Genomic DNA, 144,179 nt, shown 5'->3' on the forward strand with positions numbered 1-144,179 from the left:
TTGACATAGCACTGAAAGACCTGAGTCGAAACAAGGCCCCTGGAGTAGACAACATTCCATTAAAACTACTGACAGCCTTGGGAGAGCCAGTCCCGACAAAACTCTACCATCTGGTGAGCAAGATGTATGAGACAGGCGAAATCGCCTCAGACCTCAAGAAGAATATAATAATTCCGATCCCAAAGAAAGCTGCAAAGTACTAACGCGAATTCTTTACAGACGAATGGAAAAACTGATAGAAGCTGACCCCGGGGAAGATTAGTTTGGATTCCGTAGAAATGTTGGAACACGTCAAGCAATACTGACCCTACAAATTATTTTAGAAGAAAGATTAAGGAAAGGCAAACCTACGTTTCTAGCATTTGTAGACTTAGAGAAAGCTTTTGACAATGTTGATTGGAATATTCTCTTTCAAATTCTGAAGGTGGCAGGGGTAAAACAGAGGAAGCGAAAGGCTATTTACAATTTGTATAGAAACCAAATGGCAGTTATAAGAGTCGAGGGGTATGAAAGGGAAGCAGTGGTTGGGAAGGGAGTGAGACATGGTTGTAGCCTATCCCCGATGTTATTCAATCTGTATATTGAGCAAGCAGTAAAGGAAACAAAAGAAAAATTCGGAGTAGAAATTAAAATCCATGGAGAAAAAATAAAAACGTTGAATTTCGCCGATGACATTGTAATTCTGTAAGAGACAGGAAAGGACTTGGAAGAGCAGTTGGACGGAATGGGCAGTGTCTTGAAAGGAGGATATAAGATTAACATCAACAAAAGCAAAACGAGGATAATGGAATGTAGTCGAATTAAGTCGGGTGATGCTGAGGGAATTAGATTAGGAAATAGTCGAAGTAGAGAGGATATAAAATGTAGACTGGCAATGGCAGGGAAAGCGTTTCTGAAGAAGAAAAATTTGTTAACATCGATTATTGATTTAAGTGTCAGGAAGTCGTTTCTGAAAGTATTTGTATGGAGTGTAGCCATGTATGGAAATGAAACGTGGATAAATAGTTTAGACAAGAAGAGAATAGATGCTTTCGAAATGTGGTGCTACAGAAGAATGCTGAAGATTAGATGGGTAGATCACATAACTAATGAGGAGATATTGAATAGAATAGGGGAAGAGAGAAGTTTGTGGCACAACTTGACTAGAAGAAGGAATCGGTTGGTATGACATGTTCTGAGGCATCAAGGGATCACCAATTTAGCATTGGAGGGCAGCGTGGAGGGTAAAAATCGTAGAGGGAGACCAAGAGATGAATACACTAAGCAGATTCTGAGGGATGCAGGTTGCAGTAGGTACTGGGAGATGAAGAAGTTTGAACAGGATAGAGTAGCATGGAGAGCTGCATCAAACCAGTCGCAGCACTGAAGACCACAACAACAACGACAACAACAACAACATACACTGAGCAACCACTGCTCGCCGCGAGGCTGGATGCCACCTGGCGGGATTACAAGCAAGCGAAGCGGTAAGAAAAGTATATATGTGTTCAAAAGTATCCGGACACCTAGCAGAAAATAACTTACAAGTTCGTAGTGCCCTCCATCGGTAATGCTGGAATTGATGACAGCTTCCACTCTCGCAGGCACTCAATCAGGTGCTGGAAGGTTTCTTGGGGAATGGCAGCCCATTCTTCACCGAGTGCTGCACTGAGGAGAGGTACCGATGTCGGTCGGTGAGGCCTGGCACGAGGTCGGCGTTCAAAAGCATCCCAAAGATGTTGAAACGTTCCCTTAGACAAATTATGAATGACTGTACTAGTCAACTTCTAAGTTATTTGGTACAAAGACAGCTGCGTAAAACTGAACGTACTCAGACAATTCTCTCTTTACTTATTCTGATCGTCACTAAAGTGACACACAATATTTTTAGCGCAACGCAATCTGACTTTCAATAATCCCTACAAAAGAATGGCCCTGACTAATAGTAACCTATACCTTTCATGAATCACGTACCTCACAAAAATCTTCGTTACTCGAACTACTGCAATACAGCAGCGTCAATACTGCCAGCTAAATAAAAGATTCTAAGTACTGAAGGCATAGTTAGCAAGATTGATAGAGAACAAACAATGTATTTACCTTAATAATGTTCAAAAGTGATCTCATATATATATATATATATATATAAATTCATGACAACCATCTTTAAAAATTTCCTTTTTCTGGCGGACACACGTCCAGATCGTTCGCTTATAGTAAACTCTCAAAACTCTGGGATCTCTCTCTCCATATCCACCACTGCTGGCGGCTCACCCCCAACTGCCCAACGCTACGCGCTGTTTCCATCCAACTGCCCAACACTACACAAGCGAATATTCCAACAATGAGTCCAACCAGCTACAGACTGCACACAGTACAGTCAGTGATTTTCATACTGAGCGCTACGTGGCGTTACCAACATAAAAACCTAAACAGCCCACTTACAGTGTTCTATAGGATTCAGGTCAGGACTCTGTGCAGGCCAGTCCATTACAGGACCTCTCCGCCATAGGCCGTGCATCACGTACAGCTGTTGGATCGTATTGAAAGATGCAATCGCCATCTCCGAATTGCTCTTTAACAGTGGGAAGCAAGAACGTGCTCAAAACATCAGTGTAGGCCTGTGCTGTGATAGTGCCACGCCAAACAACAAGGCATGGAAGCCGCCTCCATGGATAACACGACCACACCATAACACCACTGCCTCCGAAATTTACTGTGGGCACTACACGGGCTGACAGATGAGGTTCACCGGGCATTCGCCATACCCACACCCTGCCATCGGATCGCCCCCTTGTATGCCGTGATTCGTCACCCCACACAACGTTTTTCCACTCTTCTATCGTCCAATGTTCACACTCCTTACACCGAGCGAGGCGTCGTTTGGTATTTACCGACGTGATACGTGGCTTATGAGCAGGCGCTCGACCATGAAATCCAAGTTTTCTCACCTCCCGCCTAACTGTCATAGTACTTGCAGTGGATCCTGATGTAGTTTGGAATTCCTGTGTGATGTTCTGGATAGATGTTTGCCTATTATACATTACAACCCTCTTCAACCGTTGGCGGTCTCTGTCAGTCAACAGACGAGGTCGCCCTGTACGCTTTTGTGTTGTACGTGTCCCGTCACGTTCCCGCTTCCCTATCACAATGGACCTAGGAATGTTTAGGAGTGTGGAAATCTCGCTCACAGATGTATGGCACATGTGACACCCAATCACCTGACCACGTTGGCCGTGAGTTCCGCGGAGCGCCCCATTCTGCTCTCAGGATGTCTAATGACTACTGAGGTCACTGATATGGAGTACCTGGCAGTAGGTGGCAGCACAATGCAACTAGTATGAAAAATGTATGTTTTGCGGGTGTCCGGGTACTTTTGATCACGTAGTGTATGTAAGCGGAGCAGATGCAGACGGGGATCACCCTAGCGAAGATGTGGGCTACAAATGGGGAAATCTGTTGAGAGAAGGGACATTGACAACGGGCAGATTATTATTACGCAGAGCCTGTGAAAGAGTATCTCGAAAACGGCGAAGCTGGTCGAATGTTCACGTGCTGCTGTCGTGAACATCTACGAAAAGAGATAGAACAGTGAAACTACCACTAGATGCTGAATGGTTGGACGTCCACGATTCTGCACGGAACGTGGGATTCAGAGGCTTGTCTGCTCTATAAAGTAGGGTAGATGGTGATCTATGGCATCTTTACCAAAAGAGCACAATACCGGGGCACGTACAAATGTTTCGAAGCACACAGTTCATTGTACATCGCTCAACATGGAACTCCGCAGTAGACCATTCCTATATGGCCCCATGTTGACCCAAAGATGGTTGGTTGGTTGGTTGGTTGGGGAAGGAGACCAGACAGCGTGGTCATCGGTCTCATCGGATTAGGGAAGGATGGGGAAGGAAGTCGGCCGTGCCCTTTCAGAGGAACCATCCCGGCATTTGCCTGGAGGGATTTAGGGAAATCACGGAAAACCTAAATCAGGATGGCCGGACGCGGGATTGAACCGTCGTCCACCCGAATGCGAGTCCAGTGTCTAACCACTGCGCCACCTCGCTCGGTGACCCAAAGACATCGACAGTTAAGACTGCAGTGGGTGGGGGACCATCGGGATTCGACGTTGGATCGTTGGAGACGTGTCGGCTCTCTGGATGAATCAAATTTTTGCTACACTAGGCAAACGGTCTCTCCAGAAACGCCGTCATCGAAGTGAACGGTGGCTCGAAACGTGCAGCGCGCCACGGACGCAGGCTGGTGGAAGCGGAGTTATGCTATGGGAGACGTTCTCCTGTGCTTGTATTGGACCTGTAGTAGCAAACGGAAACACGCTGACAGCTGCGAAGCACCTGCATCGCTTCATGCTTGATGTCTTACCCGACGGCGATATCACCTTTTTGCAGTACAATAGTCCATATCCCGAAGCCAGAACCGTGGTTTGAGGAGCATTACAGTGACCTCACGTTGTCGTCTCGGCGATCAAACTCGCCTGGTGCAAATCTTATTCAAGCCATCTGGTTCACTATTGGTCGCTGTCACCACGTATAGGAATAAGTGGCCCGTTTTTCACGGGAATTACAAGAAATGTGTGTAGACATCTTAGAGCGACATACCTCCACAAATCTACCAACAAATTGCAGAATCGACGGTACGCAGAGTGGGTGCTGTATTGCGTTACAGAGATGGACCAAAAAGGTATTAAGCCGGTGGCCATAATGTTTTGGTTCGTCAATGTAAATGACATAGAAAGTTGTAAGATTACCAGTAGTAATGGTGGGGAAAGAAATATAAATAAATGTTTAATAGAGAAATTGGGAGCTGAAGACTTTTCTTTGTTCAAATGGTTCAAATGGCTCTGAGCACTATGGGACTCAACTGCTGAGGTCATTAGTCCCCTAGAACTTAGAACTAGTTAAACCTAACTAACCTAAGGACGTCACAAACATCCATGCCCGAGGCAGGATTCGAACCTGCTACCGTAGCGGTCCTGCGGTTCCAGACTGCAGCGCCTTTAACCGCACGGCCACTTCGGCCGGCTTTTCTTTGTTCGTTGGTTTGTTTTGTCGTTTGTTTGGCAAATAATCAGTACCGCACATCATACAGTGTCAGTCCAATGTGTATTTTATATCCTTAAACAACATAAACTGCATTTTATAAGTAATAAAAATTTGTTGTTCGCTTAACTTCTGCCCCTTTATGTAACCAAAGTAATTACTTTTTGATGCAAGTACAGTTTACATTCGCAACAAATTTATATTATTCTGAAATTTCAGGTACGCCAAGATCGCTTCTAAATCTTTTTTGAGTACCGGTTTCGACAGGTGTGCGCTGTCATCATCGGATCATGAAACATATTAACAGATGTTCATGATCTCTATAAACTTACATACTGTAGTGAAGTTGCGCCGTTATGCAATAAAAGGTAGCAAGGAACACCAGCATGTCAAACATAAAATACCACAAATACAAGACGTACCTCATGTTGTGGTACTACCTAAGTCGCCATTAAACGAGTGCGCTGAGCAATGAGGACAACATGATGTATGTAACTGTGTAGGCTTCCGCGGCTTCAAAAAATGGTTCAAATGGCTCTGAGCACTACGGGACTTAACATCTGAGGCCATCAGTCCCCTAAACTACTTAAACCTAACTTCACCTAAGGACATCGCACACATCCATGCCAGAGACAGGATCCGAACGCGTGACTGTAGCGGTCGCGCGGTTCCAGACTGAAGCGTCTACAACCGCTCGGTCACACCGGCCGGCGAATACGCATTCCTATACCAGTTTCTTTGACACTTCAGTGTAGAAGAATGTGTAATTAGAGGAAAGATACATACCTCTTATGGGAAAATTAAAGAGATATTTGTAGAAAAAAGGAAGAGGTATGTGATATGCAAAAGTTCTGATGCAAAACCAGTACTAAACATAGAAGGGAATGTTGAAAGATGGAAGGAACATATGGAGAGGTATATCAGGGAAATGAACTTAAGGGCAGTATTATACAAAGGGACGATGAAGAAGATGAAGATGAGATGAGAGACGTGATACTGCGAAAAGTATTTTTCAGCGCACTGAAAGAACTAAATCGAAACACGGAAGTAGACAACATTCCGTCAGAGCTACTGACAGCTTCGGGAGAGCCATGCATGACAAAACTGTACCACCGGATGTGCAAGATTACGAGACAGAGGAAATACCTTGACAATTCAACAACAATGCAATAATTCCAATTGTAAAAAAAGCAGGTAGCGGATGGTGTGAAAATTGCCGAATTACCTGTTTAATAAACCATGGTTGCAACATGCTAAAACGAATTATTTACAGAACAGTGGAAAAACTGGTAGAAATCGACCTTGCGGAACATAAGTTTGCATTGCGAAGAAATGAAGGAACATGTGAGGCAATACAGGCCCTACGACTTATCCTAAGAGGTAGGTTAAGGAGAGGCAAATGTACTTTTATTGCTTTTATAGATCTGGAGAACGATTTATGACAATGTCGACTGGAACACACTCTTTTAAATTGTAAAGGTAGCACGGAGAAAACACAGGGAGCGAAAGGTTATATGCAACTTGTACAGAAACCAAACAGCAGTTATAACAGTCGAAGGGCTTAAAAGAGAAGCAGTGGTTGAAAAGGTCGTGGGAACGACAAGATGCGACAACCATTCCGCGTTCAAACTCTGTCGATTGCCGTCGTCCGGCCATAACCAATATGAAACGTTCCGGTGTCTCCAGAACTCTTCCGGTGTCTCCAGAACTCTTCCGGTGTCTCCAGAACTCTTCCGGTGTCTCCAGAACTCTTCCGGTGTCTCCAGAACTCTTTCACGTATACATTTTTTCATGATTCTTAAACCAAGTATTATCGATGATTAAATTATGTTCTGTGTAAAATTCTACCGGTCGGCTTCCTGTTTTATTCCTGTCCCCCAGTCGATATTCAGCTACAACTTTTCCTTCTCTTCCTCTTCCTACTACCGAATTCCAGTCCCACATTACGATTAAATTTACCTCCTCCTTAGCTACACGAATAATTTGCTTTATCTCATCATACATTCTTTTAGTCTCTTCATCATCTGCGGAGATAATTGACATATGAACTTGTACTGCTACGGTGCGAGTCACAAATTCAATCTGTACAATGAGCAAACAGTAAAGGAAACCAAAGAAAAATTTGAAGAAGGAATTAAAATTGACAGAGAAGAAATGAAAACATTTAGATTTGCCGATAACAATGTAATTCTGCAAAATACAGCAAAGGACTTGGAAGAGTAGTTGAACGGAATGAACAGCGTCTTGAAAAGAGGATTCACGATGAACAGTAACAAAAGAAAAACGAGGGTAATGGAATATAGTCGAATTAAATAAGAACATTCTGATGGAATTAGATTAGAAAACGAGACAGTAAAAGTAGTACACGAGTTTTGCTAATTGAGCGGAAGAAGTAGAGTGGATATAAAATGTAGACAGGCAATGTCAAGAACATAGTATCTGAGGAAGAGAAATCTGTTAACATCAAATAAAGATTTAATTGTTAGGAAGTGTTTTGTCCAGGTATTTGCCTGGAGACTTAACTTGTATGGGTGTAAAACGTGTACAATAAACAGTTCAGACATAAAGAGAATGGAAGTCTTTGAAGTATGGTGCTACAGATGAATGCTGGAGATTGGATGGTAGATCGCGTAAGTAATAAGGAGATACTGAACAGAACTGGGGAGACAATAAATTTGTGGCGAAACCTGTCTAGAAGAAATGATTGGTTGATAGGGCAAATTCTGAGACATCAAGGGATCACCAATTTAGTACTGGTGGGAAGTGTGGGGTAGAAGTTATAGAGGGACACCAAGAGATGAATACAGTAAGCAGGTTCATATGTATGTAGGCTGCAGGAGTTATTCGGAGATGAAGAGCCTTACACAGGATAGCGTAGCACGGAGAGCTACATCAGATCAGTTTTGGCACTGAAGACCACAACAACTACGTGATGAATTAAACTGGCTGCAGTCAATTCTGGGTTTATGGCCCCAGATCTCCTTTGTGCTATCAGGTCTTTCTATGTTCCGTGCAAACTAAGATAGATCATTCCCTTTCTTCATAGCACAATACCATTATTTATTACATGAACATAGTTACAAGGGATTTCGCAATAATGACAGATATCGGCCATGTTTTCGGTCTGGTTGTAAACTACATTTTGATGGCTTCCCAGGTATTGTAGATCTACACGACCTACCACAACATCAGTTGATTCAGAATAACCTTTTTGACGTCTGTCTAAAATCAATTTTTAAACGTCTCCCCACTAGTTTAAGAGATGTAGGTCACAAAAATGAAATAAAAATATGTGCCTGAAGGCTGACATTATTTCAGTTCATATTACTGTTAAAGTAAAACAAAATTTCTTTTGCACATTAAATTCGTTTGAACGTGTATTGGTGTGGTAGCAACCATACTTAAGCCCACTCATATTTCCACAACCCGATCTGCCATCTTAACAAAATAAAATAAATGTAACTGTCATGAAATATAAACCTGTTGACAACTGATGTGTAAAGTGCCTCATATTATAAAATTTTTTGTGCCTATTCCAAAAGTTGTCTATAATATTTCCTAAGTTATGGAGAATTTAATATTACAATCTATATTGTAGTTTGGGTTACAGTGGTATATGTAAAACATGATCTTTTATTCTCCAACACTAGTTGATTAAAGATTACTTTTCAAAACAGAAGTTTAATTGAATTTTGATATTTAACCACAGCTTCCTTTGTTAACATGTGATACACTTTTGGAGTCAGGCAAATGTCTCTGTGCCTCACGAAACCTATTTTCCCATTATGATCTTAAGCCGTTATAGAGGCTTATTTTGTGCTAGCAAAATATGGAAAGATTAATTTAACATGTTTCAACAACAGAAATATATAATTTTTTTATAGGGATTCCGAAATAAAGTTTTGGAAGGAATGTCAGCTGTCAATGGAAAGTAATCGGAAATGGTGTGCAGCTGTTTTAAATATGTCTCACGTATACCAAAAAAAAAAAAAAAATGGAATTTACGTGATATAAACTTAGGACAGCGTCAAAAAGTTTGTTTCTATGTGTCGCGATTGACATTGCTTTGATAGCTATTAATCGATTACGAAATTCTATCTCATGCGTCATAGAGGGTTTGCGACTGTCAGTCGCTTGTTGTGGCCATGTTAGCAGGCCTGTTCCCCTGGCTGTTAGGCCACCCTTCTGCCGTCTTTGAAGGGCTTCCCGCGGCGAAAATCACTTTGCGTTGTCGTCCGAGACTCCTCGATATACGAGGGCCCTCTCCAAAGCCAGGGTCGATTGGCTAGAATACGAGACCGCCTGCAGGGAACGGAGTGCCACTTCCTGCTCGCTTAAAAAATTTCCCCACGCTGCGGTGCGCAGAACGTCCAGAATTCACCTTTGATACTGCGGCGCAGTGTGCGCTATTTTAAAATTTCCTATTCGGTTTCTCACATCAGCTATACGCTTCTCTGATGTGTGGTTATTTGTCCTGAATAAACCATCTGATTTTGTAACACTTCTTTCACGCAATATGACAATTTAATTCACTAACGTGTAAAGAACGCGATCTCGTAATGTAATTACCACAAACCCGTCTACATCCCCTCCACTCATACTGAATTATTCATACAGTCTGACTATATCTGTTCCATTCTAACTACGCCAACAGATATCACAATTCGGATTCAACGAATAGCCGTAAAAACAATATTAGTGGTTTATCTAATCATTAAACAACTTGAGTAACCATAGCAGTGAATTTCATCAGATTCTAATCCCAGTACCTAAATGTAATCCTTATCCTGACTTCTTGATGCACTCATATCATATTGTCGCCCTTACAAGGAAAATACTGAAGAAATAAGCGAAGGTTGTAATCACTGTTTAACTGGCACCATTTATTTGTTTGTCATTTTCCGAACACCTGCATCATTTGCATCTGTTAAAAAAGGCAATCTCATTCACTTCAGAAACCTCTCTATAACGTCGCATACTCTCAATGCAGATTAACGATACTAAATGTTAAGGAAATGAGTAGAATCTCAGGGAAACAAAGCGTGTTGTCAAGGTAGCACATTCGAACTAATACAAAGCGAATTAATCAGAAACCAGTTCAGAAAAAGCATAGCGATAATGTAATTCAAAACTTTTGGGGAACTGATATCACTGCCTTGACTTATTACACAATTGAAACTGGTACCCTTTGTACATAGTGCATGTCGTACTCCAAATCCATGAATAATACTGGATTAAAAGGGCAAATAAATCTCGGTAAATTGCAATAAAACACGATGAGGCATCCTCTATGGACGTTTCGCAACACTGAGACTTATAACGACTTTTAAAAGTTTCAAGCTTTGCTTATTATGTTTAATTACTTTTAGTTATTTGTTTGTTGTAAGAGCAAATGAATATTCTTACAGTCCAATCCATAGCTATTGGACGTTACGGTTGTGCTAGGAGATGGACGCATCTGGGTGTTGTAGCTGGAAGTGACACATTACTATTGCGAAGCACTTCCTGTCCTTCAAATCATGTGCGAAAGTTTTAGATGTTAATCACATATGCGACGGATGACGGCCTAACTCTAATTCTGTAGTCGTAGTGTTTCAATACCAGCACAGAGCAGAATGTTTCATGCCCAGAAGAAAGTGAGGAAAATGAGACAAGGTGTAAAGTTATAGTTAATTTCCATCGAAGTCCGATTATCTTCATGCAGAATAAGAATTCGGTGGCTTCAACAAGGAACATGCGAATTTGGAGACCATATCCGGACAGTCTCGGCATGGAAATACCAGGAATTTATAATATCCCTTATCAGTGTGGTGGTATGTGACGGGGCAAAAGTTTTTGGCTGCCGTCACGGACTTTGATTCGCTTCAGTATGTTAACTTAGTGGTTGGCAAGTAATAAATACGTGATGAATGGTTACAGACGTATGTAAGTTTTGTATATAAAGTCTCTATGTGTGCAACTGTAGCGGAACAGCGAGCTTTCGACCGCGCTTGACAGAGCGTGCAACCTGCGGCGAACAGTCTCCGCGCGCCGGCAGCAAAATATATCAGCTGTTCGAGCCAGAGATATCGTCACATCGAGCTGGCTGCTATTCAACGAGACGGAGGCCACCAAAGAACTTAGATTTAATTGTTAAGGCCAATGGAATTGTGTAGTGACTGTCTAAATTGGTTTTTAGAATTTAGAAGTCCACTTCTGATATGATCTCGCTAGGGAACCCAACGCTACAGCTGGTAGGCGCAAGTTCTAATTAATTAACAGTCACCGGGGAAACCAATACAGGGTGGTCCATTGATAGTCACCGGACCAAATATCTCACGAAATAAGCGTCAAACGAAAAAAACTACAAAGACGGAAACTTGTCCAGCTTGAAGGGGGAAACCAGATGGCGCTATGGATGGCCCGCTAGATGGCGCTGCCATAGGTCAAACGGATATCAACTGCGTTTTTTTTAAATAGGAACCCCCATTTTTTATTACATATTCGTATAGTACGTAAGGAAATATGAATGTTTTAGTTGGACCACTTTTTTCGCTTTGTGATAGATGGCACTGTAATAGTTACAAACATGTCTCAAAATTTCAAACGACAGTTGGTAACAGGTAGATTTTTTAAATTAAAATACAGAACGTAGGTACATTTGCACATTTTATTTCAGTTGTTCCAGTGTAATACATGTACCTTTGTGAACTAATCATTTCTGAGAACGGATGCTGTTACAGCTTAATTACCTGTAAATACCACATTAATGGAATGAACGCTCAAAATTATGTCCGTTAACCTCAATGCATTTGGCAAATACGTGTAAAGACATTCCTCTCAACAGCGAGTAGTTCGCCTTCCGTAATGTTCGCATATGCATTGACAATGCGCTGACGCATGTTGTCAGGCGTTGTAGGCGGATTACGATAGCAAATATCCTTCAACTTTTCCCACAGAAAGAAATCCGGGGACGTCACATCCGGTGAACGTGCGGACCATGGTATGGTACTTCGACGACTAATCCACCTGTCATGAAATATGCTATTCAAAACCGCTTCAACCGCAAGCGAGCTATGTGCCGGACATCCATCATATCGGAAGTACATCGCCATTCTGTCACGCAGTGAAACATCTTGTAGTAACATCTGTAGAACATTACGAAGGAAATCAGCATACATTGCACCATTTAGATTGCCATCGATAAAATGGGGGCCAATTATCCTTCCTCCCATAATGCCGCACCGTACGTTAACCCGCCAAGGTCGCTGATGTTCCACTTGTCGCAGACATCGTGGATTTTCCGTTGCTCAATAGTGCATATTATGCCGGTTTACGTTACCGCTGTTGGTGAATGACGCTTCGTCGCTAAATAGAACGCGTGCAAAAAATCTGTCATCGTCCCGTATTTTCTCTTGTGCCCAGTTGCAGAATTGTACATGACGTTCAAAGTCGTCGTCATGCAATTCCTGGTGCATAGAAATATGGTACGGGGGCAATCAATGTTGATGCAGCATTCTCAACACCGACGTTTTTGATATTCCCGATTCTCGCGCAATTTATCTGCTACCGATGTGCGGATTAGCCGCGACAGCAGCTAAAACACCTACTAGGGCATCATCATTTGTTGCAGGTCCTGTTTGACGTTTCACATGTTGCTGAACACTTCCTGTTCCTTAAATAACGTAACTATCCGGCGAACGGTCCGGGCACTTGGATGATGTCGTCCAGGATACCGAGCAGCATACATAGCACACGCCCGTTGGCCATTTTGATCACAATAGCCGTACATGAACACGATATCGACCTTTTCCGCAATTGGTAAACGGTCCATTTTAACACGGGTAATGTATCAAGAAGCAAATACCGTCCGCACTGGCGGATTGTTACGTGATACCGCATACTTATACGTCTGTGACTATTACAGGACCATCTGTCACATAGCGAAAAAAGTGGTCCAACTAAAACATTCATATTTCTGTACGTACTACATGATTATGTAATAAAAAATGGGGGGTTCCTATTTAAAAAAAAAACGCTGTTGTTATCCGTTTGACCTATGGCAGCGCCATCTAGCGGGCCAACCATAGTGCCATCTGGTTTCCCCCTTCAAGCTAGACGAGTTTCGTTCTTTGTAGTTTTTTCGTTTGATGCTTACTTCGTGACATTTTCGACCTGGACACTATCAATGGACCACCCTGTGTATCGGATATAGGTATGGCCACTAATAAATTTTGTGAGAATATCGGAAAGAACTTTTATTGAATTATTGAGTTAGTATTCGGTTAGTGTTGTAGATTAGAACTTGGTGTGACCGGGTTGTTAGACGTGTTTAGTAGTGTGTCTGCTTCAATTTATGTCGTTCCGCGAGAAAAAATAGGATACGTTACTCTGATTTGAGTTTTTTTTGGGTCGTAGCACTGGAGAGTTTTTTGGCTACGATCGTATATGTACAGGAATTGGTTAATTGACGCTGTAAAAGCATGGAGAAAGTTTATTAGTGATGACACTGTGTGGGAAGTAACGGGCTAGCGTGCTGTTGCAAAATTACGCTCTAATTTCGGTGAAACTGTGTCCCTTGTTTGGAGTATTTGATGTTTGAAGGTGTTAGTCACTGGACTGGACTCAGAGTGCGATTCGTGGTATTCCTGGTACGCACAAGACTCTAGAAATCGTTGTGGTTTAAGCTGGCGGTGATGTATTCACGCAGGCTCTAAGGTAATTGAGCGGTTGCGGTATTTTGTGATTTTGGGACGCCCACCCTTAGGTAGCTGAATGTTCAGCGGTTTATACGGTGTGTATTTGAGTACGCACTATAGGGTTAGTGGCGTAGGAATTGTGGTTTGGTATACCATTGAGTTTAAGTCTCAACTGGTGTTTTATAAAGCTAGTAACAAGGATCGGTACGACTTATGTAAAAGAGGACGCAGTTGTTGTTGCCCGTAAAATTTAGTGACACTTATCTTTAAAGACAGACTTCATACCCTGGCGGAACCAGCTAATATTATTCGGCGATACTCAGTTACATTGCTTAGTAGGGTGACGAGTGGCAAATTTAATTTAGGGACTTTTGGAAGCAACACGACTGCCAACACCAGAAGTGGATGTAGTTTGACTGTTGTATTAAAGTTAGCACAAAAGTGGTGGTGGCACGTAGGATTTTTGTTTCTGTTTTTATTTTGTCTGTCCTGTTCCGATTTGTGTGGACCTTAGATTTTTTGAATCCCACTCATTCACATGAAAGTTGTGTCTGAGATACAGATTTGATTCTGTTAAAGAAAAGTCAAAGTTAATTCTGATTTCGGAATCTAATTTAACAGTGGAAGGAACTGAAACCCGACTGAAGAAAAAGCAAGTGGCATAAATAATAAGAAGCTACATTGTTACAAAGTAGTTAAAAGTCAGTCTTGCAAAGATAAGTCAGTTATTCCAGGTTTCAAAGAGCTCGAATCAAAGAATCAATGTCTTATTGAAATTTTATTACGATTTAAAATCAATAATTCGAGAAAAAGGATTTAACTAGATTTCATTTAAGAAAAGGCAAAGGTATTAGCTTCTGTGTTTACTTAACGGTTATGTCAAGGATTTAAAAAGATAGAAATAAGGAACAGAGATAATGAGAAATAAAATTTACAGACCGTAAGAGAGTTAATAGTATCGCAGAGATAGCTATCGCTATATCGTTGGTTTGCAATGAAATTATAACTTTGGTTGCTACGTTCGGAATTGTCGTAATAAGAAACGGTTTATTACATTTAACTGAACGAGGGTGTACGAAATTGAGATTTACCTTAGTAAAGTAAGTGAAACGTTGGTCACGTTAAATACTTATTACGCGTTTTAGGTGATATTGTTTTGTAACGGTGAGTGAACGTTCTCGCGTAGTAAATTGCACCGATCGCTAGCGTGAATAACATAAATAAACAGCACTAGCTATAGTTATTCCGAGTTATAAATTTGTTTGCTGTCATTAAGGGGTCTTAATCATTTAAGTTCTTATTAATAACACCATATCTGGGGTCAGTTTCGGGTTGTAGCGTACACAGATTTACTGAGAGTTGTTGAACTGTTGCCGACCTGAGTGGCCGAGCGGTTCTAGGCGCTTCAGTCTGGAACCGCGTGACCGCTACGGTCGCAGGTTCGAATCCTGCCTCGGGCATGGATGTGTGTGGTGTCCTTATGTTAGTTAGGTTTAATTAGTTCTAAGTTCTAGGCGACTGACGACCTCAGAAGTTAAGTCGCGTAGTGCTCAGAGCCATTTGAACCATTTGTTGAACTGTTGTTGTCAATAGCAACCCACGTCACGGCTCGTTGAACGAGTGCTTTTACTTTTCCGATAACGTCCAATGTGCATAATATTTAATCTAATCCTCTTTACTATAACGAAAAGTACCGATACTAAAGTACTAAAGTGTTTGCCACTTCAACGCATTGCAACGTTATTGACGGGTGCAGTACGACAGCGTTTGTACGATGTAATAGGGGCATGTAACCTGTGTGCTTCTGTTTTAGTGGCATATGCGGTTTATGCACAGTTCCTATTACATTCACACGATTAAACATCTTGGACTAAAATTCAACGATTAACATTTGTGCTTGAAGGCAGGGCTGTTGTCAGTAGACAGGTTAGAGTGACGTCTCGCCACGACACTCTGCGCACATCAAAGAGCCATAACGCAGTACAAGCAGTTACATACGACAGTCTAAACGGACTATTGACGATTGCCGGATTGAGCATCAGCATCATATTAAGTACAGATTTTTGAAAAATTGTTGAAAATTACTCTCATCGCAGCCTACTGCTGGTCCAGTCATCTCTTTGATGAGGTTTGCTAACTTGGAACGTTACAGATTGTGAGAGAAAGTCTGGAAACCGAAAGCCTGCCTTTCCGGGTAGGCGCTTATAGAATTAGCTATGCGATAGGTTGCAGCTAAGACGTTTCTTCGCCATATTATTTTCCCAAAGGTGCTAATCCTGCATCTCAGGAGGAAGAACTTCAATGATTCAGAATGAGATTTTCACTCTGCAGCCGAGTGTACGCTGATATGAAACTTCCTGGCAGATTAAAACAGTGTGGCGGACCGAGACTCGAACTCGGGACCTTCGCCTTTCGCGGGCAAGTGCTCTACCGACTGAACTACCCAAGCACGACTCACGACCCGTCCCCATTGCTTCAATTCTGCCAGTACCCCGTCTCCTACCTTCCAAACTTCACAGAAGCTCTTCTGCGAACCTTGCTGAACTAGCACTCCTGGAAGAAAAGATATTATGGGGACATGGCTCAGCCACAGCCTGGGGGTATGTTTCCATAACGAGATTCTGATTCTGCAGCGGAGTGTGCGCTGATATGAAACTTCCTGGCAGATTAAAACTGTGTGCCGGACCGAGACTCGAACTCGGTACCTTTGCCTTTCGCGGGCAAGTGCTCTACCGACTGAACTACCCAAGCACGACTCACGACCCGTCCCCACAGCTTCAATTCTGCCGGTACCTCGTCTCCTACCTCCAATGATACTTGCGCCGCTTGCAGTTCGTGCCTAGACGGAGTACCACCGTTGCCTGCGAAAGGCAAAGGTTCTTGGTTCTAGTCCCAGTCTCGTATACAGTTTCTGTCCAATCGAAGTTCTTCACATCTTTGTCTCTTTCTACACGTTGATAGACTATCACACGAGGGTGTGACGAAAAGTCATGCCTCCAAACTTTTATGTGCAAGCTCTTGAGGGGGGAGGGGGGCGGGGGGGTAGGAGGTCAAACGGGCCGTCTTGGAGCAGGAGAGACACCACAGGACATTTTAATTTCCACTGTCTATGGTTTTACGAATAAATTCATAAAACTTTGTCAGCATGACCAGGAAGGATTTAGGATTCACAATCATAGCAGTGGAAGTTCACAAAAACAAGAAAATAATTTTTTTTACATGTGGAAGTTCATCATTTTTTCACTTCTATTGGCTGCGTTTATTGCTATAGGTAAAGGTTTCTTCATAAGTAAGAGAGATTCTTCGATGAATTTTGCACAGAATACAAACCATACTTACAGGTGTATGAAACTCTAGAAATTATTTAATTTACGAAAAAATTAACGTGCTGTTACATTTTAAACTTCATGTTTAGAAAAAACTCAAATTTTATAGTTAATTATCTCAATTTTTACCACAGTTTTTAATATATTTGGAAAATTCTAGAGTTTCATACACCTATAAGTGTAGTTTGTATGCTGTGCAAAATTCATCGAAGAATCTCCCTTACTTATGAAGAAAAGTGTACCTATAGCAACAAATGCAGCCAGTGGTAAGTGAAAAAAAGGAGAAATTCAAATGTAAAATAATAAATTATTTTCTTATATTTTTGAACTTCCACCACTATAGGTGTAAATCCAGAATCCTTTCTGGTCAATCTGACAAAGTTTTATAAATTTATTTTTAAAAGTATAGACAGTGGAAATTCAAAATTCCTGTGGTGTCTCTCCTGCTCCAAGTCGTCCCGTTTGACGTCCTGCCCCCCTTAAGGCTCTTTAAACAAAACAAACGTCATTAGCACAGAGGTTTTAAGAGATTACGATTCCTAAGTCTTACTAAAGTCTGTTTATTGGCTAACAATACGAGCTCCTGACTACGACCCATTTATGAAAACTGCACATCAATAACTCTTTCCATTTCCTCAAAATTTCCGATGTAGGTTTTACGTGATTCAGCCTGCATACTGTACTACCGACACCATTTAACTGCATTGGTCAGTATACCGGAACTTGTACTATTGCATATACTCCGTACGCAACTGTGCCAGCAATGCTGATTTTTCTACAAATATCCATGCCTTTATACTGACTTCTACTACCGTAGATGGTTGTACATAGTATCAGCAGCTGATCAATTATTTCCTCCTGTGCTTATGAACACGCAGAAGCATCACGAAGTTCATATTTTGGACCGCCGTAGACACGTAAGCCTACAAAGCAAGCATGCAGTTCCGTTTGTTCGCGGAGATAGCCACCGCCCAGCACCGTCCACTGTAGCAGCAGCGGGTTGCGGCAGCCGTAATCGAACGTAATCGATTTCCTGTTGGTCGGAACCTGCGTTCGACAGTGAGGGGCGTCCCGCCTCTGACCACACACACACACACACACACACACACACACACACACACACACACGCGCGCGCGCGGAGAGAGAGAGAGAGAGAGAGAGAGAGAGAGAGAGAGAGAGAGAGTATACGGTGAAGTAATCGGGTCGCAGTCGCACTGCAGGATAGAACTTCCGCTTCCGTTACTTGTCTCGTACTGTGGGCTACCTGCTGAATGGGCGGATCCACTCGTTGGTCCTAAACGGGGACGGTTTTCGTTCTGACAGGTGAACTGTGTGACATTATGCGAATTGCGTGTCATTGTGGCCGTATGCGACTAGCGTTCTTCATTAACACCCTCTGTTCACGATGCATCGGGACCCAGGGGCGTGTTTCAGGATCTGCAGACGCCTAGATTGAATCTGTGGCGCGGGACTGGGAAATTTCGGAATAAATAAACCACAAAAATAGCACTTTATGAAATTTTCAAATTAAATGTCCGTAATGCAGCATTTTAGTAATATTATATTTTTTATGCCACGACCGCTCAATAGTAACACTGGTTTCGGCCGTTGATTGCCATCTTCGGATGTGATTAATCGACCAACAGCTTCGTCACAATACATAATTCCAGTTGTGATCTGACGACACCAAAAATCGTATAAAATATGTCAAAGATACAGAGCGTGTTTCAAAATTCATATTACACACTTCTAGAAGTTGCAGAGGGGTTATCACATAACGTTTTACATAGGAACCCATGCCCGGAAACGTCATCCAATGACCCTACAGAGAGTCAAAGCTATAGGCGCCGGTGCCTGTAAATGTATTTGTATACATTGTGATTCCGTGATGACGTTACAGACTTTCAGGGATGATGGAGAAGGATCAATGTATCAACTTGAGGCAAGGGCTCCGACTCGGAAACGGACGACTCGGAAGCTACAAGCCGAAATCGTTGTGGTACCGCTGACAGTGAAATACACTGAAGAGCCAAAGAAACTGTACACCTGTCTAATGCCGTGTAGGACCATCGCGAGCACGCCAAGTGGCGCAACATGACATAGCATGGACTCTCCTACTGTTTGAATTCGTGCTGGAGGGAATTAACACAATGAATTCTGCAGGGCTGTCCATAAATCCGTAAGTGTACGAGAGGATGGAGATCTGTTCTGAACAGCATGTTGCAAGCCACCCCAGATATGCTCAATAATGTTCATCTCTGGGGAATCTGGTGACCAGTGGAAGTGTTTAAACTCAGAAGAGTGTTCTGGGTTCCCCCTGTAGCAATTCTGGACTTGTCGGGTGTTGCATTGTCCTACTGGAATAGTTCAAGTCCGTCGGAATACACAATGGACATGAATGGAAGCAGGTGATCAGACAGGATGCTTACGTACGTGTCACCTGTCAGACTCGTATCTAGACGTATCAGCAGTCCCATATCACTCCAACTGCACACGCCTCACGACATTACAGAATCTCCACCAGCTTGAACAGTCCACTTCTGATATGCAGGGTCCATGGATTCATGAGGTTGTCTCCATACCCGTACACGTCCAACTGCTGGATACAATCTGAAACGAGACTCATCCGACTAGGCAATATGTTTCCAGTCATCAACAGTCCAATTTTGATGTTGGCGGGCGCAGGCGAGGCGTAAAGCTTTGTGTCGTGTTGTCGTCAAGGGTACACGGGTGGACCTTCGGCTCCGAAAGCCGATATCAATGATGTTTTGTTGAATGGTTCGGTCGTTGACACTTGTTGACGGTCCAATATTCAAATCTGTAGCAGTTTGCGGATTGGTTGCAGTTCTCTCACGCTGAACGATTCTCCTCAGTCGTCCTTGGTCCCGTTTTTACAGGATCTTTTTCCGGCCGCAGCGATGTCGCAGTTTGGTGTTTTACTGGATTCCTGACATTCACGGTACACTCGTGAAATGGTCGTACGGAAATATCCCCACTTCATCGCTCCCTCGGTCCGCCCTTGGTAGCTGTGTGGTCAGCGCGACGGAATGTCATGCCTAACAGCCCGGTTTCGATTCCCGACTGGGTCGGAGATTTACTCCGCTCAGGGACTGGGTGTTGTGTTGTCCTTATAGTCATCATTTCATCCCCATCGACACGCAAGTCGCCGAAGTGGCGTCAGCTCGAAAGACTTGCATCAGGCGAACTGTCTACCCGACGGGAGGCCCCAGTCACACATTTCCATTTCCATCGCTACCTCGGAGATGCTGTGTCCCATCGCTCGTGTGCCAACTATAACACCACGTTAAAATTCAGCAGTAACTGATCTAAGAAGTGCGCCAGACACTTGTTGTCCCATATTGGCGCTGCCGACCGCAGTGTGGTGTTCTGCTTGTTTACATATCTCTGTATTTGAATATGCATGCCTGTACCAGTTTCTTTGGCTCTTCAGTGTACATGTACCGCTACTGTCGTTGTTACGAATGTAGGGTATGCAACTTTCAAAGTGGTAGTATGCAGTAAAACAAGAAAAAATGTCCCGTAAGCAGTGGCTCTAAAATACATACCTGAGGAGCTATAATCACTTGTTCGTAGTCGCTGGTGTGAAACACATCTCCTCTATCGAACAACTGCTCATAACTCTTAAGGTATGCATTTTAGAGCACATGTTTATTGTCATTCGTTCTTGTGCTGGTTCGTATTACCAGCTCTGAAGGTAGCCTACCCTACGATCTTAGCAACAACAGTGCCGGTACATGTATTCCACTGTAAGAGGTATCAGAACGGTTTTCGCTTTATAACTTTCCACCCGTTCGTTTCCGGTCTACTTCACATTGATACGTTTATCCTCCTCCATCAAGCTACAAAGTCTGTATCATCATCACGAATCATCCAGTATATAAACACAAAACTTTGACGCTCTGTAGCGCTGTTGAATGGCATTTCTGGACATCAGTTCCCACGTAAAACTTGATCTACTACTTCCCCTATACAACTTCTAAAACCGGATAACATGAACTGCGGAACGCCTTGTATAGGGGAGAGTATTGTACCTTAAGACACTCTTCAGACTTTTGCATCTGGCTAGCACTCTAATAGAAGTTTGATATATTTTCATATTCCATTTTTAAATGATGACATTCACTTTTTATGTGCTGCAGACGTTTCCTGAAATTACAGAAATTACAGCAAGAAATTAATGTTTTTCTAAATGTGAAAACGTGTTCCAAAGTATATGTAGCTAGGAATAAATATTCTGTTGAAATGAAAAAGCACTTTCAATAGAGAAAATCTTTTCAGTAATGTGTTTAGTCGTCTGTCTCTTACATTATAACTGAACCACGCACCAATAATCAACAATCCCAACCAAATTAAGGAGAAGTACTATAAAAAAATCAGTTAACGCTTAATGCGTATTCAAACTGGAGAAAGTAGAAACTAACACAAATTTTCGTTTTCAAGACATGTAAAATTGTTAAGACATTAACGAGACTCAGTTTTCAAATCTCACATGCTCCACGACAAAAGACTTCATTCCCTTTCAAGATACGCAAAATCGACAAAGTATGGCTTTACACGTTATATAACTTATTTTTAAAATACGTAGAATTTTACTTCGCATAAAAATCTTTAACTGAAGATTTAGCGCCGGCCTCGGTGGCCGAGCAGTTCTAGGCGCTTCAGTCCGGAACCACGCGACTGCTAAGACCGCAGGTTCCAATCCTGCCTCGGGCATCGATGTGTGTGATGTCCTTAGGTTAATTAGGTTTACTTAGTTCTAAGTCTAGGGGATTGATGACCTCAGACGTTAAGTCCCATACTGCTTAGAGCCATTTGAACCAGTTGAAGAATTGCAATGCATCCCAAATAGGTTTAATTTACACCGAAGGAAAAAATTTCGCAACAGCAAGGAGTTAGGTACATAAACAATAACTGGTAGGAGTGTTTATACATCTGAAATACGATGTCCATTCAGATTTTGCGACAGTCGCTTAAGAATGGCGCAAGTAGCGCCACTTTGAGACGGAAATCAGGTTTGATTTACGTTTACGCTGTATCGGTCGTAAGCGTCAGTTATCTTTGAGAATGAATGTGGCGAACTGTTGATAGTCAAGAATGTCTTTCAGGCGGCGAAGACACCAATATTAACATCTTACTGAGTTTGAACGAGGTCGTGTAATAGGACTACGAGTTCCTTTTGTGATACTGCAGAAGGACTTTGCAGGAATGTATCCACTGCACAGTAGTGCTCAAAAGTATTCGAACGACCTGAATTGCATTTCGCCTGATTCGCATGCAACCCACATAACGCAGCTGTCTAGCAGGTCCTCTAATCGCTCCTCGGTACAGTCGTTTGACTATTGAAAATGGTTCCAATAAGTCACCACTAGAAAATACCGAGCGAGGTGGCGCAGTGGTTCAACAGTGGACTCGCATTCGGGAGGAAGACGGTTCAATCCCGCGCCCGGTCATCCTGATTTAGGTTTTCCATGATTTCCCTAAATCGCTCCAGGCAAATGCCGGGATGGTTCCTTTCTAAGGGCACGGCCCACTTCCTGCTTTCTTTGAGCGTGTGCTTTAGTTTTCTTCGGTCTGTCCACATTCGTTCCTTTTAATGTGTGTCAGGGCGCTGATGACCTCGATGTTGAGCGCCCATAAGCACCAACACCCCACCACCACCACCACCACCACTTCCTTCCCCGTCCTTCCCTAATCCGATGAGACCGATGACCTCGCTGTCTGGCCTCCTTCCCCAAAAACAACCACTAGAAAATACTGCTGTGTTTCGTAAGAACTCAAGATGTAAAGTTATACCACGATACTACATATATCAGGGAACACCTTTTCACAGATAAGACTGTTCTTAAGGCTTGTAAGCTCACGTTTATTACAATAAATAACATACCTGAAATGTTACCACTCTCATTATTACGTCAGATAGGTAATGCACGTTTTAGCAGTAGCTACATGTTTTAACTGGAATGACGAAACGAAATATTAATTTTTTCCTCCCCAGGACTCCAACCCGACACCTATCGCTGTTATATTCTAGAGAAAACGAACGTAAAATATGGGTTTGTTACACCAGAAGCGACAAGTGAGTATGTTTGAACTAGAAATAGTATAACGAAGATTTCAGTGCTGACTGGGAATCGAACCCCACACACGTCGTTGTAGACTACTCACAAAGAGACGTCAGCTACCGAATTTTTCTCCACCAACATCCTTGAACTTATAGTGATCTAACAAATAGTCCTGTGTCTCACTGGGAGTCAAAAACGTCAGATATCGTTAGTGTTGACAACGAATGAAAATACATTAAAAATAAAAATTATTATCCACCAGCAGATAGGTGTTCTCACGCTAGAGCTTGATAATACATAATAAAAACTTTAGCGCTGGGCCGGGATTCGAACCCATTCACGCGCAATATGTGAAGATGTTGAAGAAACTCCACTGCCGAGAAAATCCGATATGCACAGTTGATTGTGCTTCGATAACAATCTGATTAGGTTCTGGGTTAGAATCCCTCTCCAACACAAAGCTTTACCTCACGGCATTTGAAGTAAGTTACTTGCGAAGAAGCAATATTTAACATCTCTCGTAGTTCGTTAACAGGGATAATAGATGCTGGGTAGGAATTACCGTCCGTTAAAAATGTTTACGTTATGTAATTTAAAGTTGATATTTGCCAACTGAAACTGTCTAAAATCGAGGTATATCACTCTCTGTATGCATAGTCAGGAATGACTGTTAGTTTCCGTCAGTCACGAAATCTTTGCTTAGTCTGCATGATCTGGGTTTGAATCCATATGCAGAACGAGACAGTCCGTCGTGTAATTTGAAGTTCATACATATTCTCAACTAGCTGCTCGTAAATAACTTCAATTTTTAATGTCATTTTTTGTTAAATAATAAGTACCGTATGTTACTTTGAAGAGGAAATCATGAATACGACGAACTTAATACGTGCATTACCTATCTGACGTAATAATGAGAGTGGTAACATTTCAGGTATGTTGTTTATTGTAATAAGTGTGAGCTTACAAGCCTTAAGGACAGTCTTATCTGTGATAAGATGTTCCCTGATATTTGTAGTATCGTGGTATAACTTTACATCTTGAGTTATTGCGATACAGTGCAGTGTTTTCTAGTGGTGACTTGTTGGAACCATTTTCAATAGTCAAATGACTGCGCCGAGGAGCGATTAGAGGACCTGCTAGACAGCTGCGTTATGCGGGTTGCACGCGAATCAGGCGAAATGCAATTCAGGTCGTTCGGATACTTTTGAGCATGACTGCTGGCAGCGGTGGTCACGAGAATGTAAGGTCGCAAGAAGACCGGGCTCCGGACTGCCTCGTGGCACTACAGAGAGGGAAGACCATCGTGTTCGGCGTACGGCTCTGGCGTATCATACGTCGCAAATGATAGAAACAGGGTTAAAAATCAAGTAAGATGTAGGCTTGGAAATTCTTGCAACCACCGAGGCGGACGTGACCGGATGTAGCTTGTGTGTAATGTTTACTCTGCTGACAAGAGCGGACTATGCCACATCACGCGGTCTCGCGTCCGTCGGCCGTCGGAATTCAATACATTAATTGTTGTTATTATTTTGATTGTTGCCGACTTACGTGGTGGGCCTTAATAAAAATGATATTTCATTCAATTTTGATTTACGATTAAATGCTTTTGTGAAGTTCTCCCTTTTAACAATATTAATCTTAAATTATTTGTTACGTTAATGAATGTTAGACTCGCTGAATCTTAAAACATGAGCATATAAATTGAACAATGGAATAAACTTTTCATATTAATTTCCTCGGCTAGTCAGTTCGCATTAAAGCAAAAAATCTTTAGTTGTTAATTACAATTACGGCCCAACACACGCGCGAGAGTATTTTTTCTTACCTCCGTTAACCATTGTATTGTAGTCGGTGTCCTGGCTCTGGCTCTCGGCTATGGTGCTGAATATAAGAATCTTAAAGCTACGTATTTTCTGCAACTTCGTGCGGCTGTGGAGAAAAATGTATATTATGTTAAGAGCGGACGAGTTTTTCGCTTCCGCTGAATTTCATAAGTTAATATCGCCACGTAATGGCGTCGTTGGCTGCATCGGCTGCTGCGATTGTTGAAATGTAAACTACTCGAATGCAGGTTAAGTCAAGGAAGGCGGACATGAAATCGGGATCACCTCTTACAAATTAAAAGTGAACAATGATATTAAATCAATATATTATCTGCTTAATTCGTACAAATATGCTTACATTTGCCAGCACTCGCAAGATGTCCGTCTACACGCAACCAAGACAAGAGAAGAAGTGAAGACGACTAAAAAATTAACAAAAGAGCGTAACTTGTCGTCTCTTTAGATCATTTTGTTATATTTCTTTGCACTCGAAACTTACACAGAGCAATTATTATTTTACGGGTACACTATAAAAAATCTACATTATTCAAGTTTTAAATGTCTCTTCTTTATAAATACCGTTTTTTTAAAATCTTTTCGTATAGTTCACTATAGAGACTCGAGAGCCATTACAAGCCGCAACCCTTGGACACAGTGAACATAGCAGAGTACGGCCCGTTCGTCACGTAGGCATCACGTGCTGCTGCGTGACACACACGCAGTGCTGGAGAGTACTGGAAACTTCTAGAACAACTGGTGCCGGGTGCACTACCACCTATAAAAAGGCTAGCCGCAATAGTGTTGGAGAGTGATGGCAGTGACAGAGCAGCTGGTCAGTCGGTCAGATATGTTGGAGTGCAGTGATGCGTAACCACGAGGGGACTTGGACTCATTTCCATGTAGTCAACACATACAAGGGGAAGGCCTCAGAGACGGCCAACCGATTCTGCTCAGATTTGGCAGGTCGTTTGTGTACAACCTAAAGCGAAGGAATCTAAGATATTTTGGGTCAACACCCCCGCGTTTGTGAGAAAATCACCCCTAAAGGTTATGACGAGCGATCGACTCAAAATTGGCGGGATCGATAGATAATTGTAAATAGGGCATTTTTCATCATCAGGTGTGAGGTCCGAAAACGCATACTTTTCCAGAAATCGAGGTAAGAAATTTTTACAACTCCCGCTTCTATACCCACATGGTTAACGCTTGTCTTCGACAGCGCCGATAGCTAGCCGGCACGGTAGCTCAGCGTGTTCGGTCAGAGGGTTAGCTGCCCTCTGTAATAAAAAAAACTGAGTTAATCGATCAACAATGAACTTAAAAACGGATGTCTTACGACGTCCGCCCCGAGCAGACACAACGAACAAAAGCGAACAAAATGAGATTAAAAAAAAAAAAAATATCGCAGCGGCCAAGGTAACTGACTGGGAATCGGAAAACCCGGGTTCGAATCCTGAAGGAACCTAGTGGATGTTATTGTTTTCGTTTGTGTTTTTCCATATCTCAATTGACAGGGATAGGAGGGTTAATAAGGTAAGTAAATCAATCGGGAATGATAATAATAAGGTAGGCAAACTAATTTCCCAAACGTCGTGAGTTAGTAAAGTATCAAACTTTTAAGCCTTGTGACATGAAAACAACTTCGAGTAACAGTGCTGCGACTTCCTCACGAGGGACCACAGACAGCCAGCCGTGCGACGCTTGTTTGCAGCGAGGCACGGGATAGGATGCACGCGGGGAGAGTCATGTTGTCCCGGTTGCCTCTTCGTCATATCATAGAGAAGGAACAGTGTAGCTGTCGAAAGATTGCATTCATTAGATGCTCTTGGTGCCGTGAGTATATTTGTTTGGAATGTTTATATGACAGGTACCATCCATCTAGTTGTTCGAAGAAAAGTGAGGACACGTAACACTGACTGGAAGAGCCATTGTAAAGTGACCTGGAGTAACACTTTAGTTGTTTACTATCCCAAGAAGTTTGAGAAATTTATTTGCCCACCTTATTATTACCATTCCTTCTTGATTTACTTACCTTATTAACCCTCCTATCCCTATCAATTGAGATATGGAAAAATACAAACCAAAAGAATAACATCCACTACGTTTCTTCGAGATTCGCAGCCAGTTACCTTGGCCGTTGCGCTACCAGTACTGTCGGCGAAAAGCGTTGACCATGTGGGTACAGAAGCGGCAGTTGTAAAAGTTTCTTACGTCGATTTCTGGAAAAGTATGCGTTTTCGAACCCCATACCTGATGAAGAAAAATGCTCTATTTACAATTATCTATCGATCCCGCCAATTTTGAGTCGATCGCTCGTCATAACCTTTAGGGGTGATTTTCTCAAAAACGCGGGGGTGTTGACCCAAAATATCTTAGATTCCTTCGTTTTAGGTTGTACACAAGCGACCTGCTAAATCTGAGCCGAATCGGTTGGCCGTGTCTGAGGCCTTCCCCTTGTTAGTCTGATGTGCCCTCCTCTGCTATATTGGAACTTAGACTCAGGGAGCTATGATAAGTTACACTACTAAGAAGGCAGTCAGTAGACTTTGTATATAGAACTGTTTATAAAACGGATGTGCCAGGGGTGCTTCCAGTGCACATATCCTCATGCAATGATTTATGATTGCATCCAGTGTACCTTGAATCCCAGCCGAGTTCCGTGTTCTAACCCACCCTACAGCCCTCTTTTCAGTGGAGCAAGTGCACAGAAGGCAGCCCACGACTACGAGACCTACTGCCAAGTAAGTTCTTTGACGCGCAGTTTTGCAGTCCTTCCACTCGCTCGCCGGCCGGGGTGACCGAGCGGTTCTAGGCGCTACAGTCTGGTACCGCGCGTCCGCTACGGTCGCAGGTTCGAATCCTGCCCCGGGCGTGGATGTGTGTGATATCCTTGGGTTAGTTAGGTTTAAGTAGTTCTAAGTTCTAGGGGACTGATGACCTCGGAAGTTAAATCCCAAAGTGCTCAGAGCCATTTGAACCATTTTTCCACTCCCTCTCAGGACTCGCCAGTGGGACACGACACTGCATCTGCAGCGGCAATTTGAACAACAGTCGGTACCACAGTGACTGGATTGAAGAGTTTTTAGCAAACAGAACACAGCATGTTGTTATCAATGGAGAGACGTCTACAGACGTTAAAGTAACCTCTGGCGTGCCACAGGGGAGTGTTATGGGACCATTGCTTTTCACAATATATATAAATGACTTAGTAGATAGTGTCGGAAGTTCCATGCGGCTTTTCGCGGATGATGCTGTAGTATACAGAGAAGTTGCTGCATTAGAAAATTGTAGCGAAATGCAGGAAGATCTGCAGCGGATAGGCACTTGGTGCAGGGAGTGGCAACTGACCCTTAACATAGACAAATGTAATGTATTGCGAATACATAGAAAGAAGGATCCTTTATTGTATGATTATATGATAGCGGAACAAACACTGGTAGCAGTTACTTCTGTAAAATATCTGGGAGTATGCGTGCGGAACGATTTGAAGTGGAATGATCATATAAAACTAATTGTTGGTAAGGCGGGTACCAGGTTGAGATTCATTGGGAGAGTGCTTAGAAAATGTAGTCCATCAACAAAGGAGGTCGCTTACAAAACACTCGTTCGACCTATACTTGAGTATTGCTCATCAGTGTGGGATCCGTACCAGGTCGGGTTGACGGAGGAGATAGAGAAGATCCAAAGAAGAGCGGCGCGTTTCGTCACTGGGTTATTTGGTAACCGTGATAGCGTTACGGAGATGTTTAATAAGCTCAAGTGGCAGACTCTGCAAGAGAGGCGCTCTGCATCGCGGTGTAGCTTGCTCGCCAGGTTTCGAGAGGGTGCGTTTCTGGATGAGGTATCGAATATATTGCTTCCCCCTACTTATACTTCCCGAGGAGATCACGAATGTAAAATTAGAGAGATTAGAGCGCGCACGGAGGCTTTCAGACAGTCGTTCTTCCCGCGAACCATACGCGACTGGAACAGGAAAGGGAGGTAATGACAGTGGCACGTAAAGTGCCCTCCGCCACACACCGTTGGGTGGCTTGCGGAGTATCAATGTAGATGTAGATGTAGATGTAGATGTAGACACAAGTAACTGTCACAAAGCGGTTACTTCAAGGACAGCTCGGAGCCAGCGTGCACTCCACGGACTCCAAACCATCCCCTTTTGCGACTTCAGTAGTATCAAGCGACAGCTTACTGGAGTCCCTAGTGGGCAGGGTGTAGGTCTGTTGTCTTTTCTGATTAAACCCTGTTCTGTCCTAGTGCCAGTAAAGGCCGTGTGTGGGTTAGAAGAACGCCTGGAACCAACATGTCTGCGCACTGGACACACTGGACCCACACCTGGAGCTGTAGTCTGGAGTGCGATTTCGTACGACAGCAGGAGCACTCTGCTGATTCTCCAGTGCACCCTGACTGCAAATTATTGCGTCAGTCTGGTGATTCGACCTGTTGTGCTGCAATTCATCAACAGCATTCCAGGAGATGTTTTCCAACAGGGTGGCCGATCAGGAGCAACTGGCATGCAACTCCAGACCACAAATTCGATAGAAGAGCGTAGCGTTCCAAAAGATTGGAAAGGGCACAGGTCATCCCCGTTTTCAAGAAGGGACGTCAAACAGATGTGCAGAACTATAGACCTATATCTCTAACGTCGATCAGTTGTAGAATTTTGGAACACGTATTAAGCTCAAGTATAATGACTTTTCTGGAGACTAGAAGTCTACTCTGTATCAGCATGGGTTTCCAAAAAGACGATCGTATGAAACCCAGCTCGCGCTATTCGTCCACGAGACTCACAGGGCCTTAGACACGGGTTCCCAGGTAGATGCCGTGTTTCTTGACTTCCGCAAGGTGTTTGATATAGTTCTCCACAGTCGTTTAATGAATAAAGTAAGAGCATATGGACTATCAGACCAATTGTGTGATTGGATTGAAGAGTTCCTAGATAACAGAGAACCGACTCGTGGAGATAACATCTTGGACCTACTGATAACAAACAGACCCGAACTTTTCGACTCTGTAAGTGCAGAACAGGGAGTCAGTGATCATAAGGCCGTTGCAGCAACCCAGAATATGGAAGTTAATAGGAATATAAAAAAAGGGAGGAAGGTTTATCTGTTTAGCAAGAGTAATAGAAGGCAGATTTCAGACTACCTAACTGATCAAAACGAAAATTTCTGTTCCGACACTGACAATGTTGAGTGTTTATGGAAAAAGTTCAAGGCAATCGTAAAATGCGTTTTAGACAGGTACGTGCCGAGTAAAACTGCGAGGGACGGGAAAAACCCACCGTGGTTCAACAACAAAGTTAGGAAACTACTGCGAAAGCAAAGAGACCTTCACTCCAAGTGTAAACGCAGCCAAAACCTCTCAGACAAACAGAAGCTAAACGATGTCAAAGTTAGCGTAAGGAGGGCTATGCGTGAAGCGTTCAATGAATTCGAAAGTAAAATTCTATGTACCGACTTGACAGAAAATCCTAGGAAGTTCTGGTCTTACGTTAAATCAGTAAGTAGCTCGAAACAGCATATCCAGATACTCCGGGATGATGATGGCATTGACACAGAGGATGACACGCGTAAAGCTGAAACACTAAACACCTTTTTCCAAAGCTGTTTCACAGAGGAAGACCGCACTGCAGTTCCTTCTATAAACCCTCGCACAAACGAAAAAATGGCTGACATCGAAATAAGTGTCCAAGGAATAGAAAAGCAACTGGAATCACTCAACAGAGGAAAGTCCACTGGACCTGACGGGATACCAATTCGATTCTACACAGAGTACGCGAAAGAACTTGCCCCCCTTCTAACAGCCGTGTACCGCAAGTCTCTAGAGGAACGGAAGGTTCCAAATGCGGAAAGAGCACAGGTAGTCTCAGTCTTCAAGAAGGATTGTCGAGCAGATGCGCAAAACTATAGACCTATATCTCTGACGTCTATCTGTTGTAGAATTTTAGAACATGTTTTTTGCTCGCGTATCATGTCGTTTTTGGAAACCCAGAATCTTCTCTGTAGGAATCAACATGGATTCCGGAAACAGCGATCGTGTGAGACCCAACTCGCTTTATTTGTTCATGAGACCCAGAAAATATTAGATACAGGCTCCCAGGTAGATGCTATTTTCCTTGACTTCCGGAAGGCGTTCGAAACAGTTCCGCACTGTCGCCTGATAAACAAAGTAAGAGCCTACGGAATATCAGACCAGCTGTGTGGCTGGATTGAAGAGTTTTTAGCAAACAGAACACAGCATGTTGTTATCAATGGAGAGACGTCTACAGACGTTAAAGTAACCGCTGGCGTGCCACAAGGGAGTGTTATGGGACCACTGCTTTTCACAATATATACAAATGCACACACACATGGGGGGGGGGGGGTTGTTTGGAGGAAGAGACCAGACAGCGATGTCATCGGTCTCATCGGATTAGAGAAGGACGGGGAAGGAAGCCGACCGTGCCCTTTCAAAGGAACCATTCCAGCATTTTCCTGGAGCGATTTAGTGAAATCACGGAAAACCTAAATCAGGATGGCCGGACGCGGGGTTGAACCGTTGTCCTCCCGAATGCGAGTCCAGTGGGCTAACCACTGTGCCACCTCGCTCGGTATATGTATAAATGACCTAGTAGATAGTGTCGGAAGTTCCATGCGGCTTTTCGCGGATGATCCTGTAGTATACAGAGAAGTTGCAGCATTAGAAAATTGAAGCGAAATGTAGGACGATCTGCAGCGGATAGGAACTTGGTGTAGGGAGTGGCAACTGACCCTTAACATAGACAAATGTAATGTATTGCGAATACATAGAAAGAAGGATCCTTTATTGTATGATTATATGATAGCGGAACAAACACTGGTAGCAGTTACTTCTGTAAAATATCTGGGAGTATGCGTGCGGAACGATTTGAAGTGGAATGATCACATAAAATTAATTGTTGGTAAGGCGGGTACCAGGTTGAGATTCATTGGGAGAGTCCTTAGAAAATGTAGTCCATCAACAAAGGAGGTGGCTTACAAAACACTCGTTCGACCTATACTTGAGTATTGCTCATCAGTGTGGGATCCGTACCAGATCGGGTTGACGGAGGAGATACAGAAGATCCAAAGAAGAGCGGCGCGTTCCGTCACAGGGTTATTTGGTAAGCGTGATAGCGTTACGGAGATGCTTAGCAAGCTCAAGTGGCAGACTCTGCAAGAGAGGCGCTCTGCATCGCGGTGTAGCTTGCTGTCCAGGTTTCGAGAGGGTGCGTTTCTGGATGAGGTATCGAATATATTGCTTCCCCCTACTTATACCTCCCGAGGAGATCACGAATGTAAAATTAGAGAGATTAGAGCGCGCACGGAGGCTTTCAGACAGTCGTTCTTCCCGCGAACCATACGCGACTGGAACAGAAAAGGAAGGTAATGAGAGTGGCACGTAAAGTGCCCTCCGCCACACACCGTTGGGTGGCTTGCGGAGTATACATGTAGATGTAGATCTAGAACAGAACACAGCATGTCATTCTCAATGGAGAGAAGTCTTCCGAAGTAAGAGTGATTTCAGGTGTGCCGCAGGGGAGTGTAGTGGGACCGTTGCTATTCACAATATATATAAATGACCTCTTGGATAAAGTCGGAGGTTCACTGAGGCTTTCTGCGGATGATGCTGTAGTATATCGAGAGGTTGTAACAATGGAAAATTGTACTGAAATCCAGGAGGATCTGCAACGGTTTGACGCAAGGTGCAGGGAATGGCAATTGAATCTCAATGTAGACAAGTGTAATGTGCTGCGAATACACAGAAAGAAAGATCCTTTATCATTTAGCATCAATATAGCAGTTCAGCAACTGGAAGCAGCTAATTCCATAAATTATCTGGGAGTACTCATTAGGAGTGATTTAAAATGGAATGACCATATAAAATTAATCGTCGGGAAAGCAGATACCAGACTGAGATTCATTGGAAGAATCCTAAGGAAATGCAGTCCGAAAACAAAGGAAGTAGGTTACAGTACACTTGTTCGCCCACTGCTTGAATACTGCTCACCGGTGTGGGATCCGTACCAGATGGGGCTGATAGAAGAGATAGAGAAGATCCAACGGAGAGCAGCGCGCTTCGTTACAGGATCATTTAGTAATGGCGAAAGCGTTACGGGGGTGATAGATAAACTCCATTGGAAGACTCTGCAAGAGAGACGCTCAGTAGCTCGGTACGGGCTTTTGTTGAAGTTTCGAGAACATACCTTCACCGAGGAGTCAAGCAGTATGTTGCTCCCTCCTACGTATATCTCGCGAAGAGACCATGAGAATAAAATCAGAGAGATTAGAGCCCACACACAGGCATACCGACAGTCTTTCTTTCCACGAACAATACGAGACTGGAATAGAAGGGAGAACCGATAGAAGTACTCAAGGTACCCTCCGCCACACACCGTCAGGTGGCTTGCGGATTATGGATGTTGATGTAGATGCAGCAACCGACATCCAGCACCTGTACAACACATTCGGATTCTCGTTTTCATGCTTTCATGCAACATTCTGGCGGCTACACCGGTTATTAATCTACCAACATTTCACTTTTTCTATGGCCTATCTCACGCTCACATTAAACTGTCATGTTGCTACTCATTTAACTACATTACCTAAACAAATGTATTCCCAAAATCCATTATTTTTTGGTGTTGCTATATTTTCTCTGTCAGTGTGTTGTACACCACTTAAACGTGTAGAACTCGAAATTTTTACGAATGCTGCACAAAACACAATCTCATGTCTAGCAACAACAGAAACTGTAGAAAATTACAGAAACTGCAGAGCCCATTCCTTCATGTCATTCCAAGATCAGTCACTAGCTCGAAGTACCGACCAAAAACATTGTGTGTTCCTTTGTACTCTGTCCTCTCTGTAACACACTCTCCCCTACATCATGTCGCCACATAGTAAATGTGTCTTTTTATTGTGTCACAACAAGACGTATTTTATACAACTTCATTATATTCAAAGGGCAAAAATCGAATTTCTGTACGTCATAAGAGAAGTGTTAGTGTATTAATTACATCTAAATATGGCAATCAGTTGCTGATCCTTGTAATGTGAACATTGTTATTATTAAGCTAGCTTGACTTAATAAATTATTATGTAAAAACTTATACGTTGGCATACTTCCATTTGGTACTGTGTCAATTCTTAAAAATACTGCAGCATTTGAGGTTTAGTATACAGTTGTATAAAATTTTGATATACGATTCGATTTATGCCTTAATGAGACAATCAGATTAAGGAACGAAAGGAATTCAAATCGTAACGGCATTAAAGTTTATTCACATCGCTTTGAACAACTATATTTTTTTGAGTTTCTGTCCGTACAAAAAACAGTATTCCAATTTTAGAAATAACATGTTGTAACTATGAACAGTTCTATTGGCGGGTAAAAAGCCGATGAAGTCCATTCTGGTTTCTGAATACTGCGTGAACTACTCATTCTTTCTTTTGAAGAGAACCCAGTGTGCAGTTTTATTTTCGGTTGAAACATGAATTCGTTCTTTTAATTGAACCCACTCTTCAGTACTTCAGTCATGGTGGCCCATACCATTCGGTGGCCCATTTCATCAATGTGGCCCTAGCATTGAGGGCCCGATTGCCACATTTGTGTTACACATTCAGTTACTGGTCCCTCACGTTCTGAGGATGCGGGCTCGTCATCGGCTGTAGCAGTAGGTGGACAGCGAGGTAAATCTGAGGCACACGGTTGCTATACCGGACCCATCCTGTTGTTGGTGACTCTTAGGCTAGCATGTCAACTGTTAGAGATGTTCCTCCAGTCGACTTCTGCACTTATTTTCAGTCACTCAGGTGGAACGACACTGTTTTTTACACTGCTGCACATGGTCGAGGATTTTCAAGCATGATACAGACCACCACCGCCACGAACAAGGGTGTAAACTCCACTTTTCTTACATCGGACACAAATTTTATTGTTTTTAGAATCCCAGACAAAATCGCATAAGCGATAGTTTAAATAAAAGACGCCCCGATATATTCTAACATATCTCTTCATCGCCGTATTAGCTAAAGATTCGGATCTTCGGTGTTCAGGTGGTGGTATGAAAAAACTTTTAAAATTTGTGTAAATTACCTCGACGACAGGTAGTCGGGACGCTGTCTTCGATGCAAGAGTCGCCGCGAAATGTCTCTGGCTGTTCTGTTGTATTGGAGATGTCGTAGAGGTCTTTAGTATAAAGATAATTTTGTCTTTGTTTCGCGTAGAACCGTCGTCCTTTGAAACAACATTGAAACTGATGCAATAATTTACAATCTGAGCCATAATTAAAAGAGTATAAGGTCAACGTGAATTCAGTACACCGCGAGTTCGTTACTGTAGAAACACAAGGACGAGTAACCTATTGTTAAGAATGATAGAGTACGAAACGTCCCCTTAGAAAAATTTAGAATGAATGTGCTGGTAAACCTCCTATGTTATTTGATTTTCAAACACCTGAGCAAAACTGAACGTACTCAGACATTTCTCTCTTTACTTATTCTGATCATCACTAAACTGACACACAATATTTTTAGCGCAACGCAATCTGACTTTCAATAATCCCTACAAAAGAATGGCCCTGACTAACAATAACCTATACCTCTCATGAATCAGTTACCTCACAAAAATCTTCGTTACTCGAACTACTGCAATACAGCGAGCGCCAATACTGCCAGCTAAATAAACTACTGAAGGCATGGTCTGTGAAGTTGCCAGTGCGTTATGTCGGAGCTAAATGACCTGCAACGTGGACAAATTGTTGCTGGTCGTATGGTGGGTCTTTCCGTAATAATGGTAGCCGATGTGTTTGGTGTTTCGAGAGAAACCATATCCGATATTTACACCGCGTACAGGGGTTGGGTCATCGGTCTCATCGGTTTGGGGAAGAACGGGGAAGGAAGTCGGCCGTGCCCTTTCAAAGGAACCAATCTGGCGTTTGCCTGGAGCGATTTAGGGAAATCACGGAAAACCTAAATCAGGATGGCCAGACGCGGGATTGAACCGTCGTCCTCCCGATTGCGAGTCCAGTGTCTAACCACTGCGCCACCTCGCTCGGTTACCGCATACAGACAAAGCGGGAGAAAAGCGTCCGCTAAATGACAACGTGGACGAAAGTGTATGTTGAATGATCGCGATAGACGGTCATTGAAGAGCTTGGTGACAAAAAGTAGGAGGACGACAGATGCGAAAGTCACCGCAGACCTAAATGTCGCACCTACGAACCCTCTCAGCACCAAAACAAGATGAGGAGGATTCCAGAGGCAGGAAATTACAGAATGAGATGGAATTCCCAAATCTTTCGTCAGTGATGCAAGAGCCCGTAACAATAAACGTGGTGCCGATGCTGTATAATCTGGATTAAGGAGCAGTAGAAGAAACGTCGAATAAGAAGGACAGCTGCAACTGTTCCAAATCTTTATTCAATGGCGCGACCGGTTTCGCAAACGGAATTTGCACCATCAGGTGTTTATCTACATACAAACGTATAAAATAATTTATCATTTTTTCCCAATCGCAAGAATCTGTAATAACAGCGATTAGTTTAGTGTCTACTGTCAGTCTACAAAACCGATATGTTTGCAAGCTGGTAAAAGTACATTCGCCATAGTTCTGATCAAGATATCTTAAATTTATAACTCACAAAACTGCAAACATCGATAAATAAAAAATGGGGACAGAGGCCATACTGATGCATAAAAAAACTGGTAATAACGTCAAAAGCAGGGACGTAGTTGATATTAAATTAATAACTTATAAAGGTATTCTGCGAAAAAACCACGTTTGAAACGGTGATGGAGAAACACCTATTGGATAATATCACATTTTACCTGCAATATAGAGAGCCTCAGGTGGAAGTGTTCATGTTAAATTAACCTCAAACATCCGCGTGCCTACGCCGTAAATCGCGCATGCGCAGTGTCGCAAAGAAGGTGTAACGGGGTACAGGGGCGATTCTAGAAGTCGGTCAAGGAGGGGGCTAATGCGGGGGGGGGGGGGGGGGGCGTTTGGGGGAACGTAATACCGCTTAACAAAAGGTTTGGGTCCTCTAACGACAAATTGGTAAAATTTAGTGTTGCTTAAAGTAGTTTTTGCTAACTGTTTTGGAATTCAGGGTAAAAAATGTGTTTTAATAAATAATAAGACACCTATTTTAAGTTAAATGATACTTATTGGTTTAGATAGTAAGCTATTTTCCACTCTTATTCTTTTGTTAAAATGTGTTTGAAATACGTTATAACCGATATTGCTACATAATTATTAAAAAAATGATTGAATCTGTTGGAGTAATATATTTGCTGATTTCTGAAGTCATTTTATCCAGTGTAATATGATACTCCATTTGGGGGGTGGGGGCTATAGCCCCCCAAAGCTCCCCCCTTGCCACCGCCCCTGACTGGGTACAAAAAATGAAATGTTGGTGGCTGACTGCACATTTTTAAAGAGAATCTATAATAATCAGAAACACTATATTGTGTTTTAGTCCATTATGTCCAAATTACTGTTACAATAAATTTCTAAACATTTTCAGCTACCATCATTATTAATGTCTGTTCACAAAGATAAAGAAATTTATCATTGTGTGTTAATTCCCTATAGTAGCTTGTTGGAGGCTTTGCTTTTCCTGCCTTTACGCACTGACTGTAAGTAGGCACAAACGTAATAGACTTTATTTTCATTACCTGCATTTGCCAAAATTTTGATACTGTTTTATACAATTGTATACAAATAAACAGCTGTTGAAGCAACTATTGTTCGCTAAAACGATCGTGTCTTTGAATAAAGGTTTTAAATAGTTGCAGTGATTCCTTTTCACCAACATGGAATACTTCGATTGTGGATGCCCTGCTTACAAACTATCATGTTGAGCCGAAGTAAGTCGTTTGGTAGGATGAGTCTTGTTGCATGCTGTTTCCAACTTTAGGCCGAGTTATAGTCCCAATAGAGAAATATGACGATGATTCGGTGATGACTTGAGCAGTCATGTAATGGTATTCCATGGCACTCTGCAGTTTGCATTACTGCAAAGAATAATGAGAGTATCTTGATGTTGAAGCTCTTTTGTCTGTGTTTGCTTTAACAATGACATATGTTTTGAGTGGGGTCCGCCTTTAGCAAAACACAATTTTTTTTGTCCCAGACATGTTTCACTGCAATTGCAGCATCATCAGTGGGTTTATTATTATTATGGTTGTTAAACATAAACAATGCCCTTTACTGTTTAAATACATATAAATATTAGTTTCTAAATTGTAATTACAAGTTTTTGAAGAGCACATAAAATTGTGAATTCATACCTTCTTACCACATTGTGTGGTTTTCCTGCTCTGTTACGTTTTTACAGTCACTGTTTTTCTTAACAGTTTGTCACCTGTAACTATATGCAACTTCATGTAGGCTAAACATTTACGCAAAAATTACGATTTCTAAACTGTTATGGCTATGCCTCTAATTATTCATGTGAAAGGTTGTGTGTGTGTGTGTGTGTGTGTGTGTGTGTGTGTGTGTGTGTGTGTGCATCTATTTACATTATGTTTCGCCTATTCATTAAGAAGTTCTATGTATTGATTTGTCACTGTCACTGATTACCAGCTGTAATAACAAGATGGCGGACAGTGGAACAGTAGAAGGTGTGAAAAGAAGATGGCAGACAGTGGAACAGTTGAACATGTCATTGGCGGTTGTTTTCAGTTTCTCAGAGAGGAGTGTGTGTGTGTGTGTGTGTGTGTGTGTGTGTGTGTTTGAAAAGAAAGAGAGAGAGAGAGAGAGAGAGAGAGAGAGAGAGAGAGAGAGAGAGATAGATAGCGGGGGGGGGGGGCAGAGGGAGGGAGAGAGTAGGTTTGAGGATTTATCATTATTATTATTACATTTATTTATTTTTAGTTTTATGTGTGTGTGTGTGGGGCGGGGGGGGGGGGGGGAGCCCTATAGGTTGGTATTATCTAATAATTCTTTGAGGGCAGAGAACAGAGTTCCATATCAGAGAGCTGCGCATTCATTTATTACTTGCTGTCCTTCAACTATGGCTTTTTATATTTGATTATTTTCTTCAATTATAGTTTTTGTGGGGGCCTGTTGCTGCATTTGAGAATTTTCAAATCAGTGTTGATGTCTGTTGGAACACAGAAGAGCATTAAAAAGTAACAGCTATCATTCCACATTTGCTGAACACCTTATGGACGATAAACATAACACAACAGACAGCAACATTGATTTTAAAATTCTCAAATGCAGCAACAGCCCCCTACAAAAATTAATAATTGACGAAGAGACGGATGAAATGTATGATGAGATAAAAGAAATTATTCAAACAGTGAAGGGAGACGAAAATTTGATAGTCATGGGCGACTGGAATTTGATAGTAGGAAAAGGAAGAGAAGGAAACGTAGTAGGTGAATATGGAATGGGGATAAAGAATGAAAGAGGAAGCCACCTGGTAGAATTTTGCACAGTGCATAACTTAATCATACCTAACACTTGGCTCAATAATCATGAAAGAAGGTTGTATACATGGAAGAACCCTGGAGATAATCAAAAATGGTTCAAATGGCTCTGAGCATTATGGGACTTAATATCTGAGGTCATCAGTTCCCTAGACTTAGAACTACTTAAACGTAACTAACCTCAGGACATCACACACATCCATGCCCGAGACAGGATTCGAACCTGCGACTGTAATGGTCGCGCAGTTCCAGACTGAAGCGCCTAGAACCACTCGGCCACATCGGTCGTCTCCTAGAGATACTGGAAGGTTTAAGATAGATTCCATAATGGTAAGACAGAGATTTAGGAACCAGGTTTTAAATTGTAAGACATTTCCAGGGGCAGATGTGGACTCTGATCACAATCTATTGGTTATGAACTGTAGATTAAAACTGAAGAAACTGCAAAAAGGTGGGAATTTAAGCAGATGAGACCTGGATAAACTGACAGGACCAGAGGTTGTAGGGAGTTTCAGAGAGAGCATTAGGGAACGATTGACAAAAATTGGGGAAAGCAATACAGTAGAAGAAAAATGGGTAGCTTTGAGAGATGAAGTAGTGAAGGCAACAGAGGAGGAAGTAGGTAAAAAGACGAGAGCTAATAAAAATCCTTGGGTAACAGAAGAGAATTTGAATTTAACTGATGAAAGGAGAAAATACCAAAATGCAGTAAATGAAACAGGCAAAAAGGAATACAAACGTCTCACAAATGAGATCGACAGGAAGTGCAAAATGCCTAAGCAGAGATGGCTAGAGCACAAATGTAAGGATGTAGAGGCGTATATCACTAGGGGTAGGATAGATACTGCCTACAGGAAAATTAAAGAGACCTTTGGAGAAAAGACAACCACTGGTCTGAATATCAAGAGCTCAGATGGAAAACCAGTTCTAAACAAATATAATAATTCCAGACGTGAAAATTACCGAACTATCAGTTTAATAAGCCACGGCTGCAAAATACTAACGCGAATTCTTTACAGACGAATGGAAAACTGGTAGATGCCGACCTCAGGGAAGATCAGTTTGGGTTCCGTAGAAATGTTGGAACACGTGAGGTAATACTGACCGTGCGACTTATGTTTCAAAATAGATTAAGGAAAGGCAAACCTACGTTTCTAGCATTTGTAGACTTAGAGAAAGCTTTTGACACTGTTGACTGGAATACGCTCTTTCAAATTCTGAAGGTAGCAGGGTTAAATACAGGGAACGAGACGCTATTTAAAATTTGTACAGAAACCAGATGGCAGCTATAAGAGTGAAGGGGCATGAAAGGGAAGCAGTGGTTGGGAAGAGAGTGAGACAGGGTTGTAGCCTATCCCAGATGTTATTCAAACTGTATATTGAGGAAGCAGTAAAAGAAACAAAAGAAAAATTCGGAGTAGGAATTAAAATCCATGGAGAAGAAATAAAAACTTTGAGGTTCGCCGATGACAGTGTAATTCTGTCAGAGACTGCAAAGGACCTGGAAGAGTAGCTGAACCAAATGGACAGCGTCTAGGAAGGGGGATAGGAGATGAACATCAACAAAAGCAAAACGAGGATAATGGAATGTAGTCGAATTAAATCAGGTGATACTGCAGGAATTAGATTAGGAAATGAGACGCTTAAAGTAGTAAATGAGTTTTTCTATTTGGGATGCAAAATAGCTGATGATGGTCGAAGTAGAGAGGATATAAAATGTAGACTGGCAATGCCAAGGAAAGCGTTTCTGAAGTAGAGAAATTTGTTAACATCGAGTATAGATTTAAGTGTCAAGAAGTCGTTTCTGGAAGTTTAGCCATATATGGAAGTGAAACGTGGACGATAAATTGTTTAGACAAAAAGAGAATAGAAGCTTTCGAAATGTGGTGATACAGAAGAATGCTGAAGATTAGATTGGTAGATCACATAACTAATGAGGAGATACTGAACAGAATTGGAGAGAAGAGAAATTTGTGGCACAACTTGACTAGAAGAAGGGATCGGTTGGTAGGACATGTTCTGAGGCATCAAGGGATGACCAATTTAGTATTGGAGGGCAGTGTGGAGCGTAAAAATCGTAGAGGGAGACCAAGAGATGAATACACTAAACATATTCAGAAGGATGTAGGTTGCAGTAGGTACTGGGAGATGAAGAAGCTTGCACAGAGATAGAGTAGCATGGAGAGCTGCATCAAACCAGTCTCTGGACTGAAGACTGCAACAACAACATGAATCACCCGACTACAAATGACAGCTCCACCAAAGCATTGACCTTTTATAGGTTGTGTACGCGATACTACTGCCATCTGTATAGTTGCACATCGTTCTCATGACTTTTGTCACCTCACTGTAGTTCGACCGTTCTTCACTGAGACAATTGTCACAAGAGCGACGTACCTAGACATGTTGGAGATGTTAGCTTTTCCCCCGTTTGAAGGCCTGGATCCAAACCTTTGGTTTCATCAAGATGGTGCGCCACCTCACTAGTCGCTGAATATTCTCGAAGCTCCATATCGAACGTTTCCAGGATGCTGGATTGGAGGTGATGGACCCTTGAATAGACGTCCACATTCTGCTCCCATCGAACCATTGGATTTTTTCTCTGGGACTACGTACACGACAGGTTGTTCGCTACTGCAGTGCGGGACCTTCAAGACATCCATACCCGGATTGTGGAATTCATACTTCTATCCCTCGGGACATGCTGCAGCAGACTTGCGTGAAAACTGAATACGAACCAGACATTCTTCGCGTCACCGCAGAAGCTGACGCGGAAGGGTTTTGATGTTGTAATTTATTTTTACTACTTAACTTAAAAGACAACTAATTTTTTAGAAGGAAGTAAATTTATTTCACTTAATTTTATATTGGAAGCAAACTGCAGATACGAAATTTCGGTGTAGACGCCCTGTATTTCATGTGAAAGAATGTGGACCAATGTTGACATGTAATATTGATTATGTATTATACTGTGAGACACTAATTAAGCAGCAAATCAATCTCCCATATTAACGGTTACGAAAATTCAGTTATCCCTTGGAGCAGCCACTTTGCCTCATCGTCCTCTGTATAGGGAACAGGAGCGGTCCTATTGATCCTTGATGTCGCTGTCCTACTTACGACGTGATGACGCATCATTTATACCCATTCACGCGGTATGTGTCTTTACCTACGTTGAAGCGTCAAAGAAACTGATATAGGCATGTATTCAAATACAGAGATATGTAAACAGGCAGAATACGGCGCTGCGGTCGGCAACGCCTACGTAAGACAAGTGTCTTGCGCAATTGTTAGATCGTTTACTGCTGCTACAAAGGCAGGTTATCGAGATTTAAGTGAGTTTCAGTGTGATGTTATAGACGGCGCAGGAGCGATGGGACACAGCACCTCCGAGGTAGCGATGAAGTGGAGGTTTTCACGTACTACCATTCCACGAGTGTATCTTGAATGTCAGAAATCCGGTAAAATATCAAATCTGCGACATCGCTGTAGTCGGAATAAGATCCTACAAGAACAAGATCAACGACGACTGAAGAGAATTGTTCAGCATGGCAGAAGTGCAAACTTCCGCAAATTGCTACATAGTTCAATGCTGGACCATCAACAGGCGTCAGCGTGCGACCCAATCAACGAAACATCATCGATATGGGCTTTCGGAGCTGAAGGCCCACTCGTGTACCCTTGATGAGTGCACCACACAAAGCTTTGCTCCTCGCTTGGGCCCGTCAGAACCGACATTGGACTGTTGATAATTGGAAACATGTTGCCTGGTCGGACGCGTCTCGTTTAAAATTGTATCGAGCGATTGGAGACATCCGCACGAAAACGTGGACCCTGCATGTCAGCAGGGGACTGTTCAAGCTGGTGGAGGCTCTGTAATGGTGTGGGGGTGTGTGCAGCTGGAGTGATGTGGGACCCTTGATACGTCTAGATACGACTCTGACAGGTGACACGTACGTAAACATTCTGTCTGATTTAAACTTATTTTTTTTTATTCTCTCTATTATTTAATCAGCATTATATTAATGTGATTGCGTATTATTATTAATTGATTGTTATTTATGGTTTGGTTTAGCGATTCCTCTGTACTGTTTGCTCCTTTTATATAAGTTCAAATGGTTCAAATGACTCTGAGCACTATGGGACTTAACATCTGAGGTTATCAGTCCCCTAGAACTTAGAACTACTTAATCCTAACTAACCTAAGGACATCACACACACCCATGCCCGAGGCGGGATTCGAACCTTCGGCCGTAGCGGTCGCACGGTTCCAGACTGTAGCGCCTAGAACCGCTCGGCAACCCCGGTCGGCTTTATTTGAGTAATTTTTAAGTGTGTTTGCGGTGGATATGAAGTCTATATTGCTTACTGTTCTCCGTAAGTTAAAGAATCCGGTAATACCATACGCGTTTCGCAGTAGCAGATCTCGTTGCGTCTCCTTGCTTTAACTTCTCCACCTGAAATCGCTAAAGATAATTTATCGCTCTACGGAAATCGATCGGTACAGCCAAGTGCTACGCTGTGTCATGTGTATGGAATGTGGCGTCCAACTTCAGTTCGTGAAACTATTTAGGTCTTCGGAGAAATATTCTCGACGAATCCGAAAACCGTGTAAAACTGCAGGTTCGCACCATCAAACTACGCAACACTCCCGAACGACTTGCGTCTTTATAATCACCGAATATTTCTTTTGAAATGGTTAATGGTTATGAACTCTACACACCTGATACTCCTTTAGTGCTTTTATATGTATTTTTTTTCTTCAGTACCATAAAACATAGATTACTGCCTTAATGGCGACTTCCAACAATCTCCTCTCCATCTGACATAGAACATCTCTCTTTCAATGTCCAACATGGAATAATTTTCTCTTTTCCGTAGCTTAATACAGTCTGCATATCTTTGTTATCTAGTTCGGACGGAGATGCTTAAATTCCACAGAGTACTTCTCTCACGCAGGTATTTTACATTTATCGTTGTATTAATAGTCCGTCGCAGTTTACCTTCACCTGCCCATGTTAGGCAAAATTTTTCTGCCTGACTCATGTAGTACTATCACCGTCAGAGGGTGGTACGGGACTACAAGTCCCACCGCCACACCTCCAAAGTGAATTGCAGTGACGCAATCACTGCCGTGTGGAAATTTACTGTCTCACCAACACAGTTAGACCGCAATAGACCGGTGATGCTGTATTGTAACATATCACCCCGGACTACAAGTCCATTTTAATAAAAAAAAAAAAAAAAAAAAAAAAAAAAATGTCTATACGTTTTTGCATCACATAACGTGAGACCGATTGCTTCCATTTATATATACTGTGCATTAGACATGGGCAAACTGAAACACATAACTGTTTCGAAACAAATGAGATAGTACAATACAATGTTCCGAAATGCTGTTTCGAAACAGTGAAACAGTTTGTTTCGTAATTGTATAGGCCTTCCTATTATATCACATTGAGTGTCTACTGTATAAATATTGTCATATAAACACAAATGAGGTGCAAGAGCGCCAATCACATTGCAGAAAGTACGAAAATTTCAATTAGGTGTCTTGGCAGTTTCGTATTTCCTGCAGCAAATTTGTTGCTTCCATGTTATGTGACTTTCATATTTTCCAATAGGCTGAGGTCAGAGTTTGTATGTTTGACATAACAGACTTTGCCAAACTCGTTTCCCTGCATTCTAGTGCCTAAATTTAATAGGTTTTATGAATGACGATCTGTATGTGCTCTTGAAAGGCACATAATTTATTTATACAGCAATCTTGAGTAGCGAGGCACTGAATTAACATTTATGAATATGCCACTCACATTTTTCTTACTCACAGTTAAATTTTCCATTGTTTTCGGTATGTTTCCTTGAAGTATAAAATCCAGACTAAAATTTAAAGCAATCCATATAGTGTAATACCTTTGTGATACCTGTCATATCATCATAATCGAAACACGAGGTCACTCTTATTTGGTATCCTAACTGTGCCCACTCACAAAACAAAAACTTTTGCAAACTCCTTCTCAGTTGCCGCTGTCCGCCTCTGGAACAAACTGCCCCTTACCTTGCGCAAAATTCGAGCTCCTGCTGCTTTTAAGAAGAAGTTGAAGCATTTCCTACTATCATCCTCATAACGTTCTCCACAAAATTAATGTACAAGGCCAATCCTATCATCTGTCAAATAGCAAAGCTAGCGTCTCCTATCTTGCTCCTGAGATGCCTTCCTCTTCATCTTTCTCTATCAGCCAGGCAATCTTCTTTTCCTTTATATTTCCTTAATTATGTTTCATCATGTCTCTATTCTTCTCCTCCCTTCACCATGAGTCTCCCTCATACTCCCTGCTGCCGGCACTCCTATCTAAAATCTGTCTCTTCAATAATGTCTAATTATAACAGTACTTGTGACCTAAGAATATAAACTCTATATGTATGTATTTTTCCAGGTGTACCTTTCAAATTGTTTATTTCACTTTTTGTACTAGATTTAGTTTAACATGCCTACTAAAACATATGAATGTAAAATAAGTAGAATGCCTGGTTAGATGTAAGAGAGGGCCTGATGGCCCTAATCTTGCCAGGTTAAATAAATCAATAAATAAATAAATAAATAAAAATAAATATATCATGGCAGATCTGGCTGCACACCACTTGCATTTCTTGATACGGAAGTTTGTTCGATGTACAGGTATATGGAGTTCCTTCAAGTACTCACAGCAAGCACACATATTATCATTTTATTGCAAACTTCCCCAGGAAACCAGAGATAAAGTTAAATTGCTATTGAAATGCAATTTTTATCATACTATCTGAAAGCCAAAAAAAAGTATCAAACTACCGTTATTAATCTGCCTGAGAATTATCTATGATACACAAGTTTGTAATAACCAAACATAGCACATTTACAACATACAAACATATACATACATAAATCAGATAATTATTCTCGAACGCATAAAAAATTAACATACTCAAAAAAATCAAACTTACTGAATGGTGAGCAAAAACGTAAGTGTCTTCTGCGTGCAACAAATCAGAGAAAAATGTTCTTGTAAGGTAGCTACATGTAAGATTTAGTGGACTAAACAAAATACAGTCAAATACAAATTCAGTGCACATTGGCCAGAGAAGAATAAAATCGTCTGAAATTTTACTGTTTCATTTCTGAATAGATCTACTGTACCTATTCTAAGTTGTAGTTTAGAAATATCATTTTTGATACTTTTTAGCTTGAAAGACGGGATCGCCTGTTATTGTTTGCCCCTGCTTTGAAAATATGCGATCACACGGAACAGAGGTGGCCATAACACAAAGACGTCGTTTCATTATTTCAAACAGCGTAGGAAACAACACATAATTTTCTTTCCACCATAGCAATGGACCTTGTGATCTGTGTATCAGTGGTATCTTCATATATTTATCAAGCTCGACTATAGTTGGTTCAAAAAATGGCTCTGAGCACTATGGGACTTAACATCTATGGTCATCAGTCCCCTAGAACTTAGAACTACTTAAACCTAACTAACCTAAGGACAGCACACAACACCCAGCCATCACGAGGCAGAGAAAATCCCTGACCCCGCCGGGAATCGAACCCGGGAACCCGGGCGTTGGAAGCGAGAACGCTACCACACGACCACGAGATGCGTGCCTATAGTTGGAGGACGTGTATGTTATAAGAGAAGTGTAATTTGACTGAATGTTTTTCGCACTTTTATTACTTTGAATCCGAATAGTGTGCGTTATTTTATTGTTTGTTGGTGTTTATAAAGCAGATATTACGCTATTTCGGAATAGGACAGTCAATAAGAAACGAAGCTTTATTTTCGGAAACCTTAAGCTTCGTGCGGTTGTGCGTCAAAAAGATTTCGACACACTTGAAAGTGTTTCATGAAGTGAGATGTTAAATGTGTTTCATTATCTGTACTGTGCCCGAACTTCGCCCGAAACAGAGCGGAATGAAAAGTCATTGTTTCGATACAATTAGTCCGTTCCAAGCATAAGTGGACTGAAACAGCGTTATTTTGAAACAGCGATACAGTTTCTGTGTCTAGCAAGAGATCGAATCTGGTCCCGGTATCGGAGACACCACTGTTTCGAAACAGTGAAATATAGACGTTTCGAATCACTGAAACAGTTCCATGTATCGATACACTGTATCGAAACATACACTCCTGGAAATGGAAAAAAGAACACATTGACACCGGTGTGTCAGACCCTCCATACTTGCTCCGGACACTGCGAGAGGGCTGTACAAGCAATGATCACACGCACGGCACAGCGGACACACCAGGAACCGCGGTGTTGGCCGTCGAACGGCGCTAGCTGCGCAGCATTTGTGCACCGCCGCCGTCAGTGTCACCCAGTTTGCCGTGGCATACGGAGCTCCATCGCAGTCTTTAACACTGGTAGCATGCCGCGACAGCGTGGACGTAAACCGTATGTGCAGTTGACGGACTTTGAGCGAGGGCGTATAGTGGGCATGCGGGAGGCCGGGTGGACGTACCGCCGAATTGCTCAACACGTGGGGCGTGAGGTCTCCACAGTACATCGATGTTGTCGCCAGTGGTCGGCGGAAGGTGCACGTGCCCGTCGACCTGGGACCGGACCGCAGCGACGCACGGATGCACGCCAAGACCGTAGGATCCTACGCAGTGCCGTAGGGGACCGCACCGCCACTTCCCAGCAAATTAGGGACACTGTTGCTCCTGGGGTATCGGCGAGGACCATTCGCAACCGTCTCCATGAAGCTGGGCTACGGTCCCGCACACCGTTAGGCCGTCTTCCGCTCACGCCCCAACATCGTGCAGCCCGCCTCCAGTGGTGTCGCGACAGGCGTGAATGGAGGGACGAATGGAGGCGTGTCGTCTTCAGCGATGAGGACTGCATACGACCGAGGCACACAGGGCCAACACCCGGCCTCATGGTGTGGGGAGCGATCTCCTACACTGGCCGTACACCAATGGTGATCGTCGAGGGCACACTGAATAGTGCACGGTACATCCAAACCGTCATCGAACCCATCGTTCTACCATTCCTAGACCGGCAAGGGAACTTGCTGTTCCAACAGGACAATGCACGTCCGCATGTATCCCGTGCCACCCAACGTGCTCTAGAAGGTGTAAGTCAACTACCCTGGCCAGCAAGATCTCCGGATCTGTCCCCTATTGAGCATGTTTGGGACTGGATGAAGCGTCGTCTCGCGCGGTCTGCACGTCCAGCACGAACGCCGGTCCAACTGAGGCGCCAGGTGGAAATGGCATGGCAAGCCGTTCCACAGGACTACATCCAGCATCTCTACGATCGTCTCCATGGGAGAATAGCACCCTGCATTGCTGCGAAAGGTGGATATACACTGTACTAGTGCCGACATTGTGCATGCTCTGTTGCCTGTGTCTATGTGCCTGTGGTTCTGTCAGTGTGATCATGTGATGTATCTGACCCCAGGAATGCGTCAATAAAGTTTCCCCTTCCTGGGACAATGAATTCACGGTGTTCTTATTTCAATTTCCAGGAGTGTAGAAACAGTGGCCAAGTCTACTGTGCATTCCTACAGACTTAGTAATTCCAGCAGGTCAATGCGACTGCCCATAGGTCGAGAATTGCTACTGATCGGCTCCACTCTTCTGAGTTCAAACACTTCCACTGGCCACCAGGCTCTCCAGGCATGAACATCAATGAGCATATCTGCGATGCCTTGCAAGGCACTGTTCCACCCCCTCGTACTCCTACGGATTTATGGACAGTCCTGCAGGATTCATGATGTCAGTTCCCTCCAGCACTCCTTCAGACATTAGTCGAGTCCATGCCACGTCGTGTTGCTGCACTTCCACGTGCTCGCGGGGCCCTACACGATATTAGACAGGTGTACCAGTTTCTTTGGCTATTCAGTGCTTACATGCGTTATGAGAGGTACCGCCTTCTCATTTACAGATATACTTAGGCTGAAGAACCTGACCCCACACTCAATTGCGTCAGCTCGTATTTGGCGTGTTTTATATTATAACTTGCGTCCATTGAATATACCGGGTTATCAAAGAGTCAGTGTAAATTTGAAAACTTCGTAAACCACGGAATAATGTACATAGAGAGGTAAAAATTGACACACATGCTTGGAATCACATGGGGTTTTATTAGAACCGAAAAAAAAATTCACAAAATGTCCGACAGACGGCGCTGGACAGCGATACGTCAGTGACTGCGCATGACCCTCGTGTATGAAAGGAGCTGTAATGAGAGAGAGAATCGGATGCGCCAAAAGTCGCAGCATGTTGACGTTACCTGTTTTAGTGAAGCTGTATTTATCAGAATGGGGAATGTGCTAGTTCAGCGTTACGATCCTATCGCCATAGGAAGGGGATTCGAACGGGTAAAGGTCTGTTGACAAATGCAGCTGTGGCGAGAATGATTAGGAAGATCGAAGCCACGGGTTGTTTAGAAGATATCTACAGCTAAATCTACATTTATACTCCGCAAGCCACCCAACGGTGTGTGGCGGAGGGCACTTTACGTGCCACTCTCATTACCTTCCTTTTCTGTTCCAGTCGCGTATGGTTCGCGGGAAGAACGACTGTCTGAAAGCCTCCGTGCGCGCTCGAACCTCTCTAATTTTACATTCGTGATCTCCTCGGGAGGTATAAGTAGGGGGAAGCAATATATTCGATACCTCATCCAGAAACGCACCCTCTCGAAACCTGGACAGCAAGCTACACCGCGATGCAGAGCGCCTCTCTTGCAGAGTCTGCCACTTGAGTTTGCTAAACATCTCCGTAACGCTATCACGGTTAGCAAATAGCCCTGTGACGAAACGCGCCGCTCTTCTTTGGATCTTCTCTATCTCCTCCGTCAACCCGATCTGGTACGGATCCCACACTGATGAGCAATACTCAAGTATAGGTCGATCGAGTGTTTTGTAAGCCAACTCCTTTGTTGATGGACTACATTTTCTAAGGACTCTCCCAATGAATTTCAACCTGGTACCCGCCTTACCAACAATTAATTTTATATGATCATTCCACTTCAAATCGTTCCGCACGCATACTCCCAGATATTTTACAGAAGTAACTGCTACCAGTGTTTGTTCCGCTATCATATAATCATACAATAAAGGATCCTTCTTTCTATGTATTCGCAATACACTACATTTGTCTACGTTAAGGGTCAGTTGCCACTCCCTGCAGCAAGTGCCTATCCGCTGCAGATCTTCCTGCATTTCGCTACAATTTTCTAATGCTGCAACTTCTCTGTATACTACAGCATCATACGCGAAAAGCCGCATGGAACTTCCGACACTATTTACTAGGTCATTTAGATATATTGTGAAAAGCAACGGTCCCATAACACTCCCCTGTGGCACGCCAGAGGTTACTTTAACGTCTGTAGACGTCTCTCCATTGAGAACAACGTGCTGTGTTCTGTTTGCTAAAAACTCTTCAATCCAGCCACACAGCTGGTCTGATATTCCGTAGGCTCTTACTTTATCAGGCGACAGTGCGGAACTGTATCGAGCGCCTTCCGGAAGTCAAGGAAAATAGCATCTACCTAGGAGCCTGTATCTAATATTTTCTGGGTCTCATGAACAAATAAAGCGAGTTGGGTCTCACACGATCGCTGTTTCCGGAATCCATGTTGATTCCTACAGAGTAGATTCTGGGTTTCCAAAAACGACATGATACGCGAGCAAAAAACATGTTCTAAAATTCTACAAGAGATCCACGTCAGAGAGACAGGTCTATAGTTTTGTGCATCTGCTCGACGACCGTTCTTGAAGACTGGGACTATCTGTGCTCTTTTCCAATCATTTGGAACCTTCCGTTCCTCTAGAGACTTGCGGTACACGGCTGTTAAAAGGGGGGCAAGTTCTTTCGCGTACTCTGTGTAGAATCGAATTGGTAACCCGTCAGGTCCAGTGGACTTTCCTCTGTTGAGTGATTCCAGTTGCTTTTCTATCCCTTGGACACTTATTTCGATAGACGCCGTAGTGGCCGACCGAGCACAAGGCGTAATGCTGCTGAGACAGTTGAGGAAGAAATGGAGACTGTAGCGCGTTCGTCTATGCACGGGGAAGTCGCCGCTCGTGCAGTCGCACGTCGCACCGGCATTCCATACACTACTGTTTGGTTGGCACGTAGGCGTACCCTCCGATGCTATCCGTACAAAATCCATCGGCATCTTGAACTGTTACCTGGCGATTTAGTGAAGCTGAGGGCCTTTGCGGTGTGGGAGTCTCAAAAGATGGTGGAAGATGATTGGTTGAGTAATGTGTTGTGGACCGACGGTGCTCATTTCACGCTGTCAAAGCCCACAACTGCAGAATTTGGGCTACCGAAAATCCTAGAACTGTCGTGGAAACTCCATTGCACGACGAGAAAGTCACGGTATGGGTTGGATTTACCATATCTACCGTTATCGAGCCTTTTTTCTTCGAGGAAATGCGTGATCCTGTTTCTGTAACTGCTACTGTGACGACTGAGAGGTACGCCGATATGTTACAGAGTCGCATCATCCCCAGCCTGGCTGATAAACACCTGCTGGAACGAACGATGTTTATGCAGGATGGCGCTCCACCCATATTGCAAGACGTGTGAAAGATCTCTTGCGCGCGTCGTTTGGTGATGATCGTGTGCTCAACCACCATTTTCGTCATGCTTGGCCTCCCAGGTCCCCAAACCTCAGTCCGTGTGATTATTGGCTTTGGGGTTACCTGAAGTTGCAAGTGTATCGTGATCGACCGACATCTCTAGGGATGCTGAAAGACAACATCCGACGCCAATGCCTCATCATAACTCCGGACATGCTTTACAGTGATGTTCACAACATTGTTCCTCGACTACAGCTATTGTTGAGGAATGATGGTGGACATATTGAGCATTTCCTGTAAAGAACATCATCTTTGTCTTACTTTGTTATGGTAATTATTGCTATTCTCATCAGATGAAGTGCCATCTGTCGGACATTTTTTGAACTTTTGTAGTTTTTTGGTTCTAATAAAACCCCATGTCATTCCAAGCATGTGTGTCAATTTGTACCTCTCTATCTACATTATTCCGTGATTTATTCAGTTTTCAAATTTATACTGACTTTTTGATCACCCGGTATGCTGCTTCAAAACACCAATAAATCGAGGATCTCTTTGGTACTGGTACAATTTGTTGCAATTAAGTGTCAAGTAATGACTTATAGGCGTTTAAGGCTGTCAGGTGTGATATAATATAGGAAAGAGTAACAATTCTGCCATCTCCAAAGATTTTTTTTCTTTTTCGTATTTTTAAGACAATCTGGAACTTTTCATATTAATTTATTAGAAGCGTGTTCCGTAATATTCGATGTTAAGTACTTATAATAGCGCTCTCTCTGGAGTGAGTTGCCATTGCCAATAGTTTACAAGTTACGCATGAGACACGGAAATCCGAGTAAATATTCAGAACACGTCGATTATGTGGTACAACAAACTACCACTCAGTATAAAAAATATAGATAAGACTGATACATGTGAAAAGGAAATAAAATGTCTCATTTCAGACGACAAAGAAGTGCAAAAGAACATAGACGATGTATTTACTTTAGGAGACTTCTTTTCCGGCGTAACAACGTTTTCAGTTAAAGTAGACAATTATGCAGATGAAATACATTATGGTATAGGTACAGAAGTGTTCTTGCAGGTGTTTCTTCTCGTGGTTTCAGTTACTTCCAAGTGTATATCCACAAATTAGAAGATACTACATAGAACTAACACGTTTATTTAAGATTGGGGGAGCTTCTAGTTAAGTACTTTTCGTAATACGCTTGTTAATAACGAGTATGAAATAGACAAGTTCTCACTTTCAAAGAAAGAAAGGACAGTAACAGCTTCCATAATTGCAATGAATGAGCCAGCTGAAGATATAACGAGCTGCCGCTTTAACCCTACCATTTTCAACAGGGGTCTTTTACACCCCCTACCTCTCTCTTTCTCAATGAAAAGTCTTAAAATTGTTTTATTTTGGTCGATGTTATGTGTAATCGTTGGAAATACATTCGCCTTTCTTTAGAAGAACATTAGTGGTGCTACAGAAGAATGGTGAAGATTAGATGGGTAGATTACATAACTAATGAGGAGGTAATACAAACGTGGGGTTTGGAGGCTTGTCTGCTCTGTAAAGTAGGATAGATGTTGAATTGTGTGGTGTGCATACTGTAAGACCTTCGGTGCACACACCATCAGATTATTTGACTTGTCGCTCTAACGAAGTAGGCGAGTGTCAGCAATATGTCTCGTGGTCTTATCGTGGCGTGTTTATCTTCTGCCGTTAGGTCAGACGATAGAAATGCCACTTGCACGCTTAGAGTAGCAGGTTGACGATGACCAACTTTAAACAGAACCTGATTAATTTTCACACACATTTATTAAAATAATAACAAGAATAAACATTACGTAACTTGATTCTGGATGCTATCTGCAATTGACAATCAGAAGTTCCTTTGGTCTTGGTACGTTAATCTTATTCTCACATATCTCTGATACTTGACAACGTGTCTATACATTTATCTTCATGGCTATGTACAGGAATATGATAATCTTCTTAGGTGCAGACTGAAACTTGACTATAGACTGGTACAGACTAATGCAGACTGGTACAGACTGGTGCAGACAGATGCAGACTGACTAATCGGAGGTCTGTGCACTCGTTATAATACCTCGCGTGTTCAGGTAACACTGCGCGAGTGTGATCCGCGAGGAGAAAAGGTTCTACATAAGCAGCAATCTCATTGGCTGCGTTACATATTAATACGCGGATCGGCGGAAGCAGAATTTGGTCCGTCTCTGAGGCAGTGCCATCTCGTAGTGCGGAGACGGACGAGCGCTGCACCTGCGCTTAGCGGAGCGCGCTCTAGTAGGAAAGTTGTGTACGCGCTGAATACGTGGAACTATGTAAACAACAAATTGTGTCATCTGTGTCTAAAGAGTACAACCCTGGTGCACGCACAAGTGTTTCGGAGCACACCGTTCACTGTACATTGTTGAACATGGAGCTCTGCAGCAGACCACTGCTACATGTTCACGTGTTGATCCAACGACATCGTCAATTACGACTGCAGTGGGCACGGGACCATCGCGATTCGAACGTCGATCAATGGGAACGTGTCGGCTCTTCGGATGAACCGCATTTTTGCCACTAGGTCGATGGTCGTCTCCACAAACGCCACCATCGAGATGAACGATGGCTCGAAACCTGCAGCGCGCAACGGACGCAGGCTGGTTGGAGTAATATTGCGCTATGCGAGACATTCTCCTGCTCATGCATGGGACCTGTGGTAGTAATCGAAGTCACGCTGAAAGCTGCGAACCACCTGCATCCCTTCATGCCTGATGTCTTCCCTGACGGCGATGTCATCTTTCAGCAGAACAATTGTCTGTGTATCGGAGCCAGAACCGTGGTCTGAGGAGCGGTATTGTGAACTCACATTGATGTCTCGGAAACCAAATTCGTCTGATGTACGAGGGGCCTTTGAAAAGTCCGTGGAAAAATAAAAATTACTTACGTGTTTGGGGTAAGCCTTTCTTATTTTTCGACATAGTCTCCTTTTAGACTTATACACTTCGTCCAACCCAGTTCTAATTTGTTGATCCATTCCGAATTGTAGGAATTATCCAAGTCTGCAAAATAGCTATTAGTTGCTGCAATCACCTCTTCATATGAATAAAATGTTTGTCTCGCGAGCCATTTCTTCTAATTGGGGAACAAACAGTAGTCCGAGGAGCCAAGTCTGGAGAATAGGGAGGATGTGAAACGAGTTGCAATCCTATTTCCATTAATATTGCGACCACAACTGCTGAGGTGTGTGCTGATGCATCATCGTGATGGAAAAGGACTTTTTTTGGGGTCCAATCGCCGGCGTTTTTTCTCTTAGCTCGGGTTTCAAATGGTCCAATAACGATGAATAAAATTCAGCTGTAAAAGTTTTACCCTTTTCCAGATAGTCGATGAGGATTATCCCTTGTGAATGCCATAAGACAGTCGCCATAACCTTTCCGGCCGAAGAAATGGTCTTCGCCTTTTTTTCTCTCTTGGTAACCCATTGTTTGGATTGTTGTTTGGTCTCAAGAGTACAGTAATGTATCCTTGATTCATCCACAGTGACGAAACGACGCTTAAAGTTCTGCGGATTCTTCCTGAACTGCTGCAAACCATCCTTGCAACACATCACACGATTCTGTTTTGGTCAAGTGTGAGCAATCGCGGACCCCATCTTGTGGATAGCTTTCACATGTCCAAATGTTTATGCAAAATATTATATACCCGTTCATTCGAGATGCCCACAGCACTAGAAATCTCACCCACCTTAAGTCTTCTGTCATCCGTCACCATATCATGGATTTTAACAATGATTTCTGGAGTCGTAACCTCTACAGGGCGTCCAGAACGTTCAGCATCACTTGTGCCCATATGGCCACTCCGAAAATTTTTAAACCACTTATAAACTGTTCTAATCGAAGGTGCAGAGTCACCGTAATGTTTATCAAGCTTCTCTTTAGTCTCCTGAGGTGTTTTGCCTTTCATAAAGTAATGTATAATCACCACACGAAATTCTTTTACGTCCATTTTTTGACAACCACTCGGCTTCCTTGATTCACACGAATTCCAAACACAAAGAAGTTGACCAATACGGCTGACACTTGGTGTGTTCTTTCCAAAGATGCTACTAACTAAACATGACTTCGATAAGCGCCGGTGATGCTATCTCTCGGAATTAGCACGAACTTTTCAAACGCCCCTCGTAAATCCTATGGAACCCATCTGGATCGTCATTGAGTGCCATCACCTCGTACGCAAACCAGCGGTCCGTTATTTACGCTAATTACGTGACCTGTGCGTAGGCATCTAATGCCACATACCTCCACAAACCTACCAACAAAATGTCGGATCCTTGATACGCAGCATCAGTTATGTATTTCATCCCAAAGACGGACAAACAAGCTGTTACGCAGTTGGTCATAATGTTTTGGCTCACGAGTGCACATCTTTGAAATGAGCGAAACCACAGTATCTCTCGTACAGTTTGTTTAAGTAGAGGCACGTGCAGTTGCCTTGCGCCCTAAACGGGTAGTTGATTTCGACCGTAAGTGGCTCGTGTGAAGCAGGCTGAAGTTGGCACTTTGCGCGTAATTCCGCCATCTCGTGCAGACAAGGTGTACGCTATGTATGTGGAACGCCAGAACGGAGCGCCACATCCCGTCCCTACTTGTTGCGTGCCGCGCTGACCTCCGCTCGGGTGAATGCCCTTAACGCTTCCCCCCCTTCCTTCTCCCTCCCTCCCCCCCCCCCCCTTCTGCCGCTCACTGTTGCTGCGGCTAATCGCGTCCTCCGCGGTTTTTTGCTCTGCCCGCTGCTGCGGAGGACGTCCTCTACCGTTGTGCGGCTTCCTCTGGCTCACCTGCCGTTCAAGCACACTCTCCGTGTACCTGATTCATCTCAACTCCTAACGCAGGCTCTCGGCACTAAGTCCGATTCACGCTTCAAAGAACTATAGTTGGGCTCTACCAAAACTACGGTCATGGAGACAATTCAGTCGTGATCACAATAAAGATAGATATATTAGTTCTTCATTTGCAACTCTTTCGCCTGTATTGATAGGCATCTTCACACATTCTAGGAAACTTACACTACTGGCCATTAAAATTGCTACACCAAGAAGAAATGCAGATGATAAACGGGTATTCATTATACTATACTAGAACTGACATGTGATTACATTTTCACGCAATTTGGATGCATAGATCCTGAGAAATCAATACCCAGAACGATCAACTCTGGCCGTAATAGCGGCCTTGATACTCCTGGGCATTGAGCCAAACAGAGCTTGGATGGCGTGTACAGGTACAGCTGCCTATGCAGCTTCAACACGATACCACAGTTCACTTGCAACATGCGGTCGTGCATTATCCTGCTGAGATGTAGGGTTTCTCAGGGATCGAATGAAGGGTAGAGCCACGGGTCGTAACACATCTGAAACGTCCACTGTTCAAAGTGCCGTCAATGCGAACAAGAGGTGACCGAGACATGTAACCAATGGCACCTCATACCATCACGCTGGGTGATACGCCAGTATGGCGATGACGAATACACGCTTCCAATGTGCGTTCACCGCGATGTCGCCAAACACGGATGCGACAGTCATGATGCTGTAAACAGAACCTGGATTCATCCGAAAAAATGACGTTTTGCCATTCGTACTCCCTGTTTCGTCGTTGAGTACACCATCGCAGGCGCTCCTGTCTGTGATGCAGCGTCAAGGGTAACCGCAGCCTTGGTCTCCATGCTGCTGCAAACGTCGTCGAACCGTTCGTGCAGATGGTTGTTGTCTTGCAAACGTCCCCATCTGTTGACTCAGGGATCGAGACGTGGCTGCATAATCCGTTACAGCCGTGCGGCTAAGATGCCTATCATCTCGACTGCTAGTGATACGAGGCCGTCGGGATCCAGCACGGCGTTCCGTATTACCCTCCTGAACCCACCGATTCCATATTCTGCTAAGAGTCATTGGATCTCAACCAACGCGAGCTGCAATGTCCCGATACGATAAACCACAATAGCGATAGGCTACAATCCGACCTTTATCAAAGTCGGAAACGTAATGGTATGCATTTCTCCTCCTTACACGAGGCATCACAACAACACTTCACCAGGCAACGTCGGTCAACTGCTGTTTGTGTATGAGAAATCGGTTGGAAACTTTCCTTATGTCAGCACGTTGTAGGTGTCGCCACCGGCACCAACCTTGTGTGAATGCTCTGAAAACCTAATCATTTGCATATTACAGCATCTTCTTCTTTGGCGTCTGTAGCACGTCATCATCGTGGTGTAGCAATTTTAATGGCCAGTAGTGAAGATTTAGAAAAGGCTTTTGACAGAGTTCAGTGGAACAAGCTGATGTATATTTAGAAGGGGAAAGGAGTAGATTGGAAAGAGAGACGACTGGTGCAGAATCTATATTTACACCAGAAAGTAAGGATAAGGATAGGAAATGAAATGTCAGAAGGAAGCAGCATTGGACAAGGAGTAGACAGGGTTGTTGCCTTTCCCCACTGTTGTTTAAAGTATACCTTGAAGAGATTTTTACAGAAGGCTTAGATGGGAAAAGAGGAATATGTATTGGTGGAAAGAGAATAGAATGTATAAGATTTGCTGATGACATGGTATTAGTGGCAGAAAGTGAGCGGACAGTGAATAACATGCTGAAAGATCTGAATGAAGCTTGTGTGGAATATGGGATGCAAATAAACACAGCAAAAACAAAGATTATGGTCATAAGTACAAGACGCAGTCTGTCCAATATTAAAGTAGGACAATCTGCCATTAGCCAAGCAAGTGCATTTAAATATCTTGGAAGCACAATAACTGAAGACTTGAAATGTCACCAGGAGGTGGAAACTCGAATTGCCATAGCGAAGGAGGCATTCAACAGAAAGAGGAGACTCTTATGTGGCAAAATAGATAAAGGACTAAGGAAAAGTCTTGGCAAATGTTTTTTCTGGAATGTGGCACTATATGGGGCAGAAACATGGACGCTGAGACGAGAGGATGAAAAAAGGTTAGAAGTATTTGAGATGTCGATGTGGAGGAGAATGGAGAGAATAAGCTGGATGGAAAGATTGAGTAATGGAAGAGTATTGGAAAGGGTTGGTGAGAGAAGATGTCTGCTGAAGGTTGTAAGAGAAAGGAAAAAGAACTGTTTGGGGCATTCATCGAGAAGGGAGTGCTTGCTAACAGATACTTTGGAAGTTTGTTTGTGGGAGAAGAGTGAGAGGAAGAAGGAGATACAAGATGATAGATGACATAAAGTGAAGAGGAAATAATGCAGACCTGAAGAGGATGGCAGAAGACCGGACAGCCTGGAGAACTACCATGTGAAAACCTGCCTTTTGGCAGAACATTGATGATGACCAAAACTACGGTCATAGAGACAATTCAGTCGTGATGGCAATAAAGATGGATATATTAGTTTTTCATTTGCGACATCTTCCACCTGTATTGATAGGCATCTTCACACAATCGAGGAAAATTACAAAACCCAGTACAAATATAATGGCTATATACAAAAATTCTGAATCAACAGAACCATGTAAAAATTATCCATCATTTTGATTTGCAGCTCCTTGTGTTGGCCGTGATTGCAGTTAAAATTGTTGAATGTGAGGTCCGCCAGTTATGCAAAACACCGTTTTTCTCAGTACCCAAACATGTTTCGGCACCACTGTGCCATCATCAGTGGGTTTTCGTTTTTATTTATTCTGCAATGTGAACATTTTTGTTAAATGACCATAAAATTATTTAAAATTTTTAGTTCAAACAACAGATCGTTTCTTTTTGTAAATACTTTTTCATTTGGTGTGCATGAATTTTCTGGGTCACCTATCTTCTAGAACGTAATTCAGTTATTCGCGCCTATATTCGTTTTTACTTACGTTTTCGTGTGGCAAGAACTTCCATTCTCCGCATAATCCTGAGATGTTGTGATGCACACGTAACTATAGCAAGTATTTTTCACAAAAAATGTAGTAAAACACTTTTCACTTCACTTTTTTACTGCGTTATTTGTGAAAAATACTTGTTATAGTTAACACCTCAGGATTATGCGGAGAATGGAAGTACTTGCCACACGAAAACTTAAGTAAAAACGAATATAGGCGCGAAAAACTGAATTATATTCTAGAAGATAGGATAACTCCCAGAAAAAAAAAATTCTCATCAACATCGTTTGGTTGCAGATGAGAAGCTACCTGTAGTAATTAACGCACAAGTGACCCAGAAAATTCATGCACACCAAATGAAAAGGTGTTTACAAAAAGAAACGATCTGTTGTTTGAACTAAAAATTTAAAATAATTTTATAGCCATTTAACAAAAATGTTCACATTGCAGAATAAATAAAAACGAAAACCCACTGATGATGGCACAGTGGTGCCGAAACATGTTTGGGTACTGAGAAAAACGGTGTTTTGCATAACTAGCGGACATCACATCCAACACGTAAAAATTATTTTTATTTAATCCTATCACATAAGAGTTACGCGGCCTAAACTGCGTGCGTTTGGGTTGGGGGGGGGGGGGGGAGGAGATGATACCTATAGAGTGCAGTAGCTCTCATAGTACGAAATACAAAATTTAACGCTTACCGAACTATGGGTAAGTAATCATCCCACGAAATGAGCAGTCAGAGGCATAAAATTACACCCAGGAAATGGGCCAAGTGCATGTATAACACTAAAATACGGAAACATGCCGATGGTCGCAGTTTTTACCTAAAACAAGAACGACATTAGGTTGTACACAGCCATAAAAGAGCAAAAGCATACCTTGTGAAGGTCTACAGTAATGTGGTAACACACCAAAAGCCAATAACGGTAATGAAAGAGAATTCTGATACTGTAAGATCAAATGTGACTTTTAAAAAAAAATAATGCAGAAGTTTTTATATGCTATTGACAGAACCTATATTTTTATAAAAGTCACGTTTGACCTTACCATAGGAGAGTCCTCTTTTGTTACCGTTATTGGCTTGTGTTGTGTTACCTCATTACTGCAAACCTTCGCAAAGTAAGTTTTGCCTGTTTCCCTTTTATGTTTATTGCTGATAATTTTGTATACAACCTAATGTCGTTCTTGTTTTAGGTGAAAATTGCGACCATCGACATTGTTCCATAGTTTAGCGTTATACAAGCACTTGGCCCATTATTTCCTGCGCGTAATTTTATGCGTTTGACTCCTCATTTCATAAGATGATTATTTACCCATAGTTCGGCAAGCGTTAAATTTTATATATTTTATATCTCATACTATGGGAGCTAGTACACTCTCTAGATGTCATCCGTCCCCCCCCCCCCCCCGCACACACACACACACACACATCCTGAAACTACTGCAGCACGCTTCTGCCTCCGAGACACGGACAATTATACTACTGCAAGAGGACATCGCCGTCGAAGAAGACATAAGGCATAAAGGGATTCAGCTGGTTTGCAGATGTAATAGAGTCTTCGATTATTACCACAGATCCCATGCAGTCTTTGAGTTCGTGGCGCGCTGCACGGGTCGAGTTGACGTTCACCTCCATGATGGTGTTTGTGGAGACGGCCAGCGACCTAGCCTAGCAAAAATGTGATTCACTCGGGCAGCCGACACGTTTCCATTAATCGACGGTCGAATGCCGATGGTCCCATGCCCCCTGCAATAGTAACTTTTATGCAGTAGGGTTAAAAAAATTTTACGTGCTTTTGTTGTTTTAGAATTTTTCGTATATGGCCGTTATATCTGTACTGGGTTTAGTAAGTTCGCTAGATAATCTGAAGATGCCTTTCAGTACAGTAGAAACGAGTCGGAAATGAAGAACTAATAAAACTGACTCTATTGGAACCACTACTGAAATCTTTCTGTAACATTACCACGCTTGCTCGCTTGCTGTACCAGTGCCATAGAGTTTGCGAATGGAGTGGAATGACTTTTGTTAAAACCAGTGCTTTTCTTCTAAAAAAAAGTTTGAGGGTACTCCGACATGGGATACAATGCAGCGAAAATTAGTTATAACTGAAGCATGGGATACCATCCGTCTGCTTTTAGCCATGACGTCATCAAATTGTCGAACTAGAAAAAATGGTATCGGACTCTTCAGTTGACTTTACAGCTCAAATGAAGCAGGCGATACCGAGAAACACACATACAAGAGTAAGTGGTATCGAACACTTCAGTTTACATCATCTCAAATGAAGCATGCGATTTGAGCGTACGCATATCCGTTTAGCACTACCGTCGCCCACTATTAGCGGGCGAAGGCACTACATGCTTGTCGAACTGGCTGCCAGCGATTCAGTAGTAGAGAACGGTTGCCGCAGCTTTGAAGTGCTTGAAACAGTCAATGACATCGATTTTCCCACCAAAAACTGCACTGGCATCGTCCATATTGCAATTACCAACACGAAAAAATGAAATAAAAAATTTACGTCTGTGAAACAAATCGTTGGCACTCTTCCAAGTTATCATCATCGTAAAAAAGTTACTTTGTCGACGAAAAAGTTTAGGGGTACGCATGCCCCAGCGTTCCCCCAGAAAAACAGCACTGGTTAAAACTAACGGTCGGTGGTTTTGGTACAGTACATAAATAACATAGAAAGTAGTAGTATTACTGATAGTATTAGTAACATCGGTAGGGAGAGAAATACACTCTTGGAAATGGAAAAAAGAACACATTGACACCGGTGTGTCAGACCCACCATACTTGCTCCGGACACTGCGAGAGGGCTGTACAAGCAATGATCACACGCACGGCACAGCGGACACACCAGGAACCGCGGTGTTGGCCGTCGAATGGCGCTAGCTGCGCAGCATTTGTGCACCGCCGCCGTCAGTGTCAGCCAGTTTGCCGTGGCATACGGAGCTCCATCGCAGTCTTTAACACTAGTAGCATGCCGCGACAGCGTGGACGTGAACCGTATGTGCAGTTGACGGACTTTGAGCGAGGGCGTATAGTGGGCATGCGGGAGGCCGGGTGGACGTACCGCTGAATTGCTCAACACGTGGGGCGTGAGGTCTCCACAGTACATCGATGTTGTCGCCAGTGGTCGGCGGAAGGTGCACGTGCCCGTCGACCTGGGACCGGACCGCAGCGACGCACGGGTGCACGCCAAGACCGTAGGATCCTACGCAGTGCCGTAGGGGACCGCACCGCCACTTCCCAGCAAATTAGGGACACTGTTGCTCCTGGGGTATCGGCGAGGACCATTCGCAACCGTCTCCATGAAGCTGGGCTACGGTCCCGCACACCGTTAGGCCGTCTTCCGCTCACGCCCCAACATCGTGCAGCCCGCCTCCAGTGGTGTCGCGACAGGCGTGAATGGAGGGACGAATGGAGACGTGTCGTCTTCAGCGATGAGAGTCGCTTCTGCTTTGGTGCCAATGATGGTCGTACGCGTGTTTGGCGCCGTGCAGGTGAGCGCCACAATCAGGACTGCATACGACCGAGGCACACAGGGCCAACACCCGGCATCATGGTGTGGGGAGCGATCTCCTACACTGGCCGTACACCACTGGTGATCGTCGAGGGGACACTGAATAGTGCACGGTACATCCAAACCGTCATCGAACCCATCGTTCTACCATACCTAGACCGGCAAGGGAACTTGCTGTTCCAACAGGACAATGCACGTCCGCATGTATCCCGTGCCACCCAACGTGCTCTAGAAGGTGTAAGTCAACTACCCTGGCCAGCAAGATCTCCGGATCTGTCCCCCATTGAGCATGTTTGGGACTGGATGAAGCGGCGTCTCACGCGGTCTGCACGTCCAGCACGAACGCTGGTCCAACTGAGGCGCCAGGTGGAAATGGAATGGCAAGGCGTTCCACAGGACTACATCCAGCATCTCTACGATCGTCTCCATGGGAGGATAGTAGCCTGCATTGCTACGAAAGGTGGATATACACTGTACTAGTGCCGACATTGTGCATGCTCTGTTGCCTGTGTCTATGTGCCTGTGGTTCTGTCAGTATGATCATGTGATGTATCTGACCCCAGGAATGTGTCAATAAAGTTTCCCCTTCCTGGGACAATGAATTCACGGTGTTCTTATTTCAATTTCCAGGAGTGTATATATAAACATATTAACCCTTTGACCGAGCTGTTCCTTGCACCGCTATCTGTTCCCGCCTGTGTAATTATTCCCGTTCCTCGCGGGGCTTTCTTGCAGCGTGGCGAAACACACACGTTAGTGTCTCCAATCAAGTGATTGTTGCGATTGAAAGTTGTCAACAGTTCCAAGCTTTCTACGGCTGGAATGTGTACAACTGACTTATTCTGACATTCTCACAAAAGTTTTTATTTGAGTAATTAACCTCAGGATCGGGTTTCCGATTTACATCTTGTTGAAATTACGAACAAACAACACAAATCTCAATTGTTGGCTGGCACCCATTGTATGGATGCGATCGCTGTTTCATTGTACCCATATGTGAAGTTACAAACTGTTCAGCATGTTTGTTCGTCTCATTAATTATTGTTGGTAACAACCCACCGTCGTAAATGAATGTGGAAATATCAAATGGACCCTTGCAGCTGGTGCAAAACTCTGTAGAAGCTGCAGAATGTCGTCAACTGCGGGCTCAAGCACAGTCCGTCTAGCGCGCAGCACAAGGCCGGCAGGCAGCGCGAACTCAATTCGTTCAGCGACGTCGAGGGATTACTCAAATGAAACTGTATGGTTCCTAAAACGTTTTCAAGTGTCAATCATCTACGATGTATACGTGCAGGCTGAAGCAACGACTGAATATTTTCACCAAGGGTGGGTTCAAATGGTTCAAATGGCTCTGAGCACTATGGGACTTAATATCTATGGTCATCAGTCCCCTAGAACTTAGAACTACTTAAACCTAACTAACCTAAGGACATCACACAACACCCAGTCATCACGAGGCAGAGAAAATCCCCGACCCCGCCGGGAATCGAACCCGGGAACCCGGGCGTGGGAAGCGAGAACGCTGCCGCACGACCACGAGCTGCGGACACCAAGGGTGGGGTTTGAACCTGGGTCACATGCTCGATAGGCAGATGCGCCAAACACTGCGCCACCCTGGCACAGTGATTTTGCTCAGACTAACCTAGCACGCCCTCCTTCTCAGACCAAATTCCTTTTCGCACCTGAGCCCACTTGGTATTATCCGTAAACTGGAAGAGCATTACAGACGCTCTAAAACTGTACGGGAATAGCACTTCAGTATCGAACCAAACAGAGGACTGTACCTGAAACCTACATCTACTGCTACATGGATACTCTGCAAATCCAATTCAGGTGCCTGGCAGAGGGTTCATCGAACCACCTTCACAATCCTCTATTATTCCCATCTCGTACAGCGCGCGGTAAGAATGAACACCTATATCTTTCCGTACGAGCCCTGATTCCTCTTATTTTATCGTGGTGATCGTTCTTCCCTGTGTAAGTCGGTGTCAACAAAATATTTTCGCATTCAGAGGAGAAAGATGGGGATTGAAATTTCGTGAGAAGTTTCTGTCGCAACGAAAAGCGCCTTTCTTTTAATGATTTCTAGCCCAAATCCTGTATTATTTCTGTGACACTCTCGCCCATATTTCGCGATAATACAAAACGTGCTGCCTTCTTTTGAACTTTTTCGATGTATTCCGTCAGTTCTATCTGGTAAGGATCCCACACTGCGCAGCAGTATTCTAAAAGCGTATTGTAGGCAGTCTCCTTAGTAGGTCTGTTATATTTTTTAACTGTCCTCCCAATAAAACGCAGTCTTTGGTTAGCCTTCACCACAACATTTTCTATGTGTTTCTTCCAATTTAAGTTGTTCATAATTGTAATACCTAGGTATTTAGTTGAATTTACGGCTTTTAGATTAGACTGATTTATCGTGTAACCGAAGTTCCTTTTAGCACTCATGTGGATGACCTCACACTTTTCGTTATTTAGGGTCAACTGCCACTATTCACACCATTCAGATATCTTTTCTAAATTGTTTTGCAGTTTGTTTTGATCTTTCGATGACTTAATTAGTCGATAAACGACAGCGTCATTTGCAAACAACCGAACACGGCTGCTCAGATTGTCTCCAAAATCGTTTATATAGATAAGGAACAGCAAAGGGCCTATAGCACTGCCTTGGGGAACGCCAGAAATCACTTCTGTTTCACTCGATGACTTTCCGTCAATTACTACGAACTGTGACCTCTCTGACAGGAAATCAGAAATCCTGTCACATAACTGAGACGATATTCCATAAGCACGCAATTTCACTACGAGTCGCTTGTGTGGTACAGTGTCAAAAGCCTTCCGGAAATCCAGAAATACCTACGGATAGGTACTTCAGTCAAAAGAAACTACTTGATTTCAGAGACTTTTTCAAGTCTCAAATATCATAAATAAATGTGTAAGAGAGAAACTGGGAGTCAGCGACTTCTCTTTGTTTGTTTGTTTGTTTCTATGTTTTGTACATAATTAGAACCGAACATCACTCAGTGCCTATCCACTGTGTGTTTTACATGAATACCGAACACAAATTGCGCTTTATAAGTGATAAAAAATAGTTTTTCACGTAACTTCGGCACCCTTATGTAACGAAAGCAGTTACTTTTGATGCACATACTGTTTCCATGCACAAGCATAAAAAATGTAATCAGTGTCGTTATTTTGTACTCAGTAGAACGTCCTTCATCGTGATGAAAGCCTAGGGTTCCTTGTTATTGTCGATAAATACGAAAGTTGTTTATGAGTAACAGGAAATGTGTACATAGGATTTTAAAAAAAATTATCCAGTATTTTAGGGGACGATTGTACGCACCAAAACAAGCAAAAATTGTCTTATTAACCGTGGGTCCTACAAAGCATACTGTGGTGTCACCGCCAGACACCACACTTGCTGGGTTGTAGCCTTTAAATCGGCCGCGGTCCGTCAGTATACGTCGGACCCGCGTGTCGCCACTATCAGTGATTGCAGACCGAGCGCCTCCACACGGCAGGTCTAGAGAGACTTCCTAGCACTCGCCCCAGTTGTACAGCCGACTTTGCTAGCGATTGTTCACTGACAAAATACGCTCTCATTTGCCGAGACGATAGTTAGCATAGCCTTCAGCTACGTCATTTGCTACGACCTAGCAAGGCGCCATTACCGGTTACTATTGATGCTGTAAAACATGTACCGTCAAGAGCGATGTTCACCAATTATGGATTAAAGTTAAGTATTCCAGCAGCTACGTACGTTTTTTGTTAGTCTCATTTCCTCGACCTGTTCCAGACCTCACGCCAGCCTGCGTGAACTAAACACGTGCCTCTCGGCTTCCTCTCATAGTGGGTTGGCTGTCTTGCCAATCCACAACACGTACATACTGACATATATGACCACGTCTTCGGAGGAGGTGCACAACATGATGTCCATTCGTCTCAATGCATGCCTCTGCCCTTCAGCGTGGAGACCCAGGTGCTCTTTGAGATCGCACTGGGTGGTTCTGAATGTGCTGAGATGCACGAGAGGGACGATTGTATAGTGTCAGCACATCGTTTATTGGACTGACATTGCTTCATGTGTACCCATAACTAGAAGTTCAGATGGCCCTGAGCACTATGGGACTTAACATCTGAGGTCATCAGTCCCCTAGACTTGGAACTACTTAAACCTAACTAATCTAAGGACAACACACACATCCATGCCCGAGCCAGGATTCGAACCTGCGACCGTAGCAGCCGCGTGGTTCCAGACTGTGGCGCCTAGAACCGCTCGGCCACTCCCACCGGCATGTGGGGAGGGAGATGCCAGAGTTCTGGGCGGACGCTCTGGACATGTGTCCATTAGAAAAAGGAAATTTGTTTAACTGGATGTCACAAAATTATATATATATATATATATGTATATATGTATGTATGTATGACTTTTGAACGCTATTAAGGTAAATACATTGTTTGTTTCTATCAGAATCTTTAATTTGCTAACTACGCCTATCAGTAGTTAGTGCCTTCAGTAGTTAGAATCTTTTATTTAGCTGGCAGTATTGGCGCTCGTTGTATTGCAGTAGTTCGAGTAACGAAGATTTTTGTGAGGTAAGTGATTCATGAAAGGTATAGGTTATTGTTAGTCAGGGCCATTCTTTTGTAGGGATTATGAAAGTCAGATCGTGTTGCGCTAAGAATATTGTGTTTCATTTTAGTGATGATCAGATTAAGTAGGGAGAAAACTGTTTGAGTACGTTGAGGTCTGTTCAATTGTTTGAAAATCAAATAACGTAGAAGTTTACCAGCACAGTCATTCTTAACTTTCAAAGGGGACGTTATACTTTTTTTTCTCTGAGGAAACTGCGATTCCTAGCGCTGCATGATAAATCTGTATCTTTCAATTTTTAATACAGCATCCCTGTGTTTTAGGTTACAAATCAACAGTTTAGAATAAGGCCTGAATTTTTACTATTTAAATCTTACTGTAAATATTATTTATTTTTGAGTAACAGACAATAGGAGATCTGTCTAGAACAAAAATGTTCTGTAGGTTACACGGCTGTGTATATCCTCACTCAGTTTGTAGACAGTTCACCACTTCCGGTTCCTAGGGAAACCTACACTCATGCTCATAAATTAAGGATAATTGCAGAATGTAGTGCCACACAACTTGGCACTATACAAAACTGGCGCACATAGGGAACATACGCGACACAGATCTGTAAGGCCACGGTATTGGTGATGTTGAGAAAACTGTCCCGAAACACGTGTGCTACAAAACACCGTTTCCTGTGACATCAATATGGGATATGATCACCATGCACACGTACACAGGCCGCACAACGGTTTGGCATACTCTGGATCAGGTGGTCGAGCAGCTGCTGGGGTATAGCATCCCATTCTTGCACCAGTGCCTGTCGGAGCTCCTGAAGTGTCGTAGGGGTTTGAAGACGCGCAGCGATACGTCGACCGAGAGCATCCCAGATGTGTTCGATGGGGTTTATGTCTGGAGAACAGGCAGGCCACTCTATTCGCCTCTGTTTCAAGGTAGTATTCCACGATGACAACTCGGTGGGGCCGTGCGTTATCATCCATCAGGTGGATGAAAAAGCGGACATGTACAAAATTACGTCCTGATACACCTGACCTGTTACAGTTCCTCTGTCAAAGACATGCAGGGGTGTACGTGCACCAATCCTAATCCCGCCCCACACCATCAAACCACCACTTCCATACAGGTCCCTTTCAAGGACATTAAGGCGTTGGTATCTGGTTCCTAGTTCACGCCAGATGAAAACCCGGCGAGAATCATTGTTCAGACTGTACCTGGTCTCGTCCGTGATCATAACCTGGGACCACTGTTCCAATGACCATGTACTGTGTTCTTGACAACAGGCTTTACGGGCTCTCCTGTGACCAGGGGTCAGTGGAATGCACCTTGCAGGTCTCCGGGCGATTAAACCATGTCTGTTCAGTCGTCTGTAGACTGTGTGTCTGGAGACAACTGTTTCAGTGGCTGCAGTAAGGTCTCGAGCAAGGCTACCTCCCGGGTTCCCGGGTTCGATTCCCGGCGGGGTTAGGGATTTTCTCTGCCTCGTGATGACTGGGTGTTGTGTGATGTCCTTAGGTTAGTTAGGTTTAAGTAGTTCTAAGTTCTAGGGGACTGATGACCATAGCTGTTAAGTCCCATAGCGCTCAGAGCCATTTGCCAAGGCTACCTGCAGTACTCCGTGGCCGTGAGATATCGGTCTTCTTGTGGTGTTGTACACTGTGGACGTCCCGTACTGTAGATGAATACACTAAGCAGATTCAGAAGGATGTAGATTGCAGTAGGTAGTGGGAGATGAAGAAGCTTGCAGAGGATAGAGTAGCATGGAGAGCTGCATCAAACCAGTCTCAGGACTGAAGACCACAACAACAACAACAACAACATTATAAACATTTTTACGCATTTGAGATGTTATTACAAAGAATTTTGGCACACTGATTCTCAATGATCGGGACAAACATGTTTTGTTGATTTTTCACCCACTATTTTGGTTTTCTTGTCTGCATTTCTTGCACACATGTAGCATCTTGCTTTCCTCATGGATTCTGGCTCTGAAGATGTTAAGGTAAGTGGAATACCACAAAGTTTAACAACGTCTCTCAGTTCACGGGAAAGGTGTAGGACATCTCGATGTTATATATGGGGTTTTACTAAATCCATTCCTAAGCTCTGTAGCAATTCTCTTCTTTTTAAATCATCAGCGCCTGGACACTTTTCTTGTCTGCTGGAAGCGTTGCAATAATCTTGAGGTCACACTTTGTGGCGCACAGAGGGCCCGTGCTACGACCTGCTGCGTTTTACCAGCCTCCAGTCGCCCTAGTATTCTATCCCTCATAAAGTCATCAATATGTGTTCTTTGAGCCATTTTCAGCACACAGTCACCATTAGCACGTCTGAAAACGTCTGCACACTTACTCGCTGCACCGTACTCTGACATGCTCCAAACCTCTGCGTATGTAGACTGCTGCCAGCGCCACAGTGAGACGACCGCAGGTCAAATGCACCGCATGGTCATACCTCGAGGCGATTTAAACCCGCAAACCGCCCACCAGAGCGATGTTTCACCACGTATCAGCATTATCCTTAATTTATGACTGTAGTAGGACAGTGACCACAGTTAATCAAACGTTCCGAGTTATTATGCGTGGTTGAATGGACTTCACATTTAAACACAAAGTTTCGTCCCCATCAACGAAGGATATTTTTTTCGAGCGTTCCATTCACACCGTTGCTCGCTACTCACGGCAGCAAAATTCCGTTTTACACGTGCTTGCGCGCAGTGGCGTGACGTCACATGTTTTGAATACCCGAGCGCAATTGGCCGTAATCGGTTGCGTCCTCCGCTGTTGGTTCCTCGCCATGGTGGAAGACTGGTACATATGTTCTTCGCCACCGGAATCCAGATATCATACTTTTTCAGGTCCTTCTCCTTCCTATTGATATCCCTGGCATGTTTAACAGTCTCTATGGCCTCTCTGTATAGCCTTTCATAGCATCCGATTGTGGCTGCCAGTACTTGAGTCCCATCAAAATGAACGTGATGGTCTCCTGGCTGCAAAGCATGTTTCGATACAGCTGATCTGCAGTCTCTTCCCTTCCACAGTTGCCCTAGTGCTTTTTTAGTCGTTTTATGATCTTTTTGTAGTAGCCACGCACACCTCCCCACAACTACACGGCATCTTATAAATTCCTGCGTTTACCAGCAACTTACTAGCATCCTTGGCCAATGTTACGTGGTCCTGTATGTTCCGGGTGGTTTTGTAGATGACTTTGATATTCCATTTTTTTTTTCAATCTTTTTGCTATGCGGTCACTAACGTCGTTAATGAAACGCACGAAAACTTCCGATTTCACAGGCGCTTGTGCACTGCTATGATTTTTTTGCAGTGATGTTAACGCTCTTTTTGCCTCAGTGGACGAATAGGCATTCTTGAGCAATACATTAGTGACGTCATAATTTCACGTCAAGCAGCCCTGGTTCGCAGATGTTTCTTGCTCTATCCGACAACGATTTTATGACTAATTGTTTTAGTTGTGAGTGGTGGTTGGAAACCCGTTGTAGGTAACGGTCTGTGTGCTTGGGTTTTCGGTAAACTGTGTGGCCCAAGCTACCATCTGGGGAAAATCTGATTCAGCTGTTGCAACACCTTATTGAACGGAAACGTGGTAAATAGCGATACCACACCAAATCTAATTAGTTTTCTCCGGCTGCCATTAAATTTACTGATAAAATGTGGCGAATTATTGATATAGGAATCCGATCGGCCCATATATGTTCGTAATAATGTTGTCAAGAACTTGGCAATCGATTTGGTGGGAGGAGCAATGTCACTCACTGTACCGTGGAGGTGGAAGCAGATGGAACATTAAATTTTCATGATGTGCTAGTTTTCAAGAAAGAAGATGGTAGCTTGCGAAATACAGTTTACCGAAAACCCACTCACACAGACGATTGCCCACACCAGGGTTCGAACCACCACTCCAACAATAGCAAAGCATCATAAAAACGTTGGCGGGTAGAGCAAGAAAACATTTGCGAACTAGAGCTGCTTGGCGCGAAATTAAAACACCTAACGAACGTATTGCGCAAGAATGTTATTCGTCCGCTGAGGTAAATAGAGGTTTTGAGACCGCCCCGCTAAAATCACAGCGATCCACAAGCGCGTGTGAATTCGGAAGTTTCCCTACCTTTCAAATGCTTCAAATGGCTCTAAACACTATGGGACTTAACACCTGAGGTCATCAGTCCCCTAGACTTAGAACTACTTAAACCCAACTAACCTAAGGACATCACACACATCCACGCCCGAGGCAGGATTCGAACCTGCAACCGGAGCAGCAGCGCGGTTCCGGACTGAAGCGCCTAGAACAGCTCGGTCACAGCGGCCGGCTGCAGCCACAAGCGGATACCTTGAAAGGCCGTACAGAGAGGCCATAGAGATTGTTAACCCTTAAGTGCCCTAGTGGGATCCTGGAGAACCCCAGGCGATGTGAATACAATACACAGTACGTGAGAGGAACAATAAATGGCGCCTGTGTCCTCAGTAAAGGGATGGCGTTTAACGCGGAGTGTTGGATGCGGTGTTTCCGGTAATATTTTGTGAAATAAAGAGAAAGAGGTCTCAGAAAACCCCACCAGAGTATTAACCTAAGTTGTTTTTCATTATCTCAACTAGTGTTTTACGCGACTGCAGTCTTAGAGTACTTCGAAATGAGCAAAATTTCAATGATAAAGTCAATTTTTAAGTCTATGTGAGTATGTATGCATTATTTTTAGAATGGTATCATCGAAGTCGTCTAAAGATGACGAGTTGGAAAAAATAATGAATGATCCGGCGCTTTTGCAATCTGATGAGGAGAGCACAGCAGAAGAAGATGAATTTATACTATGTGATCATGATTTTACCTCTGAAGTTACATCACAAAGTAGTTGTGAAAGATCAGATGAAGAGGCGTGTATTAGGCCTGCCCCTGACAAATATTTTTTTGGAAGAAAGCAGTCGTACATGTGGTCAAAAGAAGTTCCTCCTAATCTCGTACCCATGCTCACGATATAGTTAGTCGCCTTCCAGGCGCTAGACGTGAAGCAAAAACGCTTGATTCAACTGACATATTATCTGCTTGGGAATTGTTCATTACTGAAGATTTATTACAACTAATACTCACCAATACAAACGTAAAGATACACGACATGTCAAACAAATACAGAGCTCCACAACCAGCATTCATAAAGCCGCTAGATATGATAGAACTGAGAGCATTTCTAGGTCTGCTTTATTTGTCTGGAGTCATGAAATCTAATCACGAAATTGTTGTTGGACTTTTTGCTAATGATGGAACTGGTCGTGATGCGTTTCGAGCCACTACGAGCGTTCATAGATTTTTATTCATATTGTCTTGTTTGCGTTTCGATTGTGCTACAACAAGAGATGCTAGGAAGGCTGATGACACTTCCAGCTATTAGAGGTGTCTGGGAACTCTTTATAGAAAAATGTCAAAAGTGTTATACTACGGGAGCGATCCTGACAATCGATGAAATGTTAGTACCCTTTCGTGGTAGGTGCAAATTTCACATGTATATGCCTAAGAAACCACCCGAATACGTCCTCAAAATTATGTGCCTTTGTGATTCACGAACATTCTATTTATGCAATGCATTTTTCTACACAGGCAAAGGGACGAATAAAAGTATGTTATCAATTCCAACACAGGATGTTTTCAAATTAATAACACCAATTGAGGGAAGCAATAGAAATGTAACAGTAGACAATTGGTTCATGTCACTTGAACTCTGTGATCAACTGGAAGCCAAAAAGTTGACTGTCTTAGGCACTATGAAGCTAAATAAACCGCATACCCAGAAGAATTCAAACCTAACAGAAAGCGCCCAGTAGAATCTGCATTATTTGGGCATAACAAAGACAATTTCCGGCCGATGTAACCGAGCGGTTCTAGGTGCTTCAGTCAGGAACCGCGCTGCTGCTACGGTCGCAGGTTCGAATCCTGCCTCGGGCATGGATGTGTGTGATGTCCTTAGGTTAGTTAGGTTTAGGTAGTTCTAAGTTCTAGGGGACTGATGACCTCAGAAGTTAAGTCCCATAGTGCTCGGAGCCATTTGAACCATTTTTGAACGACAATTTGTTCTTATGTTCCTCAGAAAAGTCGAGCCGTTGTGTTGCTTTCATCTATGCACCACGACCAGAAAATTAGTACTCAATAGAGAAAACCTGACCTGATCATTGATTGCAATGCCACAAAAGGAGAAGTGGACGCTCTGGATCAAATGTGCGCCAACTATTCGGTATCACGGCGAACACGCAGATTGCCAATGTCTATATTTTATGCCATTTTAAACTTAGTAGGAGTCAATGTTGCTATATTACTTCAGTGCACCAAACAACTTGATCAAACTGATGATTTAAAAAGAAGAGAATTGCTACAGAGGTTAGGAATGGATTTAGTAAAACCCCATATATAACATCGAGATGTCCTACACCTTTCCCGTGAACTGAGAGACGTTGTTAAACTTGGTGGTACTCCACTTACCTTAACATGTTCAGAGCCAGAATCCATGAGGAAAACAAGATGCTACATGTGTGCAAGAAATGCAGACAAGAAAAACAAAATAGTGGGTGAAAAATCAACAAAACATGTTTGTCCCGATCACTGAGATTCAGTGTGCCAAAATTCTTTGTAATAATATCTCAAATGCGTAAAAATGTTTATAATGTTGTTGTTGTTGTGGTCTTCAGTCCTGAGACTGGTTTGATGCAGCTCTCCATGCTACTCTATCCTCTGCAAGCTTCTTCATCTCCCACTACCTACTGCAATCTACATCCTTCTGAATCTGCTTAGTGTATTCACCTCTTGGTCTCCCTCTACGATTTTTACCCTCCACGTTGCCCTCCAATACTAAATTGGTGATCCCTTGATGCCTCAGAACATGCCCTACTAACCGATCCCTTGTTCTGGTCAAGTTGTGCCACAAACTTCTCTTCTCCTCAATCCTATTCAATATTTCCTCATAAGTTATGTGATCTACCCATCTAATCTTCAGCGTTCTTCAGTAGCACCACATTTCGAAAGCTTCTATTCTCTTCTTGTCCAAACTATTTATCGTCCATGTTTCACTTCCATACATGGCTACACTCCATACAAATACTTTCATAAATGACTTCCTGACACTTAAATCTATACTCGATGTTAACAAATTTCTCTTCTTCAGAAACGCTTTCCTTGCCATTCCCAGTCTACACTTTATATCCTCTCTACTTCGACCATCATCAGTTATTTTGCTCCCCAAATAGCAAAACTCCTTTACTACTTTAAGTGTCTCATTTCCTTATCCAATTACCTCAGCCTCACCTGACTTAATTCGACTACATTGCATTATCCTCGTTTCGCTTTTGTTGTTGTCATTCTTATATCCTCCTTTCAAGACACTGTCCATTCCGTTCAACTGCTCTTCCAAGTCCTTTGCTGTCTCTGACAGAATTACAATGTCATCGGCGAACCTCAAAGTTTTTATATCTTCTCCATGGATTTTAATACCTACTCCGAATTTTTCTTTTGCTTCCTTCACTGCTTGCTCAATATACAGATTGAATAACATCGCGGAGAGATTACAACCATGTCTCACTCCGTTCCCAACCACTGCTTCCCTTTCCTGTCCCTCGACTCCTATAACTGCCATCTGGTTTCTGTACAAATTGTAAACAGCCTTTCGCTCGCTGTATTTTACCCCTGCCACCTTTAGAATTTGAAAGAGAGTATTCCAGTCAACATTATCAAAACCTTTCTCTAAGTCTACAAATGCTAGAAACGTAGGTTTGCCTTTCCTCAATCTATTTTCTAAGATAAGCCGTAAAGTCAGTATTGCCTCACGTGTTCCAACATTACTACGGAATCCAAACTGATCTTCCCCGAGGTCGGCTTCTATTAGTTTTTATATTCGTCTGTAAAGAATTCGCGTTAGTATTTTGCAGCTGTGACTTATTAAACTGATAGTTCGGTAATTTCCACATCTGTCAACACCTGCTTTCTTTGGGATTGGAATTATTATATTCTTCTTGAAGTCTGAGGGTATTTCGCCTGTTTCATACATCTTACTCACCAGATGGTAGAGTTTTGTCAGGACTGCCTCTCCCAAGGCCGTCAGCAGTTCCAATGGAATGTTGTCTACTCCGGGGACCTTGTTTCGACTCAGGTCTTTCAGTGCTCTGTCAAACTCTTCACGCAGTATTGTATCTCCCATTTCATCTTCATCTACATCCTCTTCCATTTCCACAACATTGCCCTCAAGTACATCGCCCTTGTATAGACCCTATATATACTCCATCCACCTTTCTGCTTTCCCTTCTTTGCTTAGAACTGGGTTTCCACCTGAGCTCTTGATGTTCATACAAGTGGTTCTCTTATCTCCAAAGGTCTCTTTAATTTTCATGTAGGCAGTATCTATCTTACCCCTAGTGAGATATGCCTCGCCGGCCGGAGTGGCCGTGCGGTTCTAGGCGCTACAGTCTGGAGCCGAGCGACCGCTACGGTCCCAGGTTCGAATCCTGCCTCGGGCATGGATGTGTGTGATGTCCTTAGGTTAATTAGGTTTAATTAGTTCTAACTTCTAGGCGACTGATGACCTCAGAATATAAGTCGCATAGTGCTCAGAGCCATTTGGACCATTTTTGGATAAGCCTCTACATCCTTACATTTGTCCTCTAGCCATCCCTGCTTAGCCATTTTGCACTTCCTGTCGATCTCATTTTTGAATTGTTTGTATTCGTTTTTGCCTGCTTGATTTACTGCATTTTTATATTTTCTCCTTTCATCAATTAAACTCAATATTTCTTCTGTTACTCAACGATTTCTACCAGCCCTCGTCTTTTTACCTATTTGATCCTCTGCTGCCTTCACTACTTCATCCCTCAAAGCTACCCATTCTTCTTCTACTGTATTTCTTTCCCCCATTCCTGTCAATTGCTCCCTTATGCCCTCCCTGAAACTCTGTACAACCTCTGGTTCTTATCCAGGTCCCATCTCCTTAAATTCTCACCTTTTTGCAGTTTCTTCGGTTTTAATCTACAGGTCATAACCAATAGATTGTGGTCAGAGTCCACATCTGCCCCTGGAAATGTCTTACAATTTAAAACCTGGTTCCTAAATCTCTGTCTTACCATTATATAATCTATCTGAAACCTGTCACTATCTCCAGGCTTCTTCCATGTATACAGCCTTCTTTTATGATTCTTGAACCAAGTGTTAGCTATGATTAAGTTGTGGTCTGCGCAAAATTCTACCAGGCGGCTTCCTCTTTCATATCTTAGCCCCAGTCCATATTCACCTACTACGTTTCCTTCTCTCCCTTTTCCTACTACCGAATTCCAGTCACCCATCACTATTAAATTTTTGTCACCCTTCACTATCTGAATAATTTCTTTTATTTCATCATACATTTCATTAATTTCTTCGTCATCTGCAGGGCTAGTTGGCATATAAACTTGTACTACTGTAGTAGGTGTGGGCTTCGTATCTATCTTGGCCACAATATTGCGTTCACTATGTTGTTTGTAGTAGGTTACCCTCACTCCTATATTTTTATTCATTATTAAACCTACTTCTGCATTACCCCTATTTGATTTTGTATTTATAACCCTGTATTCACCTGACCAAAAGTCTTGTTCCTCCTGCCACCGAACTTCACTAACTCCCACTATATCTAACTTTAACCTATCCATTTCCCTTTTCAAATTTTCTAACCTACCTGCCCGATTAAGGGATCTGACATTCCACGCTCCGATCCGTAGAACGCCAGTTTTCTTTCTCCTGATAACGACATCCTCTTGAGTAGTCCCCGCCCAGAGATCCGAATGGTGGACTATTTTACCACCGGAATATTTTACCCAAGAGGACGCCATCAACATTTATCCATACAGTAAAGCTGCATGCCCTCGGGTAAAATTACGGCCGTAGTTTCCCCTTGCTTTCAGCCGTTCGCAGTACCAGCACAGCAAGGCCGTTTTGGTTATAGTTACAAGGCCAGATCAGTCAGTCATCCAGACTGCTGCCCCTGCAACTACTTAAAAGGCTGTTGCCCCTCTTCAGGAACCACACGTTTGTCTGGCCTCTCAACAGATACCCCTCCGTTGTGGTTGCACCTACGGTACGGCTGTCTGTATCGCTGAGGCACGCAAGCCTCCCCACCAACGGCAAGGTCCATGGTTCATGGGGGGATGTTTTAAATTATGTTTATAATATTCAGTGATAAAAGTATAATTCAAAATAAAATTTCTTTAAATTACAGTTTCGTTTAACTCATTGGGGTACTCCGAGACCCCACTGGAGTATTAGCGTATGACCATTTCACTAGAGTAGTTAAGGATTAAAGTCGCCAGGAATTTCAACAGGAAGGAGGACGGCTTGAAACTGAATGACATCTGGATTCCAGTGCTGAACAAAATGTGCACACTCTTCGACCTTGGGCTGGCAGCAACAGCGGACGGCCAGCCGGGGTGGCCGAGCGGTTCTAGGCGCTACAGTCTGGAACCACGCGACCGCTACGGTCGCAGGTTCGAATCCTGCCTCGGGCATGGATGTGTGTGATGTCCTTAGGTTAGTTAGGTTTACGTAGTTCTATGTTCTAGGGGACTGATGACCTCAGATATTAAGTCCCATAGTGCTCAGAGCCATTTGAACCAACAGCGGACGGCGGCAGTCGACAACGGCCAAATGCGCTCGGGTATACAAAACATGTGACGTCACACCACAGCGCGAGAACGCGTAAAATAGAATTTTGCTGCAGTCAGTGGTGAGCCAATGTGTGAATCGGACACTCGAAGTAGATACGATCCCCGCAGATGGGGACGAAACGTTGAGTTTAAATGTGAAATCTATTCCCCACGCATAATAGTCTGGAAAATTTTCTTAATTATGTGTGACATTTCCGACATTGAAAGTTGCATTTTATAATAAGGCTCTGATGGCGTACGTAAACAAAGCCATCGATATGAGGTAACGCCCGATAGGTATACAACACTTCTAACGTATAGGTAACGTGGTTACGATCTTAACTGACGAAGGCTGCTAAGAAAACTACCACAGCCTATACTTACTTACGATAGTCTACCGTAGTTTTACAGCTCTGGACAGAAGGAAACGCCAAAACTCTCCACGGCGTGTTTCAAATGGCTGCACTCAGACACAAGCTGTCAACGGAACGTCATGCCATGCTTCGTCAGGGAGAACATTGTGATGTTGACGTTGGTGAGGTGTCCTCTGCTGACTTAGGAAGTTAGCTTATCTCGTGTTAGCGTATTCTGTGCATTTTTGTGTTTTTAGTCTATTTTTTTTTGTTTCGAATAACTCTTTCGGAGGGTATCATAAATCAACATTCTTTCTAATTTTTTGTTTTCAACTGCAGTTTCCTTAGGGCCCACACTTCTTTCATTCTTCATAACGTTGTTCCTTCTCTACTTGTGTCCATTTTATTGCACTTCTTTATTCTTTTCTGACCTGACACACTGCCTTTTCTAGTGCTTATTTAATAAGTGTTCTGTTTGTTACTGTGTCGATGTCGGCTCTCAGATTTTCAATATCTCCTCCTACTTCTCTTACGAAGAAACCAGATGAACCTGCCCTCACCGATTTGATTCATGCTAACAGAATCGGCAGGGTACGATCAGGACTTTAACATATGTAAAGAGGAAGACCCAGCTCACAACCGTTTTCGAGAATATCGAGTTTGAACATTTTAGGCATACTTATTTACTTTGTAGGGTTCCTATTAAGGAGTCTGCAGTCGTGCGAGTAAGCGCTTAGTTTCGTAAGTGGCAGATTTCTGCATCGAATTTCACTTGCGGTACACCCATTTTTTTTATTCACACTAAGACGTTGCGGTTACATGTTCCGCCCTCACAATCATATTCCGCACATCAAGACGCTTCATTCGAACCCAAACTCGATAAGATAAAGTCAATGTTTTATGAATTCATGTAAACGATATGCAATTGACAAGTGAGCGCACCATGGTTGAAATACTCGAGGCTGGCGTGCACACATACATTCCAGACACGACGGTCACAGAGGCTTTTAGTTCGGGAGAGAGGCCACACAGCGGGATGCCAGGCCCTTCAGAGGACGACCCAGCCCATGTCGGCCGGTGACCGCCCGTAGCGGACAGCGTGGGCCCGAGTGGAAAGGGGGGAACAACCCCATGTTCGGCTTCAAAGCAAATTCCGCTACATTGTGTGGGAGCGGCCAGCCTACGCATTCTTTACACATAGCACGCAGTTTCAGAGATTTTCACAGGGAGACAGCAAACGCCAAACGCCTAAGCTATAAGTTTCCAGATTGGTCACCTTAAACGAAACGTCATTCTCCCGTTTTAGAAGAGCAATGCTGATTGGCAGACGATATTTCTGACGCCTTGAGCTCAAGGAATAATGGAAGAGACTGAAAGATCTTCACGTCTGGCGTGGAGAGGCGCCGTTCCGTTGTCGCTCTTGGAGCGAAAACACGTAACGAGAGCGTACGCATTCGTACGTGTACTCGAAAGAGCGAGGAAGAAGTCTCTCCTCAGTACTTCACTGGGAGAGCACCTCTGTCGAGAGCGAATCGGAGTGCTACTCTAGACTGAGTCCTTGCGATAAAGTGTTGTTCACTGTGTTGGCCGACACACTTGTGCGGTGTGAACGGACAGAGATATAGTTAAACGCCTGCGAGCGAATTTTAAGTGGCTTCGCGGTGGACTGGTTATCTGACCAGTGTACCACACCAATAGTTGGACTAAGGGCGAATAGGAATCCTTGACTTCATCAAGGCATAGGGAGAGTTTGATTGGCGAAGGTCAATCCAGATAGAACGAGAGTTATCTTATTTGTCAGCAGCGAGTGGCGCAGACAGCAGTCATCGCAGCTTACGGTATTGTGCGCTACAGCTATTTCGAGCCCCATATTTCCTCCACAACAGTACAGTTCACTGCATTTCACATGCGACAGCCTCGACCGTACCTAGCAACATTCTAAAGGATAATTATTCAAGTTGAGTAGGCGTGCCTCTCAGCCATTCTGCCAAGTTGACTACCAACTTAAACTTTGTGCAGAAATTTCATTAGCTAATCCTATCCTTGAAAGGTAACTTCACATTCCGAAAAGAACCCGGAAATAACTTGTTCAGTTCATAACTAAAAGTGCCATTGTGATTTCTCAGAATTTTTGCAAAAAAAAAATTATTTTCGTTAGTTCCATGTTTTTCTTACACTAACTAGCACTACTCCAGTAACCAAGTATCCCACTAGTTACGTAAGAAATGTTGTGAATTTGTGTGTCATTTCCCTGCAGCGGACGACTCCAGAACATATTTATTGCTGAAAGTTTTTCAGGCATTTCTCTTTAGAACGTTAGGAGCGTCTGTCTGACTTCTGTAGTAGTGTGGGGGTGGAAATTGCATCTTGCAGGAGCCACAGGGTCAAAGGTACATCTCAGATTAATCCGTTGCGCAGAATAACAGAATAACAGATCAACCCCATACCTCAAAACACGTAATTCTAGCAACAATGCCTGTGCAGCTTATCGATACTTAAAGATTTATTTATTGTTTTCATAATCATAAGGAGAAAAAAGTTTTTTCTAAGGAGATCGGATTTAAAAACGGAATACACGAGGACTATCAATAAAATCGGTATAGACATTTGGTTTGTATAACCGTATCTACAGCTGTGGAAGTAACACATGAGCACTGCACGAATGAAGTTGACGCTGATCATAGAAACACGGAAAACAATTGTGCCACGCATGCGAGTTTTCTAGCGAAATGCTGGCGATCGGTCGACTGCGTGCCGTTTCCTGATTTTGCCCTGGTGATTCGCCTCGTTGAGAAGGCCGTGAGCTGCCGAGAACACGGCTGCAGAGGCCCGCGAAGCGTGAGTAGGGGTAAGTTTTGTTGACGTCTGGAGACAGTGGAGGCCCGTTTTAGTGTGTTGGGGAGCCCGCGCTGGTGTCGATATCGCCCGAGCCACGTCGTAAGGAGTCGGCAGATACTGGAACAGACGGTTGTCGTGCCGTGACAGTCACGTTGGACAGCAGTTTGAAATTGCACAGACGACAGCTGAGCGTTTATTTGCCGATCATGCTACAGACTGCATCTATGGTGGGCATCCCAGTGTTTAATCATTAAGCAGATTTTGAAATTCCTGACGCCAAGGCACTTCGTTTGGCTGTGATTTAGGCTGGGTTTAGTCCATTGGCCATACCTGTTAATTTATCACAAGCGTAATGATCTTCTATATGGCGGGATCCAAATTAATGTGTCAGCAGGTCATGCATTCTCTAATCCTCTCTGATGGGCATTCGGATTAGAATTGGTAATTACCGTAATACTTAAATTTTCTGTTAACTAGAGAGAGTAGTTAAGGCTTCAAATTGTCTGGCTACTGGCCGTGCCTAAGATGTTGAGGACTAATTAACTCAACCCGACCTTTGCCTCCTAAATACAGGTGCCCCCACACAAAATGGTTCAGATGGCTCTGAGCACAATGAGACTTAACGTCTGAGGTCTTCAGTCCCCTAGAACTTGGAACTACTTAAACCTAACCAACATAAGGACACCACACACATCCATGCCCGAGGCAGGGTTCCAACCTGCGACTGTAGCAGTCGCGCGGTTTCGGACTGAAGCACCTAGAACCGCTCGGCCACCGCGGCCGGCGCGCCCTCACACATTTCAGTGTGGTACATGGCACATATTCGGCCATTGATCTCTCGATTTGCAGTCCTGGCCTTCTCCCAACTATCCACGACTTGAGTGGTAGTGACCACTTTCCATACTTCCTGTTCCTACCTCAGCATCTCTCATCGCGACACTTGCCGATGTGGGCTCTTGCCAAGGCTGACTGGGACACTTTCACATCCGCTACCACCTCTGAATCTCCGTTGCATGCCACCATCGATGAGGTAATTTAGGTAATTTACACCAATACTGCCTCAGCTGAATCGGCAATCCCTCGTTCCTCCAGTTGCCCCCGGAGGAAGACAGTGCTTTGGTGGTCGCCGGAAATCGCTGCGGCCATTAGAGACCGTACGCGGGCCCTCCAACGTCATACATCTACATCTATATCTACGTGATTACTCTGCTATTCACGATAAAGTGCTTGGCAGAGGGTTCAATGAACCACGTTCAAGCTGTCTCTCAACCGTTCCACTCTCAAACGGCACGCGGGAAAAACGAGCACTTACATTTCTCCGTGCGAGCCCTGATTTCTCTTATTTTATCGTGGTGATCATTTCTCCCTATGTAGGTGGGTGCCAACAGAATGTTTTCGCAATCGGAGGAGAAAACTGTTTTTGTTTTAATGATTGCCACTCCAATTCACGTATTGTGTCTGTGACACTGTCCCCCTTATTTCGCGATAATACAAAAGGAGCTGCCCTTCTTTGTACTATTTCGATGTCATCCGTCAGTCCCACCTGATGCGGATCCCATACAGCACAGCAATACTCCAGAATAGGGCATACAAGTGTAGTGTAAGCAGTCTCTTTAGTAGATCTGTTGCACCTTCTAAGTGCTCTGCCAATGAATCGCAGTCTTTGGTTTGCTGTATCCACAATATTATCTATGTGATAGTTCCAGTTTAGGTTATTTGTAATCGTAATCCCTAAGTATTTAGTTGGATTTACAGCCTTCAGATTTGTGTGACTTATCGCGTAATCGAAATTTAGCGGATTTCTTATAGTAGTCTTATGAATAACTTCACACTTTTCTCTATTCAGGGTCAATTGCCTCTTTTCGCACCATACAGATATCTTATCTAAATCATTTTGCAATTTGCTTTGGTCATCTGATGACTTTTCAAGATTGTAAATAACAGTATCATCTACAAATAATCTAAGAGTACCATCGATCTCTTTGAAAACATTCCACAACTTTTCTACACTTACATGATCAGATCGGAAGGAGTGAAGACTGTCTCTTAAACAGGCGTTAAGAGCATTTTTATCAGCTTTTTTAAATAGATATACTTTGCGTTTCTTTTTGATGGTTGTAGGTGTTGCGGTTTTCAGCCAAGCAGTAACTGCCTTGTGGTTGCTAATCCCTGTATTCGTCACAATACTCACTATTTGCCCAGGATTATTTGTTGCTAAAAGTTCAAGTATGCTTTCGCAAATATTTACGCTTCGAGTGGGCTCCTGAAGTAATTGTTCAAAATAATTTTCTGAGAAAGCATTCAGTACAATTTCGGATGACGTTTCATGCCTGCCGCCGGCTTTAAACGTATAGTTTTTCCAGCATATCGAGGGTAGATTGAGGTCACCACCGACTATAATTGTGTGAATGGGGTACTTATTTGAAATGAGACTCAAGTTATCTTTGAACTGTTCAGCAACTATACCTTCTGACTCGGGTGGGTCGGTAAAACGATCCAATTAATAGTTTAGTCCGATTGTCAGGTATAACCTCTACCCGTACTATTTCACACGAACTATCTACTTCGCCGGGCGGGTTGGCCGAGCGGTTCTAGGCGCTTCAGTCTGGAACAGCGCGACCGCTACGGTCGCAGGTTCGAATCCTGCCTCGGACAGGATGTCCTTAGGTTAGTCAGGTTTCAGCAGTTCTAAGTTCTAGGGGACTGATGACTTCAGAAGTTAAGTCGCATAGTGCTCAGAGCCATTTCAACCATTTTTTTGAACTATCTACTTCAATTTCGCTACAAGGCAAACTACCTCTGACAGCAATAAATACTCCACCACCAACTGTATTTAATCTATCCTTTCTGAAAACTGTCAAATCGTTTGAAAAAATTTCGTCTGAACTTATTTCCGGCTTTAGCCAGCTCTCTGTACCTACAACTATTTGAGCTTCAGTGCTTTCTATTAGGGCTTGGAGCTCTGGTTCTTTCCCAACACAGCTACGACAATTTACAATACCAATCGTTTCTACAACTACCTTACCCGTCATAAGCGCCACCCATCCCTGGAGAACCTCACTGCCTTCAAACGGCTCCATGCCCAGGTTTGCTTACTCATCAAATGAGGGAAGCAGGACTGTTGGGAATGCTGTGTCTCCACCACTGGAACACGAACCTCCCTCTCCCAGGTTTGGACCAAGGCCCTCCGACTTTACGTCTATCAGACCCCTAGCGTCACTGGAAGTTCCACTAATGGAGCTTTATCTGCCGATCCAGACGTAATCGCAGAGCGTCTTGCTGAGCATTGTGCCCGCATCTATGCATCTGAGGATTACCATCCCACCTTTCGTCTCCTCAAACAGAGCGTGGAACGACATACCTCTTTTACCGCACGCCACCCTGAGCCATAAAATGCTCCCTTCAGTGCAAGGGAATTTCTCGGTACCCTTGCCGACTGTCCTGACACATCCCCTGGCTCAGACCGCATCCATTCGCAAATGATGAAACATTTGTCAGTGGATTCTTAGCGCCACCTCCTTGCCGTCTTCAACTGTATCTGGAGTGATGGCGAACTCCCGCCGCACTGGCGGGAAAGTATCATCGTCCCAGTGCTAAAACCTGGTAAGAACCCACTAATGTTGCGTCGTCCTATCAGCCTCACCATCGTTTTTTGCTAGCTACTCGAATGTGTAGTGAGCTGGTGGTTGTGTTGGCTCCTTGAGACTCGGGCCTTCTCGCTCCATCCCAGGGCGGCTTTCGCCAAGGATGCTTCACCATCGACTACTTGTTGCACTTCGGAGTTTGCCATCCGATCGGCCTTTTCCCGGTGACAACACCTTACTGTCGTATTTTCCAACCTGATAAAGGCCCATAATATCACTTGGGGACACCACATCCTCGCTACTCTGCATGAGTTGGGTCTTTGGGGCCCCACTCCTGATTTTTATGTAGAACTTTTTGTCGCTCTGTACTTTCAGAGTTCACGTCGGTGCAGCCCACAGTGCACCCCATATACGAGATGCATTCAAGTTCTAAGGCCTCCGATTTTTTTTCTAATTAACTACTCATCCGAAATCTATGAAACTGGCGTTACTTCTCGACGTAATCGCCCTGCAGACGTACACATTTTTCACAACGCTGACGCCATGATTCCATGGCAGCGGCGAAGGCTTCTTTAGGAGTCTGTTTTGACCACTGGAAAATCTCTGAGGCAATAGCAGCACGGCTGGTGAATGTGCGGCCACGGAGAGTGTCTTTCATTGTTGGAAAAAGCCAAAAGTCACTAGGAGCCAGGTCAGGTGAGTATGGAGCATGAGGAATCACTTCAAAGTTGTTAGCACGAAGAAACTGTTGCGTAACGTTAGCTCGATGTGCGGGTGCGTTGTCTTGGTGAAACAGCAAACGCACAGCCCTTCCCGGACGTTTTTGTTGCAATGCAGGAAGGAATTTGTTCTTCAAAACATTTTCGTAGGATGCATCTGTTACTGTAGTGCCCTTTGGAACGCAATGGGTAAGGATTACGCCCTCGCTGTCCCAGAACATGGACACCATCATTTTTTCAGCACTGGCGGTTACCCGAAATTTTTTTGGTGGCGGTGAATCTGTGTGCTTCCATTGAGCTGACAGGCGCTTTGTTTCTGGATTGAAAAATGGCATCCATGTCTCATCCATTGTCACAACCGACGAAAAGAAAGTCCCATTCGTGCTGTCATTGCGCGTCAACATTGCTCAGCAACATGCCACACAGGCAGCCATGTGGTCGTCTGTCAGCATTCGTGGCACCCACCTGGATGACACTTTTCGCATTTTCAGGTAGTCATGCAGGATTGTGTGCACAGAACCCACAGAAATGCCAACTCTGGAGGCGATCTGTTCAACAGTCATTTGGCGATCCCCCAAAACAATTCTCTCCACTTTCTCGATCATGTTGTCAGACCGGCTTGTGCGAGCCCGAGGTTGTTTCAGTTTGTTGTCACACGATGTTCTGCCTTCATTAAACTGTCGCACCCACGAACGCACTTTCGACACATCCATAGCTCCATCACCACATGTCTCCTTCAACTGTCGATGAATTTCAATTGGTTTCACACCACGCAAATTCAGAAAACGAATGATTGCACGCTGTTCAAGTAAGGAAAACGTCGCCATTTTAAGTATTTAAAACAGTTCTCATTCTCGCCGCTGGCGGTAAAATTCCATCTGCCGTACGGTGCTGCCATCTGTGGGACGTGTTGACAATGAACGCAGCCTTAATTTATAACAACGCGCATGTTTCTATCTCTTTCCAGTCCGGAGAAAAAAATTGGAGGCCTTAGAACTTGAATGCACCTCGTACAAGAGAATGGGGTCGCGCAGCGCTCTGCCCTGAGTGTCCCACTCTTTTTAACTGCCGTAAATGGTCTCTCATTAGCAGTAGGATCGTCAGCATCTCCGCTCCTATACGCTGGCGATTTATGTATTTCTTTCTGCTCCTCTTCTATCGCTGTGGCTGATCGCCGGCTGCAGGGAGCTATACAGAAGGTGCAGTCGTGGGCCCTCACTTATGGCTTTCAGTTTTCGAGCGTCATGCACTTCTGTCGTCATTGTACTGTCCATCACCATCCAGAACTTTACCTCGATGACCAACTACCAGATGTAGTAGAGACCTACCGCTTTTGGGGCTGGTATTCGACGCCCGCTTAACTTGGCTTCCCCATCTCTGTCAGCTTAAGGTCAAGTGCTGGCGGCACCTTAATATTATTCGATGCCTGAGCTGCGCCAACTGAGGTGCTGCAGTTGTAGAAAGCCCTCGTACAGTCCCGTATTGACTACTGAAGCCTGGTTCAGCATCGCCCTCTGCACTGTGCAGTTCACTTCACGACGGGCGCCTTCTGAACGAGCCCCGTGTACAGCCTCCTTCTGGAAGCTGGCGCTATTCCACTGCTAGTCCGGCAGCAACTATTGCTTGCAAATTAAACCCCTACATTGATAGTTCGCCTCGCCATGCAAATTAACATCTCCTTTTCCCTAACACGGCGATCCATCTCCCGCAACGGCAGCCTAGCACTGGGAATCCCCTCGCCATTCATGTCCAGTCGCTTCTTAATGAACTCCACACTTTCCCCTTACCACGTTTCCTGCGAGTCCACTTCTGTGCACTGTAAAGTATGTATGTAGAACTGTAAACGGATCCTAGCCAAGGCTCGACGTACGTTACGTACCAAGAATAATGGAGATGTAACCCTTGTGCGCAGTTTCTGGTTAAGCCAGCTCACAAGGACAATTATAAATTTAAAAATTACAGGGTCGCCACCAGCCCAAGCCCTTTATAACAATTAAGAAAAGACCGAACTGGAAATTATCAGTGTAATTAAATTAAGATTTTAACTATAAGAATGCAATTTTTTTCAAAGAAACTAACAAGATAAACAGCGTTGTATGTTGTATATCAATGAGCTTGTTTAATTAAACGTGATAATTTCTTAATTTTGAGACAGTGCACCGTTCACTTTGATTTTTCCTCCCATTTTTGTTCATCACAAGCAAGCAGATTAACTTAAAAAATCAGGGAATAGAAAATTAATTTAAAAACTGGACTCAATGAGAAAGATAAGGACGCAGTTTATCTTTTACGTAGCAGATTTATTTCATTACTGAATTTGATCCACACCCTATGAATACACATGACTGGTGCCTGAATAAAAAAGTTTAACTAAATAATTCGCAGAAAATTGTAGAATCGCACAATTAAAAAGGAAAAACACACAAAAGGGAAGTGCATCACAATAATTCAATCATTCCATCTACATACCCACGACTATCCGAAAGGGACAAGCAACTTCCACACTTTTAATTTCAACCACCGTCATCGTCGATTTTTTAACAAAATAATTATGCCACATTCCGAAAATACATAACTACACACGCTTCAGTTAAGCTGAAGTACGTAAATATGCCGTGAATTTAACATAGGGAAGTTCTAATTCGACCTACTTCCTGTCAGCAGAAAACCTCTCTAGGAGCTACGAACTGTACTCACCCACCGCTAGCTCCAGTGTGTCCTTTCTCCACCGAGCATCGCCTAACTACCGGTGCAACGGAAGCTACCAGAGGCGCAGGCTTCCGCCACCAACCTGAGAGGCAAATCAACCCCAGACTAAAAGGGGTAAACCTCTGGTATCCTAAGTTGGTCATCCTGTGTTACCATCCAAACGACAAGCAAACATCACCTGCTCCTAGCAGACGACAACCAACTCAGCGTCCCCCACAAAAGAAACCAGAAACCACTCGTAAAAACACTCATTCAGTCTCATTCACGCACACACAGGGTAGGTTGAAGGGAAAAACGTAATAAATACAGGTCATGATTTCCTATGGAACACAAAAAAATCAAAGATAATGTCATTTAATAAGCCTCAGTTTGATTGCTCAGTCTTTCTCGGAGAGTTAATAAATTAAACCGCAATCAGGTGGTGGACAGAATAGGATGTACAGAATTCAGTGAGACAGCGTCTATGAAACGACTCCACAGTTTCACCACCTCCATGGTCCATACCTCGGCCACGGCTTCGGCTGGACCTATCGGAAGGTCAAAAAGGCTCCGTTGCACCTGACGTCCTCCACCGGCAATTTATCTCTCTTCTCAGTGGATTCCAGGCCTCAGAAATAGTCTACACTGATGGATTAGTGGTAATGACCATCTCTGAGTCTATGCCTTTGATAACAGTGTACGTTCAGTGACCTTCATTTGGACCCCAGGACATGTCGAGATACCTGTCAATGAACTTGCTGACTGCCTGGCCAAACAGGCTACCAGTAAACCAACAGTGACCTTCATTTGGACCCCAGGACATGTCGAGATACCTGTCAATGAACTTGCTGACTGCCTGGCCAAACAGGCTACCAGTAAACCAACAGTGACCTTCATTTGGACCCCAGGACATGTCGAGATACCTGTCAATGAACTCGCTGACTGCCTGGCCTAACAGGCTACCAGTAAACCAACTCTGGAGATCGGCCTGCTGGAGACCGATTTGCTATCAGTATACCGCAGCAAAGTTTTCACGATCTGGGATATTGAATGGCGCACCTTCAGTACACCAAACAAACTGCGTGTTATCAAGGAGACAACAAATGTATGGCAGTCATCCATGTGAGCCACTCACAGAGAATCTGTCGTCCACATCGGCCCTATGTGGCTGACGCATGGTTACCTCCTTCCTTCGCCAGGACCCACCTCGGTGTCGCTGTGGCTCCCCCATGACTGTCATCCACATCTCGTTGGACTGCTCATTTTTAGCCCTTCTGTGAGGGACTTTTAATGTTCCCAGCACCCAACTTACGGTGTTGGGCGACAATGCCTCAACAGCAGACTTAGTTTGCCCTGTGTGTGTTCATCTCGCCTTGTCTTTTTAGAGTGGACATTTTAGTGTGTTGCAGAGTGGCTGGCTCATCCTCTTCTAATCTATTGGTCAGCCAGCCCAGACCATCTGCTCTACGGTTTTAATACCTTCCTCTACTTTTTCTTGTGGTGTATGTTTTCCCCCTTTTTTGTTCGTTTCTTTCGTTTTGTCTTTCGGTGCGGTTACCCCTTTTACTTACCCCACTTAATTGGGGTGTTGCTTTACGTTGAGCCTTGTTTGCGTCAGGAAAAAAGGGACTGATGACCCCATAGTTTGGTCCCTTTATATCCCAAACCAACCAACCATCACCTCTCTAACTCACATCGTTACACGCACTTTCAAACAATTACTTCATTGTTTATATAGCAATGTTTGGATATTACATTTACAATACAGTATATCTCATCAGATTATTCTGACACACGTGCAGGAATGTCAACAACTGCTGTTATATGTTTCTTATGTACAAATCAGCCAGAACACAATGTCATCACTTGGAGTTAGATCTAACATGGAGAGCGAACATTGATGTTGCCAATTTCATTAATTGGACAATAACAAAATTAAGCACAATGTTCCTACAAAGTTTTCGATGTACATTTGACTATACCTTTTGCCAGCATTAACAGTAATTCTGTTTCCTTTTTTCTTACACAAAAAGTATCTTTTGACGATTTATTTATGTGTATTAATTTCATTATTTCACAAAGTCTCATAAATATTTTGACAGTAAATCTTGTTACATACACTAGTTGCAAACATTGATAACAGCAGTCCTCATGTTGTTCCAAACACTGCTTCAAGTATTTTGGGCAGCAAAAGGAAAATGAGCGATATGGTATAATACGATTTCATTATATTTTAAATAAAGCGGAATATAACAGTTTATTTCAGATGTTCCTGAGTTGAATGAATTTAATAGGTTTGATATGTTGTTATTTCACAGTCGTTTACATTCTGAATCATCCAGAAAGTAGAGATTACTGGTTCTGACATTATAATTATCTTGTAAACTGGAATCTGGGCGATGAATTGTCCTCAACGAACTGTTAATTTTGGTATCGATCTGTTAGTTATGCTTTCCTAACTAATGTGTAACGTTTCATCCCACTCCATACGAACCTGCTTACTGTATTCATTCCTTACACTTGCTCCACCACTTGAACGCCCCACACTTATCTCCTTTGACAATGATTCTTTGATTCCTCAGGATGTGTGCTGTTAACCTAGCCCCTCTTTTAGCCAAATTTTGACATTTTTCCTTTTTCCTCACTTTGATTTAATACCTCCCCATAAGTTACTTGATCTACCCTTCTAATCTTCGGCACTCTTCTGTGTCATCGCTTGTCAAAAGCTTCTATTCTCTTCTTTTCTGGAGTGTTTGTCGTCCAGGTTTCATTTGCATGAAATACTGCACTCTAAACAAATTCCATCCTAAAGTCTTCTTAACAAGGTCGGCAGAGAAGCAATTAGAGGAGAACGTGTGAGTAAGGCGAGCTCATTGGCTTCGGACTTGTACTAACCATTAGATGTCACGTGTATAACATACAAGAGGGTCATTTCAACCCTTCAAAAGCGACCAAAGTCTGTGGTGCTGTGACTGAGAGGAAGTCCGAAGGAACAACATCAGCTAAACCAAAACCAGACAGACCTCATATACTGTCAGCCAGGGACCACTGAACATTGTGGACGGTGGCTGCAAAAATCACATGAAGTTATCGGAAGGAAACACTAGTAAGTTACAAAGCAGTCCAGCCACCACACTGGCTGTAAGCCAGGAGTTGAAGTGAATGGGGTACGACGGTGGAGCAGCTCCTCATAGGAGACACATTTGTGTAGTCAGTACTAAACGACGCTTGAGGTGGTCTAAAGAACAACGGCACTGGACAGTGTGTCACTGGAAGCGAACGATGGATCACGTTATACCCTGTGACAATCCGATGGAAGGGTCTGGGTTTCCTAAATGTCTGGAGAACATTACCTACCACCATGTGTAGTGGCAACAGTGAAGTTTGGAGGAGGTGGTGTTAGGTATGGGGCTGTTTGTCGTGGTTAAGATCCCCTTACTGCGCTTAAGACTAACTAACTATAACGCAACAAGCGGAGGATATTAACATGTTTTATGGCATTGTGTAACGCATACAGCATAGGGACAGTTCAGAGATAATGGTTGTTCTAACAGTGCGACAGTGTACCCTGCATCTGTGATGCAATGGTTTGTGGATAAATACAATGCTGAAGCGGACTGATTTGTCGTCGACTTGACCCCAATGGATCAGCTTTGGGATGAAATCCTGGCCTTAGTGTCCAACCTTCGCTGGTTTCTGCTCTTACGGAAGAATGGGCTAGCAGTCGTCTGCAGATATTGTGACACCTCATTGAAAGTGTCTCCAGCAGAGATCAAAATGTCATAAAAGGGAAGGGTGGGCATACCATGAATTAAGGTTGAATAATAAGTGTGCGGATAATTTGATCGCCGGCCGCTGGTGGCCCAGCGGTTCTAGGCGCTTCAGTCTGGAACCGCGCGACCGCTACGGTCGCAGGTTAGAATCCTGCCTCGGGCATGGGTGTGTGATGTCCTTAGGTTAGTTAGGTTTAAGTAGTTCTAAGTTCTAGGGGACTGATGACCTCAAATGTTGAGTCCCATAGTGCTCAGAGCCATTTGATAATTTGATCAGTTGCTGTATATCTTGCACGCAAGGTGGAACAGCATTTCATGCTTACTTCTCCCACCTATCTTAATATACTCAAAAAAACAAAACACGACGCTTCAAGAAGGAATTATGCGAATGGGGAGGAAATCAGTGGATGTAATGCACGTGTACAGACAAGGAAGTGATTAAAATTTAAAAAAAAAAAAAAAAATTGATGATTATTCAGAAGAAAGAGCTTTTCAAACTCAACAAGTCAGTAACGCGTTTCTACATGGTTACTCTGCAGTGCACACTTAATTGCCTTGCAGAGGGTTCATCGAACCATTTTCATACTACTTTTCTACCATTCCAACCTAGAATGACGCGTGGGAAAAAGGATCGCCTAAATCTTTCCGTTCGAGCTTATTTTATTATGATGATCATTTCTCCCTACGTAGGTAGGTGTCAAAAAAATATTTTCGCATTCGGAAGAGAAAGTTGGTGATTGAAATTTCGTAAATAGATCTCGCCGCAAAGAAAACTTCCTTTGTTTCAGTAATTGCCACCCTAACTTGCGTATCATATCAGTGACACTCTCACCCCTATTGCACGATAACACGAAAAGAGCTGCCCTTTCTGTGCACTTTTTCGATGTCCTCCGTCAATTCTAGCTGGTAAGGATCCCATACCGCGCAGCAATATTCCAGCAGAGGACGGACAAGTGTAATGTAGGCTGTCTCTTTAGTGGGTTTGTCGCATCTTCTAAGTATTCTGCCAACAAAGCGCAGTCCTTGTTTCGCCTTCCCCACTGTATTACCTATGTGATCTTTCCAATTTAAGTTGCTCGTAATTGTAATTCCTAGGTATTTAGTCGAATTGACAGCCCTTAGATTTGTGCGATTTATCGTATACCCAAAATTTATCAGATTGCTTTTAGTACGCATGTGGATGACCTCGCACTTTTCTTTGTTTAGTGCCAATTGCCACTTTTCGCACCATACAAAAATTCTCTCTAGATCATTTTGTAATTGGAATCGATCGTCTGATGATTTTATTAGACGGTAAATTACAGCGTCATCTGCAAACAATCTAAGGGGGCTGCTCAGATTGTCACCTAGATCATGTATGTAAATCAGGAACAGCAGAGGGCCTATGACACTATCTTGCGGGACGCCAGATATCACTTCTGTTGTACTCGATGATTTACCGTCTATCACTACGAATTGTGACCTCTCTCAGGGGAAATCACGAATCCAATCACACAACTGAAACGATACTCCATATTCACGCAATTTGATTAATAGTCGCTTGTGAGGAACGGTATCAAAAGCCTTCTGGAAACCTAGGAATATGGAATCGATCCGAGATCCCTTGTCGACAGCACTCCTTACTTCACGGGAGTAAAGAGCTAGCTGTGTTGCACAAGAACAATATTTTCTTAATCAGTGTTGGTTATGTATCAATAAGCCATTTTCTGCAAGCTGATTCATAATGTTCGAGTACAGTATATGCTCCAAAACCCTACTGCAAATTGAGGTCAGTGATATGGGTCTGTAATTCAATGGGTTACTCCTGTTTCCTTTCTTGAATATTGGTGTGACCTGTGCTACTTTCCAGTCTTTAGGAACAGACCTTTCGTCAAGTGAGCGGTTGTATATGATTGCTATGAAAGGCGCCATTCTGTCTGCATACACTGAAAGGAACCTGTTTGGTATACCATCTGGACCGGAAGACGTGCCTTTCTTAAGTGATCTGTGTTGTTTCGCAACACCTCTGGCACTTAGGCAAGCAGTTATTCGGCTTGGCATAAATCGACAGAGTTGTTGGATGTCCTACTCAGGGACACCATACCAAGTGCCGCCCAATTGGTGGGTCAGGTCGTCAAAACCCCGAGCTAGTTAGAGAGTCCTGCCCATAATGCTCGGGGCGTTCTCAATCGGCGGAAGATCTGGAGACCTTGCAGGCCAAGATACGTTTTGTCAAGCATGAAGAGAAGCGGTAGAAACACTCGCCGTGTGCGGGAAGGCATTATCTTGCTAATATCTAAGATCAGGATGGCTTGACATGAAGGGCAACAAAACGAGACGTAGAATATCGTTGACTCTTTCCACATCCCAGAGACTACTCTCCAAAGTAGCCACGGGAAATGACAAACGTGAAACTTACAGGCAGATTAAAACGCTGTGCCGGACCGAGACTCCAACTCGAGACCTTTGCCTTTCGCGGGCAAGTGCTCTACCAACTGAGCTACCCAAGCACGACTCACGCCCCGTCCTCACAGCTTTACTTCTGCCAGTACCTCGTCTCCTACCTTCCAAACTTCACAGAAGCTCTCCTGCGAACCTTGGAGAACTAGCACTCCTGGAAGAAAGGATATTGCGGAGACATGGCTTAGCCACAGCCTGGGGGATGTTTCCAGAATGAGATTTTCACTCTGCAGCGGAGTGTGCGCTGATGTGAAACTTCCTGGCAGATTAAAACTGTGTCTCATTCTGGAAACATCCCCCAGGCTGTGGCAATATCCTTTCTTGCAGGACTTCTAGTTCTACAAGGTTCGCAGAAGAGCTTCTGTAAAGTTTGGAAGGTAGGAGATGAGATACTGGCAGAAGTAAAGCTGTGAGGACGGGGCGTGAGTTGTGCTTGGGTAGCTCAGTTGGTAGAGCACTTGCCCGCGAAAGGCAAAGGTCCCGAGTTGGAGTTTCGGTCCGGCACACCGTTTTAATCGGCTACGAAGTTTCATATCAGCGCACACTCCACTGTAGAGTGAAGATTTCATTCTGTAAACGATAAACGTAATGGACCGCTGTGCTGTAAGAGTATCATGGATGACGACGAAAGGGAACATGGTACGGAATGAAATGGAACGCCAGACAATCACTCCTGGTTGTCGGTACGAATTGACAGTCAGGTTAGTAAACCAACGCTGTCCGAGGCGTAGCTCCGGCGGGAGGACCCTCCAACGTGTGGTACTTGTGGCGTCCAGGGCACTGTGCACCACGTTTTATTGGATTGTGTTTTATTTTCTGACGATGGGGCCGCAGCTGACTTACCGGCGGATCTGCCATCTCTTTTAGGAAATACTCAAGCGAATGTGGTTAAAGTTTTGTCACTTGTCCAAAGTTTTTACCAAGATTTTAGGGAGACGGTCTTAATTTGTTCACAGGGTGACTGGCTTGCCCATAATTTACGTAAGTGGCCAGCCAGTGACAATTTCCTGTAGCATCCTTGACGCTCCTTTCTCGTTTTCCTTACGTTTTTATTTTCTTATACAGCATTTATCATCTTTTCCCGCTTTCTTTACGTGAATGCATCCATTTTACTAAATTTGTCCACGTTTGTTTCTTTTAATGTATGTCAGGGCGCTGATGACCTCGACTTTGAGCACCCGTAAGACCCAACACACGCACACACGCACACACGCACACACGCACACACGCACACACGCACGCACGCACACACGCACACACGCACGCACGCACACACACACGCACACACACACACACGCACGCACGCACACACACACACACACACGCACGCACACACACGCACACACACACACACACACACACACACACACACACACACACAAGCGCGCGTGCGCCACCAGACACGTCTACGGCCCAGATTCTCGTTGACTGGTGGAGAACTTTCTTCAGCGAAGTGTCTCGCTTCGAATTCCCCCCCCCCCCCCCCCCCAAAAACTAACGCGAATTCTTTACAGACGAATGGAAAAACTGGTAGAAGCCGACCTCGGCGAAGATCAATTTGGATTCCGCAGAAATGTTGGAACACGTGAGCCAATACTGACCCTACGACTTATCTTAGAAGCTAAATTAAGGAAAGGCAAACCTACGTTTCTAGCATTTGTAGACTTAGAGAAAGCTTTTGACAATGTTGACTGGAATACTCTCTTTCAAATTCTAAAGGTGGCAGGGGTAACATACGGGGAGCGAAAGGCTATTTACTATTTGTACAGAAACCAGATGGCAGGTGTAAGAGTCGAGGGGCATGAAAGGGAAGCAGTGGTTGGGAAGGGAGTGAGACAGGGTTGTAGCCTCTCCCCGATGTTATTTAATCTGTATACTGAGCAAGCAGTAAAGGAAACAAAAGAAAAATTCGGAGTAGGTATTAAAATCCATGGAGAAGAAATAAAAACTTTGCGGTTCGCCGATGACATTGTAATTCTGTCAGAGACAGCAAAGGAATTGGAAGAGCAGTTGAACGGAATGGGCAGCATCTTGAAAAGAGGATATAGGATGAACATTAACAAAAGTAAAGCGAGGATAATGGAATGTAGTCGAATTAAGTCGGGTGATGCTGAGGGAATTAGATTAGGAAATGAGACACTTAAAGTAGTAAAGGAGTTTCGCTATTTGGGGAGCAAAGTAACTGATGATGGTCGAAGTAGAGAGGATATAAAATGTAGACAGTCAATGGCAAGGAAAGCGTTTCTGAAGAAGAGAAATTTGTTAACATCGAGTATAGATTTAAGTGTCAGGAAGTCGTTTCTGAAGTATTTGTATGGAGTGTGGCCATGTATGGAAGTGAATCGTGGACGATAAATAGTTTAGACAAGAAGAGAATAGAAGCTTTCGAAATATGGTGCTACAGAAGAATGCTGAAGATTAGATGGGTAGATCATATAACTAATGAGGAGGTACTGAATAGGATTGGGGAGAAGAGAAGTTTATGGCGCAACTTGACTAGAAGAAGGGATCGGTTGGTAGGATATGTTCTGAAGCATCAAGGGATCACCAATTTAGTATTGGAGGGCAGCGTGGAGGGTAACAACCGTAGAGGGAGACCAAGAGATAAATACACTAAGCAGATTCAGAAGGATGTAGGTTGCGGTAAGTACTGGGAGATGAAGAAGCTTGCACAGGATCGAGTAGCATGGAGAGCTGCATCTCAGGGCTGAAGACCACAAGAACACAACAACAACAACCCCCAATGGCCAGAGAAGACGCCTCATTCGGATATTTCCCTCGTGGGGCGTCTTTTATTCTTCTTTCCTTAGAATGTAGCTGTGAAAGATTCATTGTCAGAATGTTACCAAGAAACTGATGCATTCAGGTTGCTGTACCTACAGCTCGCTCTAGCTGAGCGCTCCATTTCAAGTATGAACGCGTCGTTGTTGCCCAGAGTCTGTATTACGTGACTGAGTGACGTTTGCTAGATGTGAGAGACTGAGGGAAAAGGCTAGATGTTAGAGAAATGAGGAAGTGCAGTACTTCGTAGCCGACGCACAGGCGCGAGATAAACGTGAAAGCCAGCGGTGGCTGACGCAAAGCGCGACCTTGCCTCCGCTCTCCGGATATCGCCGGTTCGCGGACCGCCGTCGACAGCCTTGCCGACCAGTCTGCTGTAAGCCGTCTGCACGCTTCTCATCCTCGACGGCGCACGTGAACTCTACTCTTACAACTCTTCCAGCTTTCAACTAATTGTGTAGTAACTGCAAACCACCCGCACTGTGACACACACACACGCAATAGTTTCCAACCTATGTATAAGGAGCACAGTTCTGTTAGTCTTCTCCTTCCCCCTCTTTGTGAACATCTCCTGCTGACAAGTGCAATGCCGCCATAGTTATGGATTCCGAGGACTATGATACGAAGATCTGTGCGCTACTGAACGAAGATACCTATCGGAAGCTCCCACGCGACCCGACATCAAGAATAGAAAGAAAAACGTCAGAAGTTCTTTAGCGATCTTCAGTAGAAGACAGCGTGGTTAAGAATCTTCTCCCACAATCGCCTAGACCACCTACTACTTATGGTTTACCGAAGATAAACAAGGACCGGATGCCATTTCGCCTCATTGTGTCCGCAATAGGTTCTCCAAATTACACTACTAGCCATTAAAATTGCTACACCAAGAAGAAATGCAGATGATAAACAGGTATTCATTGGACAAATATATTATACTAGAACTGACATGTGATTACATTTTTACGCAATTTGCCGGCGGTTCTAGGGCCTACAGTCTGGAACCGCGCGACCGCTCCGGTCGCAGGTTTGAATCCTGCCTCGGGCATGGATGTGTGTGATGTCTTTAGGTTAGTTAGGTTTAAGTAGTTCTAAGTTCTAGGGGACTGATGACCACAGCAGTTAAGTCCCATAGTGCTCAGAGCCATTTGAACCATTTTTTCACGCAATTTGGGTACATAGATCCTGAGAAATCAGTACCCAGAACAACCACCTCTGGCCCTAATAACGGCCTTGATACGCCTGGCCATTGAGTCAAAAAGAGCTTGCATGGCGTGTACGTCTACAGCTGCCCATGCAGCTTCAACACGATACCACAGTTCATCAAGAGTAGTGACTGGCGTATTGTGTCGAGCCAATTGCTCGGCCACCATTGACCAGACGTTTTCAGTATGCTGGCCAGGGCAGCAGTCGAACATTTTCTGTATCCAAAAAGGCCCGTACAGGACCTGCAACATGCGGTCGTGCATTATCCTGCTGAAATATAGGGTTTCGCAGGGATCGAATGAAGTGTAGTGCCATGGGTCGTAACACATCTGAAATGTAACGTCCACTGTTCAAAGTGACGTCAGTGCGAACAAGAGGTGACCGAGACGTGTAAGCAATGGCACCCCATACCATCACGCCGGGTGATACGCCAGTATGGCGATGACGAATATACGCTTCCAATGTGCGTTCACCGCGATGTCGCCAAACACGGATGCGACCATCATGATGCTGTAAACAGAATCTGGATTCACCCGAAACAATGACGTTTTGCCATTCGTGCACCCAGGTTCGTCGCTGAGTACACCATCACAGGCGCTCCTGTCTGTGATGCAGCGTCAAGGGTAACATGCCGACAACATCTAAAATAGTCGTCAGTGGAAGTAACACCAACTACACACACAACCTGATAAACACTTGCACGAAGACCTGAACGATTCCCAGCACTAACTGAGCACGCATGAAGACAAATCGGGAGTCGATGCGTACACACACACACACACACACACACACACACACACACACACACACACAGCCGAATTAAACGATCGGCGAGGCAAGACGCGTCGGCCGGTAGGACGACCGACCGACCGACGATCCACCAAGACCGTGGGCCGGCTCAAGTGGTGCGTGTCGGCAACGGTCGGGCGTGCCAAATCGATGCAGACCTCACTGCTCCAACCCGACTGCACTAGTGCTGCATTCCAACTCCCGACTGGCAGGTCCGGACTGCGCTCCAGACGCGTTCCGGCTGACTGGCAGCCCGAACTCGTGACCTGAACTGCTTCAGACAGACAACGACCAGGAAGTAGTAGCAGTCGAGTAAAGATACTACGAGAGGGGAAATATCGACATGCGCTGTTAAGGCCGCTCACTGTCAGGGAAGGCAGAAACTCAGTGACAGCAGTAATTTAAATTAACGTATTGAGGTGGAAGTGCGTTAAAAACAGGGTGTAAAATGAATGGTGGCGGGAACACGAGCCACGCACGGCTCAATATTGAACAATATATGTTGTTCAATATTGAGCCGTGCGTGGCTCGTGTTCCTGCCATCATTTATTTTACACCCTGTTTTTAACGCACTTCCACCTCACTACGTTAATTTAAATTACTGCTCAAAAAAAAATGTTCAAATGTGTGCGAAATCTTATGGGGAGGACTCGAACCTCCGCCGGGACAAATGCAACTCGTTCTCACGGAAGATGTTCATCGTGCCCTCTGAGGCTATTGATGCATGCATTAAACCGCCTTCGTAATGACTCTCGAATGCGCTAATGTATTGGCTGGAGTATTGTGCACGGTTTCCCAGTCTTCCATAATACGGGCATAGACACTCGTAACATCTTGTACTGGGGTTCCATACACAAGAACTTTCAAATGCCCTCTGACAAACGTTGAAGGAGTTACAAATCCCAAAAAACTCATTGAAATGGTTGGGGTATGTATTACTGACTCAAGAGTGACAGCAAGAATTGGAGGAGCATATCAGAACCTCTCCGAATAAGAAATGGATTTTGACAGGGAGATGTGCACAGTCATGTGCACTGGTTAACGTCATCCTGGAGACGGTCATCAGACAGAACAAAGTTGAAAAACTCAATAGGCAACGAATCGCCAGTGGCAGGTTTCAGATATTTTCTCACGCAGACGACGTTGCGTTAGTGGGCGAGGGTGTACAAGGTCTAGGAGAGATGTACAGAATAGTTGCCTTGGAAGTAAGTAACGTAGGACTACTCATCAATAAACAAAGAAAGAGAGCGTGTGCAAATAGGCCGGCCCAAATGTACACAAGAGCACTTTACAGTTGACGATGACAAGTTAGAATCCAGCTCAAATATGAGTAGTTGGTACATTTCTTATAATCAAATAGACACGGATATAATTAAAAGAATTTCTGCTGCCTCCAGATGTCTACATGCCCTCAGAAATGCATTCAAGTTTAAATCGCATCACATTGTGCGAAAATGGGCTGCAGAGCCGTCATACGTCCCACTGTCTTCTTTTTAACTCCTCTCCTGCACCAATCTTTTCATCCCAGAGTGGCACTTGCAACCTACATTATTTGCTGGATGTATACCAATCTCTGTCTTTCTCCACAGCTTCTAGCCTGTACTGCTCCCTCTAGTAGCATGTAAATTATTCCCTGCTGTCTTAATAGATTTCCTGTTATCCTATCCTTCTTGTCAGTGTTTGTCATATATTCCTTCCCCTGCCGATTCTCCGGTGAACTTTCTCACACGTTACCTTATCAGTCCAGCTAATTTTCAACATTTTTCTGTAGCACATCTCAAATGCTTCTATTCTCCTCTGTTCCAGTCTCCACACAGTCCATGTTTCACTGCCATACAATGCCTTTCTCAACACGTACATTCTCAAGACATTTCTTCTTCAAATTTACACCTATGTTTGGTACTAGTAGACTTGTCTTGGCCAGGAATATCCTTTTCGGCAGTTCTGGTCTGCCTGCCTAAGTAGCAGAATTCCTTAACTTCATCTACACTACAGGCCATTAAAATTGCTACACCAAGAAGAAATGTATTCATTGGACAAATATATTATACTAGAACTGACATCTGATTACATTTTCACGCATCCTGAGAAATCAGTACCCATAACAACCACCTATGACCGCAATAACGGCCTTGATACGCCTGGGCATTGAGTCAAACAGAGCTTCGATGGCGTGTACAGGTACAGCTACCCATGCAGCTTCAACACGATACCACAGTTCATCAAGAGTAGTGACTGGCGTATTGTGACGAACCAATTGGCGGGAGATCTGGAGAATGTGCTGGCCAGGGCAGCAGTCGAACAATTTCTGTATCCAGAAAGGCCCGTACAGGACCTGCAATATGCGGTCGTGCATTATCCTGCTGAAATGTGGGGTTTCACAGGGATCGAATGAAGGGTAGAGCCACGGGTCGTAACACATCTGAAATGTAGCGTCCACTGTTCAAAGTGCCGTCAGTGCGAACAAGAGGTGACCGAGACGTGTAAGCAATGGCACCCCATACTATCACGCCGGGTGATATACCAATATGGCGATGACGAATACACGCGTTCACCGCGATGTCGCCAAACACGGATGCGACCACCATGATGCTGTAAACAGAACCTGGATTCATCCGAAAAAATGACGTTTTGTCATTCGTGTACCCAGGTTCGTCGTTGAGTACACCATAGCAGGCGCTCCTGTCTGTGATGTAGCGTCAAGGGTAACCGCAGTCATGGTCTCCTAGCCGATAGTCCATGCTACTGCAAACGTCGTCGAACTGTTCGTGCACATGGTTGTTGTCTTGAAAACGTCCCCATCTGTTGACTCAGGGATCGAGACGTGCCTGCACGATCCGTTACAGCCATTCGGATAAGATGCCTGTCATCTCGACTGCTAGTGATACGAGGCCATTGGGATCCAGCACAGCGTTCCGTATTACCCTCCTGAACCCACGGATTCCATATTCTGCGAACAGTCATTGGATCTCGACCAACGTGAGCAGCAATGTCGCGATACGATAAACCGCAATCGCGATAGGCTACAATCAGACCTTTATCAAAGTCGGAAACGTGATGGTACGCATTTCTCCTCCTTACACGAGGCATAACAATAACGTTTCACCAGGCAACGCCGGTCAACTGCTGTTTGTGTATGAGAAATCTGTTGGAAACTTTCCTCGTGTCAGCACTTTGCCGGCCGCAGTGGCCGTGCGGTCCTAGGCGCTACAGTCTGGAACCAAGCGACCGCTACGGTCGCAGGTTCGAATCCTACCTCGAGCATGGATGTGTGTGATGTCCTTAGGTTAGTTAGGTTTAATTAGTTCTAAGTTCTAGGCGACTGATGACCTTAGAAGTTAAGTCGCATAGTGCTCAGAGCCATTTGAACCATTTTTGTCAGCACATTGTAGGTGTCGCCACCGGCGCCTACCCTGTGTGAATGCTCTGAGAAGCTAATCATTTGTATATCACAGCATCTTCTTCCTGTCGGTTAAATTTCGCTTTTGTAGCACGTCATCTTCGTGGTGTAGAAATTTTAATGGCCAGTAGTGTACTTCGTGGTCACCAATCTCGACGTTAAGTTTCTCGCTGTTCCCGTTTTTGCTAATTCTCTTACTTCCGTGTTTCTTCGGTTTACTTTCAGTGAATATTCTGTACTTACGACTCTGTTCCTTCAGTTCATCACATTCTGTAATGCTTCTTCACTTCCACTGAAGATAGCAATGTCATCAGCAGATCTTATCATTGACACCCTATCACCTTGAATTTTATATCCACGCTTGAACCTTTTTATTTTCATCATTGCTTCTTCTATGTTTAGACTGAACAATAGCACCGAAAGACGACATTCCTGTCTCACAACCTTTTCAATCAGAGCACTTCGCTTTCTGTCTACTAGTCTTACTGTTCCCTCTTGGTTCTTCTACATCTGTATCTATATCTATCTGGATCTATAGGCAACAGCAAGAATCGGTGGTCCTGTGAGATTGGGACAGGTTCTAGGCGCTCAGTCCGGAGCCGCGCGACTCCTACGGTCGCAGGTTCGAATCCTGCCTCGGGCATGGATGTGTGTGATGTCCTTAGGTTAGTTAGGTTTAAGTAGTTCTCAGTTCTAGGGGACTGATGACCACAGATGTTAAGTCCCATAGTGCTCAGAGCCATTTGAACCATTTTTTAGATTGGGACATACTTGGAGAACAAGAAAGGATTCTGAACTCTACGAGAGCCTGAACCAGCCAAATCAAGTCCGACTGCAATTGGCAGGTCACGTAATGGATATGCCGGAGACCCATCTTCCTAAGCTAGCCTTCACTGTCGACATTGCAGCATAAAGCCCCCTGGATAGGCTGAGAGATAGAAAGATATGTGGAAGTTTAGAATGTAGTTGACTGGAAGGAAATAGCAGTAGAAAGTGGTGTGTTGACACAGCGCACGGTCTGCGCTGTGTAAGTATGTTATATGTTACAGCTAACATACACGTGATCCCATTTGTCTTGATCAACAGATATACAGAAGCTGCAGAACATCACTGAGAAAATAGAGAAATGGTGTGGTGAACGCAAAGTACTCATAAACGTAACAAAGACCGAAATGGTGATTTTCAGGAAAGGAGGAAAACACCCAAGAAAGCGGAAATCAACATCAGAGGACAAAAAATAAAAATCTCATCTGACTTCAAATACCTGGGGGTGACATTGCAACCAACAGCCAAATGCTTCACAGAACATACAACAGAACGCGCAGCCCAAGCAATAATAGCAATACAGGACATCAAAAACATCCGCCTACTCAGTCTAAAAACGGCCATGAAATTATTCAACGCAAAAATCTTGCCAATCCTGGCCTACGGGATGGAGGTTATATGGTACTACCTGACAGAAAAAAATCTAGAGACACTAGAAAAGGTAAAATCGACATATCTAAAAAGAGCACTAGGTCTTTCAAAGACAACAAGCTCTAGACTAGTGTACCTGCTAGCGAGAGAGACATTTCTAATCGAAGACATCAAGATTCGATATATGACGCCACGCACGAAGCCCTCCAGGAATGAACTAAGGTCATGGAGGATAAACGAGATAAAGTACGGCCGGAGTTCTACGGCACCGAAGCAGTGACGAACTGCTCATGGACAGCACCAAACTTTGAACTGCGACGTGTCGTAACTAGATTATCTATTCACAGCTTTCATCATCTAATTTGCAAAAAGAAAAATTATCACTACCCAACCACAACATGTGTGTGTGAACTGTGTAATGAAGCCTGTGAACAATATCACATAGAACTGTGCAGTAAAAGAGTGAAATCTATAAATGAATATGCAAAAATGTAAACGTAAAATGTAAAATGTTAAGCAAAGAAACTATGTATGGCTATCTGACTGCAATTTATTAAATAATAATTTGTCTTGACGACCCAAAACAACGTTTTGTCCAGAAACAAAGTTAAAAAATTTATCTCACAAATGAAGTTTAGCTGCCATGGAGACATTAATCAGCATGGCTGTCTTTCTTATAGGTTCATTCCTTACGAAGATATTAACACTCCTGCGACTTTTTTGAATAGTGCCCTACATTTTTATGGCTAGTTCACTTCCACTTAAGACCTGTTCAAAACAGTTTCATATATTCTACTTCATCAGAAGCAGAAACTGGAATTTTTAATGCTGCTTTTCAGTACTTTAATCCATTGTGGACACAAAGTGGGTACAGTTCAAAGGTGCTCAGTCTGGTGACCGTGGACAACGATATATTCGTGAGTGCATTGTGCGAAAGTATTCATCTCTGTTGCTACTGTTGCCTGCTGAAGTGAATTACAAGCAAGAGCATTACGTTACTGTACGTTTACGTTTCACATCCTCTGGAAACATTCTCGGTAATTTTGTAAGGGCGTCGAGGGAACTCTCAAAAGACGTCATTTGCTGATAAAATAGCTACGTCTCCGTACATCCATCTTCCGGTTGACACTCGAACAGCAGCTGTTATCTTACTAGCGAAACCGGCAATTGCTAAATACGTATGAGAATTGAATACACGTCCTGGTCATCTTCTGTCCCCTCTTTCTGTCCATCACTGTCCAACTCACTGTCCTTCTCTGTCCAACTCACGTCCCCCCTCTAGCTGACCTTGAGCATTGTTTGTTGTTAAAGCACACGGATACTTGATTGGGAATTTATGAGGTTAATTCCAAAAGTAAGGTCTCCTATTTTTTTTATAAGTACATAGACCTGCCTATTTCTACAATGGTTTACATTAGTTTACAGCTGGAACATTTAGCTATTTGTCAACATAATCACCATTTTTGTCGATGCATTTTTGTAGACGTTGTGACAGTTTTTGTATGGGCATATCATACCAGCTCGCCGCCATGCTGTTCAGAAAGTTATGAACCTCTTCTTTCATCTCGTCGTCGGAGCTCAATCGCTTTCCGGCCAAATGTCTTTTAACCTAGGGAACAGGTGATAGTCACTGGGCGCCAAGTCAGGACTATAGGGGTGGGTGGGTGATTATGTTCCACTGAAACTGTTGCAGGAGAGCAACGGTTTGCCGAGCGATGTGTGGGCGAGCGTTGTCATGGAGAATGTGTGCGCCCTGGCTCAACATTCCTCTTCTCCGGTTCTGAATTGCCCGTTTGAGTTTATTCGGAGTCTCACAGTACCTGCCAGCGTTAACTGTGGTCCCGGTGGCCATCAAGTCGACCAACAATACCCCTTTCGGATCCCAAAAGACGGTTGCCATGACTTTACCGGCAGACTGTGTTTGTTTGGATTTCCGCGTCTTTGGCGAAGAAGGATGCCGTCACTGGCGTGATTGTTCCTTGGTCTCAGGTGTAAAGTGGTATGCCCAGGTTTCGTCACCCGTCACAACTGAGTCCAGAAAGTTGTCCTGTTCGGCTGCAAGGTAGTGAAGAAATGCGAGGGAAGCATCAACTCGTTGCCGCATGTGGTCCTCAGTCAGCATGCGTGGCACCCATCTTCGCGCACACCTTCCGGTAGTTCAATCTTTCCGTTAAAATTCTGTGAGCGGTGCTTCGGGAAACCTCAGGAACCACCGCGCAGAGATCATCCAGGGTGATCCGCCGATCTTCACGAATGCTTTGCTCAACCTTCAACACTGTCTCCTCAGAAGTTGACGGTCTCCCGCTCCTTTGTTCGTCGTGAATTTCGGGCCGACCAGCTGCAAACTCTCTACACCACTTACGGACATTTTTGACATCCATACACGACTCACCATACACTTCCGTCAATTGGCGATGGATTTCAATCGGCGCAGTGCCCTTTGCGTTCAAAAACCGAATAACTGCGCGCAATTCGCACTTGGCGGTAACATCCAACGTGAGCTCCATTCTCAACGGCTGCCAAGCCAAGACTGAGCGCCTCAGGGCGGCGTGCGCATGTTTACACACAGCGCGTGAAGCACTCTTCATAACAGTGTGACCAACTGCCAGACAAACAGAGTTCTATACTTATAAAAAAAGTAGGAGACCTTACTTTTGGGATTACCCTCCTAAGTATGTAAATTGATGGCCGATCGGCGCTGTCAGCTGCAGCGGGACATTAAGCGAAATAAGCGGCGACGAGCGAAAATGCCTGTAATTCCGCTTAATGTCCAGCTGCAACTGGCAGTAGCGATCGCCCTTCGGTTAACATACTCGTACAATGTTTCACAGCTGCAGATTCAGCGTGGCGTCTGTACTTTCGGACATGTCCGAAAGAACAGACACACGAATTGATGTAAGGGAATTTAAGTCGATTAAAATAAATGGGTAAATCAGTTGGAACCATTGCTATTCAGGGTGTGAGAGGTATCTCCTGTGGCTGGATCTGGGAGCATAGTACCTTCGACGTCAGTATTTTGCAAAGTTTTCATATGCAAATGGGTAGGACTACAAAGTTTCGCATGATACAGATACCGTATTAGTAGTGGACCCCTATTGTAACCATAAAGCGATAAGCCATACGTACAACTTTCATGCTTTCTGTTAAAACCGACTGTGATGAAGAAAGCAAAACAGCACACAGTTGTGTATAAAATTTTTGCTTAAAATTGTATATGAGGAAGAAAAATATATATGGGCGACACAATTTCTCTAATGCAATGGTTCCCAACCCTTCTTAGACCATTACCCCTGATTCCAGTCAGATATTAGCTAGTAACCTCCCCCTCCTTTCCCACACCGTCATCAACATTAGCGCTAACTAGGCTTTAAAATGAAAAATAATTTTCTCTTAATACTTTTATTTTTAAAATGATGAAAGGTAAATCATATTTAGTATTTTTAGGTGTCTTATTAAGCCTTGATCTATTGAGACATTTGGTACCGCTTATTTCTAATAACCTTTTTTTATCGACTGAGGAAGTAATTCTCCTCCTCAGAAAATATGTTGGTAGGAGACAGTTGTTACGAAACATGCTTCCCCTGTATCACTCCTCTTCCTAATGAAATTTGCTTCACCGTCACCATGTACCCCATGCAAAATCAAACAAGCTGAAATGTCTGCAGTATTCTTATTATTTGTAATTCACTTGACTGGTGGACTCCTTAGTTCTGGAATGGCAAAAATTGGAAGACTGCAGGCTGCCAATGCTTTGTGTCTGATAACTGCCACTAGTAATAGTAATATTAATAATAATAATATAAAATAAAATATAGACAAAGACTAACAAAAATACTGAAAACAGAATTGTCAGCAAGAAACAAGACAAAAGCTATAAATACTTATCATGTACCAATATTGACCTACTCATATGGAGTAGTGAAATGGAGTAACACAGACCTAGAAGCACTCAATACACTTACACGATCACAATGCCACAAATATAGAATACATCACATACATTCAGCAACAGAAAGATTCACATTAAGCAGAAAGGAAGGAGGAAGGGGATTTATCGACATAAAATACCTACATTATGGACAGGTAGACAATTCAAGAAAATTCTTTATATAACGAGCAGAAACTAGCAAAATACACAAAGCAATCACTCATATAAATACATCGGCTACACCACTGCAATTTCATAACCACTTCTACAACCCTTTAGATCACATAACATCAACAGATACAAAGAAAGTAAATTGGAAAAAGAAAACACTACACGGAAAGCACCCGTATCATCTAACACAGCCACACATCAATCAAGACGCATCCAACACATGGCTAAGAAAAGGCAATATATACAGTGAGACAGAAGGATTCATGATTGCAATACAGGATCAAACAATAAACACCAGATATTACAGCAAGCATATTATTAAAGATCCCAATACCACAACAGATAAATGCAGACTTTGCAAACAACAAATAGAAACAGTAGATGACATCACAAGCGGATGTACAATACTAGCAAATACGGAATACACCAGAAGTATGCACCACAAAATGTACTGGAGAATGATGAATACAAATTATACTGGAACAGAACCATTATAACAGATAAAACAACACCACATAACAAACCTGACATCATACTCACCAATAAAAAGAAGAAATTAACACAACTAATCGAAATATCCATACCCAACACAACAAATATACAGAAGAAAAAAGGAGAAAAAATTTAAAAATACATCCAACTGGCTGAGGAAGTCAAGGACATGTGTCATCAGGATAAAGTTGACATTATACCAATTATACTATCAACTACAGGTGTCATACCACACAATATCCACCAGTACAACAACTCAATACAGCTACATCCAAACATATATACAACTACAGAAACCTGTAATTATTGATACATGTTCAATTACAAAAAGTTCCTAAATACAGTGTAACATATACCGTACAGTTAAAAGGAAGTCACGCTTGATCAAGGTCCGCGTCACTTTCCATTTTTAACCAGACATAACGTCTGAGAAAGGAAAGAAATAATAATAATAATAATAATAATAATAATAATAATACTGCATAGGCCCTAGAACAGTGTAATAGCCGTTTCAAAGTTTGTGTTGTGTTGCGTTGTGCTGTCAATTAGTTTGTTTATTGCTGCGAAATGATTAATGAACCATTTTCTGGTCTTTTGCGAGAACTGCCTACAACTCACACAGGGCATTTTCGTGAGATATTTTATACATATGTTGTGTAAATGTCTCCGTTTTTCTGTCTAGGTTCATGGTGCAAAGTAGAAAGCATGTATGTTATGGTGGACTATGTGAGGTAGATGTTCATCCGCCAACGCTGGTTTTGAAACAAAAAAACGTAATTGTTGGTAACTTACGTTATCTGTATTATAGTCTCACGAAATAGTAAAAATTTGTAATGATCCTTTAAAATAATGCGGTTTCGTGACCGAAACGTAACTGAAACTTTGGTTTTACCCCTCAGAAAATTTCATTTTATCCCTAAGGAGGTAATTAGTTTTTGGGGTGGGAACGACTGGTCTAATGGTTTCAATGCGCTGCTATCGTACTTAAAACTGACTGCGAGAAAGAAAATGGCACGACACATTTTCATAGCACAGAATAACAGCATTTTCTTTTCTTATAGTCGGCTTTAACAGAAAACCTGTACATTGTTTAAAAAAATATGTAGCCTACGTCAGTGTGAATGTTAATTAGAGTCTCGTGTGAAAGTTTGACATAAATGTTCGTCCAAATCTTTATTAAAATATCGTGTAAAAATCTGAAGTACACTAATCAAAAAATTTCGAGTTTTTGCTAGCAATGTTTCCTTTTGTTTGTATTGTGGTTCGTCGTTTGCGTATGTGTGTTCATCTCGCCTTGACTTTTTGTTGGACATTTTCGTGTGTCTCAGAGTCGCTGGCTCATCCTCTTTTATTCTCGTGGTCAGCAAGCCCAGACCATCTGCTCTATGGTTTCAATACCTTCCTCTACTTTTCCTTGTGGTGTACGTTTTCCCCGTTTGTTTTTCGTTGCTTTCTTTCGTCTTCTCTGTCGGTGTGGTTACCCATACTTTTACCCCCATTTACTTCCACAAATTAAATTTGGGTGTTTTTTTACCTTGAGCCTTGTTTGCGTCAGGAAAAAGGGACTGATGGCCCTGTAGTTTGGTCCATTTATATCCCAAACCAACCAACCAAATCCCTTATATAGCATATGTCCATCAGAATGTTTGTTAGAGTATTGTGTAACAATTTGAAGTAAATTTGTCAAGAACGTTTCGAGATTTTCCTCACGTTTCCTCTTTATGTAGTATACATATGTATTTATATTCCACGTATATTTTTAAAGATATAGCTTATATCCGTCCAAACGTTAATTGGTGAAGAACTTATCATTATATGGTAGTAAATATATGCAGTAAGATAACACCATGCTCTGTATTTACTACCAGACGTTGATGTACTGCTACCGCACGCATCATAGGCGATTAGGGGATAAGTCGATTCACACTAGTCAACGCCGATGTTCTAGACTTCTTACAGAAACTCCATTGCTGATTCCTGGCACCAACGTGAACACGCAGAATCGTAGAAGGAACTGAAGATAGTGCACTGTAAGACGGTAATCGCTGCTTATGAAATAATATAGATAATTTTAAACCTATTTCTATGCCATCAGTGTTTCCAAAAGTTATTGAAAAGGCTGTGTATGTAATGATAATTGATCATTTTATATCATACGATTTGCTATCAAATGTACAGTTCGGCTTTAGAAGTCGTTTAACAACTGAAAATGCTATATTCTCTTTTCTCTGTGAGGTACTGGATGGGCTAAACAAAAAGTTTCGAACGCTTGACATATTTTTTTATTTAACTAAGGCATTTGATTGTGTTGATCACAAAATATTGCTCCAGAAGTTGGACCATTACGGAATACGGGGAGTAACTCACAATTGGTTAGCAACAGGCAGGAAAAGGTCATTATTCACAATGTTGATAACGGCTGTGATGTCGGATCTAAGTGGGGTACTGTCAAGTGTGAGGTGCCCCAGGGATCAGTGTTGGGGCCGCTCCTATTCCTTATTTATATAAATGATATGCCCTCTAGTATTACGGGTAACTCTAAAATATTTCCGTTTGCTGATGACACTAGCTTGGTAGTAAAGGATCCTGTGGGCAACATTGGCTCGGTTTCAAATAGTGCAGTACATGACGTCAGTTCATGGCTTGTAGAAAATAAAAAATGGTTCAAATGGCTCTGAGCACTATGGGACTTAACTGCTGTGGTCATCATTCCCCTAGAACTTAGAACTACTTAAACCTAACTAACCTAAGGATATCACACACATCCATGCCCGAGGCAGGATTCGAACCTGCGACCGTAGCGGTCACGCGGTTCCAGACTGTAGCGCCTAGAACCGCACGGCCACTCCGGCCGGCCTGTAGAAAATAAACAAACGTAAAATCACAGTAGGACTCAGTTTCTAACACGCAATTCAACAAAACCTGACGTTTTAATTTCACAGAACGGGCATATGATTAGTGAAACTGAACAGTTCAAATTTTTAGGTGTTGAGATAGATAGTAAGCTGTCGTGGAAAGCCCACGTTCAGGACCTTGTTCAAAGACTTAATACTGCCATTTTACTATTCGAACGGTATCAAAAGTGAGTGATACTTCGACACGAAAATTAGTCAACTTTGCTTACTTTCATTCGCTTATGTCGTATGGTATTATATTTTGGGGTAACCCTTCTTCTTGGCTCAGAAACAAAAATTAAAATAATAAAATTATAATTACATTTTTAATATCGTCAATTCTTCTTTATATTATGAAAATAGGGTTTGACATCGTCGTAATATTATTTTTCATCGTTGTAGCACTATACGATCCAAATGCAGGTTTGATGTCTGCCGAGTATTAACCAAGTGAAAGCTGCTTATTCTTGGGAATAAACTAATATTGGTAACAAGAAGCGACAAGAGGGCAATAATTGGTGTAAGTTCACGAACCTCTCGTCGACCTCTGTTCACGAGTCTGGATATTTTGACATTGGCCTCTCAATATGTATATTCCTTATTGTCGCTTCTTGTTACCAATATTAGTTTATTCCCAAGAATAAGCAGCTTTCACTCGGTTAATACTCGGCAGACATCAAACCTGCATTTGGATCGTATAGTGCCACAACGATGAAAAATAATATTGCGAAGATGTCAAACATTATTTTCATGATATAAAGAAGAATTGACGATATTAAAAATGTAATTATAATTTTATTATTTTAATTTTTGTACTCAACGAAACAAAGACTTTCTAATGCACGGAATAAACTAGCATTGTTTGTACTACGAAACTATATATGATTGTTAAGTGAGAACTGATTCTATGTAAGACATTTGGTCTGGGCGGATTTTGTTCTCGTACTGGTCGGTAGAAAAAGAAAAGTTTCTTAATCGATGTATGTAATGCGAATTTATAAAGGCTATAAAAAGAAAAGAGAGAGATAATCCTTGCGGACAATCACCATATTGCATAAGAAAAGGTAAATACAAGTTATTCAAAACAAATATCTCTAAAATGTATCGTCTTGTGATTTCTAAAGACTGAAAATTGCGCTGTTAAACTAAACCTGTCCTGAATAACAGCGAAGAACATTTATGTCATCATATATTTTCTTAGTTTGACCACGGTTGTGATTCGCATGTTACTTTTTGTTACGCGACGTGTTAGGAATATTTTCATTACACGCGCAAAAGTGCACACAGCTTTAATCGAACCCGCTTCTTTCGGAAACGATAACTCTTAATCAGTACAATTACACGAATATCGTCTAAATCGCAACCGTGGTCACAAAAATGTTTCCTGGACCTGATTTTTATAAATGTGTAGACTTGAAAGCGAACAGCATTGCACCATCGCTGGCTCGCAACGATTGAAAGAAAACAAAACAGGGACTGAACAACTTTAAATTTTAACGCCGTCAGCGTTACGAAATGCATTTTAGCATCATTACGTTTCTTTGCATTAGTACTCGAGTATCAGGTACCATCATATCTATTTAAAAGACAGTGCGTAAATAAAATTGTCACCTTTAGTAATTATTATTATAGCAATTCAATCGGACTTCCTTAACTCTTGTGCAAATAGGTGTGCAGTATACTGCTGCATCCATTTTCAATAAGCTGCCACTCGAATTCAAACATCTTAGCAGTAATCCACGCGCTTTCAAATCGAAACTGAAGAGTTTCCTCATGGCTCACGGGTCACTCCTTCTATTCTGTCTAGGAGTTCCTTGAAAAATTAAGCCGATTCTTATTGTATTGCTGATAGCGTTTATTTAAACTTATGGACTGACTTTTTTCAGGTTCATGAACATTTATATCTGATATTACTTTTATGTTGTAATTTCATGTACTGACACGTTCCAAGACCTTGGAGATTTGCTCCTCAATTTGGCCCAACGGAACTTAATGTATAAATAAAAAATAATTAAATAAATAAAAACAATAAATGCGGGTGATGATGTTTCTCTGGCTTAGGGAAACAGCTGCACAGTTTTATCAGTTATAAGTCATCTGTGCCGGAGCGGCCTGGAGATAAGGAGGCAGAAACTGTGCGGTGCCGGAGCCAGCTCGCCGTGCCGGGGCGGAGCAAATGTCAGGGCCGGTGGATTCCGCCGTCTACACAGAGCCGCGCGCCAAATGCTAAGCCGGCGTGGCGTGTCGTAACGTCCGGAGTCCGCCACGCGGCCTCGCACCATATCCTGGCGGGACGTGGGGGCGCCCCATGTTCTGGGAGGACCCCGTGCTATTACTGGCTGAGTACCCAGCATTGCCCTGGTATGTATTTACGCCAGTTCTATTATTCCGCCTCCTCCTTCCCCCTCTCTACATCCCTCTCTCCCTCTGTCCATGTTCTTCTCCCTCCTCTCTCTGTCCATTCCTCCACTCCCTACTCTCTACCCATCTCCTCCTGATTCTCTCGCTGTCCATTTGCTACACCCCCTCTCTCTGCCCACCTGCTCTTCCTCACTCTCTCTGCCCATCTCTCCTTTCACTGTGCATTCTCTTCCCTCCCTTCTCTCCATTTCACCCTCCCTCCCCCCCCCCCCTCTCTCTCTCTCTTTCCCCATATCTGTGTACACCTTTTCCTCCTCATTTAAGTCCACCTTCTCCTGCCCCTCTATACCCTCCATCTCTTCTTTCCCTCCCTTAGTCCATCTCTTGCTCCCCTGTGTATCTCTTCTTCCTTTTTTCTGTCCATTTCCTTCTCACCATCTCTCTGCCCAAACAGCTAGTCCTCAGTCCATACCCACCTGTTCCCTGTTTCTTCATTTCCTATTTCCTCTCTCCAGTGCCTCCTTCCCCCTCTATCTGTCCATATCTTCCTGTAGAGTCCTCGCCAATGGACGAAAGCGCAGTTGTCGCTCTGAGACAGTTTCTGACTGGCACCACAGGTGGCACTTGGAAGTTCGCCACCAGCCACAAGCGCGGCCCAATCAGCAACGTCCGGGCCGCCACCAATGAGATGGACTTTGTAACGGTACTTGAATTACGTAACCATTACGGTACCTCACCACAAACCTCTCGATAAAGTAATATTCTACTGAGTTTCTGTAAAATAGTTAACATATTTCTGTGACAACATTCAGATTTGATTTCATTAATGCAGAAATACTTCAATACATCGATATGTATATATTGCAATGATATTATTCTTATTTGTATTCTTTCTTTTGTCACTATGATCTGTGACGTACTTGTAGCGGTTATTAGAGAGTCAAGTCTTGGTCGTCATGTTGAAAGGACGCAAATTGTAGTCAGTTTATAAAATGTGAACTTTAAGAGTGAGGAACATATTTTCAAGTATGTTTCATACTGTGAAGTGATGTTTTGTGAGTTACGTGATATTGCAGCAAAAGTAATAAAAACGAAGTGTAACTTAAATTCGGAGTGCTGATTACTTTTTTACATCACCATTGCCCTAACTTGCAAAAGTTTCATCTTCAACAATGGTTTATGAAACACATCTATAAAACTTTTGAATATCGCAGAATAACACGTAGCCTCTTTGCATCTGAGCTTCGAATCATCACTACCTAGATTATCGACGATTGAGCCATGAGTTCACAACGAGACCAGCGTGGGAAACACGAAAAGATGAGTGCCTAGTTTATCCATTATTTCAAGAAATGACTTTAGTAACTGTGCTCTAATGACACCTGCCACATAATATAACTTTGTTGTTGCCCGAAAATGTAATATTTAGCAGCGTGAGCAACACTACAATCATAATTAATTTTTGACCTTTGTTGTGGGTTGTTAGAACTTCCACGTTGTGATAAGCGGCGGCCACAGGCAGCATGTTCACGTTCGTGTTCGGCATGGGTGTACGACAGTTATACTAGGGAGATCCAGTATTTCTGTTTGTATTTATAGCACACACATCAAAAAAGGTTTTGCATCACCTCGGTTCCGAGAGTTCCGGAACCTGAACAGAAAATTGGACTAGGGATGAAGATCATTTCTGCCCTTTTTATTGCTCATGAGAACCACACATTGCATGATGTACTACCATACAGCGAGGACCCTGAGGGGTGTTGGTTCAGATTACTGTACACGCCGGTACCTCTAATACACAGTAGCACGTCCTCTTGCACTCATGCATGCCTGTATTCGTCGTGGCATACTATCCACAAGTTCATCAAGTCACTGTTGGTCCAGATTGTCCCACTCCTCAACGACGATTCGGCGTAGATCCCTCAGAGTGGTTGGTGGGTCACGTCGTCCATAAATAGCCCTTTTCAATACTATCATGTTCGATAGGGCTCATGTCTGGAGAACATGCTGACCACTCTAGTCGAGCGATGTCGTTTTCCTGGTCATTCACAAGATGTGCACGATGGGGCGCGAATTGTCGCCCATAAAGACGAATGCCTCGCCAATGTGCTCCCCATATGGTTGCAATATCTGCCGAAGGATGGCATTCATGTATCGTACACCGTATCCACCAGCGGCGTACATCGGCCCCACAGAATGCCATCCCAAAACAGCAGGGAACCTCCACCTTGCTGCACTCGCTGGACAGTGTGTCTAAGGCGCTTAGCCTGATCGGGTTGCCTCCAAACACGTCTCCGACGATTGTCTGGTTGAAGGCGTATGCAACACTCATGGGTGAAGAGAACGTGATGCCAATCCTGAGCGGTCCATTCGGCATGTTGTTGGGCCCATCTGTACCGTGCTGCATGCTGTCGTGGTTGCAAAGATGGACCGCGCTGTGGACCTCTGGAGTGAACCTGCGCATCATGCAGCCTATTGCGCACAGTTTGAGTCGTAACACGACGTCCCGTGGCTGCACGAAAAGCATTATTCAACATGGTGGCGTTGCTGTCAGGGTTCCTCCGAGTCATAATCAATAGGTAGGGGTCATCCACTGCAGTAGTAGCCCTAGGGCGGCCTGAGCGAGGCATGTCATCGACAGTTCCCGTCTCTCTGTGTCTCCTCCATGTCCGAACAAAATGGCTTTGGTTGACTCAGAGACGCGTTCCTGGCACAACGTAACAATGCGGGCGCGATCGACCAGCAGATCTCAGAGCAATAAAGTGTAGATGTGTGTACGCTACTAATTTGTTTGCACTGCCACAGTTCCTTCATGCACCTCAGAGAACCTGAATATATTACGGCGTGTGCGAGCCGTCCTTCCCTTTCTCTCTCTGTTTCTCCCTTCCACTCTCTCTGTCCATCTCCTTCTGCCCTCCTTCCCCCATCTCTTCCCTCCCCTTATCTCTCTCCACCTTATCACACCCATCCCAATAGTAGCTTGCTGGTTCTTACTTCCAGAGTATTTCGTTCCAGATACTAAGAAATGGGTGTACCAATTTCGGCTGAAATCGATTCAGGGCTTTAACATCAGTTTCTTCATCTGCAGCTTTGCCAGTGTGCACACATGTCACATGTATTTAACATGTTTCACACGTATCTGTACCCAAAATTCACCTGTATCCCGTGCTCAAGATTAGTTCTCATCCACCTCAATGTTTATGACGCCATATCACCTGAACTATGGGCCGTTCGGTGATATAATTTTGTAGGTACGTTCAGGGGCATCTGTGCCTACTGTCTGCGAAATGTGTTGCGAATAGAGTTCAGAGCATGCATGATGCGGCAGTTTTTCACGCACCTCAGTGTCCATTACGTCATATCTCTTGAAATATCTGTCGCACAATTATACAGGGTAGTCCATTGATCGTGACCAGGCCAAATATCTCATGAAATGAGTGTCGAACGAAAAAACTACAAAGAACGAAACTCGTCTAGCTTGAAGCGGGAAACCAGAAGGCGCTATGGTTGGCTCGCTAGATGGCGCTGCCATAGGTCAAACGGATATCAAAAAATGGATCAAATGGCTCTGAGCACTATGGGACTTAACATCTGTGGTCATCAATCCCCTAGAACTTAGAACTACTTAAACCTAACTAACCTAAGGACATCACACACATCCATGCCCGAGGCAGGTTTCGAACCTGCGACCGTAGCGGTCACGCGGTTCCAGACTGAAGCGGCTAGAACCGCACGGCCACACCGGCCGGCCAAACGGATATCAACTGCGTTTTTTAAAATAGGAACCCCCATTTTTATTACATATTCGTCTAGTACGCGTAGAAATATGAATGTTTTAGTTGGACCACTTTTTTCGCTTTGTGACAGATGGCGCTGTAATAGTCACAAACATATAAGTACGTGGAGCACGTAACATTCCGCCAGTGCGGACGGTATTTGCTTCGTGATACATTACCCGTGTTGAAATGCACCGTTTACCAATCGCGGAAAAGGTCGATATGGTGTTCATGTATGGGTATTGTGATCAAAATGCCCGACGGGCGTGTGCTATGTATGCTGCTCGGTATTCTGGACGACATCATCCAAGAGTCCGGACCGTTCGCCGGATAGTTACGTTATTTAAGGAACAGGAAGTGTTCAGCCACATGTGAAACGTAAACCACGACCTGCAACATATGATGATGCTCAAGTAGGTGTTTTAGCTGCTGTCGCGGCTAATCCGCACATCAATAGCAGACAAATTGCTCCAGAATCGGGAATCTCAAAAACGTCTGTGTTGAGAATGCTACATCAACATTGACTACACCCGTACCGTATTTCTATGCACCAGGAATTGCATGGCGACGGCATTGAAAGTCATGTACACTTCTGCCACTGGGCACGAGAGAAATCACGGGACGATGACAGATTTTTTGCACGCTTCTATTTAGCGACGAAGCGTCATTCACCAACAGCGGTAGCGTAAACCGGCATAATATGCGCTATTGGGGAACGAAAAATCCACGATGGCTGCGACAAGTGGAACATCAGAGACCTTGGCAGGTTAATGTATGGTGCGGCATTATGGGAGGAAGGATAATTGGCCCCCATTTTATCGATGGCAATCTAAATGGTGCAATGTGTGCTGATTTCCTACGTGATGTTCTACCGATGTTACTACAAGATGTTTCACTGCATGACAGAATGGCGATGTACTTCCAACATGATGGATGTCCGGCACATAGCTCGCGTGCGGTTGAAGCGGTATTGAATAGCATATATCATGACAGGTGGATTGGTCGTCAAAGCACCATACCACGGCCCACACGTTCACCGGATGTGACGTCCCCGGATTTCTGTCTGTGGGGAAAGTTGAAGGATATTTGCTATCGTGATCCACCGACAACGCCTGACAACATGTGTCAGCGCATTGTCAATGCATGTGCAAACTAAACGAAAGGCGAACTACTCGCTGTTGAGAGGAATGCCGTTACACGTATTGCCAAATGCATTGAGGTTGACGGACATCATTTTGAGCATTTATTGCATTAATGTGGTATTCACAGGTAATCACGCTGTAACAGCATGCGTTCTCAGAAATGATAAGTTCACAAAGGTACATGTATCACATTGGTACAACCGAAATAAAATGTTCAAGCGTACATACTGAAAGTTTACCGTCATACCTCCTTGCCTAGGGACGCCAGATGAAAGTTGATGTCGTCAAGCCCTGAATCAAAATTGCGCAACGGATAACTGGGGAGGGAAGCTTGAGAGCGCTACCTAGAGAGCGTGTCCTTTCTGTACGATACTAGGCAATGGGCTGGAGGGCTCACGCGCTGATGTGTGGGTCCCTGCATTCTATATCTTTTATTTTAAATAAATACCTTTAACTTGACTTCTTTGTGATTTTTAAGGTATGTTAAAGATTGATGACAGTTGATTTCCTATTTATTTTAAACATTATCATTCGAGTTTACAGCGATAGCAGCAATTGTTTCAGTTTACAGATATTACAATTTTACAACTTTTAGCTCGGGTATATTATATACTAATCTGCACGCACATTTCTGCGGATAAGACGGAATTGCGTTGGCCAAATGTATACTACCAAAGTCTCCCAATATTTTGCATAGGACATTCACTATGAGAGGAGGATAACGGGCAAACTGGGGACCAGATACTTTAACACAGGGGGTCAAATTTCCGGAATTAAACGAGCACATTCATTTGCTTACACAATCCGAAGCTGTAAATAAAAGAATTAGTGCAAATATTCAAATACCTCTCTTCCATGCGTGAACACTGAGACAGACGCACTGAGGGCACGTCTGCTCACTTACCCGTCTTCTGTAACACCTCCCTAGAATATGGCGGGCACCCGGAGGTCTTCCTGGGCCCCGGTGGAGGGGGTGGTCGAACCACTTGGCCGCGACCAACCTCTCCACCCCAAATCTTGTGACAGTGGAAAGTCTTTGACTTTTACCTGCCTGTGCTGTCTCTCTGATCCCCTACCCAGGAGTAAGGTTGGCACTACTATACTACAGAACTACTTCCCAACAAAGATTTGGCCACGCTTTACGGAAAGGTATGAGGAGGATTAGGAAAGTTCATGTGCAGATTCACATCCACGTACAAGAAATGCATAATACAGGACACATATAAATACGTATTATGAAGCCTGATACATTTCTTTCCACCCGTCCACATGGGTTCTGTTGCACCCGCAGCCGGCCGTGTCGTGTAATAAAATTGGCTGCGGAGCCGCCTCTGTTTTCATTTCCCGGTGCGAGCGAGCAGCGAAACCTGCTTATAGAGCGGAAACTACTGTACCGTTTCAATACGTTCAGCAGGGGAGCCGACGGGATGAAAAGAGTAGGGGCGTCAGCAGGTGCACCAAGAGGCAGGAGACAGGTGGAGCAGGAGATGAAGAGGGAAGACAAGGCAGGAGGGAGTGCAGAGACACTGAAGGAGAGCACAAGAGAGGGAGGGGGGAATGGGAGGGGGAAGCCGCTCAGGTGAAGGGAGGGGGAGGAGAGGGAGCCCTGAGGAGGAGGCAGCAGGAAGATGGAGTTAGAGTTGGTAGGAAGAGTAGATGTCAGGGCGAAGCTCATCATCCGGGAGGGTTAGACGGTGGAAGTTGCGTTGGGAAAGGAGGTGGAGGGTGTGGAGATGGAGAGAGGGTGGGACACAATGGTAAAGGCGCGGCAACTGGTTGGGGGTGGAGAGGAAGGGAGACACCAGGGGGTGAGGGTGATCAAGGCGGCGGACAATATATAGGGTGCGGGTGTGTTCAAGGAAAAGGAGAAGGTGGGGGAAGGGGATGAGGTCGTAATGCAGGAGATCGGACAGGTTTGCGCGACCATGTTGCGATGGTGACAGATGCCTAGCCCAACGACCCACCGTGCTTTTGTTCACTGCCAGGCGTCCGTAGACATACTGCAAGCGCCTACGAATATCTGCGAAGCTCCGTGTTTTCCGAAAAAAGAAACTCACTGACAGCTCCCCCGTTACAGAAGCCACTATCAAGGCTACGTATAGCTCCGCCATCCATCGGAAATTTATGAAACTATAGAAGCTAAGGCAGGAATATTTCATGATGTCCCACAACAAATTCCGCATTTTTTCAACTGAAACTGGCTGACAACAAAACGTGTTGCATTACTTATTGAAGAAGGGAAAGATAAAGTTCAAAAGTTACGTTCTCTGTATCTAGATCTACATCTACGTGATTACTCTGATATTCACAATAAAGTGCCTGGCAGAGGGTTCAATGAACCACCTTCAAGCTGTCTCTCTGCCGTTCTACTCTCTAACGGCACGCGGGAAAAACGGGCACTTAAATTTTCATGTGAGTGCGCTGATTTCTCTTATTTTATCGTGATGATCATTTCTCCCTATGTAGGTGGGTGCCAACACAATATTTTCGCAATCGGAGGAGAAAACTGGTGATTGAAATTTCATGAGAAGATCCAGTCGCAACGAAAAACGCCTTTGTTTTAATGATTGCCACTCCAATTCACGTATCATGTTTGTGACTCTATCTCCTCTATTTCGCGACAATACAAAACGAGCTGCCCTTCATTGTACTTTTTCGAAGTCATCCGTCAGTCCCACCTCATGCGGATCCCACACCGCACAGCAATACTCCAGAATAGGGCGGACAAACGTGGTGCAAGTAGTCTGTTTAGTAGGCCTGTTGCACCTTCTCCGCTCAGGGACTGGGTGTTGTGCTGTCCTTATCATCATCATTTCATCCCCATCGACGCGCAAGTCGCCGAATTCTGCCAATGCATCGCAGTCTTTGGTTTGCTCTACCCACAATATTATCTATGTGGTCGTTCCAGTTTAGGTTATTCGTAATTGTAATCCCTAAGTATTTAGTTGAATTTACAGCCTTCAGATCTGTGTGACTTATCGCGTAATCGAAATTTAGCTGATTTCTTTTAGTACTCATGTGAATAACTTCACACTTTTCCTTATTCAGGATCAATTGCCACTTTTTGCACCTTACAGATATCTTATCTAAATCATTTTGGAAGTCGTTTTGATCATCTGATGACTTTACAAGACGGTAAATGACAGCATCATCTTCAAACAATCTAAGACGAGTACTCTGATTGTTCTCTATGTCGTTAATATACACTCCTGGAAATGGAAACAAGAACACATTGACACCGGTGTGTCAGACCCACCATACTTGCTCCGGACACTGCGAGAGGGCTGTACAAGCAATGATCACACGCACGGCACAGCGGACACACCAGGAACCGCGGTGTTGGCCGTCGAATGGCGCTAGCTGCGCAGCATTTGTGCACCGCCACCGTCAGTGTCACCCAGTTTGCCGTGGCATACGGAGCTCCATCGCAGTCTTTAACACTGGTAGCATGCCGCGACAGCGTGGACGTGAACCGTATGTGCAGTTGACGGACTTTGAGCGAGGGCGTATAGTGGGCATGCGGGAGGCCGGGTGGACGTACCGCCGAATTGCTCAACACGTGGGGCGTGAGGTCTCCACAGTACATCGATGTTGTCGCCAGTGGTCGGCGGAAGGTGCACGTGCCCGTCGACCTGGGACCGGACCGCAGCGACGCACGGATGCACGCTAAGACCGTAGGATCCTACGCAGTGCCGTAGGGGACCGCACCGCCACTTCCCAGCAAATTAGGGACACTGTTGCTCCTGGGGTATCGGCGAGGACCATTCGCAACCGTCTCCATGAAGCTGGGCTACGGTCCCGCACACCGTTAGGCCGTCTTCCGCTCACGCCCCAACATCGTGCAGCCCGCCTCCAGTGGTGTCGCGACAGGCGTGAATGGAGGGACGAATGGAGACGTGTCGTCTTCAGCGATGAGAGTCGCTTCTGCCTTGGTGCCAATGATGGTCGTATGCGTGTTTGGCGCCGTGCAGGTGAGCGCCACAATCAGGACTGCATACGACCGAGGCACACAGGGCCAACACCCGGCATCATGGTGTGGGGAGCGATCTCCTACACTGGCCGTACACCACTGGTGATCGTCGAGGGGACACTGAATAGTGCACGGTACATCCAAACCGTCATCGAACCCATCGTTCTACCATTCCTAGACCGGCAAGGGAACTTGCTGTTCCAACAGGACAATGCACGTCCGCATGTATCCCGTGCCACCCAACGTGCTCTAGAAGGTGTAAGTCAACTACCCTGGCCAGCAAGATCTCCGGATCTGTCCCCCATTGAGCATGTTTGGGACTGGATGAAGCGTCGTCTCACGCGGTCTGCACGTCCAGCACGAACGCTGGTCCAACTGAGGCGCCAGGTGGAAATGGCATGGCAAGCCGTTCCACAGGACTACATCCAGCATCTCTACGATCGTCTCCATGGGAGAATAGCAGCCTGCATTGCTGCGAAAGGTGGATATACACTGTACTAGTGCCGACATTGTGCATGCTCTGTTGCCTGTGTCTATGTGCCTGTGGTTCTGTCAGTGTGATCATGTGATGTATCTGACCCCAGGAATGTGTCAATAAAGTTTCCCCTTCCTGGGACAATGAATTCACGGTGTTCTTATTTCAATTTCCAGGAGTGTAGATGAGTAACAATAGAGGGCCTATAACAGTTCCTTGGGGAACACCGGATATTACTTGTGTTTGACTCGATGACTTTCCATCTATTACTACGAACTGTAACCTTTCTGACAGGAAATCACGAATCCAGTAGCACAACTGAGGCGACACTCCGTAGGCACGCAGTTTGGTTAGAAGACACTTGTAAGCAAACAAATTATTACAGTCAAATGAAAATGTCCGAAAATTTATACTCGTGTCCTATTACTCGTTTCATCGACGCCACTTACATTGAGGTGGATATAGTAAGTATATGTGGTGCTCACGTTATCTGCCTGGTTCCAGGAATGGTGGCTGCTTTCTCTGTAGCCTCGCCACTTTTACATCCTCATTAACGTTTTGCGCCGGCCCACGTCTGCCTCTTAATTGTGCCATAGGAGGTGCGAGAAACAATTTCGTGAAAGTTGCCCACCAGAGATCCCTTTTGATGGACTGGGTGGGCGGTAAAGCAACGTAGGAAATGACACAGCCAGGTAGGCAATTAACACAGGGGAGCGTGGAGGGAAGGAAGTAGTGCCATTCCATGTCGGCTGCCTTATCCTCGAGTCTATCATTGCGTCATGACTAGCCGGGTTCACCACAGCGATGGCGGTTATCACTGAAACGATCGGTTTTCGGTTATGATTTGACTGTTAAGACCGCTAAAAATCACCGGTTTCTGAAATAACCGATTTAAGGTTTGATTGGATTTTCTCGTGTTGGAAAAATCAGTAGGAGTGATCTGTTTTACTCGCTAAAACAACTTCTTAAAGCCAAGATCACATAAATATATCTTTATTTGCAGCAAACTGTTTCGACAGAATTTGCTACCATCCACAAGTCCTCAGATTTTTTTTGTTTTTAAAACGCGTCAATTGACGTGAGGTGCCAACTGAAAATTAATACATTTTACAGCGAAGAATGTTTAAGACCTTAAGAGGACAGCAAAGTCCATCGAATCCAGTTATTGCAAATAAATAAATATTTACGCGATCTTTGGCTTTAGAGTGTTTTTACCAAGTTTTTTGGTTTTTAATGGCTGTTTTTACAACAAAAAACATAGACATCCCACAAAGGTTGAAAAATTCTGCGACTCCCACAGGCTTTTGCGTTATACGTTTTAACATACATAGAATCAAAATATCAAATGAAATTGGTCAATAACAGGAAACTTAGTCCGTCCATCGTTCGCTGCTTTTATCGAATAGTAATGAGGATCCGAACACTACAAAAAAATTCACCAGTATCGTCCTACTGATCCTTATTTTTTAAATCTCTATTAAAAATCGTGTCGTAATGGAGGATAATGTCACTATATAGGCGTTACGAATACTCAGTGCTGAATTTCGTAGACTAAGGTTGGAGAACTCTATTCTCGTCTTAAGTTGTCCGTTTCTGCGGGCCGCAAGCAGATAAAGACTTATTACACTACTGGCCATTAAAAATGCTACACTACGAAGATGACGTGCTACAGACACGAAATGCAAATGATTAGCTTTTCAGAGCATTCACATAAGGTTGGCGCCGGTGGCGACACCTACAACGTGCTGACATGAGGAAAGATTTCTCATACATAAACAGCAGTTGACCGGCGTTGCCGGGTGAAACGTCGTTGTGATGCCTCGTGTAAGGAGGAGAAATGCGAACCATCACGTTTCCGACTTTGATGAAGGTCGGATTGTAGCCTATCGCGATTGTGGTTTATCGTATCGCGACATTGCTGCTCGCGTTGGTCGAGATCCAATGACTGTTAGCAGAATATGGAATCGGTGGATTCAGGAGGGTAATACGGAACACTGTGCTGGATCCCAACGGCCTCGTATCACTAGCAGTCGAGACGACAGGCATCTTATCCGCATGGCTGTAACGGATCGTGCAGCCACGTCTCAATCCCTGAGTGAACAGATGGGGACGTTTACAAGACAACAACCATCTGCACGAACAGTTCGACGACTTTTGCAGCAGCATGGACTATCAGCACTTGACGCTGCATCAGACAGGAACGCCTGAGATGGTGTACTCAATGACGCACCTGGGTGCACGAATGGCAAAACGTACTTTTTTCGGATGAATCAAGGTTCTGTTTACAGCATCATGATGGTCGCATCTGTGTTTAGCGACATCGCGGTGAACGCACATTGGAAGCGTGTATTCGTCATCGCCATACTGGCGTATTACCGGGCGTGAAGGTATGGGGTGCCACTGGTTACACGTCTCAGTCACCTCTTGTTCTCATTGACGGGACTTTTTTAACAGTGGACGTTACATTTCAGATGTGTTACGACCCGTGGCTCTACCCTTCATTCGATCCGAGCGACATGCCACATTTCAGCAGGATAATGCACGACCGCATGTTTCAGGTCCTGTACGGGCCTTTCTGGATACAGAAAATGTTCGACTGGCCAGCACATTCTCCAGATCTCTCACCAACTGAAAATGTCTGGTCAATGGTGGCCGAGCAACTGGCTCGTCACAACACGCCAGTCACTACTCTTGATGAACTGTGGTATCGTGTTGAAACTGCATGGGCAGCTGTACCTGTACACGCCATCCAAGCTCTGTTTGACTCAATGCCCAGGCGTATCAAGGCCGTTATTACGGCCAGAGCTGGTTGTTTTGGGTACTGATTTCTCAGGATCTATGCACCCAAATTGCGTGAAAATGTAATCACATGTGAGTTCTAGTATAATATATTTGTACAATGAATACTCGTTTATCATCTGCATTTCTTCTTGGTGTAGCAATTTTAATGGCCAGTAGTGTATGTAGACATAGTCAGCAGATGAACTAATTTCTGTTTTTATTGTAAACTACGAATGAATGATCAAGTTTTTAATTTGTTACTCGTGCCATAACTTTCTTCTTTTATTATGTCACAGAAATTACAGACAAGCAACAAGCTTTTGTGTAAAATTTGTAGCGACTTTTCCTTAAACTACTTCTAATGAAAAGGCCGTTTTTATTCGAAGATGCACAGGTGCTCAAAACGAGCCACAAACCGTTATTTCCCTATCCTGTGTCTACTTCACGATATAATCACACAAACTATTAACCAGATGGCCGTACTGTCTTGTTCTGCACGGAAGTTGGCATTCCAGTCAGCGGACAACCATGCCAACGATGACGTCAAAGTACATAAAAAACAAAGTAGTGTTTGCCGTGTAGTCTCACATCCACAATCTGTGTATACAGTCAGACTCTGCAGTAAGGCATAGAGAAGACGCCAACCAGTCTCTCTGCTGGGACCCGATGGCTTAAAGTGAATCGTTCCATTATTTCTCGAATGAGGAGACAGTTTACAGAGACCGACCTGTATCCCAAAGACTAGGGCAGGGCCGATCATGTGTGACCTCAGAAGAGAGGAGCGTTATTTGGCTGAAAGGGCACTACAGTACCGCCTCAGTACTGCACGGCAACTGGCATCTAACCTCGCAGCACCCACTGGACGTGTTGTATCGAGGCAAACGGTGTGCAGAAGGCTTCAGCAGAGTGGCCTTTACTGTCGGAGACCTGGTGTATGTCTACTTCTGACGCGTCTTCACAGAAGGTTACGTCTAGAGTGGAGTCGTCAACATGCCACCTGGGCGGCCGAACAATGGGCCAATGTTATTTCACAGATGAGTCCTGATTTAGTCCGTAGAGTGCTTCTCGATGGGTTCGCATCTGGAATGAACGTGGAACACGCTTTCGGAACCCAAACATTGTGTAAGGAGACCGATATCGAGAAAGATTTCTGATGGTGTGAGCAGAGATTTGACCACTCGTACACATTGTCATGAAATTGTACAGGTGAATCGGCAAGGTTTAATTGCTGTCAGGGATCGTGACGAGGTCTTGGGACCTAATGTGCGATTACTGTGAGGTGCAGTGGGTCCAGACATCGCATTAAGAGGCTCCGGAACGCCCTATACTTGCAATGTTAAAATAACGCTTATAAATTACATCTGTCCTCACAAAGTATTTGAGGTTGGAAGTTGAACTTTTTACAGATTATTTATTGGAATATGGGCTACAACTTAACATAGGGATTTTACAAAATTTTAGTTCAGTTATTAAAGATGATTTTTTTCAATTGTAATGAAAATTCACAACATTTTTTTGCAATTTTTTATTTATATATTCAAAAATATACAGTTTTTTGGAAAAAGGCTGTGTTAAATTATGCAGAAGGTACTGTGTAACATTTACTGAAAGTTCGAAACAAATATGTTTGGAAGATCCTTAGAAAACATGTAATTAGTATGAGAAAATAAAAGTTTTGGGAATCGAGCGACAAAGATTGGATTAACTTTTTAGTGCATTCCAGGTCCATAGGATGGATTATCTTCATCCTCTGCAAACTTCTCCTCCAGCTTCCACTTGTTCCTCCTCCTGTTTACTCTTGCTTGTATTTCTAGACTCTTTACAGCCCTGTCTGCAGACCGAAGGCGTTCCTTGTCTAAAGCAAGCATCGCTCGTTGTTGTGTTCGTAGATTTTGCTACCATTTTCTTCAGTTGCAGTTACTGCAACACTGTTCCAAAAGGTGGTCATGTATGAACACTTATGACATTTCAGTTGTATTTCACTAGCAAGTCCTACGTGCTTTATTATGGAGAGTTACAGACCAACTTCACCACAATGAATACATCTTACACAGTTTGAAAAAATTCCTTTGAGAACCGACATATCAAATACTTCATTCACATCCGATTCGCCCATAAAACATTCATAGTTTTCACTCATTGAACCAAGCTTCTTCTGTGAAGTATGTTCTTTCCCACTTTGACTGCTATGGGCAGGTGTACTTGAGAGGTTAGGTTCACTCACTTGGTTATCGTCTTTATTGTTTACAGTAATAACACATACCTTTGGCTTTCCAACATTTCTCCTTTTCTTAAAAGCCTTCAGAGGATTTCTAATTACTCAACCAAACAGAGACTCAAGAAACAGAATTAATTACGAATATTTTCGAGATAACGACAGAGTAAATAAACATGAAACAATCGACAATCACACCAGTGATATATATTGAACCATCACAGGTTAGCCACAACACATACTTTATCTCACATCACTAAAATGTACCTGATGAACACGGACGTTAATAATAACACCATTTGACAGCAGTTTAACAGCGCCACAGTGGGTCACGCCCATGTAGAACACATTTCAAAAAAAATTTAAAAATAGTTGTAGTCTTCAGAATTGAATAAATTATATATCTATTAAAAGGTAGTAGTCTGCAGATTCAGCAAAAAAGTAAAAATTGAACTTTTCATGATTTTGAGCCTTTCCGGAGCCCCTTAAAGGATGACGATGTTGCACTTCATAGAGCACTGGTTGATCTGCTCGCTCTCTCAATTTGAATACATAGAGCAGATCCGGGGTGCACTTGACAGACGGGTTGCATCGCTTCAGCATCCACCAACCACACTCCAAGACTTGCGAGCATCTCTGCGGTAAGAATGGGGGTTATTGCCTCACCACGAGGCTGATGACATCGTTCACAGCATGCCCCATCGTTGTCAGGCCGTATTGCCACCAGAGGTGGCATATTAACCAGTTGTCTGAATGTGTGTGCTAATCTGTTAAATTGGAAAAAACGAAGGAAATGTGTCTTCCCTGACGCATGTTGCAGTTGATTACGTTCTGAATTCTTTGCGTTGTTCCTACTTTAATATCACCTCTTTTGTGGCAAAATAAAAGCAACCTTGCAAAATTTCCGTTTGTTGCTTTAATTTTGGACACCAGTGTATATCTTTACTTATTAATGGGAATATAAATACAATGGATTTTTAGCTGACAAAACCAACAACGCTCTTTTAAAAAGTTCAAATTAACAATTTATATCAGGAATATCTAATCTTTTGTCTTACGTGGGCGGCACTGAAAGAAGACGAGTATTCTTTAGGCCGTACATAAGAGAGAGTCAGAGAGAGAGAGAGAGAGAGAGAGAGAGAGAGAGAGAGAGAGAGAGAGAGAGAGAGAGAGAGACAGAGAGAGGGAGAGAGGTGTATATATAGTTAAACATTATGTGGCGGGAGCTTCAAATTGAAAATATTCAGTTTATCATAACTTAATGTAAACGGAACTTAATGGACTGTTTTTTTCCTAGTCGCGTGATGCTCGCTTCTTGGGCCACATTGATACTTGTTTTGGGCTGCATTTGAGCTGCGGGTTGGACATCCCTGATTTAGACAGTGGGCAAAACCAGGAACAAGAACATTGCAAGAGATAAAATTTCAATAATTAATCAATCCAACGACGAGTTTTTATTGTCCAACACGTTCACAAATGCTCAAAAATGGCTCTGAGCACTATGTGACTCAACTTCTGAGGTCATCAGTCCCCTAGAAGTTAGAACTACTTAAACCTAACTAACCTAAGGACATCACACACATCCATGTTCGAGGCAGGATTCGAACCTGCGACCGCAGCGGTCACTCGGCTCCAGACTGTAGCACCTAGAACCGCACAGCCACTCCGGCCGGCGTTCACAAATGCTCGTTCTACTGTATAATGTGTTAGACTGTGGGGACGACCTTGGTTGGTCGTTCAGTCAGTCGTCTCAGACGACGTGTATTTGGTCGCCGACCACTTCTGGGTTCTCTGGGTGTATTGACTTGTGATTCGTCCTCGTTGTTCCACAGTCACTGGTTTTAGTATTGTTCGAGTTGTTTGTGGGAGTGTTTCGTGGGACAGTGTGTAGCTTGTGTGGTTTTGACTGAGCAGCTATTTTAATGCTGTCTACATGCTGTATGTAGTCGGTCAGTTGGGACAGAGCAGCAAGGAAGTCTCCGCAGCACATGGTCAGGCCGGGACTGCTGGCGGTGTGCATGCACGGTCGGATTGGAGGCGTTAGCTGTGAGAGCTACAAAGTTCGTTGCCCAACGAACCTCAACGCTGAAGTTCAGTGATCAGTTAACCTGTTATGAAACCTCAACTGCTGTGACATCTCTTCGTTCATTGCCAGTTGTTGCTTCCTGGGCTATTCCGGCTAGCACCAACATATGGTGCGTTGGCGAAATCTTGCAGCCGTCTTCCTGTGTTGTCTTTAACTATTAAACTGGTTGTTACTTATCAGTGAAGAGCACAAGTGGTATTTTCTGCCTTGTAGCCGTTAACGCCCCAGTTACCTGCCCTGGACGTTAGTGTAGTTTTATAGCAGTGTATTTATCCTCGCCATGTTGATGCTGTCCGGCACGGCGTGTAGTTAGTCAACCTTTTAGTCTTTTTTTTTTCCTTAGAGTGGTTATTGTGCTTTGGCTGTTTTTTTAGACACCAATTTTGTAGATGTAGTGCTGCTGGTATCTTTGTCCTCGGCTGATACTTTCCATTGTCGTGCCTTTGGTCGGGCAGAGGGGAATTGATTAGGCTGTTGTCAGTCCTTCAGCCGTCCCTCGATCAGGTTTCCATCTGATTATTTAACCTTACTCTTGGCTGCCTGTCTCACCTCACCTAAAGTTAGAGCTATCCCCTCAGGCCGACCCTCAGAACACATCTGAGCACCACTGTTCTGTTGATTTTAGATTGTGATTTTCATTTTAGTCTGATGTACTGCGCGAGGCCTTCAGCTGTCTATTACTTTAGTTCGTTTTAATTTTAAATAAAGCCTTCACCTGACTTAAATTAAAAGTTTGAAGACTGATTTGTTTAATAACTAGAATTTCGAAAGTTTGTTCTATCCGAAATTCTTGTTATCCAGGCCCTAAGTCCTGAGTTGTTCAATGTCCAGTGCATGGTCTTCAGCCAAGCTTTTACGTGAAATGTTTTTAAGATAAGGCTTTTAGCCTTCTTAAATTAAAATTTTGAAAACTGATTTGATTAAAACTAATTTTTTTAATTTTCTCTATCTGAAATTCTTGTTATCCAGGCCCTAAGCCCTGAGTTTTTCAATGTCTTGTATGTGGCCTTCAGCCGAGTATTTACGTGAGACATTTTTTTTTAATAAGGCCGTAACGCGTGTATTCTTTAAAGCAATTTTATATATGAGAGTGAGTCAAATGAAAACCTTAAATATTTTTTAAAATATTATTTATTGTGCAGAAGTGGTACAAAGCTGTATCACTTTTCAACATAATCTCACCCACACTCAATGCAAGTCCTCCAGCGCTTACAAAGTGTATAAATTCCTTTAGAAAAAAATTCTTTTGGTAGTCCACGCAACCACTCATGCACCACATGGCGTACCTCTTCATCAGAATGGAACTTCTTTCCTCCCACTGCGTCTTTGAGTGGTCCAAATATATGGAAATCACTTGGGGCAAGGACTGGTGAGTATGGTGGATGAGAAAGACACTCAAACTGCAGGTCTGTGATTGTTGAAACTGTTGTACGGGCGGTGTGGGGCCTTGCATTGTCATGTTGCAAAAGGACACCTGCTGACAGTGATCCATGTCGCTGTGATTCGATTGAAGGCCACAGATAATTTCTGAGGAGATCTGTGTATGATGCACTGGTGGCAAAGGTCCCTCTAGGCGTGTAATGCTCCAAAATGGCGCCTTTTTCGTCCCAAGAGAGAGTCAACATAACCTTCCCTGCTGATGGTTCTGTTCGGAACTTCTTTGGTTTTGGTGATGAGGAATGGCTACATTCCATTCTCGCTCTCGCTACGGTCGCAGGTTCGAATCCTGCCTCGGGCATGGATGTTTGTGATGTCCTTAGGTTAGTTAGGTTTAACTAGTTCTAAGTTCTAGGGGACTAATGACCTCAGCAGTTGAGTCCCATAGTGCTCAGAGCCATTTGAACCAACCATTCTCGCTCTCTTCGTTTCCAGTTGGTGGAAGTGAACCCAGGTTTCGTCCCCAGTAACGATTCTTGCAAGGAAGCCGTCACCTTCCCGTTCAAAGCGCCGAGGAAGTTCTTCACAAGCATCAACACGTCGTTCTCTCATTTCAGGTGTCATCTGCCGTGGCACCCATCTTGCAGACACTTTGTGAAACTGGAGCACATCATGCACAATGTGGTGTGCTGACCCATGAATAATCTGTAAACATGCTAAAATGTCATTCAGAGTCACTCGGGCGTTTTCCTTCACTTTGGCTTCAACTGCTGCAATGTTCTGTGGAGTCACAACTCGTTGTGCCTGACCTGGACGAGGAGCATCTTCCACTGAAGTCACACAATTTGCGAACTTCCTACTCCATTCGTAGACTTGCTGCTGTGACAAACATGCATCACCGTACTGAACCTTCATTCGTCGATGAATTTCAATAGGTTTCACATCGTCACTACGCAAAAATCGAATAACAGAACGGTGTTCTTCCCTGGCTCAAGTCGCAAGTGGGGCGGCCATCTTTATACTGGTACTGCGACGGTATGTATGCATCTGCACTATGCTGCCACCTACAGGCAAGCTGTTTGTAGCACGCTTACCAACTTACAGGATAACGGCACGAAATTTTGATTTGTAATTACAAATTTAAGGTTTTCATTTGACTCACCCTCGTAAGCTGTGTTCAGGCCTTCTGCCGTTCTTGTTTTTGTCGTGGTTTTGGGCCTTCAGCCCAGGAGGTATCGCAAGTTTTCTTAACTAGACCTTCAACTGTATTGTTTTAATTTGATCTGTTTAAGACAATGTGTAATTAAGTGGTTCTTAGGAAAATAAAAGTTTGTTTGTTTTGTGCAACTAACAGTAACTGATTACAGCCCCCTCCACAACCATAACCTGATCTGCTCTGCCCTGCGAAACAAGATTTCAGTATGTTTCCCGTAAATTTTGAATGCATGAGTATGATCACTGATGACATCTTGGATATTCGGGAATCCAGCCGGATGTTCGCGTAGTTCTCGCACGATATTTCAACAGCGTGCCTCGCTGTCTTCTTCAGGTGCTACCTGAGACTGGTCCTTGGGTCGATCGAGATCATGAACTCGACTCCAGAAGACGGCCAGGCCGGGCGCGGACGGCGGAGGGAACACCGGCGACCAGAGAGGGACAATGTAGCCGCGTCTGGCGGGCGCGGACCACAGATGGAACACACGGCTCGGCGCGGACCGATTAGGGAACGCCCAGCTCCTCCCAGGCATAAATACTGGACTCGATCGACCCAAGGACCAGTCTCAGGTAGCACCTGAAGAAGACAGCGAGGCACGCTGTTGAAATATCGTGCGAGAACGACGCGAACATCCGGCTGGATTCCCGAATATCCAGGATGTCAACAGATCGCCGGGAAAGCATGAAGAATTACATGATCACTGATGTCTATCGTTAGATCTGAATAATTTATGCAGTTAGTCCCAAACTCCGTTGTTTATTTTATACTGTTGTGTTTAGCATTTAGCTGCTTGAGGAATCTTCGAAGTTATCTGGTAGTATCTATGCATAAGCACAACACATCATCAACATAGCTAAACCAGTACCCAGCCTTCCAACGGATTTCCCAAAAACTGTTTTTCAAAACTGTCCATGAGGATTTCAACAAGGTCTGGTTTGAGGGATGATCCCACAGCTAGATCATCCAACTGTTTGTATATCCTGCCACTGGAACAGAAATAGTTTTGTGACAGGCAAGATTGTGTAGCTAAAGTTATGTCATCTGTGACAAGCGGGTTAACTCCTCATCAAAAGAAACTAGTTTGGTACTAGCGCGGGAGGGGGGAGTGGGGCAGGAGGGACATGTATGTCTTTAAACTTTTTCACTATTTCAGCTGAATTAAGAATACTGTGACTAGCTTTAAACTTGGTTTTGTTCTTGATCAGGTAGTTTAACTCTCTGGCTAATGTGTAACATGAAGCTGGGAATACAGACAGCACAGGAAGGATTCGGATACTATCTTTACGGAGTTTAGGAAGGCCATAAAGTCTGGGAGCTACAGGACTCATGTTGCTGAGAAAGTAGGCATCAGAGTGTTTTATACAGTTTAATAACACTTTTAATTTTATCATAACAGAATTGTGTAGGGTCTTTCTGCATCTGATGGAAGTTGGTGGAGTTAGGAGATCTTCCACTTCGCTAACATGTTTGTTCATTAAGGCAACAGTATTTTCTTTGTCTGATTGAATTGCTATGAGATTGTCACTCATTTTCTTCTTGAAGCTGTTTAATACTTGTTACTGTTTAGCTGGTGGTACGCTAGAAACTGGGTTAGACGTTTCCACTTCATGGGCTACGAGATGCTCAGTGGTGATGTCATCACCTAATGCACATTTTAGATCCATTTTTATTATTACCAGTTGTCTTTCGTAAACTTTTTTGGTGAACCGTATCTGAAGCCTTTTCGCAGTACACTGCATTCTCAGTTTGTCTTTTTTGAGGCCGAGAGATTAGTTACACACTCTCAGACTTCAACTTTTGAATTAATTTTGACAGTTGTTTACCACTGAACAGTTTACTAATTTTAGGCTTCTGTTTTTGGTAGATGGTATGCATGACGTCATTAAATTCCTGTCTCACTTCAACATCCAATACGTCGAACTTCTCTCGGTGTAAAAGTGCCGAAATTCGTACGTGCGTTAATTTCAGGTATGTACTTACGTGATAATCTTTACACCACTGCTGTGTGTGTGTTTACAGTCATAATGTACAAAACATCCTACCAAGAACCCACTGAACAGTCAATCAAAGCGATAACCATCGTATTAATACTGAGAGTTTTTAATTTATTTGTAGTGCTACATGTGCAATATTAATAAACAATAAGTTCAGTTGTTTCAATCAATGCTTGATTTCAGTTATAAATGAGAAAAAATACAAATTTTCGCTCCAGTTCGTATAGTACGTAATGGCAGAAGATTTTGCCCCCCATCACGTGACTTAGATGTTGGTTTCCAACCTTGACACGGCAGAGATAGGGGCGTAAGCGGAGTATATGCACCTATGGTCTAAGCTATGGATAGTTCACGTCTCGAAATGCAGACAGATGAAAGAATAAGCTTAAATAAACGCCCAAAAACATACAAACAACAGTGACGTGCGAGGATATAGGCTCCGCACAATGTGTTAAATGTAAATGTCGTGTGACTAGGGCCTCCCGTCGCGCAGACCGTTCGCTGGGTGCAAGTCTTTCGATTTGACGCCACTTCGGCGACTTGCGCGTCGATAGGGATGAAATGATGATGATTAGGACAACACAACACCCAGTCCCTGAGCGGAGAAAATCTCCGCCCCACCCGGAATCGAACCCGGGCCCTTACGATCGACATTCTGTCACGCAGCTACCGGGGACGGACACAATGTGTTCATACTTACATAAAACATGGGTCACCTATGGAACGTCTCAGCTGATGTCGAAGCGAGTCGATCAGAAATGGCAAACGGGAGGTCTACTCCTCGGCTGTTGTACTTCAACACTCGTCACAGGTTGTCGAGAATAATCTGGTGTCTCAGTTTTCCCTTCAACACTCGTCACAGGTTGTCCAGAATAATCTGGTATCTCAGTTTTCCCAGTCATACAGGATATCGCCTGAAAACGATACTGAAATTTTTTCGAAAAATAATCTCACTGCATTTGATGTAGGTGAAGTGTCAGCCAGCCCATTGCTTTCGTCACTGTTGTGTAGTGTATTTGGGGTGTCGCGGAGACAGGCACTGGCAAGACGGAAAATGGTGTGGGATCACGCGCTGACCGTGACTGTCGCGGAAAGCAGGCGTTCTGCGTCACACTGGTGCCGAGAATGTGACGAGAAAGCCAGGATCTTATCGAGGTGTGCGTAAGCAGATCACAGTCGTCTGCCTAAATTAGGGAGAAATCACAGAAAAATATCTCTTTAAAACATGAGGAAATGGAAACGTAGGATGAGTATATTTTATGTCAGTGGCTGCTTAGCCACACTGTAGCGAAGTTTGAAACCTGTGATTTGGTCATCTAGTCTATTCCACAACCATATCAGGCGAATAAGTCATGGTAATTGTCAGTAAATTAGCCTATTGCACAAATGTTCCAGCCTTTACGTTTGACAAAATTGATTTGTATTGCCGAAGGATGATGGAATGTAGTCGAATTAAGTCGGGTGATGCTGAGGGAATTAGATTAGGAAATGAGACACTTAAAGTAGTAAAGGAGTTTTGCTATTTGGGGAGCAAAATAACTGATGATGGTCGAAGTAGAGAGGATATAAAATGTAGACTAACAATGGCAAGGAAAGCGTTTCTGAAGAAGAGAAATTTGTTAATATCGAGTATAGATTTAAGTGTCAGGAAGTCGTTTCTGAAAGTATTTGTATGGAGTGTAGCCAAGTATGGAAGTGAAACATGGACGATAGCTAGTTTGGACAAGAAGAGAATAGAAGCTTTCGAAATATGGTGCTACAGAAGAATGCTGAAGATTAGATGGGTAGATCATATAACTAATGAGGAGGTATTGAATAGGATTGGGGAGAAGAGAAGTTTGTGGCACAACTTGACTAGAAGAAGGGATCGGTTGGTAGGACATGTTCTGAAGCATCAAGGGATCACCAATTTAGTATTGGAGGGCAGCGTGGAGGGTAAAAATCGTAGAGGGAGACCAAGAGATGAATACACTAAACAGATACAGAAGGATGTAGGCTGCAGTAGGTACTGGGAGATGAAGAAGCTTGCACAGGATAGAGTAGCATGGAGAGCTGCATGAAACCAGTCTCAGGACTGAAGACCACAACAACAACATAGCCGAAGATGTAAATTTTGAGACAGACCTGTGTTGTACACGAGTGTAATGATTTTCGATACTTGTAATAACTCAAAATGGTGTAAGGCTGAAATCTATATTGTGGAAATAAACTTGTTCTACAGTCAAATGGGGGTTACGACGGCTTTCAAAAAGTTTTATGTGACTGTAGCTCCAATCCAAAGTAAAATCATTGGTTGGCAGAACGTTCCGACCGTTGTTTACAAGGACTCAGTGACTTTGTTGAAAAGAAGTTTTTGATAAGAGGGGTAAAATGTTTTGTGAAATACTTTGCCTAAAAGTAGGAAGTATAGGACGTTACAGGAAATATTTGAACGACATTGAATGATGCTCGAAATTACGTGCAAAACACAATATGACAATTGAGAATGTGCATTCTGTATGATATCTGTCGCCGTTTGAGAGGCAACAAGAACAGCATCCAAGTAAAGCATGTAGAATAGATTCATCATAATGTGCATGAACTAAAGATTCCCCTTAGGGGAAGGACAGTTACAAGAACTGTTGGCAATAGTAACTGGTAAACACTAAATTTACACAACTTTCATTACACTTTTTCATAAATATACGAACACTTCCGTCCTTTGCAACTGATCCTTGAGTACCAGACATGTTTCGCCTATTTATGCTAGGCATTTTCAGTGATCTACAACACATACAGAATTATTCAATTACACATATTTTGACGTGAGACCTGTAGTAATTCTTCGGCAGTTTGTTTTGATCTAGATATTTCTATTCACAATTATATGTTCGTGTTCTATAGTTATGTTAATTTTTGTAGTCTGTTCACCAGCCATTTGCTGTTCTATATGTGCTGAATGCGCGTGGTATAGGTTTCTTCCAGTGAATACTTATCTGCAGATAACCTACACTGTGGAAAACTGCACATCTTTGCACTGCTCTTCGCCTCATGGCATAGAGTTGACTGAGGAATCGTGAGAAATGACCGAGGGATCTTGGGAGAGTGAAGTGGGTTGTCGTGGTGGGGATGAAGGAATTCTGGGTAGTGAGACACTGTTTGTGTGCGTGTGTGTGTGTGTGTGTGTGTGTGTGTGTGTGTGTGTGTAAATTTCTATTTATTTATTTCTTCTTCTTCTTCTTCTTCTTCTTCTTCTTTCGAATGGGACACCTAAGGACCACCATATTCAAGCTTTAAGCCTGGTAAGAAACTTGATGTTTGCGCAGTAATCCCGCATTCTCTGGCTATGTTTCTCCTTTCTCTCCTTTGTCCAAAGGTAACCGGTCTTTTTACGGGGTGATCTGTCCTGAAACCTCTTTTGTTTTAGAATCCTTCTGAGAAGTGCTCGGTTTCTAATGTCTCTTTCAGTTACGTTCAGTTCCTGGATATCTTTCTACTTCTATCAGCCATGGTGCCACGGTCTTCCTGCTCTTCCAGTAGTGGAGAAGTCGGTAAGTTAGTCTTGTTTGGTCCATCCTTGTAATATATCCGTAGAAAGAGAGACGTCTCTTCCTGGCTGCATCTGTGATTTTCTCGGTATGACTGTACAGCTCCTGGTTTGATTGTCTTCTGTACTGACCATCTGTATTGACCGGTCCCAGAATTTTCCTCACGATCTTCCTCTCCTGAATCTCTAGTTTATCTGTCAAGCCTTTCCTGTTTCGATTCAAGCATTCTGTGGAATATACGGCCTCTTGGCGGATAACTGTTTGGTAGTGTTTCAGTTTGGAATTGCGAGATAGGCATCTCTTATTATTTATTTATTTATTTATTATTTTTTATATATTTTCGCGGCAGACTGTGGATTAGTTTGAATAATGGTTTCTATTGCTCTTTCGATCACTGACAGCATTTTAATTTTTATTTCTGACCTTCTGTATGAAATATTCTTTCTGTAGGTATATGGAGGTGGTATCTGTTCTTTCAGACATGTCCGAAAGAACAGATACCACCGGTGACCATGCAGCTCTCTAGAATGAAATTAAATCAGTACCCTAAGCTGGCGACAGGCGTTGATATACATCAAAGGGGACAGTTGAAAATGTTTGCGCCGACCGGGACTCGAACCCAGGATCTCCTGCTTATATGGCAGACGCTCTACCCACCTGAGCCACCGAGGGCACAGAGGATAGTGCAACTGCTGGTATTTATCCCTTGAACGCTCCCCGTGAGACCCACATTCCCAACTTAATGTCCACACACTACATTCGTAGTGCCCCTGCCCGTTACACTCATTACTCGTGGCAGACAATCTTACCGAGTCCCGTAAGAGTTCGGGCAATGCGTGTGCGTCCAGCACAGAAGAAGAAGGTCAATGGCAGGTTAGCCTTAACTATATCGAGGTAATATCCGTTCTTTCGGATATGTCCTTATGTGTTCTTTGTACGTGATGTTAAAATTTCTTTCAAGGATCCCAATATGTGTAGAGCTACAACTACTGCATGTTAATTTGGTTCAAATGGCTCTGAGCACTATGGGACTTAACATCTATGGTCATCAGTCCCCTAGAACTTAGAACTACTTAAACCTAACTAACCTAAGGACATCACACAACACCCAGTCAGCACGAGGCAGAGAAAATCCCTGACCCCGCCGGGAATCGAACCCGGGAACATGTTAACTCATCTATAGCTGAACTGTTGTACTTATCTTTCTAGTATATCACAGTTTTAGTTTCATTGGGTATTGTGTCTATTGTCTCGACTATACGACACTAATAAAAATAAAATACAGACAGAAAACAGCAAAATTAAAAACAATCCAAATATAGCAACAAATAACAAAGACACACAATGCCTACCCACATCCGAAAACACAGCCATCAACAAAAAAATGACACATTATGACGTTCCACAACGATCTATCAAGTCACACACAAAACGAGCAACATCTCCAAGAAACATGAAATTAATATACCCTTAAAGACAAATAATACAATACAAAGAAACTAAGAACTGTGACAGAAGAGATAGATAAATACAATTTGAAATACTCTCAAATTTAATCAGATTAGTTAAAATATGTGTAGACGAAACTTCACGTCTTACGTAGACACATGTAGGAGAAACTGAAAAGTTGAAGTGTACACTGGACTGAGACAAGAGGATACCAATTCACCTACTTTATTTAACCTCGACTTCGAGAATATCGACAAAGAATTTACTAAACTAATCCTCAAGGGATCCATCTGCATACGAACACTAGTATACGTGTTCACGAAGGTTAGGTAGCGTTAGAAAGTAGTTCCAAAACAGAGTTAATCAGAGTGACGCAAAACTATTACCTAATAGCTGAGAAAAGAGAATTACGTGTTAATGAAGAAGAGATAGAGTATCTGTCATAATCTGAAGTGATGCGCCTTTGGCTGTCGATTGATTCACTTTCAAGACAGTTGAGAGTTTCAAATACTTATTGAGTCTTCCTAGTACCAGTAACGTAACGGATGTAGAAATACATGCTCGTCCAGAAACAGCAAAGAAAACACTTTTTAGTTTTGTTAATATCTTAAGAAAAAGAACTTTCAGTACTGACTTAGCCGGCCGCGGTAGCCGAGCGGTTCTACGCGCTTCAGTTCGGAACCGAGCGACTGCTACGGTCGCAGGTTCGAATCCTGCCTCGGGCATGCATGTGTGTGATGTCCTTAGGTTAGTCAGGTTTAAGTAGTTCTAAGCTCAGATGTTAAGTCCCATAGTGCTCAGAGGCAGTACTGACTTAAAATTCAGCTTGTATCCGTAGGCTATTATACCAGTAACATTATACGGATGTCGAACATTAATATATAGAAAAAAAAGATGGAGGAAAATTATTAATATTCGAAAGAAAATTACTAAGGAAAATTTTTGGACCTGTATATGAGGGAAATAACACGGAGTGGGTGGAAAGAAATTAATTACGAGAGGTGTGCAAACACCGTAACATTGTCGAAGTTGTAAAGACCAGAAGACTGAACTAGAGTGGTCAGTTAGCAACAATGGCGGAGAACAGACTACCGAAAATAGGTTTCTACAGGATAATAGATGGAACGAGAGGAAGAGGAAGACATAGAATTAGATTAACACAGCTAGGATGAACGTCAACTCCAAATGGACAAACATTGCTCAATAAGCTCTTACCACATTTAAAATAAAGTGATATATTGGTATGAAACTTCCTGGCAGATTAAAACTGTGCGCCCGACCGAGACTCGAACTCGGGACGTTTGCCTTTCGCGGGCAAGTGTTCTACCAACTGAGCTACCGAAGCACGACTCAACCCTGCTAACCACAGCTTTACTTCTGCCAGTACCTCGTCTCATTCTGGAAACATCCCCCAGGCTGTGGCTAAGCCATGTCTCCGCAATATCCTTTCTTTCAGGAGTGCTAGTTCTGCAAGGTTCGCAGGAGAGCTTCTGTAAAGTTTGGAATGTAGGAGACGAGGTACTGGCAGAAGTAAAGCTGTGAGTACCGGGCGTGAGTCGTGCTTCGGTAGCTCAGATGGTAGAGCACTTGCCCGCGAAAGGCAAAGGTCCCGAGTTCGAGTCTCGGTCGGGCACACAGTTTTAATCTGCCAGGAAGTTTCATATCAGCGCACACTCCTTTGCAGAGTGAAAATCTCATTCTGATATATTGGTGTTCAAAACTTAAGCGGAGGTTTTATCTCTGACCAGAAAAAAGCATGTTCGAGAATTTTTTCTCGGGATGTGTTATATATATCATTGTCAAATTTGGTCAAAATGTTTATTGATATTTCCTCTACAAACTGGAATTTTGTCGACCGGAAATGTAGAAGAGCAAAGGCGGGAGTGCCGTCGGAACGAAATAAAATTTCTATGTAGACCTCCACGCGCGGTATGTCACAGGTAAGCCGTCTCGTCTGAAGTCAAAATTGAGTTGACGTTAGCGAAGTATATAAGATTCTTTAGGAGTTGTACCTCGCTTAAGTTATTTGGACCAGAGAAAACAAAATGGCGGCCATTTGAAAAAATAGTGCTTTTTTTTCATCGATTTTTCGACATCGTCGGCCAAGTAAAAATATTTTTAGTTGGTGGATCGGAATAAAAGTGGTACAGCTCCTAAACAATTTAGTTAGCTTCGTCGGAAACAAAGAATCATGCCAATCGGTTCAGTAGATTTGAAGTTACCGTATCGCACGATAAAAAAAAAAAAAAAAAAAATTTCGATAGAAACGCGTTTGAAATTTTGACTACATATAAATGCAATATTATGCAACTTACGTAGAATCTGCTACTCTGGGTCCATAAACTAGTCCTTCCTGTTCCTCATAGAGGGCGTTCTGCTCGATCTGGGCCATCCTGCGCTGCTCCAGAGCCGCTCGTACGTCCGGTGACGAGGGGTTTTCGGGCCCTTGAATCCGGTGGTCGTCCGAATGCTTGGCGAACTGCGTCGAATAGAGTCCCAGGGAGACGTCCATCGTTGTCATGGTCTTCAGAATTGCTAAATACCCTTCACTGAAGCTGCTCACTGCCAGGAAACTCGCCATCTCCACAGTCTTCGCACCAGAATGCAAATGCTTGGAGGCAAACCACCAAACACACGCCTTAAAACTTTCATTTGAATTTTGTGTGTTTCCTCCCAATAACTCGTCTTCCGAAAGAAAAAACCTGGTGAGTGAGAAAGGCCGATTTCAGGCAGATGCCTTTTCTTGTTCAACCGCGAATAATAAACATTTCCGTTCCGTATTCAGAAAAACCGTTTCAGTGGTGGATTCTAAACACTTTTATGGGTCCAAAAATGCAGTTTAAAAATAGATTTTTTGAACCAAAATACAGTAAACCTCCCCTTAAGGACGAAAATAACTTTCATATAATCTGTGACTACCAAGTAATATAATGCGATGAAACTTGGACCATACATAGGTAGAAGTGCTATAGTATAGTACAGAAGTTACATCGGAAAAATACGCAATGCAACGAGCAGAAACGACATCGTTATTCAGAGTCAATAATTACATTGAAGTCACGTGATTCATGATGCTACCCTGGACATTACAAATGGCGAGACAGGATTCGTAATACGGTTTGTGATAACCGCAGACGACAATCAATGCTCTGCGACATGCTCCCATTCTGGCCTATGGCAGGGCGTTCCATTCTCCCAACAACGCAGTTGAAAACTGCTGGATCGTCATTGCCGGCCCTGTGGCCGAACGGTTCTAGGCGCTTCAGTCCGGAACCGCGCTACTGCCACGGTCGCAGGTTTGAATCCTGCCTCGGGCATGGATGTGTGTGATGTCCTTCCGTTAGTTAGGTTTACGTGGTTCTAAGTCTAGGAGACTGATGACCTCAGATGTTAAGTCCCATAGCGCTTAGAGCCATTTGAACCATTTGGATCGTCATTGGTACGTGTGTAGTCTGGAACCGCACTACTGTTGCGGTCGCAGGTTCGAATCTGCCTCGAGCATGGATGTGTGTGATGTCCTTAGGTTAGTTAGGTTTAAGTAGTTCTAAGTTCTAGGGGACTGATGACCTCAGATGTTAAGTCCCATAGTGCTCAGAGCCATTTGAACCATTTGGATCGTCATTGGTACGTGTGTAGTCTGGAACCGCACTACTGTTGCGGTCGCAGGTTCGAATCCGCCTCGAGCATGGATGTGTGTGATGTCCTTAGGTTAGTTAGGTTTAAG

The sequence above is a fragment of the Schistocerca americana genome, chromosome 9 (genome assembly GCF_021461395.2).
Source record: "Schistocerca americana isolate TAMUIC-IGC-003095 chromosome 9, iqSchAmer2.1, whole genome shotgun sequence".
NCBI lineage: Eukaryota > Metazoa > Arthropoda > Insecta > Orthoptera > Acrididae > Schistocerca > Schistocerca americana.